The 134,537-nt window shown below is 55.6% G+C and overlaps 10 protein-coding genes across 13 annotated transcripts; 7 read left to right on the top strand and 3 right to left on the bottom strand.

Moving 5' to 3' along the window:
* Positions 1 to 7,738: 7,738 nt before the first annotated feature.
* On the top strand, positions 7,739 to 10,286 carry LOC129080094 (myeloblastin-like). Its single transcript, XM_054585335.1, has 5 exons — positions 7,739 to 7,805; positions 8,105 to 8,261; positions 8,410 to 8,551; positions 9,316 to 9,546; positions 10,116 to 10,286. Exons 1-5 carry the CDS (start codon positions 7,739 to 7,741, stop codon positions 10,284 to 10,286), a joined length of 768 nt encoding a protein of 255 aa, XP_054441310.1.
* A 3,772-nt stretch (positions 10,287 to 14,058) lies between these two features.
* Positions 14,059 to 16,402, top strand: LOC129080092 (neutrophil elastase). The gene is made up of 5 exons (XM_054585334.1): positions 14,059 to 14,125; positions 14,538 to 14,694; positions 14,996 to 15,137; positions 15,807 to 16,037; positions 16,202 to 16,402. The coding sequence occupies exons 1-5, from the start codon at positions 14,059 to 14,061 to the stop codon at positions 16,400 to 16,402; spliced, it is 798 nt and encodes a 265-aa protein (XP_054441309.1).
* Positions 16,403 to 18,700: 2,298 nt separating this feature from the next.
* Positions 18,701 to 20,962, top strand: CFD (complement factor D). The gene is made up of 5 exons (XM_054585333.1): positions 18,701 to 18,846; positions 19,338 to 19,494; positions 19,587 to 19,737; positions 19,904 to 20,164; positions 20,550 to 20,962. Exons 1-5 carry the CDS (start codon positions 18,789 to 18,791, stop codon positions 20,745 to 20,747), a joined length of 825 nt encoding a protein of 274 aa, XP_054441308.1. The 5' UTR covers positions 18,701 to 18,788; the 3' UTR covers positions 20,748 to 20,962.
* A 3,568-nt stretch (positions 20,963 to 24,530) lies between these two features.
* Positions 24,531 to 40,050, bottom strand: MED16 (mediator complex subunit 16). Its single transcript, XM_054585332.1, has 15 exons — positions 39,941 to 40,050; positions 38,340 to 38,512; positions 37,457 to 37,564; positions 36,971 to 37,140; positions 35,127 to 35,558; positions 34,283 to 34,388; positions 31,981 to 32,136; positions 31,045 to 31,256; positions 30,275 to 30,481; positions 29,101 to 29,311; positions 28,444 to 28,577; positions 28,144 to 28,336; positions 27,484 to 27,700; positions 25,888 to 25,971; positions 24,531 to 25,270 (listed from the first exon to the last, which is right to left on the bottom strand). Exons 2-15 carry the CDS (start codon positions 38,470 to 38,472, stop codon positions 25,144 to 25,146), a joined length of 2,490 nt encoding a protein of 829 aa, XP_054441307.1. The 5' UTR covers positions 38,473 to 38,512; positions 39,941 to 40,050; the 3' UTR covers positions 24,531 to 25,143.
* A 1,780-nt stretch (positions 40,051 to 41,830) lies between these two features.
* Positions 41,831 to 50,385, bottom strand: R3HDM4 (R3H domain containing 4). 4 transcript variants are annotated; one of them, XM_054585320.1, is made up of 8 exons: positions 50,263 to 50,385; positions 45,999 to 46,153; positions 45,470 to 45,594; positions 44,918 to 45,041; positions 44,679 to 44,764; positions 44,155 to 44,240; positions 43,987 to 44,073; positions 41,831 to 42,898 (listed from the first exon to the last, which is right to left on the bottom strand). In XM_054585320.1, the coding sequence occupies exons 1-8, from the start codon at positions 50,343 to 50,345 to the stop codon at positions 42,742 to 42,744; spliced, it is 903 nt and encodes a 300-aa protein (XP_054441295.1). In that variant the 5' UTR covers positions 50,346 to 50,385; the 3' UTR covers positions 41,831 to 42,741. The 4 variants fall into 4 exon arrangements, with proteins under 4 accessions (XP_054441295.1, XP_054441297.1, XP_054441294.1 ...); XM_054585322.1 differs by having other exon boundaries at positions 44,018 to 44,073; XM_054585319.1 differs by lacking the exon at positions 50,263 to 50,385 and adding an exon at positions 48,232 to 48,389.
* A 2,895-nt stretch (positions 50,386 to 53,280) lies between these two features.
* Positions 53,281 to 56,169, top strand: KISS1R (KISS1 receptor). The gene is made up of 5 exons (XM_054585336.1): positions 53,281 to 53,524; positions 54,283 to 54,407; positions 54,962 to 55,097; positions 55,332 to 55,564; positions 55,744 to 56,169. Exons 1-5 carry the CDS (start codon positions 53,281 to 53,283, stop codon positions 56,167 to 56,169), a joined length of 1,164 nt encoding a protein of 387 aa, XP_054441311.1.
* An 8,394-nt stretch (positions 56,170 to 64,563) lies between these two features.
* Positions 64,564 to 98,419, top strand: ARID3A (AT-rich interaction domain 3A). Its single transcript, XM_054585318.1, has 9 exons — positions 64,564 to 64,580; positions 67,739 to 68,368; positions 69,430 to 69,751; positions 88,893 to 88,965; positions 92,371 to 92,554; positions 92,910 to 93,157; positions 95,137 to 95,433; positions 96,517 to 96,615; positions 97,492 to 98,419. Exons 2-9 carry the CDS (start codon positions 67,989 to 67,991, stop codon positions 97,665 to 97,667), a joined length of 1,779 nt encoding a protein of 592 aa, XP_054441293.1. The 5' UTR covers positions 64,564 to 64,580; positions 67,739 to 67,988; the 3' UTR covers positions 97,668 to 98,419.
* A 6,544-nt stretch (positions 98,420 to 104,963) lies between these two features.
* WDR18 (WD repeat domain 18) lies at positions 104,964 to 112,514 on the top strand. Its single transcript, XM_054585317.1, has 10 exons — positions 104,964 to 105,178; positions 106,089 to 106,199; positions 107,579 to 107,712; positions 108,009 to 108,150; positions 108,698 to 108,841; positions 109,076 to 109,140; positions 109,239 to 109,363; positions 109,583 to 109,749; positions 110,731 to 110,799; positions 110,950 to 112,514. Exons 1-10 carry the CDS (start codon positions 104,969 to 104,971, stop codon positions 111,079 to 111,081), a joined length of 1,299 nt encoding a protein of 432 aa, XP_054441292.1. The 5' UTR covers positions 104,964 to 104,968; the 3' UTR covers positions 111,082 to 112,514.
* Positions 112,515 to 115,608: 3,094 nt separating this feature from the next.
* GRIN3B (glutamate ionotropic receptor NMDA type subunit 3B) lies at positions 115,609 to 123,550 on the top strand. The gene is made up of 9 exons (XM_054585331.1): positions 115,609 to 116,040; positions 117,818 to 118,410; positions 118,879 to 119,911; positions 121,779 to 121,924; positions 122,011 to 122,126; positions 122,248 to 122,399; positions 122,720 to 122,884; positions 122,961 to 123,019; positions 123,202 to 123,550. The coding sequence occupies exons 1-9, from the start codon at positions 115,609 to 115,611 to the stop codon at positions 123,548 to 123,550; spliced, it is 3,045 nt and encodes a 1,014-aa protein (XP_054441306.1).
* Positions 123,551 to 123,731: 181 nt separating this feature from the next.
* On the bottom strand, positions 123,732 to 130,909 carry TMEM259 (transmembrane protein 259). The gene is made up of 11 exons (XM_054585315.1): positions 130,531 to 130,909; positions 127,394 to 127,669; positions 126,691 to 126,790; positions 126,359 to 126,469; positions 126,019 to 126,141; positions 125,832 to 125,932; positions 125,694 to 125,751; positions 125,483 to 125,566; positions 125,241 to 125,373; positions 125,068 to 125,167; positions 123,732 to 124,980 (listed from the first exon to the last, which is right to left on the bottom strand). Exons 1-11 carry the CDS (start codon positions 130,750 to 130,752, stop codon positions 124,426 to 124,428), a joined length of 1,863 nt encoding a protein of 620 aa, XP_054441290.1. The 5' UTR covers positions 130,753 to 130,909; the 3' UTR covers positions 123,732 to 124,425.
* Between the last annotated feature and the right edge of the window lie 3,628 nt (positions 130,910 to 134,537).

The raw sequence follows: 134,537 nt of genomic DNA, 5'->3' as shown, positions 1-134,537 counted from the left end.
AAAAATAAAAAATAACAAAAAACCCATGTAACTAATTCTACCTGCTTCATGTTAAAGTCCAGTAAAGCTGATTCAAACTACATTTTTAAAAATTAATTATTTAATTTTGAGAGTACATCTATTAAAGGTGGGGACAATGAAACAAAGAAAGGACATAGGATAAAGGAAGTAACAAAAAGGGTCTTGGGGACGGGTTTAGGGGGTTAGCTTGGACGAGCCCACTGCTCCCCCGGTTGCAAGCCTTGTGGGCACCCTTAGAGTTTAGGAGAGGCGTGCCTGTGGGGGAAGGGAAAGGACGGGCGTGCTTCTGGGAGGGGGACTGCCCTCAGGCTCATTTTAAAATCATAGCAGACTTCTCTCTTTTTCTTGCACCAATCCAATCAGGTAATCTTAGTTTTATTTAGTTTTTAGTACTCCTAGGATATGTGGCCTCTGTTACCACACCTTTGGTAAAATCTCTGAAATCACACCTACTAATAGACCATTTCTTTGTATCAATCAGACTCTTTGAAGAGATGTGCCATGTAATTTTTTTTAAAGATTTTATTTATTTATTTTTAGGGAACGAGGAAGAGAAGGAGAAACATCAATGTGTAGTTGTGTCTTGTGCACTCCATCCTCGGGATCTGGCCTGCAACCCAGACATGTGCCCTGACTGGGAATTGAACCGATGACCCTTTGGTGTGCAGGCCGGAACTCAATCCACTAAGCCACATCAGCCAAGGCTGCCATGTAATTTTTTTTAAGGTTTTATTTATTTTTAGAGAGAGAGCAAGGGAGGGAGAAAGAGAGGGAGAGAAACATCAATGTGACAAAAGAATATCAATTGGTTGCCTCTCATATGCACCCTGACTGGGGACCAAACCTATAACCCAAGCATGTACCCTGACCAGGAATTGAACCCATGGGTTTACAGGATGATGCTCTAATCAACTGAGTCACATTGGCCAGGGTGCCACTCAGTCTTGATTGTCCCAGATCACCTCCACTGGAAACCAGGAGCTCACTAGCCTGTCCACCTCAATGAAGGTGGTACAGCTGTCTGACGGGAACCTTGTGGTTTTTCTCAGGAGACTACTGGGGCTCAATTAATTCCTACTTCCATGGAGTTGCACCCTGGCTGCATGTTCCAGAAAGTGTACTCCTTGGATGGAAGCAGGGTAGCAGTGCCTGGGGAGAAGCTTATATGTGGTCACTAAATGTTGAAACCGGAGGAAGCAAAGAAGCTGCACTTAAAAAACAATGCCTCTTACCTTGGCTGAGTAGCTCAGTTGATTAGAGCATCATTCCAATGTGCCAAGGCTGTGGGTTCAATCCCCAGTCAGGACAGATACAGGAATCAACCAATGAATGCATAAATGAGTAGAAAAACAAATCAATGTTTCTCTCTTTCACTAAAAAAACCCCCAAAACATCAGTACCTCAATCAAACAATGCCTCTCAAATCCACAATGGAATCCCAGCCTGGAGCAAGGCTGTTTTAAAAAGGACAGGCAGTTTCCTACCATTAATCTCTTTGTTGTATTTCTTAATTTATTTTAAGTGCTTAATTTCTTTAAGTCAAAAAAACAGAGTTCTTTTCATCCAATTCTGAAGAATGCACCCCAAGAGGCCGAATTTAAGGATCGAATTGGAGTTTCCTCTGGCTAACACATTTACCTGTAAGACAAACAAGGCAAACCCGAATGTATACCCAAAGAACAAAATCCAACTCCTGCAGGACAGACAACCGGACAACTGGACCAAAGATGGTCACCCGCAGAGGTTTCTCAAGCCTCCAGAGGTAGACCTGTGTTGGCCCTGAATCTGGCTTCCTGGAGGCAGCTCCTGCCCAGTCAAACAGAAACCAGAGCACACCAGAACTGAAATCACCTTTCCAACAGCCCTATACCAAAACGGGAACAGGAACACTAATTAAAACGACCATAGGGGCTGACCTACCCACCTTCCATTCAAAGCTCTAAAGGAGAAAGATTCAGGTGGCCATTCCATTTTGCTGTCGAGACAGACCAGGCAGCTATTTCAGTGGGCGGCACCAAGGGAGAATATCCTATAGAACAGATTCTCCATCCAGAGGCAAAGCAGGCAAGTTAGGCCTGGAGGAGGTGCTGCTGCTCACTGCTTGGCCAAGCGTCCACACAAGGCCAAGAGGAAATCCTCCCAGATGAGTCCCATCTGGAGTTGCCAGTTTGTCACTGGCTTCAAGGGGTTCACCACTTGGTGTGCTCCACTAAAAAACAAGACATGGTTGTCACAAGGTAGTTTTATTCACTTGCAGCAAGTAAAGCAGACAGCAGATTCATAACCAAAGTTCTGCCATCTGGAAGGAAGGCTTAGCCATTGCTTATATATACTGCTTGGTCAATTACATGTTGATTTCTTCTTTGCAGTTGGCTATACTTATGGGGTTGAGTTCCTATCAAATTCCTGTTTACAGCTGGTCTGCAAGGTACTGTGTTACATTTTAACATTTAGCAAGAATAGCCTTTAGTAAGAATGGCTCAGACCATGAGACCTTTGTCCTATCTAGGGGGTTGGCAGAGTGCAGGCAGATTCCTGGAGCAGCTGGCAGTGGAGGCCTTGGGCAACTTTCTTGGGAAAGGCTGATCCTGTGCTGGAGGTACTGCCAAGAACTGAAGCCGGGGTACAAGGGCAGCCCCATCCCCAGGCACCCTCAGCTGCCCTGTCACGTCGGCACTCAGATCCCTGGGCTCTGCTGGCCGGCTTGGTGGTAACGTCCAGGGCCGGTAAGAGCCCGTCCAGGGCCGGTAAGAACCCATCCATGCCCGGCATGCCCGTCTCTGCTGGGGGCACATCCAGCTGCAGAGGGAAAGGCCCATGTGAGAGGGAACAGCAGCCCAGTCCTTGCTCCCCCTGGAATGAAGCCTCAGAGAGGGAAAAGGGCTTAGTCCATGCCACACAGCCATGCTGTTTCTGAGCAGTCCTGGAAGGGGTGTGCAGGGAACCTGGGGCCACCCGCCCTCCTAGGGAAGGAGTCAGGGGTAGGGCGTGAGGAAAGCAGGGGTGGGTGTCTCTCCAGGAGTGGGCCTGGGACGAAGGAGCTGCCCAAGTCCCAACGCCCTGCCTCAGCCCCCACTTGTGGACATCGTTGAGGCAGGAAGGCTAAGTCCCAGGAGCTCTCGTTCCTGGCCTTTCAGAATCAGGGACAGTGCTTCTGCAGGGATACCCTGGTCCACAGCTTTTAAGGGAAAGAGGAAGGGAGATACAGAAATAAATGTTCCATTTATTTATACATCGGCTGCTTCTTGTATGTGCCCTGACTGGAAATCACACCCACAATCTTGGCATATCTGATTGATGCTCTAACCAACTGAGCTACCCGGCCAGGGCTGTGGTAGGAATTATTGACTATTCGTTTTCTGTGGTGCAGGAACTGGAGGCCCAGAGAGGTAAAGTGACTTGGCCAGGATCCCACAGCAATGACTGCCCACGCTGGGACTTGAACCCAAACCACTTTACATACCAAAATTCATTTCCCTGCCACTTGGGCTCCCAGCTGGGCCTCATGAGACTCCAGTCCCAGTCCCAACCTCGCCTGACTTAGTTCCACCCTGGCTGGAAGGCGAAGCCGACCTTATGAGCAACATGGTGCTGGTTCCACTGCCCACCAGCTTCCAGGTGGTGGGCTGGGGGATCCAATGGTGTAGGGGACCTTTTATTTTTATTTTTTTACTTTATTGATTTTAGAGAGAGAGAGGAATGGGGAGAGAGAGAGAAATGCCGATTTGTTGTTCTGCTTATTTATGCATACATTGGTTGTTTCTTGTATGTGTCCTGGCTGGAGATCAAATCTGCTACTTTCGCGTCCTGGGACCATGTTCTAACCAACTGAGCTACCCAGCCAGGGCTGTAGGGGGCTTCTCTCCAGTTTCCCAAGGGTCTTCAACTGACCCCCTTGGACAAGTGCAGCCCCAACAATGTGTGCACTGGTGTCCTTACCTGCCAGGGCAGCATCTGCTACATACAGGCTGGGTACAGCCTGGCCTGGGCTCCCCTGAGGTGGGAAGAGGGACCTTGAGAGATAATGAGTTCCCCATCGTGGGAGAGAGCAAGGCCAGCACGAGGGCCCCTGGACTGAGTATGGAATGAGACCTGGATGATAAGTACTTGAGCATTTTTAGCAGCATGAGAAGACATGGGGCTGGGACGAGGTTTGCGCGTTGTATGAGAAAGGAGGATTGCTTTGCTAGGTTGGCAGGGACTGGGGGCAGGAGGCCATGCTCATTTACTGGCAGAGTGGCCTCCACTCACTGAACTCATTCACAGCCCTGAGAGCCAGCGGTTGTCACTATCCCCACCTGACCGGGGGATCACTGAGGGTGAGAAAGGTTGGGTGACTCACCCAAGGTCACATAGCCAGGGCGGGATCTGAACCCAGATCTGTGAGATTCTAGGCCCCCTTAACCACCTGTCATTTTGGTCGAGAATATTTGCCTTGGGTGCAGCAAAGTCAAAAGGCACACGAGACACTGGCCAAAGAGTGTTTGCCACTTGACTCACAGAAGGCCAGTGTGCCTAATATAGAAAGAGCGAAACATAACTAACTATTAAATAATAAATAACAATTATATTAAAATTATATAGAAATAGAATTATATTATATAGTATAGTTTATTAAAATAACATTTTACACAATACATCATTTATTATATATCACTATATATTTACATATTTAAATGCATATATTTTAAACTATATAATAAAATATAATTGTGATTAATCTATGAAGAGCACCTAAAATCAATAAGAAAGAAACAACCCAGTAGTACAGAAATGGGTAAAGGATGTTAGCAGTTCACAGCAAAGAAACACAAAAGAATCTTGAAGATCTGGAAACACCTTCACCTTCACTCATTATACTGGGAATATGAGCAAACTTTCTCAAGGATAACATTTTTCCAACCTATGGGATGTGCAAAACTCTTGCTGTTTGAGAACTCTGCACGTGTCCCCCTCGGTGGGCAGGAAACTGGGACGCCACATGTCTAGAAGAAAAAGAGACTGAAAACAACCCAGTGTCCTCAAGGAAGAGACCACGAAGTGCCCAAAGTCTGGTTCATCCAGCTGGGGAATATTATGCAGCTTTGTAAAAGGTGGGGGCACCCTGTTCATTGGCCCAAGTGGTCTTTACAAGACAGTGGAAACATAGACAACCCAGGGACAGAACAACGTGTGCATATGTGTGAGTGACACATTCTCATTTGCTGGTCAGAATACCGAAGAGTCCAAGAGAATCAGTTTCCTTGGGTGTGAAGGGGCCAGGAATGAAAGAGACTTTCCAGTCTTCTCAAGGGCAACTTTTTACACGTCTTTCAGATGGTTGGACCATGTGAGGGTAGAAATTAAATTTCAAAATTAATAAGTTAAAGAAGAGCGGTACACCCGTTTGTGCTGGAGGGGGCCCGTGATTCAGGCACTGCACTGTATTTTGTGTGAGCGTTAGTGCTGCTGATCCAAGTTGCTAGAGGCAGCCCCTCAGTCGTAGAAAGGGCCACAGATCACCCAGGGCTCCAGGCTTGTAGACAGGCATATGCGCCAGCCCGCAAAGGCCTCGGGCCCTTGGACAGTACAAAGGGGGCTGCAGCTCTGCCCCAAACTGCGTGGTGTGAGGGTCTGTGGGACCCCACAGGCTCTGCCCCAAGTGTGGATGACCTCAAAGCTGTCCACTGCTCCTGGGAGCCCCCAGTGCTCACCTAGACTGACCAGCCACCACGGTTGTTGACATTCCCATTAAAGTACTTTACACATGGGGAGACTGAGGCCCAGAGAGGAATGTTAGTGGCCCGGGAAGCTAAATCAGTCCAGGGGTCCTGACCAGAGCTTAAAGAGATCAAATCACTGCCCGCTCATGGTTCAGATGGGGAAACTGACCAGTGGGTGTTGGGGTCCAAGAGCATATGGTGTCCCAGCTCAGAGCCCTGCCCCCTTACTCAAAGGAGTATTTTTCTTTTTTAAGGAGAGGAGAGGAAAAAGAGAGACAGGCAGAGACAGAGACTCTACAAGCTGGACCTCCTGCTCCCCCCCTCTCCCTGCATTCTAGGGACCCGGTGACTCAATAAGCCTGGGCTTCCGCCCCTGTGTCCGTTGCCTGTTAAGCCACCCACAGCTGGAGTGGGAAGGAGCCAAGGCAACAGCTTCCAGCCCCCACTTCCCTTCTTCCTGCCAGTTGAACCCCCAGAGGCTCCAGGGTGTTCGCTCCTATTATAGCCCCCCAGGCTCCCCATAGCTCCCAGCTTTTGCCCCCACTGGGAGCTTTCCCATCCCTGCTTCTCTCCGCCTCCAGGCAACCCCCGCCCCTGCGTTCACCTGCCTGCTCCCCAAGCCTGGGTGTGATGCACACCTGGAGCGGAGTGTTTGGAGAGGAGGACCCCGAGGCCCTCTAAGGAGGCTCCCCCTTAATAATCTAGCAAGGGGTGGGGGGCGGTGTGTGTGTGTGTGTGTGTGTGTGTGTGTGTGTTTGTGTGTGTGTGTTTCTGTTTCTTTTTTGGTTAAAGCTTTATTGAAATATACTTTATAAAGTATACAACTCTCCCATTTAATAATTCAGTGGCCTTTGGTGCATTCATAATGTTGTGCAACCATCACCCTTATATAGTTCCAGAACATTTCATCACCCAAAAAAGAAACCCCCATGCCCATCAGCCGTCACCTCCCCAACCTCCACCCCCAGCCCCCAGCCCCTGACAACCATTAACCCCTTTCCTGTCTCTAGAGTGGCTTGTTCTGGACATTTCACATAAATGAATCACACAGTATTGGTCCTTTTGTGTCTGGCTTCTCTCACTGAGAGCATTGTGTTTTCAGGGTTTATCCATGTTGTAGCGAGTGTTAGCACCTCATTCCTTTAACCGCCTGGGTCAGTGGATTCCAGGGGCCCCAGGAGACTCCATGTTCACTAGCCATCTGACTACTGAGGTCCTGGGAGGCTGCACACATTTAAACACACAGCCTGAGGGGGCCAGAGTGGGGAGGGGACTCACAGGCGCTGGGTCCACCTGGTTTATACCATCCGACCATTGGGATTAATTCTAGTTTCTACTGTGAGCAGCAAATGAAGTCAGATTTTCCCCAATTAATTAACTAGGGTTTCTCTGCTGTTTCTACTAGGGGTGGAGGGAGAAGATCATCCCTAGTGGGAGCCATCCTGGGTATTGTGGGGCATTGACGATGTCCCTTGCCCCACACACTCAAAACCAGGAGCATCTCCACTCCTGACAACCACAGATGTCCCCAGACATTGTCCCCTGCGGGAACAATGACCTGGGTAAGAACAATGAATTGTTATGGGTCTCAGGAGGGCACATGGCTCTGTGGCCCCCACTACTTTTTCCTGTCCTTTCCTGCCCCTATGACTGAGGCTCACCCCAGCACTGGCCACAGTCCACTTTGCTCAGGTCATAGGGACCCCACGGGGAGAATCATAAAGAGCAGTGTGTGCCCTTCTGAGGGCTGTGTCATGCTACACCTTGTCCAAGGGACCCGGGTGTAGGGTGGGCCGGAGGCAGCTTCTCACACTTGCGGGAGAGGTGGGACCCTGAGCCTAATGTTCCCTGTCTTCCTGGAATGCGGTTCAACACCCTCAACTCTCTGCGGCCCCCAAGTTGAAAGGAGGAAGTGAGGACGCCCATTCCTGGCGTGGGGAAACTCCAACGGCCTCTGGGCATTGGGCTATAAGAGGTGGTGGGCAGGCGAGGGGACCCGGAGCTCCCACTCAGCCATGACCCTCGGCCACCAGCACTCTGGCCCTGTCCTGGCCCTCATCCTGCTGGCCACGCTGCTGGGCAGTGAGTGAGGCCACACGTTCCTCCACCCACCTATCCAGGCCCTGCTCATTCTGGGGAATATCTACCAACAATGGCCAGCCCAACGCCCTCACTGCTCAGAGAGGGAGACTGAAGCACAGGGCGGGACCCACCCTGTGCTCACGCTGAAGGGGAGCGAGGGGGAGCTCTGGGACATTCAACTCAGTTTCTCCATCTGTAAAATGGGCAAAGCCCATGGCTTCTCTCCCAGGGAGGTGGGTGGGGGTGGGTGCAGCAGAGGCAGGTGACTGCCACTGATGACCGATGCCTCTCATTCTCAGGTGCAGCATGGGCTTCAGAGATTGTTGGTGGGCGGGAAGCCAAGCCTCACTCCCGGCCCTACGTGGTGTCACTGCAGTTAAGGGACCAACACTTCTGCGGGGGCACCTTGATCCACCCGAGGTTCGTGCTGACTGCTGCTCACTGCCTGGAGAACATGTGAGTATCCAGGTGGGCCTGCCCTGGGCCTGAAGGGGGAGGAGGGCCTGCCCTGGGTCCGAGGGGGCTGCCACCAAGGGAGCTGAACTCTGGGCCACGGGATGCCCATAAGGGACCAAGCAATGAGCACCCTGCGCTGACCCCTCAGGCCCCTGGCCCTGGTGAATGCAGTGCTCGGGGCCCACAACCTGCGGGCCTCCGAGTCCAGCCAACAGAGGTTGAACATCACTCGTCAGTTTTCCAACAATTATGACCCAGATCAGAAGCTCAATGACATCCTTCTCCTGCAGGTGGGTAAGCAGGGCCCACAGGGCCTGTAGGACCCCTTCATTCATTTTCAGCAAACATGTACTGAGCACCTACTGCATGCCAGGTCCCTGCACATGCTGGGACATAGCCTGATGAGGAGAGAGCTGGTCAGACAGTAGTAACACAAATGGCTGCCCCACTCACCTCCATGCCTGTGTGCCTGTGCCCTGGCTGTGCCCCCCACCGGGTGCCCATCCACCCAACACCTTCACCCCCAACTTCAGCACCACCCTTGCCTCAGCAAGAGCCCCCCTCACCCTAGTGGAAAGGCAGCCACCCCTCCCAGTTTACGGTTCACCATCTTAGCATTTTCCTTGGCTACACGTCTGTTTTCCTCCTCCTGGCTTCTCCAGCCTCCAGAATGATCAGCTCCCTGAGGGCGGAGGTAGTATCCCCAGGGCTTTAGCAGAGGACCAAGCATACAGTTGGCACTCAAAAAGTGCTTTGTAAGCAAATAAATGCCACAGTGACAAATGCTACAAAGGGGAGGTCCGTGGTCAGAGAACGTAAAACTTGAGCTCTGGTGGGGTTTGGAGGGTCAATCAGAGCAGGTTCCCTGGAGGAGGCGACCCCTGTGGTGGAACCGGACAGTGAGAGGGAGGGGGTCGGGCAGAAGGAAACAGCATGTGCGAAGGCCCAGAGGAGGCCCTTTAGGGTGGTCAGGACATGAGTAAAAGTGAGAAGGGGGTGGCTGTGGGGTCTGGAGACAGGTGCTCACTGCCTACATGCCCTCGCTTTGCCCCAGCTGGACCGCCCCGCCAGGCTCAACGCTCAAGTTGCAGTTGCCCCGCTCCCGCAGCAGGACCAGCAGCTGCCCCACGGCACCCAGTGCTTGGCCATGGGCTGGGGCCGCCTGGGCACCCGTGCACCAATGCCTCACACTCTGCGGGAGCTGAACGTCACCGTGGTCACCTTCCTGTGTCGGCCACACAATGTGTGCACCTTTGTGCCCCGTCAAAAAGCTGGCATCTGCTTTGTATGTACACCCCTGGATCCCAGGGTCCTGAACCAAGTTTGCATGACAGGAAGGATCACCTGAGAGGCTGGGGCTGCTCTGGAGCAGAGAGGGCTTCACGAACTGTCCATGGTAGGGGGGGCGGCTGCAATTCAAATCCACCTCCTTCTCACTGAGCGGCTGCAGGCTGTGCCTCGGTCTCCCCATCTGGAAGAGAAGCACGCCCATCATGAGGGTTCAGCAGATGATGCCTGGAACAACCTCAACTCCCACAGGCACAGAGGGGGCGCTCATGTCATACTTGGTGGTCTTCATGGGTCTAGAAATTTCCCTACCCCGGGGCTCCCTCTTGGACCCTGGGGAAGTGGGTGACCAGCCCAGCCTCGTTCCAGGGGTCCAGGTATAGGGCAGGAGGCCAATAAGTGCCCCCTTTCCTTCTGAGTGGCCTCATCTCCCTCTGTTGCCCACATGTCCATGTGTCAGACTGTAGACGTTTTACCACGAAAAAAGCATTAGGCTGCTACTAGCTACACTTTTCCTGACATAGCCACATCCTGGGTGACCGACCAACCTGTCCCCACTCTTCCCAGGGAGACTCTGGTGGCCCGTTGATCTGCAATGGTATCCTCCAGGCCGTGGACTCCTTCCTGATCCGGGAGTGTGCCACCCAGCAGTACCCTGACTTCTTCGCTCGTGTGGCCCTCTACGTGGACTGGATTCAGTCTGTGCTGAGAAGCGCAGGGGAGGAGGGCAGCCCCTGAGCTGCTCTGTGGGGGGCGGGGGGCTGTGCCGGGCCTCACAGTGACATCAATAAAAATTGAAACCCTCCTTTGGCTCCTGTCTGTCCTTTCCATATGGGGGGAAATGGGGGAGACTAGCCACGGGTCCCCGGCATCCAAGTCCCCAGACCCCAGACTCTGGATGGGGATTTGGAGCAGAAGCCTGGAAGCTGCTAGAAGGCCCAGGTCGCAATAGGTTCCGTTCCCCCGATACTTGTAGTTGTGGGTTCTAATCCAGCCCTGCCAGTGTGGCCTTGGGCAAGTTGATGCCCATCTCTGGGTCTCAGTTTCCTCACCTGGGAAAGGGAGCCACTGCAGATACTTCCCAGAACTGATCAAGGAGCCCCCGCCCTGGCCCTCAGGGATGAGGGTATTGTGTCCGGCTCTGTGTCTCCAGTTCAGGGCCTTCTGGAGGACCAGGCTGTCATAACACAGAGTGCCCAGGGCCTGTGGGGCTCTTGGCCCAGTCAGGGACAGGCAGAATGGCTATTAGGGAAGTTTCCTGGAGGAGGCGCAATGCCCGACCAGGAACATGAGGAGAAGAGCCCCAAGAAGAAGCACGTCAAGTGCAGAGGAACAGGAAAGCGTGCGGTGTGGCTGGATTGGAGGCAGCTGGGGATAGAGCAGGAAACTTCAGGGATGTCGTAGGGCTGGAGCGTGCAGGCCCACAGACATGAACTGGGGCGTGCTTTGTGGAAAGGCCTGAGGCCGGGAGGAGGGAGAGGTCATTGGCCAGCGGGTGAGTAGCCATGGGAATGAGGCTCAGAGAGAGGGCCCAACTGCTCACGGGACATGCCAGAGCTGGAAGGCAGCACTTTCCTAATTGATTTGTTCTGCCAGCACCTACTGCCAGTGTACAAATTCAACCAAGAGAACTCTCAGGCCTGCCCCCATTTGCATCTCTTTGATACCTCACCCCAGGGGAAGTGTTACCAGGAACAAACGAGTACCGAGTCCTGGGACAGGGGACATGGCTGAATCCTGGGAAATGTGCGCTGACAAGTGTCAGGGGCATGCTGGGGGTTCCCTGCATTTCTCAAGGGTTCGAGGTGAGCGCGCGGTTTCTATAAAAACCCTTCAGCATCAGGGGTGAAAAAAGGTTTGCTAGAGGGAATGCAGGGAACAGAAAGACACAACGAACACAGGCAGGGATGTTGTCTGTTTTCTGTGGGCTTGTGTGTGAAAGATGAGTCAGAAGTTCTGCACAGCAGAGGTCAGACCCAAGAGTGGGGGCTGAGGACGGGGACTGGGGGACACTGGGTAGGTTCAGGAAATGACAAACTCATGGGAATAACAAGCAGGATGATCAGCAATTTGGGAGCCTCAGGGGGCGAGGGGTTCCCGGGGAAGCCCCAGGGAGGGGCACCCAGCTGCTGGGGACCACTCTCTGCAGCCCAGGGGTCCCCTGGCCTCCAGCAGTGGGACAAGATACTCAACTCATTGTTTTCTCCCTGGGGTGTAACTCAGGTCTATAAAGTGCAAACGTCTTACTTGGAAGACTCATAACTTGATATCGCCAGGGTGACCCGCACTCTGATTGCAAATTATAAGCCTGGCGTTTGCCTCCCAGCCTATACCCGCCAGGCAGTCACCACCCTGCCCTCCTGGAGGTGCTTCATGGTTAACAAGCCCTCCGGGACATCATTTTCTAATCTAAAAACTTTACAAATTCATTCTGTCCTTGGGACAATCCTATGCAATGGAGACTATTATAACCTCCCTTTTACAGACAAGGAAACTGAGGCATAGATGGGTTAAGTCAGTGGTCTGAAGTTATGTAGAGGGCAAGTGGCCAAGCCAGGATATGAACCCTGGGTATGATATGTTTAGCCACCATGAGATGTGTAAACATAGTATACAGGTGGTGCTCAGTAAATGCTGCTTTGGTTAAATGGAGTCTTCCTGCCTGAGCCACACTCCCCGCAAGACATGGCTTCCTCCTCTCTCTCCCATCCCCAGACTGGAAATAGGGCTGTCTATGCAGTAGGTGCTTACTAAGTGCTCTATGGTAAATTTAATGCAATGGGGTGGGGACCCTGCCAAGTAGGGAGCAGGTGCGCATCTGATGGCGGGAGAGATGAAGGGCGGACACTGAGCGCCTGCCATGTGCCAGGTTCTGGAAGAGCAGAGCCATCATCCTAAATGATGAAGCGTGGGGGTTTGCTCGCCTGTGGCCACATGTGGAGGGGAGCCCAGGGACAAACAGGACTCCAGCCCCAGCTCTGGGTGCCCTCAGGACCCCCACCACTCGTTCCCGCAGATGGATCCGTTGGTTCCTTCCCCAGAACCCTGCTCCAGGTCAGGAAAACGTTGCTTCTTGCGACAGTCTTGGCTACAGTCGTTGCAGCTGGAGCATTTTGGGGGAAGGGGGAAGAGGAACAGGGCCATAGAGTATGGGCTGGGCCCTGGGGGGCCACCCTCCGTTGTATTGGTCTGAGTTCTTCCACAGCTCCAGGCAGAAACTTCAGTGGACATCCATGGTCCGGCCCCCAAGTCTGGGCAGGATTCCTTTCCCAGGCCAGAGAGGGGCTCTGCAAAGCTCAAGGCGGTGGGGGAGTGGGAGGAGTTCTTCCCCAGAACCTTTGCTGGTGACCAGAGACTCATGAGGTCCTAGGTAGGAATGAGTTCCCCATTGTGAGCAACAACAAAAGGGACATTGGGAGGCCAGACCTGGAGCGGGAGACCCAAGACTCAGGGAGATGAGCAACAAATCACCATCCAGCTGTGAATTGTGGGACCTGAGTTCAAATCCCTGCTTTCTCACCATGTCACCAGGTAGGAACTCATGAGGGAGGCCTCATTGTGCCTCACTTTTCCTCATCTCAAATGGAAGCCCAGCCTTGTCCTGGTGTCTCAGTTGGTTTGGCATCATCGCATACGCCAAAAGGTTGAGGGTTCAATCCCCAGTTGGGGCAAGTACAAGAGGCAACTGATCGAAATTTCTCTCACATCAATTTCTCTCTCTCTCTCCTCCTCCTCTCTCTCCAAAATATCAATAAGTATGTCCTGGGGTGAGCATTTAAAAAAAAATCAAATGAGGACCCAGCAGCCTCTCACCGCTCCCGTAAACTGTCAGAACAGCTCTGGTACACTGTCATTACTATAGTACCCTGGGTAAACTAAGGCATGTGGGGGACCCCGCTGGCGTTCTTCGGGCCTAGGGCTGCCAGATTTAGCAGGACCCCCAGTTAAATTTGAATGTTAGATAAACAATGACTAACTTTGTGGATAAGTACAATATTTGGGATACAGTTATACTAAAAAAATGCTCAAACAAAAAATCATAGACACAGACATCAGTATGGTGGTTACCAGAGGGAAGGGGAGTGGAGGTTAAAGAATAAAGGGGGTCAAATATATGGTGACAGGGGAAGGTCTGACTTTGGGCGGTGGGCACGCAATGCAATATACAGAGACTGTAGCATAGAATTGTACACTTGAAACATATAATTTTATTAACCAATGTCACCGCAATACATTTAACTAAAAAGAAAAAATATTGTTTCTCTGACTTTCAAATTTGTGCCCTGAATTTTATCTGGAGCCAACCCAGGCCTCTAGCACACACCAGCACCCTCGGCCCGCCCACTGCACGCTGTTCTTCCCACCGCCACCCTCATCCATTCCTAGGGGTGGAGGAAGGAAGTGGGGACACCTGGCCTCTCCGTGGGGCAATACAACCGTCCCCAGGCTTCAGGCTATAAGAAGGCCAGGTGAGCACAGGGCACAGAGACACCCGAGCCCCCACCTAACCATGACCCAAAGCTGCAGACCCTCCGGCCCTGCCCTTGCCTCCATCCTGCTGACCCTGCTACTGGGTGGTGAGTGGCCCCGCATGTCTCTCTATTAATCTGTCCCTGAGAATCCGTTCCTGCCTCTTGAATGTGCTCTTGAGCCAAGTGGCCCCCTTGTCCTCATGGAGGGGCAGCAGGGATAGGCAGACCCACTTTCAGAGGAGGAGACTGAGGTTCAGAGTGGTGACGAGCCCAGGACCCAGTTTGAACCCTGGAGGTGGGGTCATTGGGCATGCTCTGGGACCTCCGAAGCCAAATTAAGTCCAGATATAGCTGTGCTCTGGCGGGGGGCCTGGGCAGCCCCCCTTTCCTTTCTGCACCTCAGCTGGCAAAAAGCATGTAAGGGCCCTGACCCATGGTGGGGGTTTCAGGGCCAACTGGCCCGATGGGGTGGGGCTCCTCCGCGGCACTCACCAACCTCACCCCTGAATGTCCCCAGGCCCTGTGCTGGCCTCTGAGATCGTGGGTGGCCGGCGGGCCAGGCCGCACGCATGGCCCTTCATGGTGTCCCTACAGCGGCATGGAAACCACTTCTGTGGAGGCACCCTAGTGGCCCGGAACTTTGTCATGTCAGCAGCTCACTGTGTGAATGACATGTGAGTGACTCCTGAGCACACCTTCCCTCTTCAGGTCTTCCGTTTCCATGCCTATCAAAATCGTGTGGGGGGTTGGGGGTGGGGAGTGGGACCATGGCCTGGGCTTCTCCAGGGAGCCCCCATTAATGCCTCTTCTCCACCCAGCCCCAGTTGGGGGCATTCAGCCAAGGGGCCCAAGGCTCTGTCCCGGGTGGCGCGGCATCTCATGGGCATGGGGCTAGGCTCAGCTGAGCTCTGGGGTCTCTCCGCCGCCCTCAAGCCCCAGAGGCACCGCGAATCACCTGGACCCACTTTGTCACAGGGACTACCGGACGGTGCAGGCGGTGCTAGGGGCACACAACCTGAGGAGGCCTGAACGCTCCCGGCAGGTGTTCAGCATCCAGCAAGTCTTTCAAAATGGCTTCAACCGTGACACGTTGCAGAACGACATCGTGATTCTGAAGGTATGGGGCTCGCTGGGCAGAGAAGGGACGCCCTGGGGTGGGGCGGGATGCCCGAGCGGGCGCAAAGGCCTAGGGGCCTGAGGCTTGGGGAGGCTACAGACTGGGGGTCACATCTGGCTCTAAGCGGGTAGGTCATCTCTGTGCCTCAGTCTCCCCCTATGTAAACTGGGGAAGGAAGCCCCACCTGGCAGGGCTGTTGAACATGTGAACAAGAGGATGCAGAGAGATCTGAACAGTTGTCCATCAACAGATTGTTGTGATTATTTGTACCCTGTGGCCAAGGGCAGGGACAGTCCCCGCCTTTATGAAAGGGGGCAAATTTCCCCACATTCAGATGAGTGGGGGACTAGAGGGAGAAACCTTCCCTTCCCTGCTGCTTGCGGAGTTATGATTATTCTTTGCAATGTCCTAGAACAAGGGTTTTGTTGTCATTGGTGTTGCCCATAGCTTGGTGTATTGAGTTCCTGCTGTTTACTACACTCAAGGCATGTCCAGGGTCACCCTACTTCACAGATGGGGAAACTGAGGCTCAGAATGGGGAAAGTCTTGCAGGGTGGGCATAGTACTCCATAAAATCCCAGAACCACCCGGGAGCCTCAGACGGGGAAACAGACCTGGAGAGGGGAAAGCCTTGTGTGACTCTTCGGCGCCCTGTTCTGTCTACTGCAGCTCAATGGGTCAGCCACCATCAACGCCAACGTGCAGGTGGCCAGGCTGCCTAAGCAGAACGAAGGTGTGGGCAGAGGGACACAGTGCATGGCCATAGGGTGGGGCAGGCTGGGCACGAACCGGCCACAACCCAGCATCCTGCAGCAGCTCAGAGTGACCGTGGTGTCATTTCTCTGCCGCCCCACCAACGTGTGTACACTGGTGCAGCGCCGGCGGGCCGGCATCTGCTTTGTAAGTATCTGTGACCCCGCTCTCAGCCCCTTCCCCACTCCCACCTGGGCTGCAGCAACTAGGACTGCAAGCCAGACTCCAGGGAGGACTTCACAACCCTGAAAGGAGGCGGATGGAGGGCCCTGGAATGATAGCCTCCTAACCTCACCTGGCTCTGCACACAGGGGGACTCCGGTGGGCCCCTGGTCTGCAAAGGACTGGTCCATGGGATCGACTCCTTCATCCGGGGAGGCTGTGGCTCTGGCTACTACCCAGATGCCTTTGCTCCCGTGGCACAATTCGCAAACTGGATCAACTCCATCATCCTCCGCCAAGATGACCACCCTCAACTCCACCCCAGGGACCCTGCAAGTAGGACGCGCTAGAAAGGGCTGCCCCATCACCTCCATGTTACCTGCCCCTGACCAGGCCCATCCCATGGTGCATTATGCAGCATCTGGCACAATAAAACCCTCTCTGTTTTACAGAAAGTATCTGGGTTTGTTGGCTGTGCAATTGGAGACAGAATGTAGTCAGGAGAGTGTCTTGGACGGCTCACCAGTATGCTGCCACCAGGTGGCAGCAAAATCAGGGCATTGGAGTAAAAGGTTCCTCCCCACCTGCCATAAAAGGATGCCAGTTGCCATTTCTGGTTTCCCTCCTGTAAACCCCATTTTCACGTGATGACACAGAGCAGTATAGCAGGTGTTTGCCGAGTGCTGACCAGGTGCAAGAATCATTCTCAGTCTTTGCTAGCGTTGGCTCATCTGGAACTCTCTCCAGCCCTTGAGGCAGGTCCCATCAGTGCCAAGTTTTACAGATGAGAAAGTGGAGGTGCGAAGAGGTGAAGCTGTTCTCGGGAGCCTGGGTCTGAGTCCCAGCTCTGACTTTTGACTACGTGGTCTCTGTCTCTGAACCTCTGTTTCCCTGTGGGGAGGAGTGAGTTGTCGCCTAGGAAGGGTACAACCAGGGGATGGGGTCTCGCTCGGCGACAGAGACAAGCCCTCGCCCACCTCTCCAGCCTTTTGCTCTGACAAGGGGGAAGAAGCAAAACAGATGATTCCTAAGGCATCTCCCAGCCCTGTTGGAAGTTGCTGTCCTAGGGGGACGTGACCGGCTTGTATCCCTCTTCTGCCTTCCTGGACCCCGGAAGGAACTCTCTGGGGCCATGGGTGGGGACCGCAACAGACATGGCCTCTGCCATCATGCAGCTTACAGTCTGACGGTGGGGGAGGACATAATCACCCAAGCTAGCAAATAAATGACAGTCGTAACAACAGATAATGACACCCCTGCCTCCCCGCAACACACGCCATGAGTTCGGAATAAATCTCCTTTCCCTCTGTCCCCTGGTCCCAAATCTCCTCCTCTGGAATCCAGTCACCTGGGTCCCCTCAGGGCCTTTGCCTTGGCTGTTTCCTCTGCCTGCCCTCTCTTCCTGCAGGCTGTCACCTCATCTGGCCTTCCCCCAAGTGCCACCTGCTCAGAAATGTGACCAGCTTTTTCCACTTCATACTATACCGAGGTGGTCTTCCCATGTTCTCACAGCGTCTGGGGATGGTCAGGGTTATTTATTGAACCACCCCATCTTCCTAAATTGTATCCAGATTATGTTGCAATTTTGAACACTCTTACATAATCTGGACTCCATATCCCCGTGGGCTTTCATTCAGAACTTCTGATTTTAATAAGGAAAGATGTTAGGATCTAAGAGATCACATTTATTTTCTATTTTGCATGTATGAAATAATCTGCTGTGAGGAGAAAAACAAGGAGGAGAAAGTATTGTGCACTGTTCCCATTGGGGATGTCCAAGGTCTACCCTACCCTTCTGGTCCCAGCACCTGCTCCCATAGGTTCATGAGATGTTGACCCGCCATTTCCACCTTACAGGGGGCCATGGGACCCAAGTTCTGCTCTATAGAACCTGCCATCCCCTGGCAGGTTGGTTTGAGAGGGAGCAGGTGATCCAAGCTCAGCCAAACAAAGGCAGCCTGGAGGCATTTACTGGAGAGATAGGGAATTGGGAGAGGAGCTCACTGAGCCACTGAGCTGAGTCTGAGGCTCCTGGGCCACAACAGGAGAGACTGGTGAGGAGAGAAGCCATCAAGGAGGAAGGGGGAAACCAGAGACAGAGACCTGACATTTTTCAAGGTGCCTGGATCAAGCCCCTCCTGAAGGCAGACCCTAAACTTTCCATTTAAATTTCCTTATTGAAGATTACAGTCTTTCCAGCTGCCCCTATATACCACGTTTTCAACTTCTCCTTGTTGGGGTGTCAGGCTCCAGAGCTACAGCAATGGGGACAAAGGTATGGAGTAACCTTCCCCTCATCCCCACCCAATTTCCTCTCCAAGCTGGAGGAGAAAGACAATGAAGGGAGGGCAGAAAATGAGGAAGCGGGCTGTTTACAAACTAGCCTCCAACTGCTGTTGCGAAACTTGAGTGCTGGAAGGACACTTGTCAGGCTGGGCTGGGGGGCTGGGGTGGGTCCATCCCTCTGCTCTGCTCCTACGTCCTGAGGGGCTGCTCCCCACACTGGGGTCAGCCCTGGGCCAGGTACAGAGAGGCAAGGGGCACACCTCCTGGTGCAAAGTCCAGCAGGAGATAATCCACCCTGAGGAGGGTGGAAGTGGGGGAGAGGGGCTCCCCTTCACCCATCTGGGCGACTGCCCGTTGGGCAGATAGGGACTGTTGGAGCGGCCCCAACTTCCACCCTCATAAGAACACTCCAGGCCCTGCCTAGGACGGTGTTGAGGCCACAGCAGCATCATGGCAGACCTCTCAGTGCGCCCGGCAGCTCTGATCCTTCTGGGAGCAGCCCTATGCGGTGAGAAAGGACGTGGAACTGGGCTGACAGCAGGGGCCACCAGCCTGCAGGGCAGTCAGCCAGGGGTCCCCCCTCCATCAAACAGGACTGTCTCCCGGTCCTACTCTGTGGGTAGAAATGGGGCAGTGTCCAGATGAATGGAAGGATCTGAAAGTCCAGGAATTCTCAAAACCTGGATCTGAAATGTGAGCTTTTCCCACAGTGAGAACATGCAGTTCTGCAGTGGAAACTGGCAGCCTCTGCATGCTCGGCGGCGGGCAGGAGTGTTGGTTTGGTCTGCCCCACTTTTCTTATGTTTAAATCAAAGCTGTGAGGCTCAGTGTATATTGTTTCCCACGCGTCTGAGTTTGTGACCCTGGGGTGTGGCGCTTCAATGATGGAATTGCAGGTCTTGAGCGGGGCTGGAGTGGCGGGGGTAGGGGGTGGAGGGGGCCTCTGAGGGCTGGGCTGCAGCGTCCGCGGAGTCCTCACACCCACCTGCCTGCCCCCAGTGGCGCAGCCCCGCGGCCGGATCCTCGGCGGCAAAGAGGCCAAGGCCCACGACCGACCCTACATGGCCTCGGTGCAGGTGAACGGCACACACGTGTGCGGCGGCTTCCTGGTGGCTGAGCAGTGGGTGCTGAGTGCGGCGCACTGCCTGGAGCATGTGTGAGTGGTGGTGGTGGTGGGAAACAGCGCAGGGGACTGGGGTGGGGTGGGGTGGGGACGTGGATCTGATGCGGACCCTGCCCCACACCCAGGCCCACCAATGAGACCTTGGTGCAGGTCCTCCTGGGCGCACACTCGCTATCACAGCCTGAGCCGTCCAAGCGCCTGTATGATGTGCTTCGAGCAGTGCCCCACCCAGACAGCCGGCTTCAAACCTTGGACCACGACCTCCTTCTGCTTCAGGTCAGCCAAGTCTGGCCTCAGTCGCTCCTGCTGCAGGCCCCCCTCCATCCCACGCGTCCCAACACTGATGCCCGCCTCCCCCACAGTGGGGTCCCACCGAATCTAGCCATAGCTCCTCCTGCTGCATGCGCCCCTGCGACCCTGACCCGCCTCCCTCCGCCCCTAGCTCTCTGAGAATGCCACTCTGGGCCCCGCCGTGAAGCCCCTGCCCTGGCAGCAGGAGGACCGCGAGGTGACGGCTGGCACGCTCTGCGACTTGGCCGGCTGGGGCATGATCAAGAACACCGGCCGGAAGCCCGACCTCCTGCAGTACTTGCTCCTGCCGGTGATTGACCGTGCCACCTGCAACCTGCGCAAGTTCCACGACGGCACTGTCACTGAGCGCATGATGTGCGCAGAGAGCAAACGAAACGCGGACAGCTGCAAGGTGTGGGGTGGAGCAGGGGAGGGGCCGGGGTGGAGCAGGGCCAACAGACGGCTCTGTGGGGGGAGGGGGGCGGGCGGGGCGGGACTGGGGGGAGGGCAAAGCCAACAGGCAGGTCCTCCAACAGGTGGGCCCCACAGAAGGAGTGGGACTGTGGGGCAGGCAGGGCCAACAGAAGGGACGAGGCTGAGGGCTGGGGAAGCAGGGCCTTGGTGCGTGGGTCTTACAGTGGTGGGCAGGGCCTGGGGCAATTGACAGCAGAGGGAGCCGGTTTGAGCTGGAGGGAGGAGCAGGAATTGCAGTGGTCAAGCCCCAGCAGGGCGCCAAGGGAGGGGTTGGGGGGGGAAGAAGGATGGGGGTCCACCCTCTCACAGTCCTGTCCACATAGGGCGACTCTGGGGGTCCACTGGTGTGCAATGGCGTGGCCGAAGGCGTGGTCACCTCTGGATCCCGTGTGTGTGGCGACCCCAAGAAGCCCGGCATCTACACTCGTATAGGGAGCTACACCGCCTGGATCAACAGCGTGATGGCTGGGGATGTGGCCACCTCAGGAAAACCTGAAGGGCCGGTTCACAAGGAACAATGAAGTCATTGACTCCTGCGTCTGGTCAGACACTATTTTTATTTTATTCCCTTTCCAATTTGTTTATTCGTTTGTTTTTGTTTTTAGATTCCACATATAAGTGAAACCATATGGTATTTGTCTTTCTCTGACTTACTTCACTTAAAATAATACCCTCTAGGTCCATCCATGTTGTTGCAATAAATTTCATTCTTTCTCATGGCCGAGTAGTATTCCATTGTATGTATGTACCACATTTCCTTTATCCATTTGTCTGCTGATGGACACTTAGGTTGTTTTCATATCTTGGCTATTGTAAATAACACTGCAGTGAACATAGAAATGCAAATGTCCTCAGATAAATACCCAGAAGTGGAATTGCTGGATCATATGGAAGCTCTATTTTCAATTATTTGAGGAAACTCCATACCGTTTTCTATAGCAGCTACACAAATTTACAATCCTACCAAAAATGCACAAGGGTTCCCTTTTCTCCACATTCTTGCCAACACTTATTGTTTGTTGATTTATTGATGTCATTCTGACAGGTGTGAGGTGGTATCTTATTGTGGTTTTGATGTGCATTTCTCTGGTGATTAGTGACGTTGAGCATCTTTATGTGTCCACTGGCCATCTCTATGTCCTCTCTGGAGAAACGATTATTCAGGTCCTCTGCCAAATTTTTAATTGGATTATTTTTTGATGTTGAGTTATGAGTTCTTTACATATTTTAAATATTAACTCCTTATCAGGTAAGTCATTTGCAAATATCTTCTTCCATTTAGTAGGTTGTCTTTTCATTTTGTTCATGGTTTGTCCTTTGCTGTTCAAAAACTTTTTAGTTTGATGTAGTCCCGTGTTTTTTTCTTTTGTTTCCCTTGCCCGGGAAACATATCCAAAAAGATATTGATAAAAGTGATGGAAAAGTTTACTGCTTATGTCCTGTAGGAGTTTTATGGTTTGGGGTTTTATATATTTTTTTCTTCTGTTATGATTTCCACTAGTCTGTCTTCCACTGATCCATTATTTTGTGCTAGCTAACTTGCTGTTAATTCCTTCTAATGTGTGTGTGTGTGTTATTATTAAGGTCTGCTTCGTTCTTTATTATAGTTTCTAACTCTCTGTTGAAGTTCTCCCTAAGTTCTTTTCAAGTTTGGCGAGCATCCTTATGACCACTTCTTCGAATTCTTTATCAGGCAAATTACTTTTTTCTGGAGATTTTCCTCGTTCCTTCAGTTGAGATATTTTGGTATTTCATTTTGTTTGATTTCTATGTTTGTTTCCATGAATTAGACAGTCTTGAGAAAATGACTTGATGTAGAAGCAGCCTTTGTATAGTCTGCATGTGCCGGCTAGTTTTGGGAAGCCAGTGGGAGCCAATGGCATTTGGGGCACTAGCTCACTGGACTGGAGTGGCCACAGGTGGGGAGCCCAGGTGCTTGTGGTGCCGCCCCATCGGTCCGCTTGCTTGGTTTGGAGATTACCTTGAAGGCAGGCCAAAGCCCTTGGATAGAGCTCCTACTGCCCTATAGAGGTGGGGTAGACACAAACAGTGGTGCTTGTGGCCCCTCTGATCCCCCTCCCTAGGGAGTGCCTGCTGTTCACCTGCCAACCGTCTATGTACATTCTCTCCTTTGTTATTTAGAAAGTAGTCTGGCATACTGTGTAGGCATTATATGTAGGGTAGTTCAGGAAGTGGGTTGGAGCTGGGCAGGTATTACAACACCTGGGGCTCTGGCCTGAGGACCTGAGTGACTCCCTGGCAGGGAGGCTAGGTGCACGAGGTGATGTGCTGTAGTCTCTTTGTTTGGAGGCAAAAGCCTCCAGGCAGTGTAGCTGGAAATGCTCTGTGCAGACCTTGCAGGCCAAATCCCCTGAATAGAGTTCCTGCCACCCTATGGATCTCCAGCCTTTTTTGTTCTGTTTCTTCCTCATTTGCCATTGAGAAGCTGTTCATTCAGCTGCAGATGAGGCGGGTTTCAGCTGCTCCCTGTGTTCCAGCTGTCTTGAGCACACACTGCAAGAGAGAGGCTAGCCAGACCCAGGGGTGGAGGACTCCGCAACCAAAAGCACGTGCACCAGTAATGCAATGCCAGGAAGTGACAGGGAGGCTGAAAGGTGGTGAACCTGGTTGCGAGGACCTCAGGGTGGGGGTCGGCGTGAAAGCCAGCAGACCTGACACCCTTCACCAGGGGCTGAGGCTGCCAAGCAGCCTCTATGCCTCAGCCACATGGTGGCGCCCTTACTCCTCCCCAGAAGTCCAGAGGACACACGAGACCCAGGGAAGGCCCGTGTGGTGCCGTCCCCCTTGACCTGGCTAATGGCCAGCTCTTCCTTTGCTTCTCGGGTGTACCATGAGGGTGTATGTGTGCAAGACCCTGCTCTGGGCTGAGGTTTAGGTGAACAGAAACTCATGACCGTGTCACCAATTGGGAAATAGGCTCAGAGAGCCCTCCTGACTCTACTGAGGTCACAGGAAGCTCCAGGGCCAAGTCTGGATTCGAACCCAGAGCCATGGTGCCTGCGTCCAGAGGCATGCCCTGGGCTGAGAGGGTCAGAGAGAGAGAGAGATTGATGGGTGTCCCAGAGCAGCACACAGCTCTGCCCCGCAGACTCACTGTCCTCCTTCTGGGCAAAAACAGGGAGGTGACAAAGGGCAGAACCGAGGCCCCAAGATCCTGTGTGCCCTTTTACCTGCCTGGATGAGGGGCCATTTGGGCCCAGCACCTACCAGGCTCCAGGAGTTAAGCCTGGTCTCCAAAGGGTGTTCATGACTTCCCTTCTGCCGAGAGATGAAGGGTCTGAAAGGTTGTTTGCCCCACTGGGGCAAACTGTGATTGGGGAGTTAGAACTTGTGGGAGGGTTTTGGTTTTATACCACAAAGCGTTCGTTCATACACAAAGGAGTTCACTGAACTCCTCCTTTGTACCTGGCCCTAAGCTGGGCTCTGTGGACACAGCTGACTCCCGAGCCTGCTCCTAAGAACTGGTCACTTTTTCTGTTGTACTGGATCTCACACTTAGGCTTTCCACGATGAGGCTCTCCTCAGTTGCTCATGAATTTTGTGTGTAAGAAACTGTGCACATTTGGGACTTCCAGTCAAGATGGCAGTGTAGGTAAACAGGACTTGCCTCTTGGCACCAGTTAGACCGCACCAGTCAGACAGGACTGGAAACTGTGAAAAGTCCATGGCCATGGGTTGATGGGCTTTAAACATGGCTCCAATCCAGAAAAGGGGCTCCCTGAGCTCCTGCCATCCTGAGAGGCCAAAAAACGTTGTGCAGCAGTGAAAGCATTACCTCCTGCAGGGCACCCACCTGGCCTGCCTCCCTTGAGCTTCCAGAAGAAAAACATAAGAACCAATTACCACTTAACAGGCAGACCAATGCATCTACCGCAGGGGTGTGGGGCATAATCCGGGAAAGCACCTGCTGGTGGCAGGAGGCAAGACTCCAGGGGCACGAGGCCTGAGCAGCTCTGCTGGGGGTGGGCAGGGCAGACAGACAGCGAGCAAGAAGGGACACATACGCTCAAAGACAGACAAGGCAGAGACCCACCCACCTATACAAAGGCAGAGCAGGCCAGGCACAGTCCCCACCCACGCCCAGCCTGCTGCCGCCTGCAGCACCCCTGTACCTGGCATACACTAGGTGCTCCAGAAACGCTGACAGAGCAAGAGTGACACATACGGGTACATGCAGACAGAACTGCCCCAGGAATGCATGACAGGGTGGGAGAGTCAGGACCAGGCGGGACCTGGGGGCGCTGCTGGGGCAACGCCCATCGCATGGCCATCCACCTGCGACCCAACACGGCTGAACGTTTATTGGGCTGCCCAGGTCAGAGCCACCTGGATAGGCAGGTACAGCATCGGTAGGTACCGGTGAAGAAAGCGCGGAGGATGCCTGGCTAGTATCACTGGCAGCAACTGCTGGACACCCAATAGGTTCACGTGGAACATTTTAAAGGACCAACAGCCACTCTCCTGAAACCTCTGAACTGGGAGACCAGGGGCTGGGGACAGGGGGAGCCTGGGGTCTGGAGGCCCAGGGATGTTGGCACTTGAGCCGTGGGACCCGTGGGGCAGGCCTGGTTTCAGTCCGCGCCCAGCGTGGGCAGAGGTGCAGCCGTGAACCCGAGCCCCGCCACCTGGGACGCACCATCAGGCTCTGAGAGGAGAAAGTGGCGCCGCCGGGCTGAGGGGCACCAACCTGAGGCTTCGGGCCACGTCCTCATCTGTCCTGCCTCACGGGGATCCTGGCCTTGGCCGACAAGACCCCTAAAGTCACAGTTCAAGAATGACTTTTTTAACGCACTCGATAAAGGTCCTGAGTATGTGGAATGCTGTCACTAGGAAGGGACAGTGTCATCTTCTCATAAAATGCATCAGGAATCTATTTACAGGGCCTGAGGACTCCAATCAGGGGCAGCTGAGGGGCATCCTCCGCCAAAGCCCCCCACACAGGCAGTTCTTGATCCAGCGTTGTTCCCACTGTTTGACAGCCGTTGTCTTATTGGGCGACTTGAGCATGGTGACACAGCCACACCTGCGGGCAGAACTCGGTGGAAGCGGGCGCTGGATGGGGCCCTCTCCGACCTGCCACCGGCCCCCTGCACACGCTGTTCCCCACACCAGGAATGCTCTTCCCTGCACTGTCCCCCATGACGAGCCCCCTCCTCTACATCCTCCTGCCCAGGCTCAGGCACTGCTGCCTCACCTCCAAGTGGGCAGAGCAGTGGGTAGGGGCTCCAGCCCTGACTCAGACACTCCCTAGCGGCGTGGCCCTAGGAGTCAGAACCTATGTCTGGGCTGCGTGGCAGCAACCAGGGCCACGTTTGCAAAGCGCCAGCATAGGGCCTGGGCCCTGCACTGCTGTGGCTGTTCCTTCATCCCTGCACTGGGGTTCCTGGAAGCTCTGCGAGGGCTGGGTGGTCACCTGCTCACCACTGATACCCCGGGAACGGACGTCCAGGATCTCCCAAGGCAGCTTGTCCCTTACAGAAACTGCCTGGTGTGCCCTCTCAGCGGCTCCACGGGGAGTCACGTTCGCAGGTGGGGAAAATGAGGCTCCCAGAGAAGCCTCTCGCCCGGAGGTCACGGAGTGGCAGAACGGGGACAGTGCTTGCTGCAGGACTGATGAAGGGTCCATGGTGGGCAGCTCACCTTGTACAGGACTTGCACTCCTCCGTGGGGTAGGCTCCCAGGTGCAGCCTCCGCAGATGGTCGATCTTGGGTTGGCCGGTTGCCCTAGCAGATGAGAGGGGAGTGGAAGGGATCAGAGCCCCACACACATGCACATGTGCATAGAGAACACATGCATGCACACACAGAGAGGCATGCACACATACAGTATGTGCAGATAGTTGCCATCTGTGTACACATGTGCACACAGATGCAGGCATATGCCTGCAAAGGTGCATACACTCACTGTGGCAAAACACAAGGGAGGTGGTGCCTGTGGATATGTGTCTACATTCCCTCTGTGCACAGAGACAGCCACCCTGGATGGCGCTGGACACCCTGGATGACACCAGAACCAGAGAGCCTGGCAGCAGGAGCCCATGTAGGAGAGTGGGCCTGGTGCTTGGGGCAGGACAGTTGGTTATACCATGTGGAATATGTTTGAAAGTTTCCAGAACAAAGGGTTCAGAACCGCCCTGCGACAGCACCCTCATTCAAAAAGCCTTTTCTGTGATTCATCAGGCCCTGCCCCACCATGACACAACGAACGCCAGGAGGTCCTGGAGATGGGACCACGGGGAGGGGAATGGTCTTCCTTCTTTTCTTTTAAAAAAAAAGGTATTAATTGATTTTAGAGAGAGAGGAAGAAGGGGAAGAGTGAGAAAGAGAGAGAAACATCAATTTGCTGTTCTACTCATTTATGCATTCATTGGTTGCTTCTTACTTATATGGTCCCTGACTGGGGACCAAACCTGCAATCTTGGCATATTGGGATGATGCTCTAACCAAATGAGCCGCCTGGCCAGGGCCAACAGTCTTCCTTTTGCTCATCTGTTTTCTGAAACTTTCACCCACAGTAACAGGCTACACCGGGAGGTGGCATATATTTCTCCACCCCGTGAGTACTAAGCAGGGGTGGGAGCCTGACAGGTCCTAGTGCAGACGGTGGCCCAACCACTTTGTGGCTGTGACCTTGGTTCAGTGATTGCACCTCTCTGAGCTACTCACTCACCTGTGAGATGGGGACAACACCCCACCCCACACTGCTGTGGGCAGTAAAGGGTTAACTTAGCAGTGCTGGGCTGTCCAAACCTTGGTTCTAAAGACAGGGCTAGCCCTTGACTGCCAGAGTTCCCCGCAGCACCGTGAAGGTCCTGCCTGATTTAGTGTCCACGGGGGCCTTGGGCCAGGCCGCGTGCGGGGCTCAGGCTACATGTCAGCATGACCTCTGCAGGGGCTGGAGCCCAAGCAACTGTGGTGGGCCATGCGAGCACTGCACACAGAAGGTGACAGGCCGGGGGTGGGGGTGGGGGGGAGGAGGACATTACACAGATACCCAAGTGCGCAAATCAGTAAAGACTGAGGTGATGGTGGAGGGAAGTGACAAGTACTGGGAGGTGGGGAATTCAGCGCCTAAGTGAGGGGTGTCTTCTGGGGACAGCATTTAGGTCAAGCTCAGAAGGAAGCATCAGGCATAGCACATGCAAAAGCCCTGAGGCAGAGGCACGAGGGAGTCAGGCAGGTTTGAGGGAAGCTTGCAGGAGGAACTTGCAAAGGGCCCGAGCAGAGGGCACGCACCTGATAAGGCCATCCAGCTGCAAGGTGGTGGTGCTGCCGGGCAGAGCAGGAGCCTTGCCGAAGTACAGACGCAGGGGCTGCTTGGGCTGCAGGCGGCTGATCAGGCCGTCATTGACAGGCAGCCAGTCCAGGCTAGGGATGAGCAGCTGGCTGGGCAGCAGGCAGCACTCGTCAACGAGAGCCTCATCTGGTTCGCTCGTGGGGCCCTCATCACGGCCTGCAGAGGATCATGGGGATGTCGTGGTCAGCTTGGAGCTCAGGGACAGGTTCAGGCCCAGCTCTGACCCAACTTTCCGAATTACCCTGGAAGTTTCTCCCCCTCCCTGGCCTCAGTCTTCTCCTCTGTAAAATGGGAACCCAATCATTCATTTAAAAACATTCAGTGAGCACTGAGGGCCTTCCTGGGAACAAGGTTGCAAGAATGACAGAACCTGGCCCCCAAAAATACAGTCTGGTGACATGAGATAAGCCACCAGGTGTCTAATAATGGCTGATGTTTAATGAGCACCCACTCTGTGCTTAGACTTGTGCTAGGTGTTGGGGAAATGGAGATCAAGACAGGGCCAGTCTGACTTATGGAAGCTCATATTCTGGTGGGGGGGACTCAACTAGGGCTTGTATATCGGTGGGAGGCTGGGATCCGAGAGCTGGGCATCTTACAGCAGATCCAGAGCTTGGTGAGGAGGCGGAAGAGCAGGGACATGCTGTCCTGGGTGTCAGAGGTGGCCGTGTACACAGGCAGGCAGCTGGGCTTTAGCAGGCCCCAGATGCGGATGACGACCATCAGTTCCCGCAGCATACCGAGTGAGGTACCGTCCCGTAAGAAGCTGTGTCCAGGCCGCAGCGGGGCACCCTGAAGGAAAAGGCACTCAAGCTATATATTTAAATGTGTGCCACATCCTAGGAATTTCATGGGTCCTGGAGCAGGGGTTTTGCAGGGGGGCAGGGAGGGGGGCACACCTGGTTGGGCAGGCTGGCCAGCAGGTAGAGCACGAAGTCGCCCACCCATTGCAGGAGCTGCTGCAGAGCCTGGAGTGTGTTCATGTCTAGGACAAACTCCTCTGTCTTGAGGTTGATCATGACCTTGTCAATATCTGGAAAGGAAGGGTGGTCAGGAGGAGCCAGGTCCCACCGTGCACAGGGACCAACCCCGCTGTGCGCTCTGGGATCCTCATCACCCACCAGCATCCACTGTGAGCTGGGCCTGAACAAGGTCAACCAAATGCTGTGAATAAGCAAGTGGACAGGATGGCTGAGCCAAGGGCTGTGGAGGAAAGGGCTGGACCCACAGAAACAAGGTGTCAGCTGCCAGCTCTCAGGATGACCCCGCTGCCCCTTGGGCAGCCTGTGCTGGGCCCCCCAGCAGTTCCTCCCTGGCGTGGCTGAGGAACTGGACCTGACTCCTTTTGTTCCCCTCTGGTTAACACCTGTCTCCAGTTCCAGGCCAGCCCTGAGGGCCAATGTCTCCACCTCCTTCAGATACCATCCCCATGCCTGGCACAGAGGAAGCAGCCTGTGGACAGCATCCAGGTGGGATTTAGGACTGTCCCGCACAGAACCATGCATGCACAGCTGCTCTCAGGGTGGCCTGCTTGACGGAGCGGGTGGGGGACCCACCGACGTCTGTGATCTTGGCACAGATTTCAGTCAGCCGGTCGCCGGGACTCTTATCAGGTGTATTGAGGATATGCGGGCGCAGGAGTGACTTGAGCGTGGAGCTGATGGCGATGAGAAAGAGCTTGGCGTGGTAGTCACACACGAGGGTCACGGTGCAGGGCGACAGCTTGCAGAGCGAGGCCTTCATGGCCAGGATCCGGGTGGAGAGGACCTGGGGGTTGTGCAGTATGAGCAGAGACATCTGCCTGAGGGGCCTGGGGAAGAGGCTTTTGCCACAGTATATAGCTGAGCTGGGCAAGCTGAGGCAACCTGCTTAATGTCTCTGTGCCTCGCTTCTTTGTGGCGGAATCAGATAAGAGAAGCTACCTCACAGGATGGGTGTGGTTCAACCTGGAAGTGGCCCTGCACCCAGGGAACACTGGGCCATGTCTAGGGACATCTGTGGGGATCACACTGGGAGTGCTTCTGGCATTGAGCGGGTGGGGGAAAGGGATGCTGCTCAACACCCTACTGTGCCCAGAACAGCCTCCTGCCACAGAGAAAGACCTGGCCCAGGGGTAAGAAATGCTTAGGGGAGACATGGTTTCATTGGATGCGTCAATGCGCTAAAGCATTAAAATGCATCGGGTTAGGCCCCGTAAGCAATGATTTTATTTCCACTGTGATCAGCTCTGAACCCCTGCTGCATCCTCATATCCTCCCTAACAATCTCACCCATGTCCTATCAGGCTGCTCTTGTGAAGGGGACCTTTTCTCCCACTTTACTATCTTACTGGTCACTGTTGGCACAGAGAAAAGCCACCCCCTTCTGAAATTGTTCTTTGTGCAGCCCTGTGCTGAACTGTGCTAGAGTTAAGGGCTCCTTGCGGATGCTAGTGGTTTCACAGGCACACAATCATGTCACCTGACCACTGTCTCTTCCTCTCTGATCTTTAAGCCTATTTACTGCTCCCATCTCATCATGTGTGCCAGGCCCCAGCTCTGCGTGCGCGTGCGCTCATGTACTCTGAGGTGTCTGAGAAGACAGTCCCCACTGGCACCAAAGGCAGTGGCCCCAGGGGTTCATGTGTCACCTGCGGGGCTCTGACTTGCTACAGAAAACTCTCCAGATGAAGTGCTAGATAAAAAAGACGGGACACCCTCTGTCAGGTGATGGCACATGGCGCGGGGCTACCTGCTGCAGGGCAGCTTTCTGGCGTGTGTATTCCTCGTGCAGCCGTTCCACCAGGCTCTGCACCATCGTGGGCTGCACATGAAGCAGGATGTCCCACCAGTCATAGCCGGTCACCATGCAGTACTCCAGCAGGAAAAGCAAGTGCCTCAGGGCCAGGTTCACATCCAGTGTGTGACCCATGGAGGGCGAGATGCGCAGCATGCTCAGCTGTGGGAGGGGGGACGGCTGGTGAGACCCCAGAGGGAGTGCTGAGCAAGTGAGGTTCCTAGCCCCGCCTAAGGCTCTGGGCCCCATGCTCCCTCCCTGGAGCTCGTGGCCCTGCTGCCATGTGGGCAGTTAGAGACTGGCATGTGGAAGTGTTAATGGGCTTGAGGGAGCCATGCAGCCCTTCCCAAAAACAACCCGAGAGACCACCCTACACTCACAAACACATTTGGGGTGACTGCACCCATTTTTCCGGCTCTGTGACGGATGCAAACCAATGAACGGGGGCCATGAGGAGCCCTCCAGACACAGACATGGTTCCCCAGGTGAGCTGAGCCATCACACAAGGACAGGCCTGTGCAATGGCAGATGGGCAAGGCCCACACACGCAAGGACTGTGGAAATAGGCCAGGATTTGGTTGGAAGCCAAAAACAGAAGAGACGGGCAGGCACTGGATGATGACTAGACAGAGCCCCTTTCCCCAGGTCAGCTGAGGATGGGGTGGGGGTTGCTCCCCACGCACACACTGAGGAAGCAGCTCTGGAGCGCCCAGGGCACCACGTACCTTTCCGTGGTTGTCGATGCCCACAAGGGCCAAGGAAGTCCAGGACAGCTGCATGGCCTTGAAGTGAACGGCAGGGCCTGTGGTCCGCGGGCGCTTGATGGCTGGTTCATCCATGGAGCGTGGAGCTGTGGAGCTGTAGAATATGGCCATGGTCTGCAGCGACAGTCGGTGCACAATGTGGACACTGCCATCGTGGAAAGCCAAGGCCAGCCCTAGCGGAGGGGCACATGCAGGGTCAGGAGCAGGAGGGGCCTGGAACATGTGCACTGGTGGCTGTGGGGCTGCCTAGCTCTGGACAATGCGAAGTGACTGCTGTGGGGACGAGTGAGCCCCAAGACACAAATAGCCACCACCCTATGTCCGGCCGGCTGCCCCCACGGCTGCTATCCCCTCTGCCTTTGCTAACAGTCCACCAGGGTCATGGAACAAGGCGCCACAAGCTCAGGCTGCATATCCCCAGTGCCCTTGCAGGTGACACTAAGTTTTGGCTGATGTGAGCAAACACAGCTTTCAGGAGACAGAGTGGCAGGAAACAGGAGCACACAAAGGGCCTCAGGGCAGGAACAGAGGCCAGTGAGCTTACAGGCTCCTCGAGCTCAAAGCTTGTGATAATGGTACAGCACGGTTAGGGGCTGACTGTTAGCCATCCCAGTGCTTCCTGCCTGACTCACTCATGGTCACAGGCTCCAGGGACTGAACCCAAGATCAAAGTCTCAGCTGCTACATCAAGGTGACACTGCTTATCTGGAGTGTTTACCCTCAAGTTTCCATCCTTTGTCTTACTGATTTCTAACAGTTCTTTACATAATAAAGACACAGCTTTTCTGATCCTGAAAGTGGAGAGCCTCATAGCCCTTTAAGCTTGTTGGATCCTGAAAACGGGAGGTGGCTCCCACGGCCCAAAGACCTGAGACCCCAGCTCTGAGCCCACCGTACCAAGGCCGGGGTAGAACTGCGTGTCGCTGGCCACCTTCAGGTCAGTGTTGGTAAGTGAGATAGGCAGCTTGGGTAGTGCCACAGCAGACACTCGGTCCAGGTCATTGGTGGCCGACAAGATCCGCCACTTGAGAATCATGGGCTGCTTGTCACCAACTAAAAATAGGGTAGAGACACAGGGTAACAATGGAATGAAGACAAACGCCATCATGATGGGCCCCAAAGGAGACAATGGCCAAACCCCCTTCTCTGATCCCAGTGCCTAGCCCCCACCAGGGACCCCACCTCAGCCCCGGCCACTCAGCGTATACCACACCGTAGCCAGCTGGTTGGTGTAGGACAGGCACATGACCCAAGGTGGCCAGGAGAACCCAGTCCTGGGACTTCCTGGGGACAGGGAGGAGGCATCCTCCAGGGAGGTGCCAGCTGGTAATAGTGGGTACCCACTTGATGGAGCCAGCATAATGAGAAGGGGGATGCTACCCCTCAGACCCTGCTGCCACAAAACCCCAAAACTCCCCTTGTGACTCTCATCCAGCTTGGGTTGGGTTGTCCCTTAGGATCTAAGAGGTCCTAGGTGGGACCCCAGCTGTCCCCACCAGATAAGATGCATCTCCTCCCTGCACTCACACTCTCCACATGGTAATGAAGTCTCCCCCACCCAAGAAGAAGTACAGTGATTTCCATGAATCTGGGCATGGCCAGTAGGCACCAGGGAACCATGATGTAAGCAGAGGATCAAACAGTGCTCGTGCCTGGGATGCTAAGGGGAGCAGGCTGGACTGCGCGGGGGAGGACGGGTCCCGCTGGTGGTCAGCAGCCCAAGCCTGGAGGCTAACAGCAGGCACATGGAACCAAGTATCCAGGTGCAGCCAGGTGACCGGGCCCAGAATAATATCAACTGTGGTTTTGAGCCTGAGTTTGGGGTTAGTTTGTTACGTGGCAAAGCTGACTGTCAGAGGACTCATCTCTGCCACCATCTGTGTCCACATGTGTGTCCCAGGTGGTTCCTCACAGTTTACAAACTTGCTGTGCCCTGGCTGGTGTGGCTCAGTGGATTGAGTGCTGGCCTGTGAACTGGAAGGTCACCAATTCAATTCCCAGTCAGGCCATGTGCCTGGGTTGCGGGCCAGGTCTCCAGCTGGGGATGCGCAAGAGGCAATCAATCAATGTATCTCTCGCACATTAATGTTTCTCTCCTGCTCTTTCTCCCTCCCTTCCCCACTCTCTAAAAATAAATAAATAAAATCTTTAAAATAGATAAACAAACAAACTTGCTGCACATCCAGTAAGGGAGTCCTGGCAAATGCTGCCCCCAGGGGGAACTGAAGCCTAGCAAGGTCAGAGTGGAATTCAGTATCTAGCATGAACACATGACAGAGTGTAAAAGTAACAACCACCGCAGAGTTCCAGGGAGGGCTTGCAGGGTGGAAACTGTGCCCAGCCATTTAAGCCCTCCCTTCATCGACTGGTGCACTCTGAGTCCCCGATGCAGCCCTGCCTGTCCCCCGTGGGACCACCAGCCACTACCCAAAAGCTCCCTGGGATGCTTGTCCAGGAACAGGGCAACATGCCCTGTTCACGTTAATTACTCTGTAGCCACAATGGGCAGCTTATGTAACCACCTCAAGCAGCGAATGACACAGCGAGGGACCTCTTGATAGAGCTTCATTAGTGGCTTCCGCTTAGCAACCCCCTGCACATCTAACCACCCCAGGGTCCATTAGTGCTAATTAGCAAAATGCAGAGCTTTCTTTTGTTAGGGAAACATCTGCATCTGAGTATGGGGCAAGATTTACCCCCCACAGCTCCACCATTAAGGGATGAACGCTAGTGGCTTTTCCAGCCTGTCGCTGGCTTCAGATCAGGCCAGTGCGTCCCAAGGTCCTTATCAAAGAGAAGGGAGTGCTGGTCTTGGGGCCGCCCTGAGACATGGGGACTCCCCATGGGTGAAAGGACGGGCTGAAGAGGGAGGTGAGCTAGGGGGCATGTTCTCGGCAAACTCAGTTAATCCCCCCAGCCTGTTACCTCGCTCTACACCAGAGTTTCCAAAAAGATTCTACAGCTTTTAGGATGAAGTGCCTCCTTGCCGCCCATGCCCCTTGCTGAGCTGGCTCCAGCTCCTAGCCTCGTGCTCCGGGACTACTGCGCTGCTGTTCCACTAGCCACACGCTCCCACAGTGGGCTTCAGGGTGAGGTGGTCCGGCTGCCTGCTGGTGACTATGGGCAGGGACTTCACTTCTCTGAGCCTTAGTTTCCCCAAGTTAAAAGTCAAATGCCCTGGCCCACCGAGGGAACTCACCCACAGGAGAGATCTGCTGGAAGATGTTGTTCACGGGAAGCCCCTCCTTCCGCAGGGACCAGCACTCCACGATGCTGCTTGTCTGGTTGGATGCGCACAAGAGCACCTGTGGGGATGGCGGGCGGCTCAACAAGGAGGCAGCATCTTGGGCATCCACACCATAGCGGGGTCGCTTGCTCTAACCCAGGCTCAGGTGCTGGCCTGCCTGATACAGCCACCTCCCCTTCCTGGGCCTCCGTTTCCTTGGTCGCTCACACTGGCCCCAACCTCACAGTCACTGTGGACTTCAACCCAGGCCTGCCTATGTGCCACCCTGCCAGAACAGCACCCACCACCCCAGCAGTGCCCGCCCTGGTAGGGGTTTGGGCCTTACTGCTGCGTAGTTGCAATGGGAACTGTAGTGACCTAGCGGGGTCAGCTGAACAGCCCCAAAGATGTCTCTGTCCTGGTCTCAGAATCTGTTTACATGTCACCTCACCCAGTAAAGGAGCTTTGCAGGTGAGATTAAGTCAAAGACTGTGAGATGGGGATGCCCCCGGATTCCCCCTGGATTCCCCAGGAAGCCCAGTGTCCTCACAGGGTCCTCACATGAGAAAGGCACGGGGTCAGGGTCAGAGATGGGACAGGCTGCACTGCTGGCTGTGACGATGGAGGAAGGGGCCATGGGGCAGGGACGTGGCGCCTCTAGAAGCTGGAAAAGGCTGGAAATGGTCCTCCCTGGAGCCTCGGGAAGGACCAACCCTGCCCACAGCTGGGTCAGCCCCAGGAGGCCCACGTCGGACTCCCCACCTCGACTGAAGAAGAGAAGCACGTCACATGACGGCTGCATTACCAGTGACCTCACCTGCTCGGACATGTCGCGGGCCAGGAATTTGAGGTGGGTGATGGCGGGAAACTTGTCCTTGCGGTTGAGGTCGGTGGTGCAGCGCATGAACAGCGAGGGCAGAATCTCAGTGTCGATGCGACACTTCTCGCTGACCACGCTCACACACACCTTGTAGAACTGCACAGGAGAGGCACTGCTGCCATCCGCTGTGGCCACCACAATGTTGCCACCACCTGTGAAGGCGATGTCAGCCAGGGCAACACGGCCACGCAGCCGGCATAGGCTCTCCGTCGATGTAAGCACCTGCCCGCTGGGCTTTAGTAGGGACACGGTGACCAGGCCGCTGACTGTCACCGCAATCCAGCCCTCCATGGGTTTGCCCCCGAACAGTGTGAGCGATGGTGAGAACTTGACACGGGAGAACTTCTCCCCAAAGCTGGAAGCGCCTGACTGTGGGAGAGGGGGTGAAGGGTCTTAGTGCTGATGCCGCCCGCGCCTAGGACAGGAGGAAAGGTGCCCTGTCAAGCTGTTAAGGGTCGGCCTCCTGTGACCTGACAGCCCATGAGGCAGATGCTACAAGAACACGGACTTGAATTCAAATCCTGCCGCGACCCCTTGAACACTGTGTGATGCGGGCCTCTGACCCTCAGTCTCCTCATCTGCACTTCAGAGGCCTGTGGGGAGGACCAAGTGACTGAATACATGAGGGACAGGAGTTAGCAACCTTCTCCCGGGAGGGGCCAGGCACTCAGTATTTTCAGGCTTGTGGGCTAGGCGGCCTCTGCCGTGACTACTTGCCCTCATTCTGAGTTTGTAGGAGCTGCGGGTGAGACTATCCACAGAGACGGGGGGTGGGGGGAGGGGCGGCTACATTCGGCCTGTAGGCTGCGGTGTGCAGGCCCTGCATTAAGAAATCAAGAGGTGGTGTGAAAGCACTGGCTGCTGCTTTTTTATTACTGTTGTACGTTTTAAAATTAGGTTTAAGTTATAATTTACTTGCAACCAAATTCATTCTTTTTAAGCATATGGTTCCATGGGTCTTGACAAACAGGTTGCCATACAAAACCACTAAAACTGTGACCGGAATCCATTCCCCTCAGAGGGACCCCCGTGTCCCTTAGCAGTCAGTCCCCATCCAAGTCCACCCTGGGTCCCTAGTTGAATATTAGTTTTGCCTTTTCTAGAATTTCACCAGACTGGAACCAGTGTGCAGCCTTTATGCCTGGCTCCTTTCACTCAGCATGACACTTGAGCTTTGTCTGTGCTGTTTAATCACTGAAACAGCCCTGAGCTGGAGGCTGTACAGAGTTTCTCTAAGTGGTCTGAGAGCACCTGTGGGCCCCTCTCTGGTGAGCTGGAACAGAATGCAGGTTCCTGGGCTCTGACCTGTATCAGGCCCCAGGCAAACCCCTCTCACGCATTCTCTTAATGAATCCTCACCATGAGCCACTGCCAAGCCATCTGACAATGAGCAAAGTAATGTGCAGAGGCATGAATCAGGATTTGAACTCAGGCGCCCCTTAGCCCAGGAGGCTCCCAGTCCTAACTACGATACGGGGCAGAACACAGAGTATGGAGAGAGGAATTCTGGAGTAGTACTGAGTCAAAGGATGGACTGAATTCTGAGGACAGCAACCACTAGTTAAACAGGAGATTCACTGAGGACAGCAGCCATTGGTTAAATAGGTGGCCTACTGAAAACACAGGTGCCAACTGACAGCTTGATCGAAGGTATGAGCCAGGCCCGGGGCTTCAAAAACTAGAGGATGCTGGTGATGGGAGAGGAGGAGCCAAAATGGCAGGTGGATGGATAAAGTAAATGGCCTCGTCCCTGGCACCTACTCACTCAGGGACACACTCACCTTTTCCACATGCAGTGCCAACTTCACACCGTTGTGCAGCCAAGACAGGGCCACGATGGGGTCCCCCTCCACCAGGCTTCCCACAGGGCTCTCCCAGCTGTTGGCCAGGTGGTCCGCCATGCTCCAGCACTTGATCTGCCCATTGGCGTCAGCTGACAGGAGCCGGGAGCCTGTAGGAAGCAAACCTGCATCACAAACCCCCAACATGGGCAGGGACTGTCACCTGCAATACATCAAGAGCTTAGGAGAAGCCAGCCTAGCAGTAGTGGAGCAGGGGACAAAGCATGACACAGGAATAACTCTGAACTCGGGAACAGGAACAGCAGTAGCCACAAAGCTTTAAGCTGGAGGTTGGAGTCCCAGCTCTGGCTTTGGGGACAGGACCAAGAAAAGAGAGAATACATCCCCCCGGGATTTGAAGTGAGCATCACCATGGTCTCCTTTGGCCACATAGGACCCTACTGACCCTGCCGGCTCCACCCTCACCTGACTGGTCCCACTCAAGGCAGGTGATGGCCTCGCTGTGCTCTGAGCTGATGGAATGCACATCCCAGGGGTGCTCCGTGTCCAGGATGTGGATCAGGCGGGTCAGGTCTGCATGGGACAAGGGACAGTCAGCACAATAATGACATGACCCTAGAGTGCCCAATGACTCCAGGGGGACTCAGGGAAGAACCCAGAAAATGTCCCACCCACAGGGAAGTTATGGAGATGCTGCTGACCATATCGACAGCCCAGGCACTAACAACGAACAGGCTTGTGATCCCCAGGGAAAACAGAGCAGGCCTGTGACTCTGCCACCAGTACGTCTACAACCCAGAAAGCAGAATTGGAAGAAAATGACCCCAAAATGCTAACAGTGGGCTTCTCTCCATGGAAGATAATAGGTAGTTCTCTTTATCCTAAATTTCTGTGCTTTTCTAATTCTCTTTAATGAGTGCATATTACTCAAATGATGGAGAGAAGATGGCTAGTGGGGATGAACCTTAGGGCCTCTCCAAAGTCAAAAGTGACATGAAAGGTCTGGAAACTGAGGCATAAGTCTCCACAAACCTGAGTGGAATGCCTACCTTTCCCCCCTTCCATCCCACAGGGGGGATCCTAGCACCCCCCCAGGCACCAGGTGTTGGAGAGCACAATCATAGCTGCCATCAGTTAAATGGGTGGCTCATTGAGAACAGCAGCCACCAGCTAAATGCATCTGCCTTTTCCCCAGGTATGAATGAGGCCTCCAGGGAGGAGGCTCCTGGAGACCTGGAGTCACCCCAGGGTAGTGTGCCAGGCACCATGGGAGCCAGGAGTATAACACTGGGTGGGGAGGGGGGGGAGGAGAGGGAATGAGGGCTGGACTACAGGTGAAGGGGTGCACCCTGGTCATCATTCCGGAGGTCCGTGGTGAAAGCGATGAGGTTGCGGCAGGACCAGGCGCAGGCCAGGGGTACCGATGGACAGTGGGTGCTCTTGGGCCATTTCTCCCACTCGCAGACGTAAGCCAGATCCATTGTGTCCACCTGCCACACGTCACACACCAAGGACAGTCACCTGCGGAAGAGGATGACCACCTGAAGGAGGAACTGACAGAGTGGACTGGCTCACCTTGGCCAAGTGCCTGCAGGATGCTGAATGCCATGCTGGATGCTGGGTCACCACGAGAAGTGAAAAGGACCCAATCCCTGCCCTTGGGCCGTGTGTGTGTGGGGGGGGGGAAGGCTGCATTTTAAACACAGAGAGCCAGGGAGGCCTCACTGGGGAGACGACGTTTGAAAAAAGGTGCAAGGGAACGCGCTGAGGCATGTGGATGTCTGGGGAAGAGTATGGCAAGCAAAGGGCACTGCCAGAGCAAAGGCACAGAGGATGGGTTGAGCCTGGGGTGTTTAAGGAGTGGCCCAGTGACTAGGGTAAGGGCAGCTCATACAGGGCCCTGTGGGCTTCCACCTCTGGGTAACAGAAGAGTAAGAGTCCCAGGAGGGCTGTGACTTATTTATGTTTTGACAAGACCCGTCTACTGTCTGGAGGATGCAGCTAGGGGACAGCGTGAGGGGACTGCACTGGTCCAAGTGAGCAATGGAAACTGAGAAGTCGGACCTTGGGTCTATTCTTTAGGAAGGGCTGAGTTGAGGGGGCAGGTTGGGGGAAATCAGTAGTTTTGATCTTGGTATGGAACTTACACGAGTTTTAAGAATAACAGTAACAGTGAAAGTTTCCTCAGTGCTTGGCATCAATTACAGGTAATCTTTCACCACTGAGAAAGCCCAGTGAGGTTGTTAGTACGATCAACCCCATTTTTCTCAATCACTGCTTTCACAGGTTCCCGTTTTTCAGATCCTGCCCAGTAACACCAAAGCCCTGCCTACAAAGCCCTTCAACACTTTAAGCTCCACCGCTAAGGAGGAAAAAGGAAGCCGCCCTTCCCCATCCCCTTCAATCTTTGCTTTCCAGACTTTGCTCCCAGGTTGCCTCTCAAGCCTCCAGGCCCAGCCTAAACTCACAGGCTTCGCCCCAGGAACCCCCAAACAATCCTGAGGCTCGTTCCCAAAGCCCTCCAGCCCTGTCCTTAACAGCCTTTGCTTTCCAGACCCCTCCCCCATATCCTGACCCTCTGGGTTCCACTTCCAATTCTCCCTTTGGGACTCCAGGCACCATCCCAAAGACTCCTTTCAACCTCTACGCCCCAAATCTCCTATAACCCACAAGCTCCGCCCCAAATTCGCCCCTGGGGAGAAACCCCGAGGCCCCGCCCTGATTTCCTCCTGGGGACCCCGTTTCCGCCACCATCCCCCCGCTGCCGCCCCGCCACGACCACGCCCAGAGCTCCAGACCGTGTACCCATCATCCTTCGCTCTCAGACCCGCCCCCTGACCTCACAGGCCCCGCCCCGGGCTCGCGAATCCCCGCCTTCTCCGGGACGCACTCCCCGGGATCACCGGGAGGCCGGCTGACCCCTCCGAACCTTTGCAGCCTCTCGCTCACCTAGGTGGCCCGTGAGCCGCAGCCGCAGACCGCACTTGCCCTAATTCCCCGACTCCAGCACCGCCATCTTCCCTAGGACCAATGAATCGCCCGTGCAGCGCGACCGCTTCCCAGAGACTTCTGGGACGGCGGCGGCTGCGACTCCGGCCCCGCCCCACTTCCGGGCTTGTTTGTGTGTGAGCGTAATAGACTCCTAGCTGCTACCTGAGTCTTGTTAGAGTAACGAGCACTTTTTCAGCCCCAGTGAACTACTCCATTTGGTTACGCTTTGTGAGGCACTAATATCATATAAAGATGGGTTACTAAACCTTTGTAATATAATTCACCCTAAGTGCAAGTATTTATATATTCTGTAAATAGCCCCAGGGTTGGTCGGGCTCTCCTTAATTTCTGTTCCTTTTTGTGACACAGTAGTCCGCAGTGGCATGGTAAAAAGATTAGCGTATCACCTGCGCAAGGATAACACGTAAATTCGAGAAGAGTCCTGCATTTTGCTTTCCTAAAATCCGTGGCTGGGGGAACAGGCTGGGTGAGAAAGTAAGTGCCTTAGTCAAGGACTCTCCCAAACTCAAACCCCATTCTCAGCTTCTACAAAAGCTGGTTCCAGTCTGTATTTGCATACTTTTGTATTGTTTACAAGTGGGGAGACAGGCGCTGGTAGCCGAGGTGACTTACCCAACCATCCGGATTCGAAACCCTTCCCCAATTCCTCTTCGGAAAGCTGCTTCTATTCTTACTAGATGCTCGAGTTTGGAGGATCTTCCCTAGGAAGACCTCCTGGGATTTCAGAGGAGGGTGACCAGGCAGAAGACACCACCTGGACAAAGACCTGAATATGCAGCCTGGGAACTGAGCTGAGGAAGTGAGCAAGAAGAACTTCACACAGCCCAGTGGGGCCCTGAGGCCCAGTCCTGTCTTCTGGGAACCTGAAGATAGATCCCCTTTGCAGATGGGAGCCTCCAAGCTTGTTGTTCAGATATCTCCTTTTGTCCTCATTACTTGCCATTTGGATTTCCGTTATTTAGTGTCTACCTATAAAACTACTTGAAGGTATGTTAAAATGGAATACAGTGCACCCAGCGCACACTGGTGGTCTAACACAGTACCCTGATAGAAGGAACTGGGCTTCTTGGACAAATAAATATGTCAGCCCAGCCTAAGCATCGTGCAATGGCAGGAATTCAGGACCGTGCTCAATAAATAAAAAACCCACAATGATGGGAGACCCTAAAGAGACACAGGAGTCTACTGAGAGCAGCTAAACCTGAAAACATTTCTGCAACAAAATCAAGTAATACTGCATTAAAACCCAAAGTAGGAAGTAAATACACATGCCTTCACACTGATACCAATGATTGAATAAACTCATACATGGGTGAAACTAGACAAACCTCCTCTACAACATTCCCCATAGTTAAAACTCTCTGAACCTCAGGGAGGTGGAACTAAGGGACACCAGAGCCACTAGGAGATGGGAGAGGTTGGAAGCAATGCCTTGTGACACTCTTAAGCTTGGACTTCTGGCCTTCAGGGCTGGGAGACAGCAACCCCTGTTGTTTTCAGCCTAAGGGTAGGTTATTTTACTGCAGTGTGTGGTGTTCTGTGCAGCTGCCCCAGGAACTTCACACGAGTGACATTTTGGAGGTCATACAACTAGGAAGTGGTGGAGCTAGTGTTGGAGCCTGGGCACCCAGCAGGGGCCAGGGCAGCAAAGCCAAAACCCAGATGCCCCCAGCAGTCTCCCCATCCTGTGCCTTACCCTTTGGATGTCACTGAGTGGAAAGGCCCTCCTCCAGGCCCACATCCCTCAGTGACCAGGACCCAAGTGCATCCTGAGCACTTATCATGTCCCCAGTCCTACCCCAAAAGAAAACTACATCTGGAGACCAGAGCACCAGAAATTTATTGAATTCTCCACTTTTCCCAAAGCACAACTAGCCACACACACAGGAGTAAAGGGAGGGGGTCCCCCAGCCTGCTCTTATGGCCCAGGTCAGGGTGACCAGCATGAGGACACCCCAAAGCAACAGGCCAGGGTCAGGCTGGGTGGTGGGAGTTGAAGAGACATGGAGAGGGGAACGTGGTAGTAAGAGGGCAGAGGCTTCTGGCAGGAAGTCCTGGACCCGCAGGATGGAGAGAGGGAGAGAAACTGGGAAGAGGGGTTGCAGAGCAGGCAGGGCCCCAAGAGCTGCCAAAAGGCACCAGGGGAGGAAAACACGCATTCCAAAAAGAAGGTAAAACCAGCCGGTAAGACACAGCTTCTGTCCTGTCCAGGACATCAGCACGCATATTCATGCATACACACACACAAAACACGTAATGCTCCTGGAGTAAGGGGCAGCACCCCAGAGACCCCCCCCCCAATTCTAGCCAAAAATTGGGAGGGAGGTCAAGCAGAGACTAGAACAAAGCTCCCCGATTTATCAGTTGGGGCAAGTATTTGGTTTTTCTTCCCAAAAGGGAAATTTAAAAATCTACATATCATGCCAAATTCATTAAAAGTGATTAAAAAATTAAAAACAAAAACAAAAACAAAAACACCCCTAGCCTCTTCCTCCTTGCTTAGGCTTCAGACTGGGCTGAAAAAGCTGACCAAAGAAGGAATATGAAAGTGAACAGGCCAGGTCTCCCCACCCAAATACAAGTACCAGAGCGGGAAGCTATGGGCCTGGCATAGTCTGGGGTAGCTCCAGCTGCCAGCATTTACCTGGAAGAACTGGGATGGGACAGGGCCAGTGTGAGAGTGCTACCCCATGGGGGAGAGCACATTTCCAAGGACAAACTCTAAATTAGCAAACATTTTAGTGGGTTGTAGGGGAAGTCTTGATGGGAAAGGGGGGCAGGTGAGCTGGCATCAGCTGCGTTGCTCCAGGTAAGCGGACAGGAGCAGCCCGGGGGGGAGGAAGTCCAGGTGCCGATTGCTGACCTTCATCTGCCTTTTGCCCTCCAGGTTGGCACCTGTAAGAGGTGACCAGTGGGGCAAAAATGAAAGGAATGCAAGAGTTGTGGCACACATAGGTGCTGTGCCTTTGGCTCTTCCCTGGAGGTCACAGCGAGCTGGCACTTGGGGTCTGGATGACCATGACGGGCTCAGGAAAACAGGTACAGCTCCATGAGAACCTCCATCTGCAACCCGTTTCATCCTTTCTGTTCCTTATTCTATGTTGAAAAGGACGCCCTGAGACACGCAGGCCAGAGGCCAAGGGAGAACTCCTGGCCCTGAACAAGTATCCTGCCTCCTCCCTGGTCTCCTCCTTCCCTCCCTGCCCTAGGGCTGACTCTGAAGCTCAGTCCCCCCTGGAGGCTTCTGCGCAGCTGTCCCCTCTCTCTTTTCCCCATCTTGCCAAGGGCCCTTCCTCCTCAGTGTTCAGGCAACAGCAGCTGGACTCCAGCAGAGAAGCAGCAACCCCCACCCCAGCCCCTCCATCCTGAATCTGTGGGAACAAAGGGAAGCGTGAGGGCTGCTTGCTGCTTTCCCACCGAGGGATGAACCATCCTGGGGTTGCCATGGGAACTGTCTCCTCAGAAACTCTGAGTAGGAAATGGAGAGGCAGGCAGAAAGACAGGTGTGTGGAGTGAGGACTCAATGGGGTGCCCAGGGTCAGCAGTGGCCTGTAAGCACCCTCCCTATAGGGCTGTGTCCTGAGACCGCCCCCTTTTGTAAGTGGGGGCACAGGCTCTGGGAGGGGGCACTTGCCAGAAATCATGTGTGGCACAGTGGAGGGTACTATGGATGAATGAGGACCCTGCGGATACTGGGATCCCCTCATGTTATATTAGGGCCCTTCGAGGCTCAGCTTCATCACCCCCACATAAGCCCTTCTTTCTTTCCCCCTGGCCCTGAAGGTGTGGATGGAGGGAGGTCTATGCACACACCATCACACAGGAACCTCTGATGAATTAACAAGCCTCCCACTATTAACACAGCACCCACTGCCACCGCTTTGCTCAAGCTGTGCCTCACCCCCGCTCCTTGCTTCCAGAAACCTCCCACTGAGTAAGCAAACCCCAGGTAGCCTCAGTTTCCCCAGGCAGAATTGGCTCACTGGGAGGGTCCTGGGGCTGCCAGACACGTACTGGCTGAGATGAGGTCCATGTACTGGCAGACAGCATGGAGTAGGAGCCTCTCGAAGCTGTGGAGGAATGAGCGGTGAGTGGCCATGGGCTAGAACCAGCCACCCGGGGAGCTTGCTGCGCCTACCCCCACCAGTCACCTGTTGTCCAGCATGGCTGTGTACACAGCCTGGGGGGACACGGAAAAGAACCTCAGTAGCCGCTCCTCCCAGGTCTCCAGCGTTTCCTGCAGGAGAGACAGGCCCAGGGGTCAGGCCAACTTTGGGGTCTTGGATGGGCTGTCTAGGCTCCCCTATGCCCAGGACAGCCTCCAGAGCTCAAAGCCGTGAGTTCAAATGTGGCCTCTGACCAGCAACATGAGGCTACTTAACTGGTTCCAAGAATTCCAGGCACTTAGAAATCTCCATACTTTTGAATGCCTGCACCTTCTGCCTGGTGAACTCCTACACATCCTGCAGGGTCCACCTTCACTGCCCCTGATCCTCCCACCCTCAAGGAGGGCCCTTGACCAGGCCTGGGTCCTGCGTTCTGATCACAATGGTGTGTATCCTGCCCTGTCTCCACCACAGCATGCACATTAGGTAACTGGTGTCCCCTCACACCACCCCGCATTGAAAAGTTGAAACAGGCGGATAGGAAGAGATACGCCCAGCCTAGTGCTCACCATGGGGATGCGGCTCCGCTTGAGAACAGCTCGTAGACGCCGGCTGATGCGCTGGAAGCACTCTCGTGGGGTGTAGGCAGGGTATTCTGCAAGAGTCCAAGGCTTGGGGCAGCAGCTAAAGCAAAAAGCCTGCCTGCCCCTGCCAGGCTCCGCCCCAGCTGTCCCACGTACCACCCCACATACTAGGCCAGCACCCAATCCACATGTCTGGCTCCCTGTCCACCCCATGCAGGCCGCACCTTTCCTCTGGTCCTCGCCCCGGTTAGGCCCCCTCCGCCGTGCCTTGCTCTTGCCCTCATCCTCCAGGTATTGGAGAACCCGCTCCTGCTCCTCCCCAGAGCGGTTCATGAAGTCATTCCAGACCTGGAACAGAGGCAGATAGACCCTGAGCTGATGACAGTGTGTTTCTGGGCCTCAGTTTCCCCATCTGGCCAAAGCACACAGGCGGTCACAAAGTGCATGGAAATACTCCTTGTGGACACCTTTGCCTGCTGGACCCGCCAGGAGCTCATGGGGTACTCTGAGGACCCGCTTGTCTAGGGAAGGGTATCTATAAGTATAAGCAGATGAATCATGGGTGCTGGGAGGTTCTGGGATGGGGTGGGGGGTCTGGCCTTGTCTGGGGACCCTGAAGGAGATTGAAGGGGCATTTATCATGGTACCAGAGGTGGGTGGGTACTCCTGGAGGAGGCACTAGCACGGGCAGCGCCTGGTACTGACAGCCAGAACAGAAACACGGAAGCTAGTGTGGCCGGAGCAGATGGAGCAAGCAAGGGGGTAAGGGACCCCACCTCTACATAGGTCTCATTGTTGCAGGCCTCTGCAAAGATGCCGGGTGCTGCGGGGGGTGCCAGGTCCCCATCCTCCGGACCAAGTGTGCCCCCATCTGTCTCCAGCAGGGTCAGAAGGTACTGGGCTAGATGGAAAGAGATGGTCTCTGGGCTGGGGTGTGGCATTTGGGGTCCCCCAGGCTCCATGGATACTGGTGGAATATCTTTCCTCTTCCTTCCTCTCTATTTATGGTCTTTACTCTCTGGCTCGTACCAGCCTCCCCACCTCCACACTCCAACTGCCTTTCCCAGAAGGAATAGAAACCATCCTGCCTCCAGAATTCCTCCTACCTCCTCCAGCCTTGTTGAACTCCTACACACCCTTTAAAGCCCAAGCTCCAACGCCCAAAGCTCCCTGTGGTCCAGCTCCATCACTGCCCAGCTCAGGGCGAGCCTCATGGTAAGGATAACAGATAATTTCCACATGCACACAGTTCACATCTGAGGCCTAGCAACCACCAGGAGGTGCCCCTGACCCCTGCTCACTCACTGTTTTCCAAGCGCTGGAGGCTCTTCCGCCCCTTGGCCTTGGGTACAAGGTCTGAGTTCCGCACAGCCTGGTTGATGAAGTGCTGCTTCCGCTTGGAGGCTGAGAACCTCTTCACCTGGGAGCCAGCTAGAGTGGGCAAGCATCCTGGAAGGTGCCTGTGGGTAGGGGTTGGGGAGTCGGGGGCAGTCCTCAGGGCCAAGACAGGCCAAGATCCCCAGGAAGAGCCCTACCACTGCCATTCTACCATAGCCATCACCTGCTCGGTTTCCCTCAGCAATAGGGAGCTCAACCTCTGCCACGTGTGTAGCTACGGACCATTAAAATTTCATTGTCACATCACTGAAAAGGCGAGCATAATTGTGATGACAGATTAGTAAACTGAGGCTCAGAGGAGACACTTGCCTGAATTCACACATTGGGTGGGTGGCTGAGAAAAGCTGTTCCTCCCTCCCCCAGGCTTCCAGATTTCAGCTACAAGCCAACAAGGCCCAGAGTGTACAGGATTTGAACACCACCATCCTCTGGCAGTTTCTCAAAGACATGATTCACCTGAACCCAGCTGCCAGGACCAGGGAAGGGGCTGGAGTGCCCCCCCCAAGTTAATCAGCCCTGCTCAGAGCAAATGGCACTAACTATGGAGATGGATTAGCAGTGCCAAGCCTCCTGCTGGGGACACACAGGCCAGGTGCAGGGGAACAGCAGGGGGCTCTTAGATGAAAACTTCCTGGCAAGGAGAAGTTTCTAGGCCTTCCTGGTCAGCCCCTGACAATCCCAAAACATAGGATGGTCCCCGCCCCGCTTGGAAACCATCACCTTGCGGGGCAATGGTGGATTCTGGCCCTTAAAGGGTGCCTCCCTGTGTCCTAACTCCCTTCCCCTCATTCGCTCTACTCCAGCCATCTCCTGGCTCCTCTAGTAAGCTAGGCACAGTCCCGCCTCTGGGCCTTTGCGCTGGCGGCGCCTTATGCCAGGTGCACAATCCCCTAGACTCTGAGGCTCACTGGCTCACTTCCTTTTGGCTTCTGTTGAAATCTCCTCAGTGAAACCACAACTTTTTAGTACCTTACCCCTTGGGCTTTCTGATCACCGTACATTCTACTCCACTGGTGGCTGCTTGCCTCTCCCACTAGGTCACAACTTCCACTTGGGCAGTCACACAGTAGGTGCTCAAAAAAATAGCTGCTGGATCAGATGTCCCAGAAAATTCCTGTGGGTGCTTGTGAGTCTGGGAAAGGCCGCTCAAAGCCAAGAGAGGCTGGAACAGGCACCCAGCCCTGGCAACCCAGTCCCCATCTGCTTGGTTTCCTCCCGTGATGTAGAGTCTTCCCCGCAGCCACACCAATGATCATAGCAACATCCCTGGGTTGAACGTTCGCATGTTAGGTCAGCACAGAATCCGACCTGAGAGTTGCCTTCCAGACGCCCCAGAACCCCCACCCCCAGCCCCAGATTCACCCATGGCCTCCCTGGGGCGCCAGTGCCCATGTCTCCACTCCAGGAGCTGGACAGAGTCCAGGATGGAAGCCTGGTTGGGCCGATAACAGAAGCCACATCCAGGGAGAGCTGTCAGGGGACATCAGAGCAGGGCAGGACTCAGCAAGAGAGCTCCAGCCCTCAGGGCATGGGGTTCTAAGAAATGGGGCTCCTTGGCACCTCCAGAATAGAAGCAGAGCTAAGATTTGCACCTGAGCCTGAACAGGACCCCCATCCCAACAGAAGGAAGCCTCCTGCTTCATTTGTAGGTCCACAGAAATCTGTGGTGGGCTCCCCCAACCAAAGTGCATGTAGCAAAGTGCAAGACCCAACTGGTCCCTCCTCTGCTCCACCACCACCCATGGCTCCCCAGCACCCTCAGGGCAAGGACCAGCCCTCCCTTGACCTGGCACTGGAGGCCCTGCCTGTCCTGTACCCAGATCACATCATCTGTGCCTGGTCTCAGAGGCATTCAGGGGGCTCTTGTGGGCCTCAAGCACTGAGTTGAGTACTAGAAAGTGAGTCCACAGTCAATTCAAGTTTGCTGACTTCAACCAGATTCCAGCAGGAGATAAGAAAATGTGGCCAGATCCCACCCCATCCCACCCCGACTCAAGACACAGAGAGGACAGGGCATAAAGGGAGCAGGGCACAATTACCTAGCAAGTCAGAGTTGTAATAAAGGCTGGAGGAGGGGTGTTGGATATCAATATAAACTTTATATAAAATATCTCTATATGGCAAAACATCAGTGCCTTACCCCATCTCTCCCCTGAGGGCTTCCTCTGCTCCGGCCACATCGGTCCTTCTATGTGCCTCAGACTGGCCAGAAATGACCCACCTCAGGATCCTTGCACATGCTGAGCCCTCTGCCTGAAGCACCATTTCTCACCTCCTTCTGGCCTCTGCTCAAATGTCACCTCCCTGGAAATGGCCCCGCCCCCCACTAGCCCAATCAGCCCAGTTTGCCTGTTTCACCAGTTGACACCCGAAATCAGCTAATCCGTGTATTTGTTTACTCCTTAATCCTCACCTTCCTGTGCGAAGAGGAAGCAGGGTGAGGTGGTGCAGGGTGAGGTGGCGTTGGTCTCCCTTGTGTCCCCAACACCAGGCCCACAGCAGGTGCTCAATAGCTGCTTGTTTACACATTCAAGGGCCAATTCATCTGCTCCCCATGCCACCCAGAAACCACTTTACAGATTGGAAGACTGAGGACCCAGACGGGGCACCTGAGGCTTCCTGGACAGGCCCAATGGTGAATGGTTGCTAAGTCAGGTTGGATTGGGGGGGACCAGATTCCATTGCCCCCAATTCTGTTCCCTGAAATGGGGAATTTTGACAGTCGCTGCCCTGGGGAAAAACCACCTTCTCTGACCTGTCCCATCCCCTCCCCCAGTAACAGGCAAGAAAGGAACCTACTTCCTTAGCAAGGAAATCAAGAGGGTTCAGGGCAGAGGTGACTCAGACTGGGTGGGGCCAACTGAGTCCTCCATCCAGCAGTGGCCGCACCCCCCAAAACTCAGAGGTAGGGGGCACCCTGTTCAGGTGAAAGGTACACACCAGGCAGGTAGATACCCATTTTGGGTGTTTAATGCCTCTTAAAAGAGGTATTGTCTCTTTCTGGTACATGCCCATCTGTAGGGACCAGCAGGGCACCTGGTAAATGCCCAGAGGAAAAAAACATTAGGTAATAATAAATTGCAATAGCCCTGGTCAATGTGACTCAGTTTGTTAGCCATCGTTCCACAAAACAAAAGGTTGTGGGTTCAATTCCAGTCAGGGCACATGCATGGGTCATGGGTTTGGTCCCTGGCTGGGGTGCATTTGATAGGCAGGCAACCAATCCGTGTTTCTCTCTCACATCAATGTTTCTTTCCCTCTTTTTCTCCATACCTTCCCCTTTCTCTAAATAAATAAAAATTTTAAAATAAATAAATAACAATAAATAAGTATAATAATAATAAAATGATAAAATCCTTTAAAAATAATAATAGATGTTTAAGATAATTAAAGAATGGACACTCCAGTGCTGGGCACCTCAGGGGCACAGAGGGCACAGGGTCACTGATCCCCCAGCCACTCAGGGAAGAGGCCGCTGTTATTATCTCATTTTACAAGTGGGGAAACTGAGGCACGGAAGGGCAGAGCACATAGGTTTCTACAACACCAGGGTTCAAAGGGAATCTGCGACCCAAGGGATCCACACTCATATGGGGGGGGGGTCTACAACTATACAGGGTCTCTCCACCTGCTTCCAGCCTCCCCCCCCCCCCCCGCCCCAGGGCAGACAGGCTCCGGTTTTAAAACACCCACCAGCCCCGTTAATCTGGGTATGTAGACAGAGATAAACCACAGCCCTGTGCACTCAGGAGTGGGGTTGATAACTCAGCCGGGGATCCAGCCCAAGCTATGGGGTAACTACACAGCCTGGGGAAAGGAACACTGCGTGTGGGTAAAAACCCGGAGGACACCACATAGCGGTCGCCTCACCCGAGGGGTAACAGGCGCACAGGACCCCCAGACGGTCCAGTACCCGAGACTCTAGGGCCCCCAGGGTTCTTAAACCCACAATCGGGGTCTGCCCCTTCCACCCAGCAAATACCGGGGTGTGTCGAGAATGAGATTTCTCCGGGTAAATACGGGGTAACAATAAGTCCCCCATTCCACCCGCGTCTAGGGGGTATCACGGAGGCGGGGCGGGCTTGGGGCTGCAGCTGGGAAGGGCGTTGAGGGGAGGGAACCCCAGCGCCGCCGTGGCAGGGGCGCAACCCGCCCTCCCCACCACGCTCACTGCGTCTGCCGCCTGCCCGGAACGACCCCTGCCGTTGCCACCAACTCCTCTGAGCAGCCCTCGGGGTTCTCCAGCGCGACCATAGCTCAAATGTCGCCGTCGACGCCGCCAGGTGGCAAGGCCTTCTCTGGACCGGGCAGGAAGTGACGGACGCCCAGAGGCGGGCCGGGGCGGATCTTGGAGGCTGGTCGCGCGGGGCGGGGACCGCTCCTGGCAGGCGGCCAGACCCCAGGCTGCGGTTGGAGGGGACACCCAGCCTTCGGGGTACCTAAGGAGAAACTGACTTGGGGGTGGGGGATTGGCGGCCACAAACCCAGGCTGCGGGCATAGCGGGACACCCAGCCCTGAGGAATGAGAAACTGAGGCTTGAGTAAGGGGGACGGGAGGGGACGTCCTTTTCCGAGGCAATGGAAAGATGAAAGGACCCGTACTCCTCCTCCACTCAGCCCCCACGGGGCCTTTTGCTTCCAGCCACCTCCCAGTCTTTCATTAAAGTGTCGCCCCTGGAGCACCAGCTGGGTGCCTCAGTTTACTCATCTCTAAAATCAGGACGTCATCGCCACACCTTTTGCCTTGTAGGGCTTATTCATTAACAGAAGGCTCCAATTGCATGGGGCCGCTTCTGGGCTCTGCGGACCCGGCAGTGACCAAGACAGACCCCTCCCTCACCCAGCAGGGTGGGGAAAAGGAGCCTCGGGGCAGGGGACTGGCAATCTGCAAAAGCAGGACTAGCATGCCAGGCAGAGGGAAGGGCCAATAACCTCCAGAGTGGCAGAGCAGGGAGATGAGTAGGGGGCAGGGGAGGAAGCAGATCCCTGAGCCTGCTGGCCCTGTGATGACAGGTTTAGTTTGGGTCCTGAGGGCAATGGGCAGCCATGGGAGGGCTTACAGCACAGAATCAAACCTGCTTCAGAATCTAGAACCCACCCTTCAGTCTACAAGAAAAGTGGGAACCTACACCACAGGGATGTAACTGGCCGGACCCAGCCAGGTGCGAATTGTACAGGACCAATAACCAAATAATGTTAATAAATGGAGAACAAGGTGGGGAGAAGAGAAAAAAGGAGGAGCAATGAAAAAATCCCACCCTGGCTCAGGAGATTGAGAGCCGGCCTGGGAACCAAAAGGTCCTTAGGTTCTGTTCCTGGTTAGGACACGGGGCTGTGTTGTAGGCTAGGTCCCCAGTTGGGAGGATGTGAGAGGTAACTGATCGATATTTCTCTCACACATCAATGTTTCTCTTCCTCTCTTTCTCCTTCCCTTCCCCTTCCTCTAAAAATAAATAAATAAAAATGTTTAAAAAAAGAAACATCAATCTGTTGCCTCTCGCAGGTCCCTAACTGGGACCTGGCCCGCAACCCAGGCATGTGTCCTGACTGGGAATCGAACTGGCTACTTCTTGGTTCACAGGCTGGCACTCAATCCACTAAACCACACCAGGCAGGGCTAAATAAATAATTTTTTTTTAAAGATCCCAAAGAACTAGTACTATAGATAAATGTGCTAAGGTGCAAAAGCAATCAACAGTGATACAGGTCAGGAGAGAAGGGAGGGGTGAGGAGAGGGAGGGCTCTGGGGGCCACAAATGTTTGCCTTCCTGCTTTGGCCCATGATGTGCCGATTCTAGAGTACGCAGCCTGGGCCTTGACCTGACGGGGCCTCACTTCCTGGGACGCCTGGACTGCACCTTCTTCACATCCTCCCAGACTCTCTGCCTGTCAGTGAGCTGCTGCTGCTCCCCAGGGCCCCCACCTCGAAGGTCCAGCCACCTGCTGAATGCTCCCCCAGGCCCATTCAACTCAGCAGCTTCCCCCAGACAGTTCCTCTACACCTACCTGGTGACCGAGGGTTTCTTCACCCTAACCTGTCCCTCATTATCACCCCGCATGGATTTTTCTTCCCGTTTTGATTTTTATTCTGGTTTGCCAAGAATAACTTTGAAGGTATAAAAAGGGTGAACAGGGAAATGTTCCCCTCCCCCTGGCTCTTTGTATTTACCCTTGAAGATAGTTGATGTGCTTTGATACCCATACGTATATATTCTTTTCTCCCCTCCTCCTTGTTTTGGTCTTTTATATAAAGGATACTGTTTTTCTCTGCTGCATAGTGCTCCACAATGGTGCCATCCCAATACATTGTTGTGTGCCTCATTGGCTAGTTCCTGGGGGTCCATTTCTAAGTGTGGATTTTGGGTATCAACAGTACCCTTTGTAAACTGCCCACCACCTGGTACCTGCCACCAGCGGCACAGGTGTCTATGTGCCCTATTGTTTTTTTTAAGATTTTATTTATTTATTTTTAGAGGCAGGGGAAGGGAGAGAGCAAGAGAGAATGAGAAACATCAGTACAAGAAAGAAACATCAACTGGTTGCCTCTTGCATGCGTCCCAACTGAGGGCTGACAGAATCTGCAACCCAGGCATGTGCACTGGCTGGGAGTCGAACCCTGGGAGTCGAACCCTGGGAGTCAAACCCTCCACTTTTTGCTTCAAGGGATGACGCCCAACCAACTGAGCCACATCCATCAAGGAGAGAACAGGCATCTTCTAACCCCCAGAACCCTGGGGCTGTGAGCCTGTATCCCCTGGTCAGGCTGGATCTTTCCACAGCAGCCTCCACACAGCTGACCCCACCCCAGCTCCGTCCCAAACCCTCCTCCAGTCCGTCTCTTCCAGCGCTCTCGCCCTGACCATTCAGCGGGAGGAGGGAATGGGGGAGAGGGTTACTGTGCAGGTGGATGGAGGGGGTGCCAGCAGGGGAAGGAGTGGCAAGCAGCTGTAGGAGAGACAGGAAGGAGGGGACAAGGGAAGAAGCGGGTATAAATGCTAGGTGGCTGCTGCACAAGCAGAGGCGCAGCTGAGGCCCGCGGAGTCACCCTCCAAATCCCGCCTAGGCTTCCAGCCTAGACTTTTCTCAGGCTCTGCAGGTGCATCCTAGCAGGTGGCCAAGAAGAGGGTCTCCACGGAGAGCCCCGGGCGCAATCCCAGAGGGCAATCAGTAGGAAGAGGGCTGCAAAGCCATGCGCACCTTGGCCAAGTCTGGGCCCAACGTGTCCTGGTGGGCACTGGCCAACGCATCTGGCTGTCCAGGCTGTGGCACCAATGCCTCGGACGGCCTGGCTCCTGCGTTGTGGCCCGTGGATGCCTGGCTCGTGCCGCTCTTCTTTGGTGTGCTGATGCTGCTCGGCCTGACAGGGAACTTGCTTGTCCTTTTCGTCATCTGTCGCCACAAGCAGATGCGCACGGTGACCAACTTCTACATAGGTGAGCACCCAGTCATCGCGCAGTGCCTGCCCGCCTGCCACTCCCACAGCCGGCCTCTTAGTGGTGCCACTGAGCCCTCCCAGGGAAGAGTCTCTCCCTTGCAGGTCTCCGGTCCTTTTCCTGTTGTCCCTGCACCTTAGGTGAGAGGTTGCAAACTCTGGCATTGGAGGGTTCCTGGGGGCCTGCCCGGGCCGCAGTAGTTAAAAGGGAGGTTGGAGAGTGTGGCTTGGAGAGCTTGCCCCTGCCGCTCCAGGTAGATGTCTGATTTAAATGTAGTTCTTATGTCACAGTATCCAATGAAGAAAAGCAAGGGGGAGAGGGACTGCTTGTCCTGCCTGGGTCCTAGTTTGCATTCTTTGCCACAGTGGCTCTGGTTTGCACACTCATGTGATGGGGCGGCCTACTACACAGGCGAGTGCTCAGGCAGTGTTCTCCATTCTATGGTGGGTGTTGAGGGGGCACCACTGTCTCCAATTTGCAGATGAGTAAACTGAGTCCCAGAGAGGCCAGGGCCTGCTCAGGCTCTCCCAGACCTGATGGGGTGAGCAGGGCCCCATCAGGTTGCATAGTTATGAGACCTATGTAGGAGGATGTTTGAAATGTAAAAGGGGAAGACTGGAGGGCGCATGCAGTGAGCCTTCCGGAGCCGTCCTACTGGTCACTCAGACAAAGAAGAGTGCTAGGGAGCTGGACCAGAAGCACTGGATGGCTGAGGCCCAGGGCCTCACCTCCGGTGCTCCCACATTATCTGTTTGCAGCCAACCTGGCAGCCACAGATGTGACCTTCCTGCTGTGCTGTGTGCCGTTCACTGCCCTGCTCTACCCTCTGCCTGCCTGGGTGCTGGGTGACTTCATGTGCAAGTTTGTCAACTACATTCAGCAGGTGAGCTGGGGGCTCGAGGAGAGGAGCTGGGGAACCACACGGGGTGTGGTCTGGGTGTGTGGGTGGGCTGGACCTTGGTTGGGGCAGGGGAGGATGGGCCCCAGCTCTAGAAGGTGGGGGTGGGTATAGAATTTGGTGGGTGGGGCTAAGAGGAGGTGTAGCCTTGGCAGAGGGGGGGCAGAGGACACAGGCAGTGGGGAGGGATACAGGATACAGACAGGCACTGGGAGTCGGTGATGGGCACAGGGGGGGAGATCCAGGTTCTTGCCCTAGGATGGCTCTGCCTCTCTCTGTCTCAGTCTCTGGGTCTCAGCAGACCCCGCAGTGGTCCTCTCAGGCCCCCACCATCCTGGGGTCCTGTCTAGTATAGCTCTTCTCCTGCCCCGTCAATTTTGAGGCACCTGAAGACCCTCCCAGGACACACCCTGTATGTGCCTGAGTGGTTAGAGAGGTGTGTGTGTCTTTGTGGGGGGTACTCAAAATGTGGGCACGGACAAGGCAGACCTCAGATGGTGCAGGGGGAGGGGGCACATACCAGCTCCCAGCACTCCCAGGTCTCGGTGCAGGCCACCTGCGCCACCCTGACTGCCATGAGCGTGGACCGCTGGTATGTGACAGTGTTCCCTCTTCGAGCCCTACACCGCCGCACGCCCCGCCTGGCGCTCTTTGTGAACCTGTGCATCTGGGTGGGTGAGTGCAGCGCTGGGGCACACGGGTGGGGGGACAAGTCCTCTTGCCCTTGGCACCTTCCTACTTACCGCCCCTCTCTGGGTCTCGGTCGTACATCTGGGAAATGGGCCCAATAGCGCTCCCTGTGAAGAACCGCTGAGGGCGCAGACTGGGGAGGCACCTGGGAGACAAGGGCCCTGGCCCTCTCGTGCACCTCTTCCCCTGGCAAGGCCTTCAGCTGTGCCTGTGGTGCAGGCTCCGCAGCCGTGTCGGCTCCGGTGCTCGCCCTGCACCGCCTCTCGCTGGGGCCGCCCACCTACTGCAGCGAGGCCTTTCCCAGCCGCGCTCTCGAGCGTGCCTTTGCGCTCTACAACCTGCTGGCACTCTACCTACTGCCGCTGGTCGCCACCTGTGCCTGCTACGGGGCCATGCTTCGCCACCTGGGCCGGGCTGCCCTGCTCCCGACGCCTACCGACAGCGCCCTGCAGGTGCGACGCTGCGTGGGTGGGGGGCACGGCCAAGCTGGGAAGAGGGTAGACCCAGCTGGGAGGAGGCACATCCGGAGGAATCTAAGGAGGTGACCCAGTGGGGGAATCTGAGGGGGCCAAGGAGGGGAACCATGAGAGGGTGTCCCATAGCCCATCCTTCACCTCCCCCCACCCCCAAGGGGCAGCTGCTGGCGGAACGAGCGGACGCTGTGCGGGCCAGGGTGTCACGGCTGGTGGCGGCCGTGGTTCTGCTCTTCGCTACCTGCTGGGGCCCCATCCAGCTGTTCCTGGTGCTGCAGGCGCTGGGCCCGGCTGGCTCCTGGCACCCGCGCAGCTACGCAGCTTACGCGCTCAAGATCTGGGCGCACTGCATGTCTTACAGCAACTCAGCCCTGAACCCGTTGCTCTACGCGTTCCTGGGCTCGCATTTCCGTCAGGCCTTGCGCCGGGTCTGCTCCTGCTCTCCTGCGCGCCCCCAGCGTACCCCGCCGCCGGGACCCTCCGGCCACACCGCCCTCCCCACCTCGAGAACGCTGAAGCCCGGGAGCTGCGAGTTCGGGCCCTGCGGGCTGTGCGCCCTGAGGGAACATGCTGCCCCTCCCTGAGCTGACTCGGGCGGCATGGATGGAGGTGGGCCCCTCGGGAACAGGTGTTGCTTGAACAGCAGCTGCCATTATTCTGTTATTAATGTCTTTATTTTTGTCCAAGGTAATCTTTTTGAAAATGTTGTGTTCTCTTATAACGTCTGGTACAAATTGGCTGTGATGTTTGCTGGTCTTGCTATCATGATGATTATTTCTACATTTCCTGAAATTGAAGATGCTTTGATGCTGGCACCGTCTGAAACGTTCCCGGAAGCATCAATAGATTCAATAGACGTTTTTACACACTGCCTCGTAGTTGACTGTACAATTGTAAGATTCATCCCATTGTCAGTGAAATTAAAATGTGAATACATTGTGCCTCTTAAAATTGGTGGAACAGGTTGTTTTGGTACCTGGTGAGTGTCTAGCATCCTGGCTGGGAAAACCTCCCTGGGGCACAGTGCATAGAGCTGCTGTGCAAGAGTCCAGACTGATCCCTGTGTAACAAGCCAGCCCAAACAGAGGGTCTTAGAACTGCAGCCATATATTATCTCTTACTATTCTGTGGGGTGATGGGACTCAGCCTGGCGGTGCTGTGACCATGTCGTGTTGGCTGGACCAGGAAGTCAGTTAGAAGACTTTGCTGTAGTGGCCAGTGGCTGAGCGCTCCTCTGAGGGCCATTGGGCTTCCTTCCTGCATGGTGGTCGGGAAAAATCAGATGTTCCTTGGCAGAAACTACTGAGAAGAGGCAAAAACTACATGCTTCCTGAGACCTGGACCCAAGAATCCCAAAATGTCAGTTTTCCACGTTGAGCTGTCAGAGTCCCACCCAGATTCCTCAAGGTGGGTGGGAACCCCTCCTCCTGGTGGGTGGGGCTGCATGTGCCTGCTGGTGGGCATAGTGCAGCCTCCCCAGCAGCCCTGCAGGACCAAGGCTTCGTGGCACTGAAGGAGAGCTGCCCACGCCTTGAAGAGCCCCAGTCCTCCCAGATTATTTGGGCACATGGCTCTCCAAACAACCCAGGTTTGCAGAGATATTAATGTGAGACCAAGTCTGGAACGTTATGCCGTTTGACATCAGCCTAAAGCTTGTTTGTTCTGGTCTTCAAGACCCGCCTCCAGACTAGGTTGGATGTGAGGGTGAAATTCTTTTTGCTCATGGGCCCTGCCCACCTCCCTCTCCTCCCCCGACTTCCCCCAAATCACTACCTCCCTGTGGCTCCCTGAACCGCTGCCATTCTTCTTACATCTGGGCCTTCACACATGCAGTTCCCTCTGTTGTGCCAGGTGTCCCCTCTCTCACCCATCAAGTCTCAGGTCTGCTGCGTCCGCCCCTGGGAAGTCCTCCCAGGGCCCTCCAGGCCGGGTCAGGCACCCCATCTGGCTTCCCATCACAGCTCTAACATCCTTATACTGTACCGTCTGGGTCTCACTTGGTCTCTCAGGTGTCCCCAGGGCCCAGTGCACAGTAAGGCTGAATAAATATTTGTGGAATGAATAAGCAGGCGTGTTGTGGCATTAAAAAAGGAAGTACGTGCGAGTGGTAGGATTTCTCTGTGAAAAAGGAATTTAAAAAATAATCTAAGCCCTGGTTCGTGTGGCTCAGGGGATTGAGCGCTGGCCTGCGAACCAGAAGGTTGCTCGTTTGATTCCCAGTCAGGGCACATGCCTGTGTTGCGGGCCAGGTCCTCAGTTGGGGGCGTGTGAGAGGCAACCACGCATTAATGTTTTTTTCCCTCTTTCTCCCTCTCTTCCCCTCTCTCTAAAAAGTAAATAAATAAAATCTTTTTTAAAAGAATAATAATTTAAGAGGGCCTTGGCTGTGTGACTCAGTTGGTTGAAGCATTATCTTGTACACCAAAAGACTGCAGGCTCGAGGCTTGGTCAGGGCACATACCTAGGCTGTGGGTTTGATCCTCAGTAGGGGTGTGTACAGGAGGTGCCCAATCGATGTTTCTCTCTCACATTGATGTTTCTCTCTCTCTCTCCCTTCCTCTCTCTCTAAAATCAATGGACATATCCTCAGGTGAGCAATTTAAAAATAATAATAATTTCACGAGGGTTGGTCTCTTGGGCATCTATCTCAGAGAAATGAAAACTTCCACTCATGCAAAAACCTGTACATATGTGTTCATAGCAGCTGTACTGGTGAAAACCCCAAACTGGAACCAACCAGCTGTTCTTCAACAGGTCATGGGATAACAGACAGTGGGCCAGCCACACCAGAAGCTATGACTCAGGAGAAAAAGTTATGGACACACTATAGATACAAGCAATACATTGGATGGATCTGTGGGAGTGACATGGAGTGGGAAGGGTTATCCCGAGGTTCATGATGTGTGATTCCAGCCATTAACATCCAGGAGGTGGCAACATTACAGGAATGAACAGCCGATTAGTGGTGGTCAGGGGTGAAGGGTGACGGTGAGGAGAGGAAAGTGTGTGGGTGACATGAAGGACTTTTTTGAGGGACTGGTCTGTCCCTGGACTTTGGTGGTGGATTCATAAACTTACTCAGGTGATAAAATCATGGTGAGCAAAACAAACATACATTAGAAGAAGTAAAATGGGGAAATCAAATAGGACGGCAGGATTGCGTCAATGTCAATATCCTGATTGCAATATTGTACTACGGTTTTGTAAAATGTTACTCATGGGGGAAGCTTGGTGAGGGTATGAGGGAGCTCTCTCTTCATTAGAATCTACAATCATCTCAAAATGAAAAGTGAAAAAAGAAAAGATGAAGTTAAAGGGAAGGAACATTCAGAAAGGAAAATCATTTAAAAATTGCAGATGCAGGGTGTGCTCTTCATTTATGTTCATGTTCATTCAGCTACACACTGTTTTCAGAGACCCTACTGAGTGTCAGGCTCGGTGGTAGGGGCTGCGGTCACACAGGAGCAATGGGCAGCCCCCGCCTCTGCCAGTATGCAGCCCCTGTCTAGTGGATGACGGGGCCAGTAAGTGGCAAACTACCTAGAGAGATGCAATGTGACAGCACTGAAAAGGGTTATGAAGGGAAAATGTATGCATTGTAAATAACTGGAAACCTGACTTCGGTGGGGAAGAGTCCAGGAAGGCTTCCTGGGGGAGGTGAGTCCAGGAAATGTGAACTGAACTCAGAAGTGGGGGAAGAGCACGCCAGATGGAAGGCACAAGCGGGTGCAAAGGCTCTAAGACAGGATGTAACTGGTGGATTTGAGAAATCGCTTGAGGCAGATGGGCTGGAGGGGAATGAGGAGGGGACCCTCCCCTTGCCCCCTTCCCTTATAACAGAGGGAAATGTAGTCCTCAAAACTATTATGTGAGGAATGGATCAATATTGACCCATTCTACAGAAGGGAAAACTGAGACACAGGGAGGTCCATGCACTTGCTTGGGGTGGGGCAGGGGTGTGTTCTGATCTGTTTGGGTCTTTCTGGGTGTGGAGGGAGCTTCCCTGCACTTGGGAGACTGAGCCGGGCGCCTGGCCCTTTATAGGTGGTTTCCCTCCCCAGCTCATCTGAGTCTCTAAACACTCCCTCCCCAGGCTCCTCCCTCTGGGGTTGGGGGGGCAACAGCTGGGGCTGGGTGTTTAACAGCTTAAAGGTGGAGCATTATCTTGTTAATGCTCCCTGCTACCTGCTCACTCCCTGCTCCCTGTGGCCTTTAGACTACAGGCAGCCCTGGGGCTAAAGGCTGGGATGGAGAATGGGGCAAAGAGGACTTGGGCCCAGAGGTGGTGGGGGCAGCTCCCCTGGACCTGTCTCCTGGGCTTGGGACACCCCTGGACAGAGGGCCTGCAATCTGGGGCACAATTTGGGGGAATGGCCTTGAGAAGATGGTACTTTAGGGTTTGGGTCGCACAAGACCGTACATCAACACTCAAGACCAGGGACCCCAGTCCCTGAGGAGGAGAGATGGAGGAGATGAGAAGGGAAATCTTGCCAACAATGGGGATGAGTTGGGTCGTTCCCCAAGCTGAAGGGAGCCACGGGAAGCTTCTTAGCAAGGAGGGACATGGTCCAAGGTATGTGGAGATCACTTTCAATTTATTATTTCGTTATTGTGACTATTCTTCTAATTTTTGGGGCTGCCAGGGCCAGGCATATGGCAGTACAACCCATGGCGGGGGGCGGGGGGCGGTGAATGGGCCCCAGGGCCACGAGATGGGGATAAGCCATAGGGGTCTGGGTGGGAAGGGAGAAAGGTTAATTTTATTTTCAGATAAAAAAGGAAAAAAATTTCCATGCAGTATTTGGGATATATCTAAAAGTATTCTTTAAAAAAAATAAAGATTTTATTTATTTATTTTTAGAGAGAAGGAAAGGAGGGAGAAAGAGAGGGAGAGAAACATCAATGTGTGGTTGCCTCTTGTAGGCCTCCAACTGGGGACCTGACCACAACCCAGGAATGTGCTTTGACTGGGAATCGAACCAGAAACCCTGTGGTTCACAGGCCAACACTCAATCCACTGAGCCACATCAGCCAGGGCTAAAACTATCCTTGTTTATATGAAATTTAAATTTAACTGCCATTACTATATTTTAGCTAGCAACTCCACCTTGGAGCATTCAGAAAGCGCTACAAAGGAGAGAAAAAAAAAACTCCGTGGGCCTCAGTTTCCCCCGCTGACCCAGGAAACTGGTTTTCAGAGGAGACGGCCGTCACCTAGCGGCCTCCGGTGGGAGCCACGGTGCGACGATTCAGGTCCCGCCACGCGGCTGCAGCTCCACAGGTGCCCGGCAGATGGCGCACGCACCCCACGGAAATTCCTAGCTTCCCTGGCACCCACCCAAATCAGTCCCCCAGCGTCTAGGGGAATATCACTCATGCGTAGGCCAACCTGGACCCTCACTTCGCTGAGAGTTTCCTTGCTGCAAAATGGGTCAAGCAGAATCACGCTATTCATTTCCCTGGTCTTAGGAATTTTCTTTCGTGGGCTCCTTTTTATGAACACATATTTTTAAAATTACACTTTACAGCTGTGCTGGTTGGTATAAAGGCGAATATACTCCTGACTGCCGTGGCTCAGTGAATTTAGTGTCCTGCAGGCATGGGGGCCTCCGGTTAGATTCCCAGTTAGGGCACATGCCTGGGTTGCAGGCAGGTCCCTGTGAAGGTGTGCAAGAGGCAACTGATGTTTCTCTCCCACATCAATTTCTCTCTCCCTCTCTCTAAAAATAAACAGAATCTTTAAAATAAAGATTAATATAATTTAGGCAGAATTCATTACTATGTATTTCTGATTATTATAGTTGTTTTTCCTTCTTATTTTGAAAGAAGTTATGGGAGCTGTCTTATACAGATGGAGAAGGCAACCTGAGGCCAGGTGTGAATGACAGCAGGTTGGGGGTGGGGCAGCTGTGGGGGGGGGGCCACAGTGCCACTCCAGCCTTTTTTTTTTTTTTTAAATATATGGATATGGTGAATAGTTCAATTTGCCTTTCACCTCTGTGTAGACAGGCACCAACAACGGTGTAGGATGTGAGAAGAAGAGAGGGAACATGAATTCATTCAGTCAACCAACATTGAATGAGTGCCTACTACGTGGCAGGATCAGCCTCAGGGCTGGAGACACAGGTGAGGCAGGGGTACAAGACAGAGTAGGTTCAATAAATACAACCATTTTGAAATGGAAGTTCCTGGATGAAGATTAAAACAGTGATGTGATGAAGTGATGGGGGCGCATTGAGAGGCATTCAGGAAAAAAACCCTCCAAAGAGCTAAAGTTCCCGCTGAACCAGGAGAAGGCAAGGCATAGGTCATCGGGTGACGTGGGCAGGGCACCCCAGGAAGGGGGAATGGCCAGTGCAAAGGCCTGGGAGAGGGACTACAGATGCTTGAGTAAGAATAATGTGGAAAGGGAGGCAGTGTGAGATTTGGGTGTTTTTAAAGCGGATGCCCCTCCCTCAGTGGAGAGCAGGTTGCTTGCGTGGTGGGCTGAGGGCCTACGTGAGGGCCAGGCTGTTCTTTTTTTTGGCGGGGGGAGGGCTGTCTACAACACTAAGGGCCCTATAAGAGGGTTTGGCTAAGAAACCTTACGGGACTGGTGTTGCTGTACCTAATTTCCATCTTGAGAAACAGAGACCAGAGGGGTGTCTGCACTAACCTAAAATCACACAGCCAGGACCCAGCTGGAACCTGGGACTGCTGGCCACTCGCAGTAGAGCCAGTAAGGCTGTGTATCACCTCCCAGTGCCCTCCCTGGGCTAAAAGTAGGACCCCCTCATGGGAGTTGGCTGGGAATCCTGCAGTCACTCACCCTCCTGGGCAGGGCACCTCTGGGGAAGCTGCATCTAGCTAGGTATGGACTACAGCTTTTCTCTGGAAAATGGGGAGAGGGTGGCATCCTTCTTGCCCTAAGGGACCCCCACCCTGACCCCGTCACTTACAACAGAGGGAAATGTAGTCCTCAAAACTTCTGTGTGAGGAATGAATTAATATTGATCCATTCTCCAGAGGGGGAAACTGAGGCAAAGGGAGGACCTGTCTGGGGTGAGGCAGGGGTACATACTGATGGGTTTGGCTCTTTCTGGATGTGAAGGGGGCTTCCTTGCACTTTAGAGACTGAGCTGAGGTCTGGCCCCATGGTTGTGGACTGACATGGCTGGTACCTCTGGACTGGCGCAGTTGTTTTGGGGATTGATGGATAGTCGATTTCCCATCACGTAAGTGTGAAACCCATTTTTCAGAAATGTTGCCGTTTTAATGTGATTTTCTTTATCTCATAAGTAAAATACTTGACTTTAGATAAAATAAAATGTGTAACGGGGGAGAGAGACTTACTCACCTGGGTCTCTAAATTACTCCTCCCCCGGCACCTGGGGGTGGGGGTGGGGCAGCAGCTGGGGCTGGGTGTTTAAAAGCCTATGAGGTGGAGGCTTCACCGCCACCTGCTGCAATTAGACTACCGGCAGCCCTACAATTTGGGGGAGGGAGGGCCGCGTGGAGGGATGACCCGAAAAGATGGTAATACTGTGGACTTTAGGGGAATCGATGGGCTGACCAAGATCCCACCGCAACACTCAAGAAGAGGGACCCCAGTCCCACCCGGTGGGGACCCTTGAGAAGTAGGGTCCCCTGGGTGGCCCCTGTCCGCACCCAATTTCCCACTATCTCCTACCAGGGCTGAAGCCTGGGCACCTGCGATTAGCTCCCTCAGGCTGAGCCCACACACCCCCATCCCACCTTTCCCCACTCCGTTTCTCAGTTTCCAACTCTTCCAAATGGGGACATTTAGAGTCTCCTCTACCTAGAGATGTGTGGGTTGAACTTTGCCTTGGGCACATGGCCAGGAACCTGAGCACTCAGAATATGAAAATTATTAAATTATTACTAAGACGAGGATCTTCTCCTAGGTGGGTTGTCAGGTTCTTAAACGATGGTGACAGTCGAGGGTAGGGGTCGTCTCAATTTCGCGACGAGCCCCTTCACCGCCCCCCACCGCGATCCAGCACAAAAGGCGGCACCCTAAGTCATGGTGGAGGGGGTTTTGCTCCCCGCTGGGCAGCCGTTCTCCCTCCAGGACTCCCCCCTAACATGCGACAACCCCTGGCTAGGCTCTGGCTTCTCTCTCCGGCCCCGCCCCGCTCTCATTTCTCGTCACTATAGCTCATTTCTTCCCCGGGTTTCGAATCCCCATTTTACAGACTTGAAAACCGAGGCTCTACTGGGGTTGGGGGGGGGCAGATCACTCGCACACTGTCGCTCAGGGGACAAGAGTGCAACTCCGAGCTTGGTGGGTCCACCCGCGATGCTCGGTAAGATGGGGAGGAGCTCTCCGACGCCGCTCGGGTGGCCCCCTTACTCCTCCTCCCCCACACCTTGGACGCTCCCAGCTCCGCCCGTGTTCTCAGTGCTCCGTGCGCTGTGCGCTCCCGGCGGCGGTGTGCACTTTGCCCACCGTCCCTAGGCAGGGGGCGGGGCCTCCCGCGTCGGTGTTCCCCTTACTTTTATTATGTATTATATTTTTAAAGGGGCCGCGACCTGAAAATTTCCGTCCACACTCCTTTCCCTCCCCAAGACCCCAGGGCTGGTCGTGCGTGGTCGGACCAAGAGCGGGGAGGACGCGGGCCGTCCGGGAAGGGGGAGGGGGCCTTGTGAGACCCCTCCCCGCGTCTCGGGCCGCGGCGCTGAATCACCCGCGAGGTATTTGCATCTGAGAGCGATTTGTCACCCGGTGATTTGTCTTCCCGGCGGTGAGCGCGCCGGTGGGGGGGAGGGGAGGGGCGGGGGAGGCCGCGCGCAGGGAGACTTTTACCAATCCGGTCGGATGGGGGTGTAGACGCGGACTGGGCCGGCGGCTAGGTGAGTCCGCGCGCGGCGCAAACCCGGCGGCGGCCGGGAGCCAGCAGCTCGCAGCTTGCGGCCCGGGCCGGAGGCCAAGCGCGGTCGGGGCAGGGCCGGACGCCAGGCGTGGGGCATGCGCCGGGGGAGCGGGCCCCGCGCGGTGAGGCTGGGGTGCGGACGCTGGCCTTTTAAATCGTGGGTTTCGGTCCGCGGTGATGGGGTCCCCAAAGTTGGGCACGGACGTGGGTGGTGGTCTAGCTCCGTGAAGGCGACCCTAGTGGGTCAGAGTTGGGTGGTTTTCTCTGCACCCCTTGCTGACCTCACCCCCTACCGTGTTGCATAGGGGCGCGCCCGCGTGTGCGCGCGCGCGCGCGCGGGGTGGATCGGGGGTCGCAAATGCGCTCCCCCTCTAGCGGAAGGAAATAGTCTCTAGGCGCGCGCTGGGGGCTGCGCTCCGGCTTCTTAGTTCATTTTTTTCCTCCCCGGAATCTGGTGTTTTATTTGGGAGCTTTGAGGGGAGTGGGAACGCCGAGTGGGAGGGCGATTCCCTAGTGACCCTACCCTGCCTGGACAGTTTATTTATAAAGTGTCGGCCCCCGGTCAGAAAGGGCCTCCTGGAGGGGACAACGCGATGCCAGGACTCGGGGGTGGGTTTGGCCCGGGCCCTGGCTCTCTGGTGGGGATCCCCAGGGAAAGCCCCCTCCCCCGTTCAGTGCCCCCCAGACACAAAGCGGGCGCAGGAAGCGCGAGGAGCGCGCGTTTGTCAATTCCAACGTTTGGTGTCTGACCCCGGGCTGCGCGTTTGTCAATAATCTTCCGTTTTTCAGTCGCCCGGACCGAGGGTTTGCCCCCCCCCACCCCAATGCAAATCGGCCGCTTTCCAAGAAGCGTTTGAAACCGTGACTGGGGTTTTCGTCGTCTTATTTCTTCTTCAGTGTTTTTCTCACTTCCTCCGGCCTCCTCCTCCCCACCCTCCCAGCCCCTTCCCCACCCTCCTAGCCCCCTCCCCAGCTTGCTGCCCCACCCTCCCCCTCCTCTTCCCCCTGTGGAATGAGGGGCCCCTTTCGCCACCCGCGGGCCCCAGCCTTGCACAACTCTTTAAATAACTGTGTTTTGCAAGGCCCTGGCCGGGCCTGAGCGGGTGACCTCTCTCTCCCAGAGGCATTAGGGGGAGGGCGTGGCCCGATCCCTCCTCACCAGCCCCCCCAGCCAGATCCTAACGACCACCCAGCACCCCCATCCCTGCCAGGTTCCTGCCTGGGAATGCCTTTCCCGTGGGGCTGTCATAAAGTGGGAGTAGGGGCCGAGGACAAAGGGCTCTTGGGGGGAGGGGGAAGGGTGGGTGCTGCCAGTTCAGGGTTAATGGCAGCCTTGAGGGGGCCCAGGTCCAACCTAAGAGGGCTCACGCGGGCTCCCACCTGCCCCCTCCAGACCCAGCCTGGAGGCCTGCCCTGTTCCCCTCCCCCACTGGCTGACCCGGAAGGGTCATTAAACCCAGCAGGCCAGGCAGGGGCAGCGTGGGGTGGGTAGCTTCCTCTGGCCTCTTCCTTATGCCCCTCAAAGAGGTGGGAGGCATTGCCTGGAGTGTTTCCGTGGGAGGGGGCTTGTCTTGAGCTTGTCAAAGGTGAGGGAGGGGCAGTGGGCCCTAAACACTGGGTGAAAAATGTCCCCTCAGCACTTCTTGGAGCTGGTAGGGGATGACCATCAGTAGGGGGGAGTAGGGGGCTGGGTGCTGCTTTGCTGTGCTGGTCACTCTTCAGTACTATGGCCTCTGAGAGGGTCCTTGTCTCCCTCTCAGACTGGATATTGAGGTCCTTTGAGGGCTTGTCGCTTCCTACTTTTTACAGGGGCAGCTCACCTGCTCCCCCTCCCCATTGTCCTTTTACCCAGGAAGCCCCAGGGGGTCTGGGTAAAGGGTGGCTAGTCTGGAGGAGGTGGAAGTCCACTGGGCTCACTGTGGCTCTGTAGGGTCCCTCCCAAGACTGGGGAAGTTGAGGAGGGCTACACTGCCAGTCTCCTTGGTGGGGTCAGGTTCCTTTTAGCAGGTCACCATCGTGGTGACCTAGGGTCAGCTAGAACCAGGAGCCTCTACCTCTGCCCACTAGCCCCTCCTGTGTGAGACCCCCCCGCCCCAGAAGTAGGTTAAGAGCCTTTGGGGGTTCATTTGCTGGGTTAGGGGCAGCTTCCCAGACCCTCCTGCCCTCTCCACTGTCCCTGTGATATACCAGCTGGGGTGTTACCACCAGGCCTGTTGAGTTCTGCCCATTTGTTTTATTGGTTGCTTGGGGGTGGGGGGGGGTGTGGGTGTGGCCTGGGCTTGGGTTGGGGGCTGGGGTGAGACCTGAGTCCTCCTGTCCTGGTTGGAACCTGGCTGTTCCAGGTTCTGGGACATCCCTCTCCAAGGCCACTGGAGGCCCTGGCATTTAGGGTTAGTGGTGAACTAGGGATCCCAGGCTACGGACAGGGCATTGCATTCTGGGATGTTGGTTCTACTTGGGGTCCCAAAAAGCAGGGAAGTCCCCTGCAGAGAGTACATGGGGGCAGTGTGGGAGGTTCTGATGGTGCCTAGACCCCAGTTACCAAGGCATCTCTGAGCCTCAGTTTCCCTCATCCATAAAATGGGGACAACCTAGTGCCTACTTCCCTACCATTGATGTGATGTGGTGCCTACTTTGTATCCGTCTTCACCATCGTAAACTCACTTCATCTCTGCCTGAGCACAGTGAGGTGGGTGCAGTTAGGGCACCATTTTGCGTATGGAGAAACTGAGTTCCAGAGAGGCTGAAGCTTAGGGTTGAAAGCATGAATGGGGAAGGGTTAGCTCAGGGCCCATATACAGCAGGCACTCAGTCTGGACTAGCCATTGTCTCTCTTAGCCTGAGAGAGTAGGATACCTGGAGGCCCTCTGGGCCAGGCAGCAGCACCTAGAACCCGGAACCAGAACCCAGAACCCACCTGGACTCTGGTGCCCGGCAGCCAGCTGTAGCCAATCAGAGGCCAGGAATGTCCTATTCCCCCCGGCTCTGTTTATGGAGCAATAACCCACGATGCAGTCAGCAACTTCATATTTCTTTGTGGGGCTGCCTCAAGATCCTTGGGAGTCCAGTGCCAGGTAACCCTGCTTCCCAGCCCACTGGAAGGCAGACAGAGGGGGTGGATGGGGAGAGTGTGCTTCTCCTCCAGGGAGGCCTCCAGGTTTGCTCCTTGATGGAAGTGAATGTGGTGGATTTTCCCAGAAGCCTTTGCGATCCAATCTCAGTAGAGAACATGGGGCTAAGGAGCTCAGTGTGATTTGACAGTCTCTCTTGCTGCCCTTAGGTTTCTGCAAACACACTAATGAGCTGGATGCCAGCTGCTGCCTGTCCGTGCCCAGCGTGAGAAGGAGGTGCCGCCTGTTGGCATGCCCCACCAGCCTTCAGTCTGAGCCAAGCGGCCCCTGCCCCCCGCCACCCTGCACTGCCCCGGCTCCCCCGCGGCCCCCACACTGCAGTGCGGCCGGGCCCCCTCCCCGAAGGGGCCACCCCTGCCACCCACCCCTGGTGCCCGGGGTGGCCCAGCCCGCAGGGCCATGAAGCTACAGGCTGTGATGGAGACACTCCTGCAGCGGCAGCAGCGAGCACGCCAGGAGCTGGAGTCCCGGCAGCCGCTGCTGCCCGAGGCCCCTGCTGGCCCCGCAGCCCTCTCCAGGGCTGCCTTGGACGAGGACAGAGACCCCGAGAACACCCGAATGCAGCAGGCACAGATGGCCGCGCTGGCTGCCATGCGGGCTGCTGCTGCAGGCCTTGGACCTGCACCCAGTCCCTGTGGCTCTGAGGATGGACCCCCTGGCTCAGAGGAGGAGGACGCTGCCCAGGAGGGGGAACCAGGCTCACCAGGCCGAGATAGGGAGGCGCCAGGACATGCCGAAGGCGACGGGCACTTTGAGGATATGGGCTCCGATGATGACTTGTGAGTGAGGGTCTGCAGTCTTCAGGCACTGAATGGTGTCTAGGTCTTGGGGCAGAGATACAGGGGCAGGACAAAACCCCCCAGGAAGTGCTACCCTTAGACTTTCTGGATGACAGCAGACATGTTGTTCTCTAACTGCACCGTCCAGTGTGGATGCTATCAGTCATAAGTGGCTCTTGAACATGTGCAGTGTGATCAGCACCAAGAATGTGGCTGAGGATCAGCATTTGTAGCTTTTTCTATCTTAATTTTTTTAAGCTTATATTTTGTTTTTTTATTTATTCTTTTATTGTATTTTTTTCCCGCCACCATTTAGTCCCCTTAACTCCCCTCCTCACTGCAATCATCACACTGTTGCCCCTTAATTTAAACCATTGCCTAGGGAGGCTACAGCCGATTTAATGTCAGGGGCAGATAAGGTTGGTGGGTTGGGTGGGTCCTGCGCAGGGTGGGCACTGGTTGGTTCATTGGGGTCTATATTTCATGGGGGTCCAATGTGGGCCCTCAGCTGGGTGCTGGCAAGGACCCAGTGGGGGTCTCCCTGGGAAGACTTTTTAACAAGCAAAGGAGGAGGGCGATTGCAGGTTGTGACTGGGGCTGCAAAGGAAATGAAGCAGCGGTGCGGGGGAGGGGGTTGGCTGTGGCCAGGATTAACTTTCTTGAATGATGGACAAAGTGGTGACAGTCCCTAGGAAAGGCTGGGGGAGCCGGGAACAGCATGCCTCATGGAGGGAACAGCTGAGCAAAGGCCCTGAGGTGGGAACCAGCTTAGCATTTTCAATGCTTAGCAAGGCAACCTGTGCGCAACAGGGAGCACCAGTTAGCACTAGACGGTCTGGGGTTTATGGCAGAGGGGCAGATGCAGTTGGTCTAAGCTCTGGGGACCAAGAGGCGTATGGCCCGTGCCCTGCTTACTAGCTCTCTCAGCAGCTGAGGCGGGTGAGGCCAAACCTTCCTGTGTGGGGAGAGGGAAACCAGGCTGGAATAAGGAGCTGGACTTGCCCTGAGGCAGGGGTGAGCTGGTGCCTTCTCCTCTGACTTCTGCCCTCTCCCTGCCTCAGGAAGCCGAAATGGGAAGAGGAGGAGGAGGAAGATCTGGAGGAAGACTTGGGGGATGAGGACGAGGAGGAGGATGAGGAAGACTACGAGGACGAGGAGGGGCTCGGGCCTCCAGGCCCTGCTGGCCTGGGCCCTGCAGCCCTGTTCCCCCACAAGGCCCAGCTACCCCAGGCCTTCCGTGGTGGCGATGGTGGGCCCCGGGTTGTGGGCAGCCAGGAGCGCCCAGGGGCTGGCCCAACCCAGCCCGGAGGGGCTGCCCACGTGGCACCCCAGCTACAGCCTCCTGACCACGGGGACTGGACCTATGAGGAGCAGTTCAAGCAGGTGGGTCATGCGTCATAATGAGGGCTATAGAAGCAGGGGCGCACCCGGCTGATACTGGGATCCTTCCAGGTGGCCCCGATGGCTGACTTTTATCTCTTGCCTACATGTACCAAGCCGGGTGCAAGGGATCCTATGGGTGGGCTAGCTGGCTGTTAAATGCATGAATGTGGAGGACATGAGCCAGAAGTTCGGGGCTCTTGGTGTCTGCATCAGAAGGAAAGGAAAGAGGCGGAGTGAGGAGAGGGGTTCAGAGTGGAGGGAATGACCCAGGCAAAGGCTGTGCGACTGGACTTGGCTCGGCATGGGTTGTAGGTGTGGCCTAGTGACATGAGGTTAGAGGCCTTGTTGGTCTGGTCTTTTGAGTGGAGTCCAGTTTATTGAGGGCCAGGCCGTTGGTTGAGAGGGAGGTGACCACGTCGGTTTGGACGGCTGCACACCCTGGGGCTCTCGAGGGGCGGGGAGGAAGCAGGCCATTCTGGTGCCTTCCCGAGAGTGGGGCCAGGGCAGAGGAAGTGGCCGGGCGGGGCATCCTTTGAAGTTTGGCCGAGCTGGGCTGGGCAGATGGAAACCAGATGGCGGCCGGGGGGCGGCCAGGGCGGCCAGTGGGGCTTGCATTCCATCCTCAGCCAGCTGGGTCCTGCCCCGACCTCTAGGAGTGGCTGGAGGAGACCTCGCTGGGGCTCCACCGGGCTGCGGACACGCCAGCACACAGGAGTGTCCTTGTGGCAGCTGCCTTCTGGATGCAGCTCCAGGATAGGGTGTGGAACCCTCCCAGAGGGAGGTGAGGCTCAGCCACCCGGTGCTGGTCTATGGGGACCCAAAGCCAGTGGTTTCCCTCTCAGCCTCACTTGGAGAAAAGGATGCTGGGACCCGGCAGCCCTCAGAGACTCGAGTCCAGGCCATCAGAAACTCTCAGATGAAGTAAAGAACAGGAAATTGGACCCATGGGGACAGGCCAGGGACTGTAGCGGGAGAAACGGATGGAGGAGGTGGGAAGGAGGGAGGGATGGTACCCTCCAGGTAGGCATGGCCAGCTTCTAAGAAGGGAGGGAGATTTAATCCCCCCCGCCGCCCCCCTCCGCCCACTGCCCACCGCCTGCCTTCCTGGGAGCTGTCCAGGTCGCTGGGTGGAGCAGCCTTGCTTCCTGCCTCCTTCTGGTCCATGGGTGGTGGGTGGTGCCTTTTGGTGGAATGAAATCCAGCAGATGTCACCTCCTCAGGATGAGGCCAACCATGTCCCATGAGTGGTCCTGGCTGCCCCCTGCATGTGGGTACCAGCCTGAACCTGCATATAAGACTGATGGCCCCACCCTGCTCCTTGCCTCAGCATCCCTCCCTTTGGGAAGGAAACTCTTGCTGGGCCCCCACTTGCCCGATTTTGCAGATGAGAAAATGGAGGCATGGTGTTGGGGGCAGGTTTTGCAGGCTCTGAGCCCCTGACGTTCTCTGGGTTCAGTATAACACAGACTGGCACGTTGTGGACGAGTCATATTTGTTTATTCTCCTAGTATTTGCTGCCTGTCCTGAATGTAGCACTTGGGGAACCCCAGGAAAAGCTGGACAGACACCCCCCACCCCCCAGGGTCACAGCCAGGTAGGAGGGATGAGGCTGTGCAGCCCTTGGGTGGGTCAGAGGTTGACAGAACCCCTGCTCCTCCAGCCCCAACACTGGCAGGAGATTGGGTGGGGGGTGTTAGTAGTCAGGCCGGGTGGAGGTGAGGGGTCAGAAGCCCTGACCCCTAAGACCTTTTTTCGTGTCAGGAACAAAGGGCCTTGGGAGCCATCGTCCCACTTGCCCAGGTGATCACGCCCAGGGTCTGGCCACAGACCGGTAAAATGAGGCCAGAGGGTCAGGGAGCCCCAGTGTCACATAGTCATTTTCATGGTTTGTCCCTGTTGTGGGTGGAGAAGGTCAGTAAACAAGTAAATGGATAGAAACATGGGATGTAGTTGTTGTCTTTACAGGGGAAGTGGGGATGCCTCTTGGGATGTGATGTTTGGGTTGAGCCTTATAGGAGAAGGAGCCAGGCACATGCACGGAAAGATGGTGCACCTGGCAGAGGAAATAGTCCACGCAAAGACCCTGAGGGGGACCTGGCTTGGCTCATGCGTAGGGGCTGGACGCTGCTGGGCTGGTGACGGGCCTGTATTCCGAGATGAGGTGGGCTGAAGGAGGTTTTGGGCCAGCAGGGGCCTGCCCTGTGGTGCTTGTTTTTGTTTTTTGTTTTTTTTTTTAAGGGAGGGGCCCAAGTTTGTCCTTTGCATTTATTTATTTGTTCATCTTTAGAGAGAGGGGAAGGCAGGGAGAAAGAGAGGGAGAGAAACATCGATGCACAGGAGACATGGCGATTGGTTGCCTCTTGTGCATCCCTAACTGGGGACCTGGCCCCCAACCCAGGCATGTGCCCTGACTGGGAATCGAACTTTTGGTTCACAGGCTGGCACTCAGTCCATGCCAGCCAGGGCTGGGAGCTTATTCTTGCCTGTTTGTGGCAGGTTCAGTTGCCAGTGCTTCCTGTCCACGCAGCTGGCCAGGCACCTGTGCAGCCAGTGTCAGTAGTGGCTTAGGCCTAGCCAGCTTTGCAGATGTCAGGGGCTATGTTGACTCTGGCACTGCCCCACCCCCTTCCTGGCACGTCGCAGCCAGCTGCCAGCCATCCACTTGGCATCATCTCTGCCTCTTTCTCCCTGTTCTTGGCAGGGCCTGAAGCTGACTTCTGCTCTAAAACCCTCAACAGCCTTGAAATTCCACTGTTGGCTATAGGTCTGAGGGCAGGCAGGCTGGGGAAGGGCCAGGAGCAGTGGGCTTGTGACCATGGAATCTCTCCTGGAAAACCTGGAAACTCCCACTGTGGGCCCTCCTCCCCCCGGCGATATGCACTGATGGAGGCCAGCTCACCTGGAGCCACTGGCTGGGGATCAGGGTGCGTAGTGGGCGGCACCTAGGATCTCAACCTCCTGGAATCGGATGTGGCTTCTGCTGGTATCCTGGTGGTTTCCTGTCACTAACATGGCCATGCTTGGGCTATAGGAAGTGCCACTGTGAGATTTTAAATCGGCACACTTTTTTTTTTCTTTTAAAAAATTTATTGGTTGACTTTAGAGGGAGAAAGGAAGGGACAGAGAGCGGGGGCAGGGGAGAACATCGATTTATTCCACTTATTGATGCATTCATTGGTTGCTTCCTGTACGTGCCTTGACTGGGGACCAAACCCACAACTTTGGTGTATTTGGACAACACTCTAACCAGCTGAGTTACCGGGCCAGGGCTTTTGGCAGATTCTCAATCATAGATCTTTAACCGCTTAAGCATTTGAATCCTTAGTCTCGAGTACTCAAATAAATGTTGGAATTTTTAAATAGCTTTATTGATGGAAAATTTGCATAGCACGTAATTCACCCATTTGAAGTGTGCAATTCACTGGCTTTTTAGTATATTCACAAGGTTGTGTACCCATCACCACAATCAATTTTAGAACATTTTCATCACCCAAAAAAGGAGCCCCATCCCCTTTAGCAGTTACCACCATCCCTTTCCCCTTAGCCATTGGCCCATTTTCTGTGGGTTTGCCTGTCCTGGAGTTTTACAGAAATGGAATCACACGCTCTGTGGCCTTTTGTGTCCGGCTTCCCTCACTGAGCGTCATGCGTTCGAGGTCCATCAGCACTGTCGTGAGTGTTGGCATGTCGCTCCTTTCCATGGCTGAGCAGTGTGCCAGTGCGTGTGATGGACCACATTGCGTTTATCCATTCCTCCAGGGACGGACGCGTGAGCTGTTTCCACCTTTTGGCCCTTGTGAAGCCTGCTGCTGTGAACATGCATGCGCAGGTTTCTGTATGAACATATGTTTTCAGTTTTCTTGAGTGTGCACATAGATGTGGGATTTCTGGTTCAGATGGTAACTCTGTTTAATGCTTTGAGGACCTGCCGAGTGCTGTTCATGGCACTGTTGTGCAAGAGGCTCCAGTTCCTCCCAGTCTTCACCAACACGTGTGATGATGACTGGTTCCTGCAGTACAGGTGGGGGTTGTGTGGGATCTCACTTCTTTTTTTTTTATTCTCACCTGAGGATATGTTTATTGATTTTTAGAGAGAGGAAGGTGGGGGAGAGAGAAACTTCAATTGGTTGCCTCCCATATTCACCCCAACAGGGATTGAGCCTGCAACCTAGTATGTGCCCTGACTGGGGATCGAACCTACAACCTTTTGGTGTACGGGATGATGCTCCAGCCAAGAAAGTTACCCCATCAGGGCTCACTGTGGTTTTGATTTCGCATTAAATGTTGGGATTTTTTCCCCCGGCTTTCCAAGGTAATGTTTTCTCACCACATAACTTGTAAAGGAGATCAGAGACAGAGATAACAGCTTTGCTTATATTTGTTGCTTTATTACATGCTGGTAGCATATTGAATGTCTCACATGTGTCTCATGTATACCCTGGTGAGGCCACGGAGGAGGAACTGCCTTTGCCCCTGTTGTGCAGATGGGGAAAACCAAGGCACAGGTGGTCAAAGCACTTGCCATGGGGGGGGTGTCAGACCGGGAGTGGAGTCCAGGGTACGGTGGCCTCAGCACCTGCCAGAGTGTCCCTGGGGGAGTGGATGGACTGGCGAGGGGCGAGGGGGCCACTGGCTATGGGGTTTAGAGGAGGCCTGGTGACCTCGCTGAGCCTCAGTTTCCTTCATCTGAAATGGAGGCATTTGGTCCAGAGCTTCACATAGGGACATCAGGACACAGTGCTTGGTGCTTGGACACATGGGGCACTTGGACAGAAATAGCCCCCAGCAGCCCCCAGAGGCTGCTGTGTCCTTGCCGTGGGCCCTGTCTGGCCCCCTCCCGTCCCTGGGCCTCCTGGGGCCCATTTCATTCCAGGGTTGTCACACTCCTTTCCAACACGGTGGCCCTGGGTAAGGGCTCGGGATCTGGGCTGTGGCGCCATGGGCCTCAGGGGCATCCTCAGTAAGAGGCTGGGGGCACTTTTTTTTCTGGTCCTTTCAGCTTATTAAGATATTTTTAAATTATGGAAAATATATACATTTTTAAGTCCATTTTTTATTCCAGAAGTAATACTAGACACCATTCTCAGGGGGTGAGAACATGGAAGGCTTCCACTGAGGTTCGAGGTTGGCAGCTCCTGCCCTGACTGGTGTCAATCATGTCTTTTTCCAGGCCTTTCTCTACCCACTTATGCCCAGAAGTGTGACCTTTCAGGGGTCGGGATGGCCCCACCCAACGCTGTGCTGGACACACTGCTTTTTGCGGGTGTTTTCACATCATCACACTCTGCATCTGTCTGTATCAGAATGTCCCCAAGGTTGCCTCGTTAGCTCAGTGCAGAGTTCCCTTGTGGCGCCGACATCAATGTGTTGGTCTTCTCTGTTTCCCTGTTGTAAACAACACTGCAGTGAACATCTCTGGGCTCACCAGAGTTGCTTGGGGCCATGTGGGATGGGGTGGGGGGCTCAGGGAGTAGGTGGCAGACATTTTCTTTATCCTGCTGGGAGCCCTCCAGGCTGGGAACTGTTAGAGCAGGACAGGAATTCCCAGCCTCAGGGGGGTCAGGGCTGCACCAGAGGAAGAGGACTGAAGGGAAGACTGCCCAGAAGGGGCACTGGAGCAGGGGCTTTGCAGAATATGTAAAAGTTTGCCAGATGGACAGAGAAGGGTAGGGTCTGCTTCTTGGAATAATGTGGCTGGAGCATAAATGGGAAGGGAAGGGGTGGGCAGAGCATTGGGGCAAACCAGAGGTGGGCTCAAGGGGGCCTTGGCAGGATTTGGAGCTGGGGAGGGGGAGAGGTGCTGGGAGGATCCTTCTGGGGTCCATGGCCCGGGCAGGAGTGAGACATCAGCACTACAGCGGGGCCTTTGGGACCAGGGGAAGAGGAGGTTAGAATTTTTTTCAGTGGGGGAGGGTATTCTGAGGAGGGGGCACAGCCTGGGCAAAGGCCAGGTCAGACACTGTGTTTCTAAGCCCAGCCACGTTCATCCGGTGTGCTTGCGACCGGGTGGGCCAGGGGCCAGGCCCCGTGGGTCCTGGAAGCCGAGTCTGGCACCAGGAGCCTTCCCGAGGCACCTCGAGCCCTGGGCCCCGTGCGAAGAGGCAGGGAGGGGTATTGGGAAGCCCCTGGGGAGCCCAGCCCTCCCCGCCTAGGGCCGCGCCTGCCTCATCAAAGCTGCTGTGGCTGTTGGCTCAGAGCCAGCTGGGCCGTGGCGGGTGCGGGGAGGGTGCTTGCCTGCCAGCCGCTGGCACCATGCCCCTGCCCGTGCCAGTCCTGGGAACCACACTGACTCAGCCGGAAGAACCTTATCTGGCCCTTATGCTGTCACCCAGCCGCAGGGTCACCACCGTGGGGTCACTGCCGCTGTGGCCTGGCCCCACGCCCACCGCCAGCTCCCCACCCTGGTGGCCTCTGCCAAGTGCCCAGCCACACCCCACGCTCTCTAATAACACACGCGGCCGATGGAGGGAGCGGTGCCTGGCAGGCAGAGTGTCCTTGCTGGGCACCCCGTCAGGGGATGGGCGTGGGTGAGCCACGTGGGGGCCCGCCTTCTGGCGTGGGTGTGTAAGTGTGCATGTGGGTGTGGGGATGTGGTGGTGGCGTGTGGTTCCCTGAGTTGGGGTGTCCTGTCTTCCCAGGGCCTTATGTCAGAGTCTGTGTTCACCGGTCTGTGTTCACCAGAGCCAGGGCCCCAGGAGCATGTGAGACCCTCTGTGTGTGGGTAACCCACACTTGTGCTGGTGTGTGGCTGTCGCATGTGTGTGCATGTGTCTATTTTGGGGCCACAGGGACCCATCTGTGGCATCTTTTATGTGTATCTGTCATCCTGGGCACCTGCTCACATCCTGATGTCTGACCCATCCTGACCCATGTGTATATGTCTACATGTGTGTACCACATGACGTGTCTCCAACCTAGGTGGACATGTCACTGAGTGTGTCCTGGGGTCCAGACACACTTGGGGCCAGCTGGGCCTGTGTATCCCACAGTGTGCTGACTCTGGTGCCTTGAATGCTCCTTATGTCTGTATGTGACGGGGTGACAGTCTTTTATGGCTGTGTGCGGGGGGTCTGCCAGCATGTATGCATGACCAGCTTTCACGTGTGCCTGTGTTTGAGCCTTGCGTGCCTGCCGCCACTGGGCTTCCCCTGCCCTGTGAAGTGTGAGGTCTCCGTAGGGCCCGTTAAACATTAACCAGAAAGTCAAGTCCCCGGTCAGTGGTCCACACTGGCCACACAGGAGCGGGACAGCTGCCCTTGCCTGCTGACGCCGCCCCAGGGAGCTCCGGGGTGTGGGGAACTCCCTGCCATGCTTGATTCCTTCTTCCCCTCACATGCTGTACGGTCTTAGGTAGGGGTGCACCCTCTCTGATCCAGGATTCAGCCCACTCTGTGCCCCAGTTTTCCTGCCTGACACAAAGACCCTTCAACTCCCTAAATTTTCTGACCCCCAGAGCCAGCACCACCTGCAGTGATGAGGGGCGTCCCCCTGACCCTTTGTGACAGCCCAGTACCCCCATCACAGATGCTGTCACCATTAAGTTTGCACTCCAAGCTCAGAGGAGCAGCTGGGGGTACTGGCCGGTGGGTGGGCACAAATGGGGGCGGGATGTAGACCGCCCCTTCTCTCCCGTCCTGGCTGCATGCAGCCAGAGGACAATTGAGGGTCACAGGGTTAAATGGTAACCAATCTGCCTATTGAAGGCCTCAGCTCAGGACATGGCCTTGCCTCGTGGTGGTCAGGGCTGGCGGGGGTCTCCTGCAGCCAAGGGGGCAGGGCGGGTGTAGAGTCCGCACCACTTACCACCGTTGCAGGTTCTGTGGCTGCAGGGACATTCTCCTGTCCCTCCAGACGAAGGAAAAGGGACAGGAAGGAAAACTCACATCCCAGGAAGAAACCTGTCATGGGGTGAATGATTTTCCCCCAAAACTCACGTCCACCCAGAACCTTAAAAAAGGCCCTTTGTTGAAATAGTCTTTGCAGATATAATTAGTTAAGATGAGGTCACACTGGAGTAGGGCGGGCCCCAAATCTAAGGACAGGTGTCCTTATAAGAAGAGGAGAGGCACACAGGCAGACAGGGAGACAGCCACGCAAAGACGAAGGCAGAGATCAGAGCCATACGGTTGCAAGCTCAGGGACACTGGAGTCCCAAGAAACTGGGAGAGGCAGGAAAGACCCTCCCCTGGAGACTTGGGTCCTCTGACACCATAACGCCATCACCTCAGATGGCGGCCCCAGAACTGGGAGGGAATGAATTGCTCATTTTAAGGCCCAGTTCTGTTGCTTTTTTCCCTGCCCAGGAAATCATTCAAAACCTGAAGGAGGTTTGGGTCCCTGACTTGGGACTTGGCCATGACATGGGTTGCCCCCATCCCTATGGCTTTGGGGATTGGTTTTCATCAAGGGGACCCCAGCTGTCCTACCCATGATATCGTGGGACTGGGTTTAGACAGAAAAGCCAGGCTGTGCACCCATGTGCACATGTCTGAGCCTGGTCCTTTCACAAGCATGTATGAGCCCCTGCTGTGTACCAGCCCCCATCCTGGGCACTGGGGGCTCATCTGTGAAGAAAACAGACAGAAGTGGCTGGTTGTCGTCTTTCTGGCAGCATGGTGGGTGCGGGGGCGGGGCCCAGTGGGCCAGGCCAGGTGGGTGAGGCAGCAGAGGGCGAGCCGTCTGGGGCCATTATCTTTGAGCCGGTAAGCAAGGGTGTGTCTGTGTTTGTGTGTCTGTCTGGGTGGAGGGGTGTGTCCATGTGTGTGCCGGGAGACCACATCAGGGTAGGCAGGGCAGTGGGCACATCAGGCGGGGGTCTGTGTGTCCATGGCCACGTAGAGGTCCAGGTGGGGGGCCAGGTGGCTGCTCTGGGTGGGACTGGGGGTCGGGCCATTTCTGTCTGGGAGGGATTGTTTTTTTGGGGGGGTGAGTTGTGGGGGGTTGTCGAGCATCTCTGTCCAGGCTGGAGTGTCTGTGAGAGACTGTGTGTCCCAGTGCTATGTCCCCTTCTCCTTCTGCCCCATGAAAGGTCTTTGGGAGTCCCCATGGTCACCCCGGCCTCTGCCCTGTTAGGCTGTGCTCCCAAACCTCCACCTGGCACAGGGGTGTGAAATGTGCATCTTTTGGGCTTGTGAGGCCCTCACCCGGGGGGCATGTGCCCAGGCTCCTGGCCCCCAACATTAAAGGGCCCCCTCTGTGGACCAGATGGACGCCGGCTGTCCCTTGCTTCTGTTCTTCATTTTACCCCCCTTCTACGACCAGCTCCATGAATTCTTCCCTGGCATCTAGGCTGGATCAGGTCCTCTGATGGGGACTGGGAGACAAGGGGACACCCAGGGCGTTGGCACCCTGACCAAGTCTGTCTGGTCACCGAGCCTCCTGGTTTTGCCCTCTCTCCCCGATGTCTCTCAGTCTCTTTCCCTCTCTGTATCCCCCCGCCCCCTCCCATCGCCCTTCCGTTCCCCCATAATTCCTCCTCAACTGCCACTTTCCCAGGCTGCCCCTGTGCTGGCAAGTGTCCTGTGGATGGATGCGCATGGGTGCCACCCTCTCCCCACCCTGGCGGCTGCCTCCCTGCTCAGCCATCGGCCTAGCTGCCCCTTCCCCATCCCCTGCAGTGGCTGCTGATGGGCACCTGCTTCTTGGAAGGGAAGTGGGACCTGAAGGCACCTCTGGGTTATTCATTTCTTTGTCATTGCCATGTAGGGATGGAGCCCAGCCAAGCTGGGGTGCATATCTCTGGCTGTTGGCATTTACCTAGTGTCCTGGTAGAGGAGGGACAGGAGAGAGTGGTGGGTGCCAACCATGTACTTGCCAGGGTGACCCAGCTGGCACCTTGAAGGAAGTGGGGATGTTCTAGGAGTGGGGGCCCCCCTCCTGAAGGTGGGGGTAGGCTTGGGTGGCACGCTGGGGCTGCTGGCCGCCACCATGGCGTATGAGGTTCCTGTTGCCCTGCCCTTGGCCTGGGGGCTGTGCCCAGGGGGGACTCCAGGCCCTGAGCCCACCAGGGCCCTTTCCTCTTGACTTCAGGGTGGGAGGTGGGGAACAGCCCTACTTTTTCCTGTTATATTTGCTGCTGTCCCATCACAGTGGGGACCTAGTCAGCTCAGTTGAAGCAGCGTGACAGTCTCTCCTGGCCTCCCACTCCTGAAGCTGCTGGCCCTGGCTGGGTTTCTCTTCAGAGAACCTGAGGTGGAAGCCCCGGGACCTCACTCCCTGGCCAGGTAGACCTTTCTGAGCAGCTCCAACCACTTGGAAAGTCCCTTCTGGCATGTTCCGGGGCTGCCCTGGGGCCCAACTGCAGGGAAACAGGGCTGGTTCCTTTCTGAGGATACCTAGGACTAGAGTTTTAATTCCTGAGTCCCAGGCCCTGGACTCAGGGCTTGGGCCTGAGGTACCTCCAAGCCAGTGGCCAGACAGAGTCCTGAGACTGTCCTGTTTGGATTGTGCAGGCTTGGCCGTCAGTGGGACATGCCCCAAGGGCAGCGTGGAACCGTCCAGCACGTTGCTGAGGGGGAGGAGGGAGAGTCTAGATTTGGGGTTTGCTCACCCTGCAGCATTTGCCCAGAGCCCCTGAGCGTGAGGTGCTTGGGGGCAGGGACCCTTTGCCAGCCTGGGGAGGCTGATGAGACCGGAGCAGCTGCAGTCGGCCTGCAGTGATTCCGGAGGTGCCAAGGGCCTCTGTCTGGGTTTGGTCTGGGTTTGAGTCCATCTCCGTGGTTTTCTCCCAGTGTTTGTTTTGTCCTGTCTGTGAAGTAAGGTCCAACTTGGACAGTGGTCCACTCAGGACCAGCCTGTGGGCAGGGGCTCAGGTGGTCAGGAGGCCACCTGGATTTGCATGTCATTTACGTAACAGCATGGGACAACTGTCTCCCTCTGCTCCACTTCCTAGAAGTGTCTCTGCTGATCCCTTTCCTGGGTGCACCCTGGATGCCGGGCCCGCTGGTATCGCCTGTGTGCCTTAGTTTCACCCCTGTGACACGGGGCTGGTGGGTGACCGGCCTTTTCCGGCTACAGTCAGCCTTGTCCAGCCTTGTGGTTCCTCTTGCCACTGCCCCCCCCCCCCCGCCGCCATCTTCCTGAAGCCACACCCTCCTCCCTGTACACCCTGATACCCATGAGTCCCTCGTCTCCACCTGGACACCCAGGTGCGCCCCTGCCCACTTCGCAGATGGCCCTGGTCACATGCAAGGCTGATTGGGAGAAAAGGAGAGGATTTAGGGTCAGGGCCCTGCTACAGAAATCTTGCATTCTGGAAATCCAGAAAGATGCTCTTTCACATGTTCAATTCTGTGACTTGTTTCGGGAGCTTTTTATTAATATCCCTGTTGTGGGTGCGGGTGCTATGTCTTTTCAGAGAAAGGACACAGAGCCGACTGGGGAGGGGTGCCCGAGCAGACAGATGTTTCTGCCCTGCCCAGAATCACTTCCCCAATTTTCTTCAAGCCCGGTGGGGCCCCTGCAGCATCTGTGTGTAGGAGGCCCTGCCTGGAGTGCTGACAGGAAGCGAAAGGGCTGAGTGGCCAGCAGGGTGCCCCCAGGGTCAGGTGCAGGGGATGGCAACTCCTGGGAAGGGCCTGAGGTCCCCCGAGCATTGATTAAAGCCCCTACAGCAATAGACTCTGTCCTTCCCCCACCCTCCAGGGTCCCAGCTCTCACAGGCCTCCCGCTTGCGGACCATCACCTTGGCTGGCCTGGGCCCCAAGGAGCACCTGGATCTCTGTTGGACGCACTGCATCCTCAGCGTCCAGCACAGGCCTGACATACATGTGCTCAGTAATGGCCGCAGAGTGTATTGTCCTAGTCAAAACCCTGTGGGCTGACAGCTCTCACTCGGTTTCTGCCTCCTCTGTGCTGTGTCCTGGGAATTTCCGGAACAGGAAAGAAGTCTCAAATTCAAAACTCCCAGGTGCCTGCCTGGGCCCGTGTCCTGCTGCCCCTCCGAGAGACTGCTGTGATGGCTTACTGATCATGTTGCCCGCCCCCACCCCATAATGGGTAAACTGAGGCCTGATGTGCAGACAGGGAGGGTTTCAGGCTCCAGGTCCGTTGGCCCCAGATGACCTTCTCCTGCAGCCCCACTGAGCCCCATTCCTACTTTATGCATTCGTCTGTCTGTCCAACCATTTGTTCCTGCCCTGGGGTCTCTGTGGGAGGGCACAGGACCCGGCCTCAGCTCAGCGTTGCCATCCCCGGGCCTCCTGATGCAGGGTGGGGAGTGAGTACACTGGACCCTCTCCTCCCCGCCCGCCCGGTGCATGTGGGAAAGGGGAGACTAAGAGCTTAGCAGGTGGTCGGTGTGAGCCTGGTCACTGATCGCAGAATAGGCACAGGAGGCTGTGCAGTGCTGCCCCACCCACTCTCCCTCCAGCAGCTGTGGGCGTTTCTGTGAATGGGGAAGACTGAGGGGCCCCTGGGGACACTACTCCCAGCCCACCTGGGGCTGGCAACTGCTGCGCGTGCTGAGTCATCTCGGTTGGGCGGCAGGGAAGGGCCTTACGACACAGAGCCCCATAATGCGAGGAAGGGTTTTTATCAGTGGGCCGGCAGGGAACTGCGGGGAGGGGGATCTTAGAAGAGGATAGACCCAGTTCCAAAGAGCCTGAGTGTGCTCTCTCCCCCCTTTTCTTCATTAGTGGGCACCTGCTGTATACCAGGGTCTTTGCCCTATACCTGAAGACCCTAGTGGTGCCCTTGAGGTTTCTTGTATGGATGCTGAGAAAAATGGGAAGAAACTGTACCAAAATAAATGCACAATCACAGGACCACGGCAAATGCTGGTGAATTCCTCGAGGCGCTGGCCTGGTTTGGGGCACAGAGCTAGAGTCCTGAGAGAGACTAAAGTTGGAGGAAGGGACTCCAGGTGGAGGGACCAGCAAAGGCAAAGGCCTCAGGGCAGGACGAGGTGCAGGGAGAAGCGAGGAGGCACGTGTGACGAGTAAAGTGAGCGTGGGAACAAATGAGGTGGAGACCGAATGGGCCGGCCGACTTGGGGCCTCAGAGGCTGGAAGTGTGGACTTTCTCCTGAGAGTAACAGGGAACCATAGTTGGCTTCTGAGCAGGGGAGACACAGCCTGCTTTTGATGTAAAAAGATGAAAGCCCCTCAGACCCTCCGCGCCTGGGAGGCTGCAAGGAGGAAGTGTCCTCCACCATCCTGCTTGCTCTTGGGTATTTTATGGGAACTGGGGGGTAAAAGCCAACATGCCACCTTCTGGACTTTGTTTCACTGTAGTTTCATTTTTTGTATAGGAGTCATTACCATGAATCAATTCTTGTCTAAAACCGAAAGATGTTAAAATGGGTGAGCTTTATACGCACATGTTCACAGCAGTGTGATTTACAACAGCCAAAAGGTAGAAGCAACCCAGTGTCAATCAGCTAACGAACAGACAAACACCATGACCACCCACACGGGAATATCACTCAGCCATGAACAGGAGTGAAGCACTGACACTCGCTGCCATGTGGATGGACCTTGAAAACGTGATGCTCATAAGAGGAGCCAGACACAGAAGGCCACATAATGTGTGATTCCATTCATGTGAAATGTCTAGAACAGGCAAATCGATAGACACAGAAAGTGGATTAGTGGTTGTCAGGGGCTGTGGAGGGGGAGGGGAGCAATGGAATGCTCTGGAATTAAAGGTGGTGGTTGCACAACATAGTGAATGTGCTTAAATGGCACTGAATTGTTTATTTTTAAAATGGAGAATTCTGTTATGTGAATTTCACCTCCATAAATATTTTGTTCAAAAATTCAGGGAAAAGTAGGGGAGATTAAGCACTAAAGCCCCTTGGCTGAACCCAGCCCAGCTTGCAGGCTTACTCACTCCTTCACTGGTCCCTCCTCCCTTCACAGAACCCCTCTAAGCTGGCCAAGTTTGTGGCATGGTCCCCCGCTACCCACCCTGCGGTGCCATCTGTCCTTCTCCTCTGACCCTCAGTGGCCCAGGAATGCCCGGGGAGGTCCTGGTGGGCACTGGGCAATGCCAGGTCAGGTCTATTCCTGCTCGAGCTATTCTTGCATTTGCAAGCCTACTTCTGGATGTAGAGAAAGACACACTTTTCTGGTTTCCTATAAGCTATATATATTGGATGGTACAAAATTGTGCCCTTTTTAAAAAACTTCCCATCCTCAGCATCTCTGCCATATCTTTGTTTGCTAGAGACTGTGGTTCTTATGTGACTCATCGGTCCCCAAATGCTGGGCACTAGGCAGTTTCTGTTTTCCGCCTTCCAAGGACAGCAGCCTCGCTCCCTGGGTCCCTTTGCCGGCCCAGTGGCCTCCTCTAGAGGTGGGGCCCTGTGGACTTTGGAGCCACCTGGGTGGCGGAAGGGGGCCTGAGCAGACACTGTGTAGGGGGCAAAGGTCCTCCCAGGGGCCCTTTGGGCTGTCTGTTCATAGCCTGGGCCCCTAAGGGGAGTACCGCCCCTGGGCCCCCGTGGCAGGCTGGGGAACTGGTGCCCTGTTGCCCAGGTAGGGCCTTCTGCCGATGTGACCTTCTCCCGCAGTGCCTGGGGCTGAGACCTCTTGTGTGCTGGGCCCTGGTATTTACCCCCAACCCCTACATGTCACTTTGTGGATTTGCTAGTGGCCTTTCCTCCCCTCTTCCAGGCTGGCGAGCTGGGGAGGAGTTCCCGCACTAGGGTGAGCTCTCTGGCTCCAAAGGACCCCCTCAGCTTCAGGGTGGGGGTGGGGTGGGGAGGTCATCTCAACCTGGTCAGCGGTATAAGCTGCCTGGCTGTGGTGAAAATGCTCACTGTTTGGCCACAAACAAGAATTTCCTGTTTGCCCACCATATACTTGGGGAGGGTGGCTACCTCACTTTTTCTCCTGCTTACCCCCTGCCCCCACTTGAGTCCTGAGACCTCCTGGCTTTATTTTCTTCCTCCTCACCTCGCTGCCCAGGGTCCCCTCCTGGGAGGGGATGTCCCTCCGTGCCCAGCACCTCTGTCACACACACACACACCGCGCCCCCCCGCCCCCCATGCAGACTGGGCCTGGAGTATCAGGACCTGTGGAGTGAGCTCTTTGTGCAAAGTGCTCAGAAGGAAATGAGAGCAGATGAAGGGGTCAGAGGGTGAGGAAGGGCTGGGGGAGGGCCCCCTGAGAAGCTGACTTTGGGCAGGAAGGAGGGACTCACACTGCAGAGATCTGGGGAACTGCATTCCAGAAGTGGGAACAGCCAGTGCAAGGCCCCGAGGCGAGAGAGCCTGCTTGTTTTGCTCAGGAAGCGGAGACAGGCCTGAGGGGCTGGAGTGGAGGGAGGTGAAGCGAGGGCTTTGGTGGGGGTTCTGGGAGCCATGGAAGACTGTAGGGCAGGAGAGGGTCATGCTCAGACCTCCTGGAAAAGCCCCTCTGTCTGCTAAGTGTGTGTTGGGGGGAGGGTGGGACAAGCTGGGCCCCACCGCCTCCGAGCCTCAGTTTTTCCTGCCTGAAGTGATTGGTGCCGGGAGGGGGAGAGGGATACATGGTCACCCCAGCCTTGGTCATTCGTGGATGGACTCCATCACCGGGCCAAGCCCCACTGCTGCCACAGCAGGCAGAAGGGCCAGGGCGGTGTGTGTCCCGGTGGCCCCGCCTGCAGGTAGAAGAGGAGAAGGGAGCACCTGTGGGTGCCTCCAACCCAGGCTCTCACATCCACATCTCACATTTTTGAACTTTTGCGCCCATTTCACAACTGAATAGACTGAGACCTGGGAAGAACAGGGCAGGCACGGGGTCACGAGGCACTAGACAGACAGTTCTAGACACTGGGGACAAAACATACAAACGCCCTAACATTCTACTGAGGCAGATGGACTGGGAACCAGAGCAGGGTGTCAATCCACGTGCTGCTGATGACACGAGGGTTAGGGAGGGAGAGAGTGGGGACAGACGAGGAAAAGCCGTCATCAGTAAACACGTCCCAAGTGTTCCGGAGAGATGGGGCTGTGGCCGAGATATCAGAGGGTGGGGCTTTTTCCGAGGAGATTGGGGCCCTTCATGGGGATGACATTTGAGCTGAACTGGGGACCTGATGAAGGGGAAGCCAGCTGGGGCAGAGCTGAGAAAGGCATTGCCCGGGGGTGGGACTGTCTCATGCGTTTGAGAAGCCCCAAGTGGTCAGGAGAGAGTTGGGACAGTGTGGAGCCTGGCAGGGTCTGTGGGACCTTGTGGGCTGCAGGGAGGGGTAGCTTTATAATCAGACAGGAGCCAGAGTGAGACTCATTCTCAGTGCCTGGCACTTGGCCCCAGGGAAATCAGGTCTCCAGGAGAGAGCTCAGCCCTCAGCCCCATGGAGGGGCTTCTAGAGGTTTGGCTCAGTCTCCAGCCCTGGGTGTGCAGCCCTGGGTATGACAGGTGGCTGATTTTAGTGCTTCCTTGTGCACCTTGAGAGGGGCAGGGTTCCAGCCAGAGAACGCAGGCTGGACTGAGGCTGGGGTGTGGCGAAGGATGTGTTGTGGCCCATCGGAGTGACGCGAGAGCTTTATGAGGATGGGCAGCCCAGCCCACTGGCCCACAGGGGAGGGTCTGGACACCACCAGGAGGAGTCTTGACACCGTTCCCAGTTCTCCCATTCCTGGGGCCTGGCAGACAGCTTCAGCCAGCTGGCCAGGGCGGGACACACGCCACAGGGGTGCGGAACTTGGGGCCAGAGCCCCATAAAGCTGGGGCGGCCTTTACTGCCCAGCTTTGTTGTCAGCTGCCCATGACACAGCTATTAAAGCTGCCTCTTTCACCACACACCCCCTTTATGGCCTCATACTATGCCCCAGCCCCATGAGGCTCTGCCCACCATTTGGCCCCGGGGGTTAACAGCTCCCCCGGCCCCACTGAGCCAGCCATGGAGCCAGACCCACTGAGGGGTCATGGAGCAGCTGGCCACTACCCTGAGCCTCAGTTTCCCACCTTGAATATGGGGCTTGTTATGATTCCAGGCGGTAAGGGTGATGCTGTTGTGTTTATTGCACAACGTCCTCAAAAGAGGGGGAGACTGAGGCAGGAGGCGCACTGAGGTCTAGGGAGGGCTGGGCCTGGAAAAAGAGTTTAGGCAACACGGACCTTCCTGTACCTGGGTTAGGATATCAAAGGAGAACATGCTGCCCCTGAATGAGTTTCCAGGCCATGACAAATGACCACACACTGGGCAGTTTTCAGACTACAGTTTATCCTCTCATATTCTGGAGCCAGAAGTCCGAAATCAAAGTGTCATGAGGCCATGCTTCCTGGATGCTCTGGGAAGGGTCCTTCTTGCTTCTTTCAGCTTCTGGGGGCTCCTGTGTCCCTGGACTTGTGACTGCATCACCCTAGTCTCTGCCTCTGTCCCCACATGGCTGCTTCTCTGTGTCCGTGTCCTCTTCTTCCAGAAAGGACACTGTCATTGGATTAGGGCCACCTATTCCAGTGTGACCTCATCTAATGATATCTGCAAAGTCCCCCTTTTGAGGCTTTGGGTGGCTGTGATTTGGGGGGGCACCTGCCAGTTCCCCAACTCTGCCTGACCTCTCTGTTTGCCTAGCCAGACCCACCTTGCAGCTGAGAGATCAGGGTTCACTTACCTAGCATTTATCACACAACTGCTGTGCGCTCAGCTACCTTTTAGACACCGGCAATAAAATAAACAAATCCCTGATGTCCTACAGGGCAGATGGACAGGGGACCAGGCATGTGTGAATCCACACTTCCCAGCCAGGGAAGAGGAGAGTGGGGAGGGGTGCACATAAGGGTGTCATGTGGGCAGGAGTGGACAGATGAGGCTTGGAGCGAGTACGCCCACGTAAGGTCCACTTGCAGGGCTTCTGCACTTGAAGCAGGGGAAAATATGGGCCTCCCTGGACGCCATAAATCAGCACAGGAATGTAGTCGGCCAGCCTGGCCAGGCAGGACGGAGGAGACAAAGGCCTCGACCACCCAGATCTGGGCTTCTGTCTCCCCCAGCCCTTGCCCTAGATGCCCCACTTTGCTCCATTATGCAGATGGGGAAACTGAGGCCCAGAGAGGAGCAAAATGGCTGAGTGGTTGGCCCTGAGAATCCTATCTCTCTAGGCCCCGGGTGTCCCAGCTGCAGGAGCTGGGTGTTGGGACATCCTTGGGCCCCAATGATTGATTATCCCAGCCCGGCTGGGGCTAACTGGTGGTTTCAAGGCCCCCCACTGTCTTGATCCCTCGGTGTCCAGGCGGCACGACGCTGTGTTCCCTGAAGCTTAATTTGAAGCCGGCTATTTGCTGTTTGTGCTGCTCCTCCTCAGCAAATTGCAACCCCCCCAACCTCACTCTCTAATTATCTCTGCTGGCTTCAGCACCACCTCAGCACCTGGGAGGTAATTAATGGTCAGTGGGGTCTGTGGACCCCTGCCTCCCAGACCCCAGACAGAGGCCCTTTCCCCTCCTTCGATGACTGGTGAACTCAGGCACCCAGTGCCCAGGACCGAGTCTGGGCTGAGAGCACCCAACAGTCTGACTTCAGTCTCCCACCTGCCTCTCTGTGCCTCAGTGTGTGTGTGGCTCACTGGACAGGGTCGGGATGTATCATGATGGCAATGACCTGGGTGGATTCTGTGTGTCTGGGATGAATTGTGTCCCCCAGAATGATATGTTTAAAACCCAGCTCCCAGTTCCTATGAACGGGACCTTATTTGGAAATAGGGTCTTTGCAGATGTCATTAATTAAGCACTGAGATGAGTTGGGGTGGCCATAAATCCAGTGACAGGTATCCTACAAGAAGAGGGGAACTTAGACACAGAGGAGAGCCACGTGACAACAGGGGCAGAGACGGGGATGATGTGGCCAAAAGCCCAGGGACCCCTGGCGCTGTCAGAAGCTGGAAGCCCTCCTCCGAGTCCCAGGAGGGAGCTTGGCCCTGCCACACCTTGATCTCTGACTTCCGGCCCAGAACTATAGGTGGATAAACCTCTGTATCAGGTCTCCCCTGGGACTCGTCCAGATGCCTCTGTCCTCATCCGAAAGTGTGGGGCAGACTCATCATCTGCTTGATGTGGCATCGAGAGGTGCTTGGACTCTGGAGGGTGCTACAGCCGGGACCCCCAGTGCCTGTTCCTGCCGGCAGCCCCCTTGGTTGGCCCTCCTTGTGATGGAGATGTGGCGCCCATGCCCAAGATCTGGCATCAATTAACTGGCCCCCTCCCTGCCCTCACAGCTCTACGAACTGGATGGGGACCCCAAGAGGAAGGAATTCCTGGATGACTTGTTCAGCTTCATGCAGAAGCGAGGTGAGGCCTACCCTCTGGGAAGTGGTGGGAAATGGGCACGAGGAAGGGGGAGCCTGTCAGCCACAGCCTGGGGCAGGTGTGTCAAAGTGGCATTGAGTTTCCTGTGGCTGGGGGCATCTAAGCGGTGTCAGCAAGGAGACAGGGCCATGCCCTGTGGGTGTCTGAGGGGGAGGTACAACCTGATAGGGGAGGCACAGCTGTGAATGTCTAAGGGCTAAGTGCTTACAGGGTGTGGGGTAAGCGGTCTCAGGGTACCACCCAGAACTGACAGTCCAAGCTTTCTCCCTTGCTGCTGAGACACAGGGTACAATGGGGCCCTGGCTCCCGGGATCCCGCACGGCAGGGCGGGGCCGGCCTGTGGGCGCTGGAGTAACAGGACGGAGTTCCCCACGCAGGCTTCCAGCTCTCATGGTCTAGAGTGCCCACTGGGGCGCCCGTCCCTCCTCTGCCCCTACAGGGGCTGCAGTTCCCCTGTCTATAATATGAGCCACAAACAGCTCCCGTTGTTGGCAATGCCCCAAACATACTGAGTGCCAGGCTGTATTTATTGAGCACCAACAGTGTACAGCAGTATACTGTCCCTCATTTCCCCCTGGTCTGGAGATAGATGCACCAGGAAATGTGTGGGCCTTGAGAACAGTGACATGAGAACTAGGGACCGATCCGGGTGAGTGTCTGGGTGGGGAAACTGAGGCCCAAATACTGGAGGACATAGGGGCATTTGTAGTGAGCCAGGCTCAGAGAGAACAAGGGGCAGCCAGGCAGTCTCCAGAGGTCCCCTGCCCACGGGCCTGACCCTTAGCTTAGAGCTGCTATAGGGTAGAGACGCCAGGAATGCCCTAGGAATGCCCACTATAGGGTGGAGTTCATTCCTCGGACCCCTGGACAGTAAGTACCCCTGGGGGGTTATTATCATCCTGCTGTTCAGAGAAGGAAACTGAGGCCCGGAGAGGGCACATGGCCTTTGAGCTGCAGCGGCAGGAAGGGGTGGGGCCAGCTGGGGCTGCAGGGTCCACTGGGGCCATTGAAGGGGCCAGGCCCCTGCTGCTTTGTCCTGGGCCTCTGCCTGCCCCTCCCTCACCAGTAGCTTCTGTAAACACAGGCCTAGCCAGGCCCAGTCAGGCCCAGAAGGGAAGGAGATGAAAGGGGAGGGGGCTGCAGCCTCTGAGTTAACCCCTCCTGTGCCGGGATAGAAGAATTCAGACCCAGTCCTTGGGTAGGGGCCCCTCTCATGTTAGCTTGTTATCCATCCAGCCCAGCCCCAGCCGGAGCTGCTGTCCCCTGCGTGGTCAGAGAGATCCCCCCCCCACTCTCTTTATCAGCCTGTCCATACTTGCCTGAGCCCCCCTTCCACCCCCCTGCCATGGGGCGCAGAGCTTCCAGGCCTGGAGCCCGCTCATTTTACCCGAGACCAGCTACCTGGTGTCCTAGAGGTACTCAGGAAGTACTGTGAGCTGCACCTGTGCGGAGGTGAGGCTGGAGCGCCCTGACATGTAGCCAGCCCCCTGCCAGAAAGGGCTGTGAGGGTTGTGTCCAGCCCTACCTTCTTCACCAAGATGATGCTCCCAAAGGGCAGGAGGCAACAAACTCCTATGCATTCCTCAAAACCCAGCTCCAAGGCCCTCTCTTCCCTGCCATCTTCTTGGGCATTCCCCCTCTGTAATCGGGGGCCTTTGGGGCTGAGAATCTATCAGACCCCCTTCACCCTGGACACCGTGTCCTGCATCTCACAAGCTTCTTCCCCTTCACTCCAGACAAAGAGCCACAAAATAAAAGCCTCCAACTGAATTCTCCCAGTGCCTGCACCCCACCCTCCTGCTATTTCCTTGACAACCTCTCCACCCTTTCTTATCGCCCCCACAGCCCTCACTGCCCACCATCAATGCCTCCCTGTGCTCTCCCAGCCCCCATCCTTCTATAAACATCCGTCCAGGCCCCGCCTGCCACAGAGCCAGGAGGATCTGATTCCGTAATTCTTCCCCCTGCCCAGGCAGGGCCTGAATCTCTGTCCGGGCAGGACGGCGCTGTGACCAAATCTCTGGGCTGTGTGTGTTGACACTGGTGTTGCTTATTCTCTCTTTCTCTTGGGCTGAAAATAGAATCAGGGACCGGGGCAGGGGCCGGGGGGCGGGGGGGAGTCTGAGGTCCATCTTCCTGCCCCCACTCCAGGTGGTTCTCGATTCATTGGGGACTTTGCAGTGTGGGAAGAAGGGCTGGAAAGCAGCCAAAGGTGGTGGGAGGTGGTTCTGGAATGCCCAGAGGTGGAAGGCATCGTCCAGGCCCCGGGGCAGGCAAGCTGACCCCTCGCTCAGGCCTTCCTCTGTCAGGTCACATCCTGCAGCCTCCCTTTGCCCACCTCTAAATAGGGGTAAGCATGACCCTTGGGCTGTGATGTAGTCTCTCAGCCTTCACTGTTTATTGAAAGCTTGCTGTATGCCAGGCTGGGCCCCGAGGGCCCCAGAATAGGGCAGAACAGGACAAGGGGATGCACAGAAAGTAAACCTGGGATTCCACTGCTAGGGAGGAAAAGGGGCCGCTCCACCCTCAACCAGGAAGGTGCCAGACAGGTCAGGCTGCGATCTGAAGGCACTGAGGGCTTCTGTGTGGAGGGTTAGGTGGGCAGCGGTGGGGAGAGGCCTGTGTGCGGGGGCAGTCCTCCCCTGGTTGAACTAGCCCACGTCCCCCTTTTCCTGGGTTGGCTTTGCACCCCGTCTCCCTGGGCTGGTCCACTAACTATCCTGTTTTCCTGAGCTGGCCCACTGCCCTTCCCTCCGTGGGCTAGACCACTGCCCTGCTCTCTAAGCTGCCAAGTGGGTTAACCAAGCCCTCTCTCCCTGACTATGACCCCCCACACACACATTACAAACCTTCCCGGACAGGGAGGAAGCAGGCCTCTGGAAACTCAGGCGGAGTTGTTTTGGCAGCTGTTGTGGTTGGTCATGGGAGTAGGAATAACAAGGGCTACATTTCTCAGGCCCCTCCCTCAGGCTGGCCCCCAGCATCTCCCTCTCTACACCCCCTTCTCCCCTCCGGTGAGTTGAGCAGTGAGCCAGATCACTGATAAAGAAACTGAAACAAAGCTGTTGCCTCAGTGCTGTCTGGGGTGGGGAAGGGGGTGTCTCCCCTGGGGCAGTCCCATCCCCAGCTGGGCAATGTCAGGGACACCTGTGGTTGTCACAACTCGGGGCGCTCCTGGCATCGAGTGGGTGGGCGCCAGGAGTGCCGTTCAATACCCTACAGTGCCCAGGATGCGCCCACAGAGAGTGGCCTGCCCTGATGTCCACACAGCTTGGGGAGACCCTGCGCTGAACCAGTGTGTTAACCACAGACTTGGCATCTGCTGCATGTGGGGCTCGGGCCCTGGCAACGGCGCCCCCCTCACCTGCACTCGCCCCTCCCCGACAGGGACGCCCGTGAACCGGATCCCCATCATGGCCAAGCAGGTGCTTGACCTGTTTATGCTGTATGTGCTGGTGACGGAGAAAGGCGGCCTGGTGGAGGTCATCAATAAGAAGCTGTGGCGTGAGATCACCAAGGGCCTCAACCTGCCCACATCCATCACCAGTGCCGCCTTCACCCTGCGGACCCAGTGAGTGCTGCAAGTGCTTAGGGCCTGTGACAGGAAGGACCACAGGGGCACTGGGCCACGGGAGGAGTCTGAATCATGAGAACCTTGGGGTGGGCTTACCGGAAGGGTCTGGCTCTGAGGTTACTGGAGTTGAGTATTAAAGGATTACTGTGAAGTAGTCTCGGAGACAAGCGTTGAGACAGGGAACAGCATAAGCAAAATTCTGGCTCTGAGCATTGCCGAGTGATCCCCAGGTGGTGATGGGTGAGGAAGGCGGGGAGGTGGTGCCACAGTGGGGTTTGTCTTATGCCAAGGGCGGCAAGGAGCCATGGGAGGTGTCCCAGGTGCCACCCTGTCCCTTCACCCCTGCCCGCAGGTACATGAAGTACCTGTACCCCTATGAGTGTGAGAAACGCGGCCTCAGCAACCCCAACGAGCTCCAGGCGGCCATTGACAGCAACCGGCGGGAAGGCCGGCGCCAGAGCTTTGGGGGCTCTCTCTTCGCCTACTCACCGGGTGGTGCCCACAGCATGCTCTCCTCACCCAAGCTGCCCGTGTCTTCCCTGGGCCTGGCCACCAGCACCAACGGCAGCTCCATCACCCCAGCCCCCAAGATCAAGAAAGGTAAGGGGCTGACTGATCCCAACTCAGGCTGTATCGGCCTTGTTGGGAAGGTACCTTTCCCCCTCACTGATAAACAGGTTGATAAACCCCAAAGGTGCGCTGGATGTGGACAGCAAATCTGGCAGTGCTGTGCTCATGGCAGACATTACTAATCAACCACCATTTTTTCTAACCCCATGCCCACAGCAGGTAGACATTCCTAGTCAATCCAATTTTTCTCATCCTGAGCTCATGGCAGGTACCATTAATCAATAGTTTTTATTCTTCAATTCTGTGCCAAGGTGGACATTACAAATCAAGCACAATTTTCTCATCCTGAGCCCATGGCAGACATTATTAAGTAATCACTGTGCTTCCAGCCCATAGGAGGCAGACAATTGTTAATTGAGCCCTGTACTAATCCTGTGGCATGCATTGCTAATCATTTGTTGTAGCACTGGCCTAGTCTTATGCCTGTGGCTGACACTCTTCATCACTGTAGTTTTTTCCAGTACCTTGCCCATGGCAGATATTACTAGTTGGTGCCTGTATTCTTTTCCCTTTGAGCTTTAGAGTCTCAGCACACACCATTGAGAGGGTAGTGTGGGTCTGTCAAACTGACCCTTTAACCATCCCTGAAGCAATTGCTAGGTGTCCCTGAGTGGCTCAGTGTCCCTTTCTGAGCCCGATTTCCTTGTAAGTAAAGTGGAAACAGTTACCCCGTATTTGTAGAGTTGTTCGGAGCCTTCAAGCATGCAACAGGCCCAGGTTTGCAGATACCTGACATAGAGCCCCCATGTCTAGCCTCCACCCATGGCAGACATCACCAGTCAATCACAGTTCTCTCCCCTTGAGCCTCAAAGCCTTCCTAACACAGAGCACCAATAGCGCAGGTGGCAGCATGGCCTCGAGCAGGCTGGTTGGCCTGAGTCGCCATTTCTCCTCTGCCACACTGGCTGTGATTCCTTACTTCCAGGAGTGGCCCAAGGATCTGAGGTGACCCCCCACAAGGCCCTGAAAAGTTAGGTCTTGTTAATAGCTCATTCAGTCTTCTGTGGGCCTCAGTTTACCCTCCCAGCTTTGGGGAATTCAAAGATACCAGTTAATGATTACTAAGTATCCATGTGGGCCAGTTCTCCTGATGGAGGGAGGAAGATGGTGGCAGATAAGATAAAGGGGTCTGACCTGGGGGAGTCATGAGAGAGCCTGGGAACAACAGGCGGCAATCAACAGTGACAGGAAAGCTGGTTGAGGCATTTGAGTGAGACCAGAAAAGGGGCGGCAGGAGAGCGCACTACAGAAACTCTGGAGCAGAGGGCCCAGCAACTGCAAAGGCTGGAGGGGGGTGCCCAGCATGTAGGGGCAGCACCTGGTGAGTAGGGATTGACATAGGAGAGTCAGGGGAAGAAGAGACAGCGGGTCCCAATGGAACCAGTGAATGGGAATGTCAGGGACATTGGTTTCAACCACAGACGAGGGGAATGGTTGGGAGCTGGTTCTGGAGTTGGGCTGCCTGGGCTAGAATCCCAGCACAGCCTCTCTCTGTGCTGTGGCCCTGGGAAAGTTACACATCCTCTCTGAGTCTCAGTTTCCTCAGAGAGGAGGCTTGGGATTGTTGAAATGGCCCTTTGAGATGGTTCATATTAAGTGCTTTAGACAAGACATGTTCTGATTCCTTGTTATGACTAGTATTATATATGATACATGCTATTAGAGTGTCTATGTAGTACTGATACTAAATACTGCTATGATACTACTATATAACTAGTATTGTTATATTACCAGTATTACTAGTATGATGGTATCTACTATAGGCCTACTTTAGAAAGGGTTTTGTGGCACCTGTGCCTATTCACAAACCTAGCTACTTCCCTGGAGAGGGAGTGAGCACCCTGTCAACGGCAGTATTCAAGAGGATACACATTCCTGCATGGGTGAAAGGCTGGGCCAGGCCATCCCACTTTCCTTCCGGCCACCAACTCCTCTTCTCTCCTGTCTAGAGGAAGACTCGGCCATCCCCATCACGGTCCCCGGCCGCCTGCCAGTCTCCCTGGCAGGCCACCCCGTGGTGGCCGCCCAGGCAGTAGCAGTGCAAGCAGCAGCAGCCCAGGCAGCTGTGGCGGCACAGGCAGCCGCCCTGGAGCAACTTCGGGAGAAGCTGGAGTCTGGGGAGCCTCCAGAAAAGAAGATGGCCCTGGTGGCAGATGAGCAGCAACGACTCATGCAGCGAGCGCTACAGCAGAACTTCCTGGCCATGACAGCACAACTGCCCATGAGCATTCGTATCAACAGCCAAGGTATCGACCCGGCACCCTGCTTCCTGCATGTGTAACAAAATAAGGGTCTTGGAGCCAGGGTATGTAAAGAGTGCCTATAAATCAACAAGAAAAAAAGGCAAGCAGATCAATAGAAAAAATGGGCAACTGTGACTAGTAAATTCCTATGAAAGGCTGTTCAACTCCCTCTACCTGGAGATCTGCACGTTAGCACGGAGATACCATTTTTCACCCATCAGAGTTTGGCAATATCAAGTGTTAGTCAGGATGTGGAGAAATGGGTCCTGCTGGTAGGAGTGTAAATAGGTGACAATTTGGCAATCTCTTCTAAAAATAGAAAATATGACTCAGTGATCTACTTGGTATCTACAGCAGAACTAGTGCAGGTGCTCAAGGAAACACAGGTGTCTCCCAGTATCCGAAAGGAGGGCATTCCTGTCAAGCCTTTCGAAGTGGTACAATGCGAATTTTCAAAAAGTGGGGGATACCTGTATAGACAAGGTTGTTCATTGCGGTCATTTGCATGATGTCATAACAGTGAGGCCTTGAAGCTACGTGTGTGTTCATCAGTGAGGAATGAATGAGTCACATCTGGAAGACTCTGGCTGTTAAAAAGAATGATGTGATTTGGGTATGCAGCATTGCTTAAAACTTAGAATCATGTCCCTGGCCAGGTAGCTCAGTTAGCTGGAGCATTGTCCCATACACCGAAAGGATTTGGCTTGATTCCTGATTAGGGCACATACCTAGGTTGAGGGTTCAAATCCCCATTGGGGTGCATACGGGAGGTGGCCGATCAATGTTTCTCTCTCACATTGATGTTTCTTTCTCTCTCTCTCTCTCCCTCTCCAAAATCAATAAACATATCCTCAGGTGAGGATTTTAAAAAATTAATTAACTAAAAAAAAGACAGCCATGATAAAAGCAGATGTTAGACAAATACGTTCTTATCTGATATTTATTGACTATGTCCTGTGTGCACTGGTGGCAGATACAGTCCACAGCTTTGTGAAGTTTAAAGTCTATTGGGAGTGACAGACGTGAAATAGATCATCACACAGATGGGTTTGTGATTTCAAATTGTGGCTTTTCTTCTTCTCACAGCCTCTGAGAGCCGCCAGGATTCAGCTGCAAATTTGACCAGCACCAATGGCAGCAATAGTATTAGCATGTCCGTGGAGATTAACGGGATTATGTATACAGGTAATACCTTGACCGCTTCCTTCCCCAAGTTAACTCAGGAGTCCTGGGTAACCGCCCAGATTTGGCCTGTGTGAGCCAAGCCATTAGAGTGAGCAAAGCTCTTCCTTCCCTTGGAGACTTGAGTATATAATCAATGTGATATACTTCACGCAGTGCTCAGCACATAGTAAGCACTTGGCATGGTGCTCAGTATATAGAAAGTACTTGGCAAAGTGCTCAGCACATAGTAAGTACTTAACATGGTGCTCAGCATACAGTAAGTGCTCAAAAATACAAGCTGACCCTTGAACAACAAAGGTTTGGACTGCGTGGGCCCACTTGCATTGTGCATTTTTTTTTAATAAATACTGTAGATGCATTTTCCTGTTGATTTTCTTAATAACATTTTTTTTTCTGTAGCTTACTTTGTTCTAAGAATTCAGTATATAATACATATAACATACAAAATGTGTTCACCTGCTGTTTATGTTATCAGTAAGGCTTCCAAGCAGCAGTAGGCTATTAGTGGTTAAGTTTTGGGGTATCAAAAGTTATATTTGGATTTTCAAATCCAAATGTTTCAGGACCGCTACCTCTAACACCTGTGTTGTTCAAGGGTGCACTGTACAAGTGATGGTTCAAAGTTCTTTGTAAAAAAAAAAATGTACTCAGGCCATTTGCTCATTAGGCCACCAGGTGGCACTGGGGACACAGAACAGCTGGGTTGCTGGGCAAAGACTCCCATGGGAAGCAGAGACTAAGATAAGGTGGTGGGTGTCCCAGTGGGTCCCTGGGTGGCCTTGGCAGGGGATCAGTGCTCAAAGAACCCCTTGTACCTGTCACATAATTTTTTAAAAAACTCTTCATAACATGTTTCTCCTCCTGTTCTTGTATTAGGAGTGCTATTTGCTCAGCCACCAGCCCCCACGCCACCCTCAGCTCCCAGCAAAAGCGGTGGTGGCAGCAGCCGGGGAGGAAACAGTGGGACCAGCAGCAGCGTGGGCAGCCAGGCCGGGCCAGCGGGGTTATCCGCACCCCCCACGTCTTCTACCTCAAACAATTCATTGCCTTAACCGCACCACTCCCCACCTGCCGCCCCCACCCTGGGAGCCGGTCGCACTGGGCAGGGGGTCAAAGGTGGGCCAAGCAGGGCCAGGGTGGTGGAAGATACGGGTGGGGAGGGGAGATACCCACAAAGGAGCCACAGCTAACGCCAAAAATAGAAGAAAAATATATATATATACATATATATTAAAAAAATTTAATAAAACAGGGGAAAACCAAGGAACACTTGAATTACTCAGGTTTCAGACATTCAGAGAAACGAATTGTGAGAGTAGCAAAGGAAATTAGGAAAAAGAACGGCAAATACTTCGAGGGCTTTCCTGCAGCCATGGTGGACCGACTTGGACTGGTGTCTGGTTTGGACCATTTGCAATGTAAGGCCAGATCCTGTTTACCTCATGCATCCCTGCACTGTGTGTTTTCATTTTTGTCTGTTTTTTATCCTTTTTTTTTTCCTGTTCATTACACTCACCCACTCACCATACCCAGCTCCTTGTTTTGAATGAAACCCCTGAGCCATGATCAGTTGAATTTTTTTCTTGTTGCTTTTGGGAACTTTTTATTATTTTTTTTTAAAGAAATAGTGATATTCAAGCTCTATAGGGTTTTTAAGAGGTTTTGGGGGGTTTTGTTTTGTAAATATTCTATTTTATTCTTGGGGGAGGAATCAAACCTTAGGAAAAGGATATATATCTCTATATATTTGTGTTCATTCAGGGAAACTGGACTTAAAAAAAGCAAAAAAAAAAAAAAAAAAGTAATATCCTTTTAATTTTTCCCATGACTGATTTGGGTTCGTGTGTGCATTTCCTGTGGTGCAGTAGGCAGCTGGTGAGTGCAGGACACTGTATCCCTGGGCTAGAGCCAGAAAAGGGGATGAACTCAGGTGCCGAGCGCCAGGCTAGGGTGGGGGTGCCGTTGGGAGTACGTGAATGCTGAATGGCAGACCAAGACTCTTGATGCCTTGTCTTGCTGTGCCACACTGCTCCCAGTCAGGGACTTGGAAGTCAACTAGAAAGGAGATAGTGCTGGAAAAAGGGCCAGGGCCTTGCCGGGGGTGTGCCTGTCATAGCTCCCAGGCTCCTGTCTCAGGGATGAAGATGGCCTGGGGACTCTCTTGCCTGAAAGGGCTGCTTTTGAAGACCTGCCTCTGTAGATATTCCGTGACCGGGGTGAGCCAGGCTTAGCTCTGAGTGAGGCTTTTGGGGCCATGTCATCCTGAACACCCCACCCCTTCTTATCTCCTTCACTTTGCCCCTTCGTTCTCTCTTGGTCCCTTGCAAGGCCACATCTCCCGCTGTAATTAAAGGAATTAAGTAGAGGCCTATAAGGAGGCTATACTCACTCCCTCCACAACCCCTTCTCCCAGATTAGAAAGTGGGCATCGGGGACAGTTGGGCTGAGGAATTTATTTCAATGGCTAGTGCTGGTCTTCACTACAAGGTAGCACCTTCTGTCCCAAGGCCCAGGTGGGGTTTGAGGACTTCCTTGGCCACCCTAACCCTTGCTGAGTCCCTGGGAACCAGGTGGTGCTGGTGGGGACTGTGCCTCTTATACCTTAGCACTCTTTCCTTTCACGCACTGAGTTTGCCTGCTCTAATTGGGCCCAGGGAGCCTGGCCTAATGAGGCCAAAAAGGGCAGTGCCCCCCTGGCAGCCTCCCAGATCCCTGACCCAGCACCACCTTGTTGCCTTGGAGACTGGAAAGGGGAGCATCCGGGTCCTAAGGCCCCCAATGTCTGGGTTTGCTTGGATGCGGTGCTATGGTGTGTTTGGGGAGAACCCCTTTCTTTGGTATATCTCAGGGTTGTTGACACTGCCCACCTTCCAGAATGGGGCGGCTGTGGGCATCTGGAGTTTCCTCTCTGTTTTTACTTCTGGAAGGTTCTCCTCCCCAAATCTCACTGCAGCAGCACAACCACTGTGGGAGGAGGATCTCTCTGTCCCCAGAGCAGTGAACCAGATGCTCCTCCCTTCTTCCATGACCAGACCCCTTGGAGCCACAGCCTTCTGGTGGGTGGGGCCCACATGGGGGTGTCTGCTGCCTGGTTATTTCTACCTCAGGTCTGACTCTTGATGCCAAAACTCCTGCTCAGCCTACCCCCGTTTTCTGGCTCAGGGTTTCAGCAAGTACCAATACCTGTCCCCTCCTACCCGTGCCATGGGCACCTCCACCTGAGAGCCTGCCTGGGTGCTCTTTGGTCCTGTGTGTGTGTGTGTCTCGCATGTCTTGTGTGTGTTTGGGGACCTGGGTGTTGTGTCCTACGGGGCGATGTGGCCCCCGGATCTAACTCAGGGCATGCCTACTGTTCAGGGTGATGGTAGGGTGTCGGGGGAGACAGCGCTGTGGGCAGGGGAAAGGGGTGGAAAGGTGAGGGAGAGCCCCAGGCTGGGACGGAGTTGCAGCCTCTGTCTGCCTCAAGTGAGTCCCCATTTACTCTCTGCCACTCCTAGCTCAGGGCAGCCCCCAGTCGGTAGGGGTTCTAGGGTGCAGCTCAGCACCCCCTTATGCAAACAGGGGTGGGGAAGGGGCAGCCATCTGTCAGCGGCTTGTGCACTGTTCATTCTGGAATGGGCGGGGCTTAACTGCACGGCGCCGGCAGGGACTCCCCCCAAAACTCAGGCTCAAGAGGGGTCAGGGGCTTCCCCTGCTTTAGAAATGTTTGTGACAGCTGCTTCTAGAATCTTTGTTGTGACCCCTAAACTGGCCACAGCACTGTCCAGCTGTCGTGCAAGGGGCAGAGCAGAGGCTTTGGGGCAGCTGAGCTAGTTTTTAATAGTTGTGCATTTGTACAGTCACTTTTTTTTGCTTTTATGATTTTTGCCCACTTCTATCATTTTTTTTTTCTTCCCCTTAATTTTGCTTTTGCATTTTTTTTTCTTGGCAAACACAAATGAATTCAGCCTTTCATTCCTGACATGTGAAATTTCAGTTTCTCTGGGGTTTGTCCGATGGCGCGGGGACCGTGCCTGAACTCAGGTTAAAGGAAAATAACTTTTAAAAAAGGTATAAACTACTCTACCTCTGGCCGGGCCTTGCCTGTCACCCTGGCCGGTGGGGCAGCCGGTAAGGATATCAGTTTCGCAGAACATTCAGGTATTAAGGGGGGGGGAGGGGGGGGACAAAAGACCAAAAAAAAAGGGAGGGAGGTGTGATTTTGAAATTTAAAAGAACACTGAAAGTTTACATTTTATAACATTATTATGCAGATTGTATTTAAATTTCAGAAATATTTAAGACAATTGTAACCCTGTAAAGCTGATATTAAAACAAGACAAAACACTTCTGACTTTTAACAGAAAATGTCTCCGTAGTGGTTTCCTGGGCGTCACCCCACCCTGTCTGGGTCCAGGTGGCAGAAGGCACAGGGGTTGATCCAGGGGTCCTCCAGTGGAGACTGTGGCCTGAGGGGATACTGGGCCATGTCTGGAGACACCTGTGGCTGGCACAACTGGGGGTGCTCCTGTCACCAAGTGGGTGAGGCCAAGGATGGCCCGACCCGAGAGTGACCTGGCCTCAGCGTCACTCCCTTAGTGCCCCAGCCCGCTAGCTTAGACCTGCCATCCTGGGTTCTGATGCCCAGATCACTCCTGAGTTGTCCAACTCAAGCCCCCAGGGTGCATCGTCTGGCCCCTCCCCCCACCCCCATCCTTGCTGACATCATTTTGGTTCCCTAAGGAGGCCACCCTGGGCCTGCCTCTGTTCACCCTGTCCCCCAAGCCTTCCCACTGTGGTTTGGTTCACATTTTAACATTTTGTCTTTCAGTACAACGTAGCCCCAAAGAAACCAGACCAAGGGGCAACTGGTTCCTTGGGCTACAGTTTCAACCCCTGGGCTCAGCCCAGATGAAGAGAAACCTTGGCTTTCAGCCCCCAAAAGCAGACCTGACAAGCAGCACGCAGCATGCAAGGTGTTGCGCAGAAAAGATTTCCCGGGGTGTCCCTCACATCACTCACACCCAAGGGATGTGATAGGCTCAAGGTCAGTATGGCTGGATAGTGGACAGGCCCAGCCTCCTGCCACCTGGCTCCCCTGCCATTAGCTCCTGGCTGTGGCTGGCCTGGGCCTGTCCCTCCCGCCTGGGTCAGCCCCCAAGGCTGGTCAGGAATCAGGAAAAACAACCCCCTCCTGTGGCAGCCACTTGGTTCCCACAAGCCTCCCCTAGTCCATTATTTCCAGCATTCTCCATCCATGCCAGAGATGGATTGGCTACCTCTCCACGGGCCTGGGGAACCTGGAGTGGACAGAGGTCAACCCACCTGCCTCTCTGAGCTCCCTGCCCCCCAGGGACATAAAGGAAAAGTTCTGTGCGTGTTTTTAAAGGTCCTGTCTTTGCCAACTGGATGGGCCAGTCTAGTATCTTTATTTCTCTGCTGAAGAGGCCCAGAGAGGGACTGGGGGCCCTGAGGTCACACAGCCCCTGGGGGCACACAGGGAGGGGCCAGACCCCACCACCTCTCCCCACCTCCCCAAGCCAGCAGCACCTCCTGGCTCCTGCTCTGCTTGTTAAGAGGTAGGGAAACTCCCAGGAGTGAAACTCAAAACTAGGCCTGATTAGTGGGAGGGAGAGGCAGACCGAGGAGGCTGGGGGCAGGGTGGGGGGTTGAAAGGGTGCCTGGAAAAGATGATGGCCCCTGGAGTCGTGGAGTCATCTGCTGTCCCTTACGCCATTAGTGCGCACCGTGGTGGCTGCTGGGTTTGTTCAAGGCCCCCCTCCCTGGGGTGGGCTGGGAGTGAGAGGTGGCTGGGGTCCCAGAAAGGGGGGGTCTGGTTTGGCTCATCAGAGTGTACCAGTGCCTGCGAACAGGAGGTGCTCAGTAAACACGTAGGAAATAAAGAACGCAAGAACCCTGGGTTTACCCCCAGAGAGATTATGCAGGTCTCTGTGCCTCAGTTTCCCCAAGCCTACTTGCTGCTGCCACCCAGCTGCCACCAGGGCCTCCCAGCCTTGGATTTGGGAGGCAGCGCCTGTCTGGCACCAAGGAGGTCTGGCCGCTGGGTGGTCTGGAGGCCCCTAAAGTGTGGCTTTTGTCCTGCTCTTCTGACACAACTGGTCTGTCCTCATTCCGGGAACTGGGCTGGGGGTGGGGTGACCTCTGACCTGACAGCAGCCTGGCCTACTGGGTCCCCAGGGAAGGGAGGAGGGGAGGAAGAGGGAGGGAGAGGCCTGTGAGGGGGCCTGACTGCAATCCAGCAGCCCTGCCCTGGGGCACTGCCTGGGCCTGTTCCTGTTCCTGCCTGAACATCCACATCCACCATCAGAGCCCCTTATCCCTATTGGCATAATTGGTCCCCTGCAAACCACACTTGCTGGGCCCACCCCTATGTCCAGTACTCAAGAAACTTCCAGGCCAGACTTCCCGGGATGAGGACACAGACCCCATAGCTCTGGGGAACCCCACTTTGTACACGGGGAAACAGGCCCAAAGCTGTGTAGTGACTTGCCCCAGGGCTCAGAAGTGCCAGTTTCAAGCCCTGACTTGTTGTTTAGAAGGGTCACCTTGGCCCACCCCGGGTTCTGCAGAGGGGCAGACTTCAGCATTCAAAGAAAGACTTGTTTTGGAAAAAGCCTAAAAGGTTTCTTTTAGCCCTGGCTGGCTAGCTCAGTTGGTTAGAGCGTTGTCCCAATATGCAAAGGCTGCCAGGTCAATTTCTGGTCAGGGCACATACAAGAGTCAACCAATGAATGCATAAATAAGTGGAACAACAAATCAATGTTTCACTCTCTCCCCCTCTCTCTCAAAAAAAAAAACCCACTTTTTTTTGTTTTGGTGTTTGAAAAGTGTAAATTAGCATTCAAGGTGTCTCATTTCTATTATTCACACTAAAAACATTTGAGAAACACAGGGGGCATCCGCTGGTTCTGGTGGAAATCAGAAACATCTGATTCTAGCTGCAATCTGTCTATGGACTGGGTGGTCCCTGGCTCAGTTTCCCCATTTAGCAGGTGCTGAGGGTTGGGACCTAGCTCTCCTCAATTTAAAAAAGCCCTTCAGTTTCTCATGCCCTCCCTCCCCCAGGATAAAATAAAATCCAGGCTCCGCGCTCTCACAAGGTCCTCACCGGCCCAGTGCCCCCTCTAGTGCCCCCTTAAGGCCTTGACACTACTTCTGTCCACCTATCTCTTCAAGCTGTTGTTAGTACCCTGCTCAAAGGATACCTCCTCCCGGAAGCCGGTTCTCCAGATCCTCCATCCCTGCAACTGCTCCGCTCTGTGGCCCCAGGGCTGGGAGCGGCCCCACACTCCGCTTCCTTGTCTGTGGCTCCCGCCTGCCACCTGGCGGCCGAGGCTAGGGATGCGGATCCTCACGCTCTAGGCTTCCCCTTCCAGCGGCTTGGGGGCGGTCCTCTGCACCCTGCGGCAGACACCCTGCATCGGGGTCTCCCGGTGTTGCTTGTGGACACACCGCCCCGGCCGGGCAAGTCTCCTGGGCTGGACACTTCGACTTTTAAGTGATATCTCCCCTTTCAAAGGCTGGCAACTAATTCCACATTTTAAAGTGCAGTTTTCCCCCGACTGATAGATCAAGTGGTTAGAGCCGGTTCCCACCCTCCCAGATTGAGGGCTCCACCCCATTCAGGGCACGTACAAGATGCAACCAATGAATGTATAAATAAGTGAAGCAATAACAATGTTTCTCTCTCCCCTTCCCTCTCTAAAATCAGTGAGTAAAAATAAATAAAGTACATTGTTTTTAGACGTGGTCAGGACAGCAGCTGTGACCTTCAGTTAGGCGCTCCCGACTAACTGAAGTTCGGTCTGCACCAAGTTCATAAAATAAAAATGTGTATTTTGTGGCCCACCAAAAGGGGTCCAGGGGGAGATTGAAGTTGGATCCTTGAGTACGCACTTAATTACATCGTATTGCGTGCCAGTTAGATATGTTATGTCAGGCATGTAGTCTCTATTTCACGCCTGTGAGGTCTGTACTTTATTATTTGCATAAGGAAATAAAATAAAATGATCTGAGAGCTTGAGTCACTTGGCCAAAAGCGCCGAGCGTAAATGGCTAAGCTAGATTTCCAGGGTCTGAAGCTACTAATTGCTCGCAGAAAATTCTGGGCCTTGATTTGTTTTCTATATAGCTTTGCAAGGGGCCTCATTCCAAGATTTTACACCAGGCAACTCGCCCCTCGAAGCTCAGCGGAGCCGGGGGAAAAGGGGCACTTAAATTCACGAAGGACCCGGCTCTCCAAGGTAGGTGTGCACGCCGGGGGCGGGGCAATCTAGCGCCGCTCTATCCCGCGCAGCGCAGCAGCCCACGTCTCGCTGGTGACAACGCATTTCCGGGGCGGTGGGGGAGTAAGATGGCGGCGCCCATGGAAGTGGCCGTGTGTACTGATTCGTCTGCCCCGCTGTGGAGCTGCGTCGTGTGGGAGCTGCACTCGGGCGCTAATCTTCTCACGTACCGCGGCGGCCAGGCTGGGCCCCATGGTCTGGCGCTGCTCAATGGCGAGTACCTGCTGGCGGCGCAGCTGGGCAAGAACTATATCAGCGCTTGGGAGCTACAGCGGAAGGTGCGGCGGCGCACGCCCGAGACTAGGGGGTGTGCGGGGCTCCCGAGACTGGGGTTAGTGGGGGTGGCACACGCTCTGACCCGGGGTGAAGAAGTCTTAGTTTAGATGTTCGCGCCCTGGAGCGGGTTTTGGGGAGGCGGGTCTCTGGGGCAGCCGGCCGGGAGTGTGAGCACATGAAGGAATGGGGAGGTAGCGCACCCCTAACGGGAGCAATGCATGAAGAGGCGGGAAATTTAAAAGAAGAGTTTGCATTTGGGGTTCCGTGAGTCTCGTAGGCTTGGAGGGTGAAGGTCTGAGGCCTGATGAGCCCCCTGGAAGAGTAATCCAAGAGACTTTTAGTATTCAAAAAAATACACTATTCCTCATCAGAGTCCATGGCGTCTCCGCTTGAGCATCTCCAAATGCCGTTCCTGCAGCTGCTTGCAGCCCCTTTCTGCCAGCTGACATCTCTTATGGCAAGCTCTGTGCTCTGGCTTTGCCTGGTGCCGACCACACAGAACTTAACGTTTTCCCATATTAGACATTTAGAAACAGGCGGAGGGTCGCAAGTGGGACCTTAAGGAAGCAAGATTGGGGAACAAGCCCACTGGCCTTTGGGCTCTCCAGCCCCACAGCCCTCCTGGACCCTCTGTGCCTCACCCACCCCCACCCCCACCCCCACCCCCATGCCCAGAGGCGCACCATCCTGCTTTTATCCAAGGATTTGCATGTCTCCACCTCCAACCTGCAAAGCCTGAGCTGGAGAAAACACTTCTTTGCTGCACTGTGAATTTGCTTAAACCACCCCTGTTCCCACGCTGTCTGGTTTTCTTGGATTTACCAGGTGCCTGGGTGCTCCCACCCACTCTCCTCACTGCTGCCTGGCTCCTGAGTTCTGCGTGAAGCTCAGGGGCTTCTTATGTTCCTCTAGGACCAGCTCCAGCAGAAGATCATGTGCCCTGGACCTGTCACCTGTCTGACCACGTCGCCCAATGGCCTGTACATGCTGGCAGGGATTGCAGAGAGTATATACCTGTGGGAGGTGAGTGTCAGAGCCAGGGCCACAGAGCTTGGCCTGTGGACCACTGAATTACACCACCAACAGTATTGTCACCACCAGTCAGTTATTTGAGGGGAGATTCACCTCACTTTCTGCACAGATGGTGTAGGATTTGGGTCCAGGAGGTATGTGTAACCATGTCAGCCCTACCTGACCTTAATCTCGACTCACAAAACACGTCTGGCAAGGGAACTGAGTCCTCTGTGAGATGAAGACGGCTTCATTATCTCATCCTGGGAGTTTGAAATCTTAGTCCTGATTCTGAAACTAGGAAGCCGTTAGTTGTTCAGGCATAGGATGGGAAATTGAGGCAGGGAAGGGCTTCTCAGATTGCCCATCATGGTAGAAATCCTTGCCCTGATTGTTGTCAGCCTGGTGCAGGGGGCGTGGTAGAAACCCGTGGCCTGCGGCCTGATGCGGGCATCTGAGGGCCGCCCCGCCCCCCGCCGCCCCCCCAACCTCGATGGGGTGCAGTTGTACTCCTGGTAGATGTGATTGCTGTCTGGCTCTCCCTTTCTTTTCCTGTTGGAGAAAGCTTAGACCACAAGGGGGCGCCACTCAAGGCCAACAGAGGCAGGAGCCCAGGCTCAGGGCTTTGAGCACAGCCAGCCCGACTGCGGTAGCCACTGTTGATCTTTCTCACTTGCTCTCTGAGTAGGTGGGAGAGGCTGGAAATCCTTAGAGTGGGGCTCCAGGGTGAACAAGTGTATGTCTGTCCAAGTTTCCTTCTTGTTAGATTTGGGGCCACTCTACCCTAATTTGATCTCACCTGAACTAACTGCACCTGCAAAGCTCTTATGTTTAAGCCACAGGCTCCAGGGATTAGGACATGAGCATATTTATTTGGGGGACACAGTTTAACACACAATATCATCTGTGTTCTCCTCCCATGCCACAGCCCTTCCCAGGTGTCATGTTATGGGCTCACATCTCCCTGCCAGCTGGCCCCTCCCTCTTCAGTAGACCAGCCTGCTCAGCTTTCTGCTGGTTTGGGTCTCCCTTCCCCAGGTTTCATAGCAAGAGTGCCCCTACCCCTTGCCTCTCCTGCTATACGAAGTGGCATGGCTGCATTTAAAGCCCCTTATAGCCAGTCTGGAAGGCCATGACTTCCTATTGTGACAGAATCACCATGAGGAGCCATCTGTTGCTGGTCGTGGATCCAGCTGCTCCTGAAGGGACCCACTCCCTCACCAGCCTTGCCACTCTGACCCATGCCTTCCCTGGGGGCTGCAGTCATACCACCTGTCTCCCTGTGCCTGGGCAGACTGTGTCTTCAGTGTACTCTTATGACCTGGCAGCTGGGGGGCCAGGCACTGTACCTCATTTCCTGACCTGACTCACGTGTGCTCCGCCTTCCCCAGGTCTCCACAGGGAACCTCCTGGTCATCCTGAGCCGCCACTACCAGGACATCTCCTGCTTGCAGTTCACAGGGGATAGCAGCCACTTCCTCTCGGGTGGCAAGGACTGCCTGGTGCTGGTGTGGAGCCTGTGCAGGTAGCGCCCTGACCTTTGCGGGCCTGCACCCAGTCTATAGCCTCAGCCAGGTGAGGCCTCAGCACAGAGGGCAAGGGATCCTGCTCTGCAGAAGGCCATGCCGAAGTCCTGGAGCAGGAAGGGGCTGGACCCGCAAGTTGGGTGGGCTTGTGTGAGGAGGACACGGGTGATTGGTTTGTCTGGGAACCAGGGGAGCCATCTGAGAATTTTCTGCCAGTGGGATGGATCCAGTGGCCACATGGAGGTGGGCGGGGGAATCAGGTGCAGCCCTCCCCCTGAATCCACTCCCCCTGCAGCGTGCTGCAGGTGGATTCCTCCAGGACCCCAGCCCCCCGGCATGTCTGGTCCCGCCACACCCTTCCCATCACAGACCTGCACTGTGGCTTTGGGGGGCCCCTAGCCCGGGTGGCCACGGCCTCACTAGACCAGACAGTGAAGGTAGGACGGACCACCTGCCCTCCCCCAGTGGATCTGTGAGTTGGGCTTGGGTGGCTGGTGGGTTCTTGGATGATGTGAGTCAGTGAATCAGTGTTCACTGATTCCCCCCAGGCTGGAAGCTCCAGACAGCTCTTAATCCCCCAGTGCTTCTGGCCTCAAGGACATCCAGAGGCAGACGGTCCAGGCCTATGTTGGCTCAGAAATTCCTGTTTGGCCACCCATGCCTGATGGCTCCCTGGCCAAGCCTCAGGGATTTGTGGGTGTCTGGCCCTCAGGTCTTTGTCCTTGGTGATGTGGGGGGGCAGAGTCCAGGGCTGACGGCAGCTAAAACAGGGTGGAAGTGGTCTTGGGCATGAGAACCAAGCTCTGTCCCAGGGGACGTCCCAAGTGCCCCAGCCCTAAGAACCCCGAGTGATAGCTCTGCCCGAGGTCCTGTGGGGTCCGGGGGTCTCCCAGGCAGGGCTGTCTGGCTCTCAGACAAGCACCCCTGCCCCACTGGGACCCCAGTGTACGTGGAGCCCCCACCCTATACCCTGCCTGCCCCTAGCTGTGGGAGATCTCCTCAGGCGAGCTGCTGCTCTCTGTCCTCTTTGACGTGGGTATTATGGCTGTGACCATGGACCTGGCTGAGCATCACATGTTCTGCGGTGGCAGTGAGGGCTCCATCTTCCAGGTCGATCTCTGCACCTGGGTGAGTGGTGGGTGCCTGGGCCTGTGGTTGGAGGCTTAGGGGACAGTGGGATACTGAGGGGACAGTGGGATACTGAGGGTTCATCCTCCGAAGGCCCTGGAACTGTCCATCTCCCAGATCCAGTTCCTTGAGCCAAGACGGCTCTGCCCCTGCCCATCACCCCCAGTGCCCTGGGGCCCCCATGGCTGAGGCACAGTTGTGTCCCTCTGCTCACTGGCCCTTCCGCTTCCACAGCCTGGACAGAGAGAGAAGAGCTTCCAGCCAGAACAGGACAGTGGGAAGGTGTTCAAAGGCCACAGGTACAGGGACCAGACTGGTAGCTGGGAAAGGGCCCTGTTCTCTTGCTCCTGGGTTCCGGGATCATTTGCACCACCCTTTCTTAGACCTGTGTCCCTAGGAACCAGGTGACTTGCCTGTCAGTGTCTACTGATGGCAGTGTGCTGCTCTCTGGCTCACATGACGAGACCGTGCGCCTCTGGGACATCCAGAGCAAGCAGTGCATCAGGACAGTGACCCTCAAAGGTGGGCCTGGGGGCAAAAGACCCAAGAGTTTGTAAGTTGTGTGCCTTTGCCCATTTGTCTGCGCCCCGGCTGCTTGGCTGGGTGCTGGGAGGTGGGACCAGCGAGAGGAAAATAGGTGGGCCACTCCTGGGCAGGAGGGCAGGTTTTGGGGGGGGCGGGTGGGAGCCATGGCCCAGGCCTGGCTGCGGTGGCTCCTGACCAGCGCCTGCCCTGCTGCAGGCCCTGTGACCAACGCCTTCATTATGCTGGCGCCAGTCAGCATGCTGAGCTCCGACTTCAGGCCCAGCCTGCCCTTGCCGCACTTCAACAAGCACCTGCTAGGCGCTGAGCATGGGGACGAGCAGCACCGTGGGGGCCTTACGCTGCGCCTGGGCCTCCACCAGCAGGTACTTGCTGCAACAGGTAACCTGCCCTTGGGCCTCTGGAGGACCCACCCTGGCTCAACCTCTAGAGCGTGGCTTTGTATTCCCTCTGGGTCTGGGTCCTGGCCAGAGTCCCTTAGAGGGCCCTCCACACATGCCCTCAGTGAGGAGGCTCCTCTGACCACATGGCTGAGCCCAGCCTGGTGGCCAGCACCTGATCTCAGAGAGCACCTTCCATAGTAGAAGCAGGCCACACACCAGGGTGCATTCTCAGACAAGCACACAAGCGTGACCAAAGGCACTGTGTCCAGCACCTTCTCCAGCACGGCAGTAGGCAACACACTTCCCTGTACCCTCCAGGGATCGCCCATGTGCCTCTCCTTGGCAGAGCCTGGCATTGCCGCTCTGGCTGCGCTCCTTCCACCTCTGCCCACTATTTCCATGCCCTGGAATCACATGAGCCCACAAGGGTGCAGGCCCTTCACTCAGACACCATGATGGATGGCAGGGCCGTGGGCCTGTCTGCCAGCCAAGGACAGCGTGCTTAACCTGCATCTGGCGGCAGGGCAGGGGGAGGGACACTCTGCTGCAGCAGTGTCTTTCTGTCTAGATGATCAGGCAGGTTCTGCCCACATGCCAGCCAGTTCTCTTCTGGAGCCTTCTTGACCCTGGTTACTCCAAAGCCTGCATGTCCTCCAGAGCCTGGCTCCCGGCCCGTGCTTGTGGTGTGGCCTTGAGTGTCCCCATCCCCTGTGCCTCGTTGGGCACAGTCCTGCAGCAGGAAGCATATATGAGAAGACTGGTCACGTTGCTTCCTGCTGGCTGTGGGGTTGAAGGTACAGCCTCCCACAGACACTTCACCCCCAGCTGGGCGCCCAGAGACCACTTGGAACCTGTCTTCCCCATCTGTGAGCAGCTGTCAGGGTGGCACCTCCCTCACCATAGGGGTGATGTGAACAGCGCGGGTGAGTCCTGAGGTTGCTGAAGCAGCCCCTTCTTTTGCAGGGCTCAGAGCCCAGCTACCTGGAGCGAGCAGAGCAGCTGCACAGGGTCATGTGCAGCACTATGGAAAAGGTAGGCGGGGCTGTGGAGAAGGGCAAGGCTGGGGAGGGTGAGTCTCCCTGGGGGTTGGGGGGGTGGAGTAGTGCTGTGAATTGGGGAGGAGATCAGGCTGCCTCTGGGACGTGAGAGGCCCCTCCACCCTGAGGCCCCGCCCCTCCTCAGAACGTGCTGGGTGGCCAGGATCAGTTGCGAATCAGAATCACGGAATTAGAAGATGAGGTGCAGAACCTGCGCAAGATCAATCGCGACCTGTTTGACTTCTCCACCCGCATAATCACCCGGCCTGCCAAGTGAGTGCAGGGGCCCAGACCACCACCCATGGACAGGCCTACAGGGCCGCCCTCCCTGGGGCTGCTGGGCCGAAGCCCCCGGACCAGCCGCACTGTCCTAAGCTCGCCTTCCCCTGGTTCTGTTCGGATTGTCACCTATGTGAGGAGTCATTTTGTCTCTGTTCATCCAACTGGTGTCTGTTGTGTCCAGTTGGTGCTGTTTTGTTTTTAACAAAAGACCTAAAAACCTGTCCTCTTCAGTCCTCCATGTGTGCTGAGGGCTAGTCCAGGTCCCAGGCTGGATTCTAGGACCCTCGACACAGGGCATCAGGTCTAACTTAAAAATCTAGTGTTGAGAAGCTGTGTTTCTCAGATTTTTCTGATACTCATTTGTCACCCCAGTGTCTCTGCAAAACCCTCTGTGGGAGGGGACTGGGGGAGGAAGCCTCAGCTGCAGGCCGAGGTTACCACAGGTGGCTGTGCTTTAGGGAGAGCAGTGTGGTCACACTGGTCACAGTCTAATGGGCACCAAGGGTCCCCGCAACCTTAGTCAAGGCAAGGGCTTTGAAGTAGCAGCCAGTTCCGGGCCAGGGTCCCCTGGAGGGACAGGTACCCAGGGCCACTTGACCAGAACATTTTTGTCGGTGTCAAGGGCCCAAGGCACGCCAGGTGTCCCCACTGCCTTGGGGACACTGCCAATCCAGTCAGCACCTGGAGACCAGCCCAGAAATGTGGGCCCCAAGGCTGCCCTCAACCTTCCAGAAAGCTACCCCCCACTGGCAGTCCTGCCTAATGATACTGAAAACCCACATAATTTATCAGGTGTCATCATAGCTGAAGCTGTGAGCCAGCAGCCAGCACTGAGTTCATGCTTTTAGGCTAATTGGAGTTCTCTGTCCCTGGAGCTCTCTGTCCTCGCAAGCAAGTGACCCAGCCACACACTGCAGCAGGATTCCCGGGGACAGGACTGGGCACACCCTCCACCCACCCCTACGGCCCTCGCCTTCCGCTTTTCCCCTGCCCGGGGATCTTGGACAGGATGATACTTGGGACTGTCCTGTTTTGGCCAGGTAGGGGGGCTAACTGATTGGTAAGGACTACATCATCGTCCCCCTCACACACATAGTGGGGTCTGTAGCAGCCAGGCAGCAAAACTGGGATCATGGAACTTGTTATACGGAGGTTTCAGGAGACGGAAGATGCCTTCAAGATGGGTTCAGGCTTCCCGAGGTGCCTCATCTGCCAGGGCCTGAGACCCTATGGGTCCTAATCCTCAGCAGGCCACCCCAGCCTGTCCGCATTACCCGCCAGCCCTCTGCGCCCTCTGCTGTTCGCTCTGTAGGAGACCTCGGGCTGGTTCTGATCTTGGTACTGCTGCCCACGTCCGCGTCTGGTCAGTCCCAGACAGAGCCGGCAGGTTGCCATGAGAGGTGCTGACAGTACCAGCCTCTGGCTGGCAGCCTCCCTTGGGCCTAGATTTTTCCCTGAGTTGGGGGGCTGTTGCCACTGCCCCTCACCCTGCACATATTTCCCGGGCCAGAGCACCCCCCAACACTGTACTGAACCTTCAACTGCTGGGGCACCCTGGGCAGAGAAGGTGGGGTCTCCACCCCCTGGGGCTGCCCCGTGTTCTGACTTAGGTTTCAGGGGTCGCGGTGCCTGCTCACCCTGTAGCTTCTCACACCCCGGGACGGGGAACGTCGGTGTGCAAACGGCCTTTGTAACAACTCTGCCTATGCCACCTGTCCAGAGCAGTCCTGGAAGGTTGCCCCTCTGCAGGATGCCATGAGGGGGCTGAGAGGAAGGCGGTTCGCCAGCCTGTCACATCTTTCAGACAACACAGGTGGTGAGGGCAGAGCTGACCTCTTTCCATCAGGCCTGGAATCACCACATGGCCTTGGACAGGCTGTGCCTGCCTCCAGTGGTTTCCTCATCTGTTAAAGGGTTATTCCTCTCCTGGGCTTGCAGAGTCTGCAAGGAACCTCAGGGAGTTTGTGCCCAGCTAGTGTGACAGGTGTGTGGCACATAGTAAATGGTGCTCTTACCATCTGGCCTGTAAGAATTACTGTACACTGTTTCTTAGCAGCACAATTTGACCCCAAATCCTAGGCCATCATTGCCAGAAGGGACATGCTGACAGCATCCAGTATTCAGTGGTGACTTCAGCGGGCTGGCAGTTTATGTAAACCACGGTGACATACCACCTTGCACCCTCCAAGACCTTTTTTTTTTTTTTTTTTTTAATTTATTTATTTTTTAAAAAGCAAGTACTGACGAGTAGGTGGAGAAACAACCATTTTTACACGGGATGGAGCCGCTGTGGCAAATAGTCTAGTGGTTCCTCAAAAAATAAAAGAGTCACCATATGACCCAGCAGTCCCACTTCCAGGTGGATGGACACCCAAAAGAACTGAAAGCAGGGATTCAAGATTTGTACACCCGTGGTCACAGTGGCCCAAAGGTGGGAGCAGCCCATGTCCAACAGATGGATGGATAAACGCTCCAGGATGGAAGACTCCTGATTATTCAGACTTCAAGAGGAAGGACACGGTACCCTGCGGGGTGTCAGTGGAGCAGCATCCCTTACACGAAAGGTTAAGGGTTTGATTCCTGGTTGGGAGGCACACCTAGTTGCAAGTTCTATCTGCAGTTGGGGCCTGTGTGGGAGGCAGCCAATTGATTTTTCTCACATCAATGTTCCTTTCTCTAAAATCAAACATATCCCAGTAAAATAAAGTCAAATATATCTGCCCTGACTGGTGTGGCTCAGTGGGTCGGGTGTCCTGCAAACAGAAAGCTTGCCTGTTCACTCCTAGTCAGGGCACGTGCTGGGGTTGCGGGGCAGGTCCCCAGTTGGGGGTGTGTGAGAGGCCACTGATGTATCTCTCACACATTGATGCTCTTCTCCCTCTCTCCCTACTTTCCCCTCTCTCTAAAGATTTAAAATATAAATATGTATATCTATATTTTAAATAGATATATATCTCCATCCATCCTCAGGTGAGGATTTAAAAGACATTCTGACACCTGCTGCAACATAGACAAACCTTGAGGACATGCTTGGTGACTCAGGGCAGTCACAAAAGGTGTCTGTTGATCAAGTGTCCACTGGGGACCTGACTGGTGAAAGCGCCTCCTGCCCGCAGGATGGGTTTCTGCTGCTGAGGCTCATGCTGTCAGAGGGACTGAAACCCGGTGTGGGAGGAGGCCCAGTGGACATAACTGGGAGCCTCACCCAGGATCAGTGCAGTGGGGGTGCTCCCGGCATGGCTGTGGTCTCCGGCAGGGAGGGGACCAGAATCCAGGACCCCTGGGGATTCTCCTTGTCCTAAGATGCCTAGCCAGTGACTGGATGCAGTAGCCTCATTGCCACCTGGAACTCGGCCCTCATTACAGTCGTTTCAGTCCTTATTAATGGTTGGCACATTTTTCTGCCCTTCTAACACTGGCTTCCAAGGGTTTGTTTTGGTATGAGAAAAATCAACCAAGTGTGAATTTATTCTTTAAAGCTGGAATGGTCCATGTCAGGAGATTGCCCCGCACCTGGAGGGGTCTGGGAGACACCCCCATTTTCTCAGTCTTCTACCCACAGCCTCCCTGGGGAGTATAGGATAAGAGCTGTGCCGGATGCTGCTGGCCCCGATTCGGCCATCGCTTATTAAGCGTGTGCCAGGACCACAGTCACCGTGGGTCATTTGAGGTGGGGAGGCCCAGAGATGACAGGAAGGCTTGGGAATTGGAAGGTGGCAGGGAGCTACAGAAAGTGCTGGAGCAGTGGACAGTGATGTAACCAAATGTCCTTGCCTGAGCAATTACTCAAGCAATGAGATGGCAGCGTACAATGGTTAAGGTGGGCAGAGTGAGCTTAAATGAGGTGGGGGTGTTCTGCATTTCTCTGGGTGACAAGCAGGGAACATTTTTTAAGGCAGTGGCATTTGGCACTGGGTCTTGAAAGGTGCAGGGGAATTCTCTAAGTTGCTTGCCCACAGCTAGAGGACAGAGATCTATTCATATTCCCACCGGACACACCTGCCTCAGTTTCCCCAGGGTGCCCACGCTGTTAGGACACACTCCGATGGAGGTGGGAGGTGCTGCTCTGTGACCGTGGAGGCAAATCCTGACTCTTCTGGGCTTCAGTTTCGCTGACTGAACAATGGACCACATTCCCAGGCTGGAGAGGGGATCCTGGAGTGGAACGGGAGTGAGTGTAGCGACAGTGTTTGACCAAAATCTCTCCCTGGTGTCAAGCCTCAGTTTCCTCCCTGGCACAGAAAGGGAAAGAGCAGTGGTTATGTCCAGTCCCTGTGCACTGTGGCCATTGGAGCCTCTGTTTCCCGTCCTGAGGAGTGGGTCCCACTCTTCCCTAGTAGGTCGCTGGCATGGGGGAGCGGGGGGTCAGAGGCCAGGGCGGGCGCCAGGACGGTGGGGCCAGGCAGGGAGGGATGTGCACACCCGGGAAGGCGGGAAGGGCGTGGCTTGGGGCGGCCGGGATCCCGCCTCCCGCGCGTGGCACCAGCGGTTCCGCGACACGGCACCTGCCGGTAACTTTGGGATGGAGTTTGTGCGGGCACTGTGGCTCGGCCTGGCGCTGGCGTTGGCGCCGGGGCCCCTGCCCGCCGGAGGCCACCCGCAGCCCTGCGGCGTCCTGGCGCGCCTAGGGGGCTCCGTACGCCTGGGCGCCCTCCTGCCCCGCGCGCCCGCCGCCCGCGCCCGCGTCCGCGCCGCCCTGGCCCGGGCTGTCCTGGCGCCGCGGCTACCGCACAACCTGAGCTTGGAGCTGGTGGCGACCGCGCCCCCCGCCCGCGACCCCGCCTCGCTGGCCCGTGGCCTGTGCCAAACGCTGGCGGCGCCGGGCGTGGTTGCCGTGCTCGCCTTCCCCGAGGCACGGCCCGAGCTGCTGCAGCTGCACTTCCTGGCGGCTGCCACCGAGACCCCGGTGCTCAGCCTGCTGCGGCTGGAGGCACGCGCGCCCCTCGGCGCCCCGGTACGCGCGACGGTGGAAGTCAGGACGTGCGGGGAGCAGGGGTGCCGATCAGGGAGGCCCTGGGGCGATCCTGGGATGTGGGGACCTGGGGTCCCGGGGGCGCACGGGAACGGACTTCTAGACCTCGGATGCAGGAGCCCCGGGGATGCCCAGGAGTCCGGATGACGGAGGCCCCAGAGTTCGCGGGACCTGGGCCCTTGGACTCCAGATGCTCCCAGAACACGGGAACCGGAGGCAAGGGCCCAGGGTCTCAGGGACCTAGAGCCCTGGACCCACGGTTCCGGGACACCGCGGGACGTCTCTGGACCCCCCGGATGGCGGAATCCTCAGGATGCTCTGTTTGGGACGCGGCACTCCGGTGCAGATCCCTTCCCTGGGCCTTGGTTGCGGAGTCCCGCCACCGCGGTCCTTCCCCCTTGCGGCCCAGAACCCATCCCACTCGTTGCGAGTGGCCCCTCTCGATCCGAGAGCTCCTCCCGGTTCCCACCGCTCAGGACCGCGGGTCTGGGAAAGGAAAGCGGGGCTCCTTATTTGCTCCCCGTTTGTTCTTGGACCCCCAGGTCACTCTGTCTCTCCAAAGCCTTTCCTCCATCCTCCTTTTCACCCCCTCCACGTCTTTGGAGTTTATTTTTTTCTTCTAGATTTACCCCACCCCCACCCCACTCCAGGTCCGGATTTGGGACGAAAATAGAAAATGAGATAAGAAGGAGAGAAGGGTGACAGGCAAGGCTCTGAGGACCCTGTTGTGCCGCTTGGAAAGAACCCGCCCCCCAGCCTCCCAGGGCCAGCAGGCAGGGGCCCCGCATGGGACATGCGGCTGATGGGAGCCTTCCTCCCTCCCTCCCTCCAAATCCACCTTGAAACCCCCTCCAGGCCTTCTTCTCCCTAGGAGGCGAGACTCTGGCCCTGGAGGAGGCCCAGGGTCCCATCACCCTGCTGTCGCTGTGCTGAGGCCCCTTTTCCGTCCCCCTGCCTCCCGGTGGGAGATACAGGACCCAAACCCAGGCTTTTGGCGCTCTCTGCTGCCGCCTCCAAGAACTGCGCCCTGCAGTTAGCGCCGTCGGATTTTTGTGAGGACTGAGTAGCAGGGCCGAACAGGTCGCCCAGCACTGGGCACTCCGTGCTCATGCAGGCAACGTCCTGCCCACCTTAAGTGTCTGGCAGAGTCTTCCCTCCTTTACAGGTTGAGCAAATCCAGGAGAACTTTATGAGTGCCACTGGGCACAGAGGGACCCCTCAGCTCCTGGGTTTCCTGGCTCAGGGGCAGTGATGTGTTGGAAAGGTCCTAAGAAGAAGCACTTTGGCATGGCTCAGAGCATGAGGGCATCAGCCAGTTTGTGATCACAGACCCCCAGTCTTGGGCCCTTGAGGTGTTCCTAGACAGAAGAGGTGGGTGAGGTCAGGACTGTGGTGAATGAGGAATTCAAGACTGGGAGAATGCAGACAGCAAACCAAGGTTCTGCGTGGGGCGGCGGCGGCGGGGGGGTGTCTAAATAGAGGAGGGGGCAATGGGGCTGAGTTCTGAAGAATGTGTAGGAGTTGACTGGACTAGAGGGAGAAAGGTATTCCAGATGGGGACTGGCGCATGCAAAAATCCTCAAAGTGGGGTGCTACCAGGGAGGCTGGGCTTTGTGCTGATGGCTGTGGGGAACCACAGAAGGGTTTAGAGCAGGGGTAGGCTGGGAGGAGGCAGGTACAAGGTCCAGTTATCATTTGTTTTTTTGAATACCTACTGATGGGTGTTCATCAGCACTAACTGTGACCACCCCCTTCCCAGAACCCTTTCCACCTACAGTTGGACTGGGCCAGTCCCCTGGAAACGTTGCTTGAGGTGCTGGTGTCTGTGCTGCAGGCCCATGCCTGGGAGGACGTTGGCCTGGTGCTCTGTCGCATGCGGGACCCTGGTGGCCTGGTGGCCCTCTGGACAAGCCAGGCTGGCAGGGCCCCAAAGCTTGTGCTGGACCTAAGCCGGCCAGACACCCGTGATGTAGGGTTGCAGGCCCGCCTTTCGCTGCTGGGAGCACTGGCAGGGGGCTCAGCCCAGGTACCTGTGGCCGTGCTCCTTGGCTGTGACATGGCCCGCGCCCGTCAGGTGCTGGAGGCTGGGCCCCCTGGACCCCGCTGGCTGCTGGGCACACCACTGCCCGCTGAAGCGCTGCCCACTGAGGGCCTGCCACCTGGGCTGCTGGCGCTGGGCGAGGTGGCTCGACCCCCATTGGAGGCTGCTATCCATGACGCAGTGGAACTGGTGGCACAGGCACTGGGCAGCGCGGCGCACGTGCAGCCAGAGCTCACCCTTCTTCCCACCACCATCAACTGCAATGACCTGCAGCCAACCAAGCCCAAGTCCTCAGGCCACTTCTTGGCACGGTGAGTGGGGACCCGGTGGAAAGGGTGTGTAGCTTCCACATGGAGGTCCCTCTGCCTGGAGTAACATTATTGTGCACTTGGTGTATGTCAGGCACTGTGGCCTCCTGAGAGGGAGGCTTTGTCCCTGTCTTGGTGGAAGCAGAACATAACACAGGGATTCTGGTGAAGGGCTTACTTGGCAGTGTCGGAGCAGCAGGGAAGGAGCGGGAGAGGTCGGCAGGCACGTCTCTGCCTGCCAGGCAGCTCCGGAGGGTGGACAGTACCTCAGAGCCAGGGGGTCCTATCTAGGGGTTCAAACTGGGTGGTTAGTCATTGACTTCAAGCCCCTGCTGGTGAAAAGATCTGGTATGGGGGGACATGACAGCATCCACTGTGGTCCCCAGTGTGTGCTGAGAGAAGAGGGCAGGGTCTGAGCTTTTCTGGGGGGCTCCCGTTGCCTGATGCCTGCTTGCCCCCACCTTCTGCCAGGTTCCTGGGCAACACGTCCTTCCAGGGTCGCACAGGGCCAGTGTGGGTGACCAGCTCCTCCCAGGTATACATGTCCCGGCACTTCCGGGTGTGGAGCCTGCGCCAGGACCCACTGGGCACCCCAGCCTGGACCACGCTGGGCAGCTGGCAGGATGGGCAACTGGAGTTGGAACCAGGGGGTGCTGCTGTGCAGCCCCCACCCCCAATGGGTGCCCGAGCCCGGCCCAAGCTGCGCGTGGTGACGCTGGTAGAGCACCCATTTGTGTTTGCCCGAGAGTCAGACGAGGATGGGCAATGCCCAGCAGGACAGCTGTGCCTGGCCCCTGGTACCAACGACTCAGCCACCCTGGATGCTCTGTTTTCTTCCCTGGCCAATGGCTCAGTGCCCCGTGCCCTTCGCAAGTGTTGCTATGGCTACTGCATTGACCTGCTGGAGCGCCTGGCAGAGGACACACCCTTTGACTTTGAGCTGTACATTGTGGGTGATGGCAAGTATGGCGCCCTGAGGGATGGCCGCTGGACCGGCCTGGTGGGTGACCTGCTGGCTGGCAGGGCCCACATGGCAGTCACCAGCTTCAGCATCAACTCGGCCCGTTCGAAAGTGGTGGACTTCAGCAGCCCCTTCTTCTCCACTAGCCTGGGCATCATGGTACGGGCACGGGACACGGCCTCACCCCTTGGCGCCTTCATGTGGCCGCTGCACTGGTCCATGTGGCTGGGCATCTTCGCCGCCCTGCACCTCACCGCGCTCTTCCTCACGCTCTATGAGTGGCGCAGTCCCTATGGTCTCACACCCCGTGGGCGGAACCGCGGCACTGTTTTCTCCTATTCTTCAGCCCTCAATCTCTGCTACGCCATCTTGTTTGGACGCACAGTGTCCAGCAAGACGCCCAAGTGCCCCACGGGGCGTCTGCTCATGAACCTGTGGGCCATCTTCTGCCTGCTAGTGCTGTCCAGCTACACGGCCAACCTGGCTGCAGTCATGGTCGGGGACAAGACTTTTGAGGAGCTGTCGGGAATTCATGACCCCAAGGTGGGTGGCTGTGGGGAATGGGGGCCGGAATGGGAAGATTGCTTACTGCCCATCCCGAGACCCAGCCACATGTGACCATCCACTCATGTAAACATTTGTTGAGCACCTATGGTGTGCCAGGCACTGGGGATCCAGCAAGGACAAAATAGGCAAAGATCCCCATCCTTGGGGGAGACATTGCAGAAATCAAGATAGAGCAACAAAACAAATGGAGTGTGAGATGGTGATAAAGTGCCAGGGACAAAAATAAGGTGGAGTGGGGACACAGGAATAATGGCAGGGGCATTTTCTCTAATGGGGGTCAGGAATTTCTGTGGGAGGGGGTGACATGTGATGGACTTTTATGCAGACATCAAAGAGGAGAGGGCACAGCTCCTGTGCAAAGGCCCTGGGGCAGGAACTCACCTGGTGGTATTGGGGTGTTGGAGTAACAGTGAGGAGGCCCTTGTGGCTGGAGCAGAGGGAGGGAGGGAGCGAGGGAAGGAGGGAGGAGGTGCGGTCAGCGCAGAGGGGCCAGGTCATGCAGGGCCTGTGGGGATAGGACCCTCTGAGACGAAACTTCTCCTGGGAGCCCCGGAGGGCTGTGGGCAGAGCAGGGGCATGCCCCAGTCTACATAGTCTTCTTTTTTACTAAAAATTTTGCATATCCCTAAGTGAGGAGCAAAGAACATGAATGAACCCATTGTCTCCAAAATCAACTGCTGGCCACTTTCATCCATCACCAACCTCAGCCACTGGTTATTATGAAGCAAATCCCAGACCTTGTGTCATTTCACCATAAATACTTGGAGCTTTGACAAACATAAGGCCTCTTTTCCCAGTTGCCTCTCCCCGCCATCCCCCCCCACCCCCCCGGGTATGACTCTGGAGCCTAAATGCCCAGACATTGCAGATGGTAGAAATCTGTTGGCTCTCAGCTCTGGGTTTTCTCTCCTTCCTTTTCTTCCCTAGCGTGTGTTTGTTAAAGAAATTGTTGGGGTTTATTTTTACCCCATGGCGTCTCCAACTGTTTGAATCTTGGTGATTGTGTTCCCTGAGGGGTGTTCAGCTTGTCATGCTGCTTCCCAGTCCCCTTGTCCTTTGTAAATTGATAATAAAACCTAGACACTGTGCTGTGTGATGCACTAGCCACTCGGGTGTGGCCACTTCAAAAATTAATTAAATACAAGTGCGCAACAGCCACAGAGAACAGCACAGTGTTTTCATCATCCATCACCACAAAGTTTTAGGAGGCTCAGTCTGTCTGGTGTGGCTTTTGGTGGTGCTATAGTCCCATGGGGAGCAGCCACACACTCATTTAGTAGGAGTTTGCACAGACCGTGGGTGGTGGTGTGATCAGGGCGAGGAGACTATGCTGGTCCAGCGGGGATGGTGGCGGGCATGGGGGGCCTGCAGAGGGGGTAAGCATTAGGCTGGTTATGGTTGTTCAGAAGGCAGAGCTGACCCCAGGATGTGCAGGACAGAACGTGGGATCAGAGCAGGGAGAACGGGGAGACGTGGAGGAGGCGGTGGGAGGAGGCAGAGTCGAGTTCAGGGCCAGGTGTGTGGAGATGGATGTTTGGGTACTTAGAACAGTGAGTTTTATTTGGGCAATTCTGCCCATAGGGGACACGAGGCCATGTATGGGGACATTTGTGCTTATCACACTGGAGTTGCTCTTGGAATTGCAAGGACGGGGTCAGGGATGTAGCTCTACACCTGCAGCGCCTGAGATGGTCCCCACAGAGAATGACCTGGCCCTGTGTCATGCAGGAGGGACGACACTGGCTGAGAACATTGGGCCTGGGCTGGGGGTCAGAGCAGAGTTGGGCAGGGAGCAGGTGAGGGCATGGGGGCAGCCTGGGGCTGACCAGACGCTGGCCCGCAGCTGCACCGCCCATCCCAGGGCTTCCGCTTTGGCACTGTGTGGGAGAGCAGCGCTGAGGCCTACATCAAGAAGAGCTTTCCCGAGATGCACGCGCACATGCGGAGACACAGCGTGCCCACCACACCCCATGGTGTCGCCATGCTCACGTGAGGCCCACACATAGAGCAGCACGAGGGGCAGGGTGGGGAGGGGCCCACCTGGGCAGGTACTCACCCCGTCTGTGTCCCCAAAGGAGCGACCCCCCCAAGCTCAATGCTTTCATCATGGACAAGTCACTCCTGGACTATGAGGTCTCCATTGATGCTGACTGCAAACTGCTGACCGTGGGCAAGCCCTTCGCCATTGAGGGTGAGGGGCCTCTGAGACCACTGATCCTGGAGCAGCAGGGAACCACTGCAGGCTCAAGGTGGGCACAGCTTCCCAGGGCTTCCTCCAGCCTGGTCCCAACCTAATTCCTGGCTTTCCCCAGGTTACGGCATTGGACTCCCTCAGAACTCGCCACTCACCTCCAACCTGTCTAAGTTCATCAGCCGCTACAAGTCCTCAGGCTTCATCGACCTGCTGCATGACAAATGGTACAAGATGGTGCCTTGTGGGAAGCGGGTATTTGCTGTCACAGAGGTAGGACAGGGCCTGGGATACAGGGTGGGGGTAGGTGTTGGGGCCCTGAGCCTGTGGGAGCTTCAACTGAGGTGGCCAATCCCCTGCTGATACGCAAAACATGCATTTGTCTGCTTTTGTGTCTGCTTTTCATCCTACAAAACCTCAACTCCAGTGCCCTCTCCTGCTTGAAACCTTGCTCTAGAAGATGGAGCCCTACCTTCTCAATCTAATTGCACTGCCCCATGGCTCTGGCCCAACCTCTGTGTCCCCCAGGCCAGGGTTCCCCAAGGGTCTGCCATGACCATGAGGGCTTGTGCCTGTGTTGCCACCCTTTGTAGACCCTGCAGATGGGCATCTACCACTTCTCAGGCCTCTTTGTGCTGCTCTGCTTGGGCCTGGGTAGTGCCCTGCTCAGCTCCCTGGGGGAGCACATCTTCTACCACCTGGCACTACCATGCATCCGGAGGAGCAACAGGTTGCAGTACTGGCTGCACACAAGCCAGGTGAGGAGATGGCACGGGGGTGGTGGGCATGGTCGTTTCCCAATCTGACCCAACCCAGTCTCCATCTTGCTCACAGAGAATCCACCGCGCCCTCAACACAGAACCGCTGGACAGGCAGAAGGAGCCTGAGCCAAGGTAAGGGGCTCTGGGGTTGTTCACACCCCTGCCTGCAGGCCCACTCCCACTCCAGAGCTGTACTAGTCAGACCATGCCCCCTACTGCCCACAGCCTCCAAGGACCCTGACCCTAGAGAAGAAAGTGGGCCTACCCGTTTCTCAGGGCACACTAGTCTAGCCCCATCCATTCTCTGTCCACAGGGGTCTGGTGAAGCAACAGCAGGACACACCGACTGCCCCAGCAGGCCAGGGCAACTGGACACGGGTGTACCAGACCATGGTGAGGGAGCGTCATGTGCGCTTCCTGCTGGAGCCCACTGTGGCCACTGCTGCATCAGTAGCAGACATGAATGTGGAGGGGACCAGGCCACCTGAGGGTCCTGTCTGGCTCTGCTCCAATGGCCAGCCACCCACCACATTGTCCACAGGTGCCCCATGCCCAGGGGAGCTGGAGGAACTGGAACGCCACATTGCGGGTGTACGTGCAAGGCTCCACCACGCACTGGTGCGGCGCAGGGAGCTCCTGGCCCAGCTCCCAGGTGGCACCTGAGATGGGCCACTATGCCTGCTCCAAGCCTGTAAGGAAATGCCAGGGGACCTCCTCTCCTGCTGAGGTTTCCACCTACTGCTTCTGTGGAAGGTGGCCCCATCCCACCACACCCGACTGATCTGGCTTTGCATGAGGGCAGACCCTGCAGAAACTAATCTCAGCACCTGGCTCATGCAGACACTAGCCGGTTGCTGTCAGCAGACAGTTTATTCTATATACAAACACAATTTTGTACACTGCAATTAAATAGAATGGAATGAGCGCTCTGCAGTCCTCACCGAGTGACTTGGTTGGGCTGTTGGGCCGCTGGCCCTCTCCGCAGGAGCAAGGCTGGGCCCTAGCGCCTGGGTGCTGTCTTTGACAGCTGGCGCCCGCACACCATGTCCCTGTGCCAATACCCCAGCCCTGGCACGCACACATGGGGGCAGGGGCCATGGAAAAGGCACTGCGCACAACGGAGCACCAGCTGAGCGGCCTGGACAGCGAGGGCTGTCCCCCACCAGTGTTCACCTGGCTCAGAGACCTGCTAGGCTCTGCCCCTAAGTACAGCTTGCTCCAACCATTCACCAACCCCTTCCAGAGCCTTCCATGGAGGACACCCCCCACCCCCACTTTCCTGACCCAGTTCATCAGCCTGCCTAGATTCACTAGCCGAGGGGGCCCACACAAATGTGACAAGGACAGGCTGCAGGCAGGACCCGTGTCTGGGGGAGAGGAGCCCACCCCTGGGCAAACCAGATGGACCCCAACACAAGGCCGACTGGGCAGTCCCAGACACACTGGGGACAGCCTCCCTGACTCCCAAGGACCCCCCCCAGTCAGGTCACACCCAGATGGCCTGGGCAGCCAGGGACAGGCACTCAGCTGCCCAGGACTTAGGAGCCAATCTCCAAAGGTTCATCTGCTGGGGCTGGGGACTCAGGGCTGGGCCCATGCACCCCAGCAGCCAGGGGGGCTGTGTCAGGTGCTGGGGAGTCATTTGGGGGGGTACTGTCCTGGGGGGCTTGGATGCCCTGAGGGAACGCCCCACCTGGGCTCAGGGGGCTGGCTGCCCTCCGTTCCAGGAGGGAGGCGCTCAGGCCGGAAAGGAAAGAGGCGTCTGTGATGATGGCAGCTGTCTCTGCCATCCAGCCCAGGTCACTACTGGCTGCGGCAGCCACTGAGGCTGCCGCAGCCACCAAAGAGCTGGGTGCTTCAACCACGGGCCTGGGGACCCCACCAGCTCCCAGAGAGCCAGGGTCCAGGGTCGGGGGCTGGCTGGTAGGGTCAGGGGCAGTGGCCGGGGTGCCCCCATTGTTGTTGAGGTCGTCCGGTAGTGCTGTGGGGGTGCCGGGGCCCAGAGGCGGTGTCTGTAGCAGCATCTCCTGGATACGGATCTGCTGCAGGATGGCGGGCAACTCATAGTGGTGGAAGAAGTAGATCATGGAATGCTAGAGGCACAGTGCGGGTGGGTCAGGCCCAGCACAGCGCCAAAGCTCCCACAGGCTGGACCTTGGGGAATAGGCGGGGCCCCTCACCTGGATGAAGAGCCAAGAAGTGACAAGGGCCAGGCTGCTGTACTGCCCGTTGAAGCGATAGTGGTAGGCGTAGAAGGCAAAGTGGTACAGGTAGAAGAACCTGCAGGGAGCACAGTGAGGCGACACCAATCCAGACTCCACCCCAACCCCACCTGGACCCCTGCAGCACTCACCGCAGCCAGTGCCTCTTGCTGGTGTTGGTGTGGCAGCAAATGGCATCATACTGGTCAGCTAGCCACACGATGAGGATGATGTAGAAGGCGGTGGTGGTGTCATTGAAGAACTCCGACATGATGGCCTCCATCCCTGCAGGAGGCCGTCAGTTGCGGCGGGTGGCGGGAAGGCGGGGGATGGACGGGAGGTGGGTGTGGGTGTCTGGGTGGGGAGGCAGAAGGGTGGGCAGAGGGGTCCTCACCCACAAGGGCCAGGATGACGGTCAGCAGGGGCGCTGCAGGGAAGGCGATGGCCATGTTCATCTCCAGCATCTGCAGCAGGTCCACTGCGGGCAGAGGGTGGTGGGCGGGCAGACCAGGTGAGGTGCCCCGTGGGGGAGGGGGGTGGGCAGGGGGCCATGGGGGCCTGGGGCTGACCCCACCTTTCTCCCGCTACCTGGCGGGGAGACTCACCAATGAAGACAAAAATCTGGTGATGGGAGTAGCGGAGCAGCATGGACACGCTTAGGGTCTGTAAGTGAAGGCGCATGAGGCTGAGGAAGGGCCACCTGCCCCCACATCCTCCGCCTCACCCAGCCTCAGAACACTCACAAAGATGACCATGATGACGAAGGCAGCCAGATAGGATGCTCGGGCCATCCACATGCTCACAAATCGGTAGTGCTCGCCTGACACCACATTCCGCAGGAAGCCTGTTCAGGGAGGCTGTGAGCACCACTGCCTGGCCTCCAGCCCCTGCCCACCGCCACCCTCCACCCTCCCCTGGTCCCGTTTGCACCCTTATTCTCCTCGTTTTCGGCCAGGCCCTTCACGCTGGACATGAGGATATCATCGTAGCCCAGGAACTCGGCCAGCAGCAGGCGGCTGAAGCGGTCGCCAAAGCACTGGTCCCGTGTGGGGTCTGCAGGTGGCATACCAATGGGGTGCACCTGGTAAGGTCCCCACCAGTGCCCGCCCACCGAACCCAGGCAGCTATGACTGTCAGGCCCTGGGGGATGGTCCAATGAAACAGGGGGACAGGGGATAGCTTTCTGTAGCGGGAGCAGGGATGTCCCCCACACCTGTCCTGAGAGCTTCTGAGTCGCCCCCCACCCTGGCACTCTCTCAGGGTGACTTACCCAGGGTGACCACCATGACCGGGATGCTCAGCCTCTGTCGTGTGGCCTGCGACAGGCGCAGGAAGCCGTATTCCAGGGAGTACTCCACAATGTACTCATCCTGTGGCCACACTGTGGGTGGACATGGCCTGTTAGCCTGCAAAGCCCTGGCCAATCCCGCCTCCCACCTTCAGATGAGGGGCTCTGAGAGGGGAAGTGACCACTTCCATTGGCCTCACATGCTGCTGACAGATGCGGAAATGGAGGCTAGGAGTGGCCATTCTCCCTGTCCAGGAGTGTGACCTCTGCCCCCCTGCCCAGGTGACTCCACCTGACACCTTGGCAGCACGTACCTTTCGAGGGTGTCTCAGGGAAAGGGAACTCCCGGCTATCATTCAGGGCCTCGGGGCCACTGGGTGGCTTGAACACCTTGGGCTCAATGTCCAGCTCAAACTGTGGGTCACCAGGAGGCAGGGTGTCAGTGGGCCCTTGGCACTGGAGGGCTGGCCCAGAGGCCCTTCTCCTGCCACCTGAAAGGAGATGCACTCTGCCCCTGGCCGCTGTGACCTCTAGCCTCTGCCCGAATGTCCTCCACTTATGGGGCTGGAGGGCCTCCGACCAGCATCCCACCAAAAACCCCTCCTCCAACATGAAGCTCCTGACTCTCTCCAGGTGAGTGGTCTGTGCCCCAAAGTTGGTGGTGAGACCACCTGGGCAAGGTCTGTTACAATACTTCATCTGCACTGGCTCTCTTACCCATGGGACCCTAGTCTTTGACTGCACAAGCGTGTCCCTCCCTGCAGGCTGTGGGCCCCACCCCCCCCCCCCCCCACGGGCAGCTGCACCATCCGTAATGGCCAGGAATGCTAGAGTTCTCAGCCCAGACCCTCTGGAGACCTCCTTGGCACTCCCAGACCAAGACCAGTCCCTTTCAGGTGGCAGTCTGCCTCACATAGCCCTCCATCCTGCTCCAAGGCCACACAAGTGCCAGACCCCGCAAGATCCAGAGCTTCCCCATCAGCAATGTCCTCCTGCACATGCACTTGGCCAGATCACCTGGATGGAGCGGTTCCCAAACATCTCCATGGTCAGCTCCTCCTCCTCCTCTTCTTCCAGCTCTAGGCCACCAGGCACTGCTGCCAGGCCGGGGAAACTGCTGTGACCACCGTCACAGAATTGCAGGAAGACGGGCGCACGACTCGAGTTCTGCTGTACCTCCACGCGTAGGACACCCTCTCGTGGCCACTTGTCACGCACGTGCTCCAGGCAGTTGATAGGTGATCGGGAGAAGACGATGTGGATATAGGCAAGGACAAAGAGCACAAACAGGGCCTGGGGGCAAGGGGACCCACCCAGACAGTGAGGCCTGAGCTTTGTGGGAAAGGAAGAGAAGAACCCCAGGGCTCTGAGGTTCCCTAAACCCTAAACCCACTCTGGCCCCTCCTGGCAGCATAAATCCTGGGGATGCCACCGATCCAAAATCCTGACCACCCTGCTCTGTGTGAGCCAGGAGGAGGCACTCTTGTGCGTATGTGGGACCCCCACCCTGGGAGAGACCAACTAACCTCTCGCCTCCTGAGAGGCCCAGCCCAGGTGCCACCACCCCTGGGCCACCTGCTTGGTTCCCAATGTCCCCAGGAGGCCTGCCCAGCTGCCTCACACTCTGTCTTGTCCTCAAAATGCCCCTGACCTCACCAGCTAAAAACAGCCTCCCTTACCCGCCAGGCACACTCTGCACCCTTCCCTCCATGGCAGGGCCAGCTAGAACTGCAGAGACACAGCCAACCCAGGCCAGCTCGTTCTGCCTGAAGCAGTCTCCCCATCAGTAAAATGGGGACAGCAGGGGTTTCATCTGGGTGTTCCTGCTCCCAGGGAACTTGAGGTCAGGTTTGGGGACATCTGTGGTTGTACACCGGGGATGCTCCTGGAATCGAGGGGACAGTGCCAGAGGATGCTGCTCAGCACACCAGAGACCAGGACAGCCCCCCACAGAGAATAAGCAGTCCAATATCCGATGAGCTGAGGTGGGCGGACCTTACCCTACATCACCAACAGAACCTTCTGCCTGGCTCAAAGTGAGTGCATCAAAAGGGACCTCCACTGTGGTCTATTTAGAACACCCTCCTCTCCATGAGCCCACCTCACTGTCTGACTGACTTGCTTCACAGGGGGCCCCAATTGGCTAAGTGTCACCTTCCTAGTCTAAAGGACATGTCCAGGGCCTCACCCCCATACATCCTACCTACTGCTTCACCCTTGGGGAAAGAGCCCAACTGGCCTGATGTAGTGCCCACATCCCTAGGAAAACATGGGTGCCAGGGAACCAGTGACCCCAGGGACTGTTCAGCCAGAGACTGGGGTGACCCCTCAGCTGGGCCAGCACAGCCTATGACCACTCTCACATCCACACGCTCCCGCACCAAATACCTGCTCTCCAGGACTCATTGACTATGTAGTCCAGAACCACAACTTGGAGAACCCTGGATCATGGAAGAGCACAGAGCACAAAGCCCCTCCCTGCCCTCTGACAGGGACACTGATGCTCAGGGAGTTGGTGAGTTGCCCGTGGCCACACAGCCACCAGTAAGGCCACTAGAACCCCATCCCTATGGGTCCATGAGTCCAGCACTCCTGGCCTGGCAATGGTAGCTGTGACCTGAGAGGGATGGGCAGAGGCCTTGCCTCTGGGCACACCGTTGCATGCCTGAAGCTGTAGGAGCCCACCCCAGACTCCCCAGTTGCATGAGCTCCAAGAACTCTCTTGAGCTGATAGGAACTATTTCTTTCGCTTGTAGCCAAAAGCGCTGCAAGGGGACGGAGATTAGGTCCTTACTAAGATCTCAGGAGAAGAAATTGTAGCACCCAAGCGTTCAGGTCTCAGCAGACAGACGCTGAAGAACACTGCTGGGGAGGAGGGGGCCAGGTGAGGCAGTGTGGAAGGCCAGAGGAGCCTCCCACAGGCCTGCACCCCAACCCCTGTTCTCAACATACTGTCTGGGGACCACTGAGCCAGTGATGGTAGTTGTGAAGTGCGGGGGGTGGCACCTGGAACCCACAGGTATAGCAGGAAGCAATCAGACAGCTAACCCTGAAGCCTCTATGCTGAGCCTCCAGCCCCAATCTCCAGGCCCTGGGGCTGGCTGGCAATCCAAGCACCTCCACCTCTAGCATCAGTCCTGAAGTGAACCTGAAGCTCACTTGGCAATGTCAAAAACCCCAAACCCACCCTTGTCAGCACTCTGACAGGAAACTAAATGCCTGTTCCTCCCTTTCCTCAGCCATGTCAGGTAACAACTGGGACCAGCCCTCTGCTTAAGAACCCAGGACCCTGGGGCCCAGTAAGCTCTGGGCCCACACCTGAGTGAGCCGGCCCTCTTCTTGAGGGACCCAAATCAATGCTGGTCCTTCCTAAGTTGCACTCATGATTGAAACCTCCATGCCATCTGAGGGTGCATGGGAAGGAGGCTTGTGTGCAACCTCTCATTAAGACATGAGTACCAGTAATAGCTTTGACTTTGTCACTAACTCTGGAAAGATGACCTCAGCTAGGTCACATTCCCTGTAAGGCTCAGAGGAGAAAGAGTTGGGGTAGGGGGCTGGCAGAAGGTCCCAAAGAGGGAAACAGACCCGAGAAAAGGGGAAGCAGAAGGAAGTGGTGGAGGAACTACCTCCAGTGCAGGTAGTTCCGGGGTGTGTCCTGAGAGGGAAGGGTAAGCCTACAATCCTTTCCAGTTTTAGGAAGCCCAGGATCGGGGACCTGGGCCAGGACAGGCAAGAGATGGCAGGATAGGGGAGACTTCCCAAGGATAAGGATCTCACGCGGCATAATAGGGGACACAGGGCTGGAAGGAGGTCCCGGGGCGATCAGAGGCAGGATCCAGGCCCCAGGCTCCGAGGAAGTGGGTCACCAAAGGAATGGTGGGGCCAAGCATGAGTGCAGCCTGGAGAGTGCTGGGAGTTTCTTTAGTCGGGATCAGGGGCCACCCACCATTCCGAGGGTGAAGTGTTAAACCGGGGGTCAGGAGCCAGGAGAGCAGGCTAAAAAAGGGGTGGGTACCCAAGAGATCGGATCGGGTCTAGACCTCCTGATTAGAGGCTGGTTGTTCTGGGCGGGACTGGGGTCAAAGGTCGCAGGTCTGCGGGTGGATTCGGCCGCTGGGGTCAAGGGTCGGGGGGGTCGGGGCAGCGGTCACCTTGAGCAACACGAAGAATTCGAAGAGACGGCGGAAGGCGGGCGGGAAGAGCCGCGAGTAGGTGACTGCCATCTTAAAGAAGAGCGCGTGGAAGAGCCGGTCGCGCACGTTGATGAGCGGGTTGGGGTTGAGGTTGGGGATGCGGGGCCCGCGCGCGGGGGCAGGACCGCCGCCGCCGTTGGGCCCGGGCCCCGGGGCCCCGGGCGCCGCGTGTTCCGACATGCCGCCCAGCGTCGCGCCCTAACGACCCGCGGGTCCCCGAGGGCGTCTCCCGGCCGCCATCGGCCACCCTCTCCGCCGCCGCGCTCCTCACGGCGCCCGGGCCGCCACCGCCGCCATCTTCCGCCTCCGCGGCCCTGCTGACGCTAGCGAGGCGCAGCGCCGGCAAGAGCGGCCCTCCCGAGCCCGCGGGGAATGTAGGGAAGCCGGCGGTCGGCCCCCGCCCTCTCGCCGGGCTGTGGCGTGGGCGGGGCTTCGTTTGCCCTGTTTTTGCATATTGCCCCCACAATGCCCTGCGGCTGGGACGCGCTGGGACAGTAAAACTAGTAAATATATATGACGGTTTTACGTGGTCCAAGACATCTTACGTAAGCGCGACGGTAGGAGATGTTCTTTGAGGTGGAGCTATAGAAAGAGAGGCTAATCGGAAACGTAAGCTATGTCGCTGTGACTGTAAAGTAATTTTGTTGCTTGACTTTAAATACGTGGGGAAGCGGTGAGGTGCTCGTGCTCATTTCGTAAACCGTTGCGGGTTCCACGCGGTGTCATGTGACGCCATGGGGCCCCTGGGTGCCCCGTAAGGCCCCTTGGCCTCAGTGGAGGGACCCCTTGACGTAATAGGGCGCTGGCGTACCCCGCCTTTCCCCTCATTGCACACGTTGGCGACTGGGCGGACCTCTAGCGGGGTACCACGCCCCGAGCCAGCAATTTCGCCGGCTGGTGACGGGCAGTTATAGACCATGCGCTTGCGTGAGAGGAGAGTCTGGTTTAGCTGAGCCGAGTTTTGCCCCCCTCCGCGCTCTTTGGAGGCGTTCCTAACTTTTTCCTCCTAGTTCAGCATTCATTGGGTCCCTGCCTACACACACGCCAGGTGCTTCTGCCCCACTGAGGATTTAACGCGCGGAAGGCAGGAGTAGGAGGCAGGAGGCATAGGACGAGGACTCCGAATAACCGTCCTGTAGAAGGACAATGGAAACCCTAGGTCTGCTGCAAACGGTCTAAGATAATGAGCATACAATGCCCAGGGCCCATGCAGTGCGTTGGGGGCACGGTGGTGGCCGCACAGGCCATTGCCTGCTTTCACAGAACTTAGGAACCAGCATGGAGATACGTGAACAGAAGGCAGTGTGCGACCTGGTTGCTGATACTGAGAGCCCCAGTGTGAGGGGTGCAGACGGGAGCCTCTGAAGAAAGGCCAGGGCATGGGAGATTGTAGGGGTGGCTGTTCCGAATTGAATTGGTTGGTCAAGAAAGGATGTGACTTCAGCTGTGACGCAGAGGCTGAGGAGAAACCTTTCAAACCTGCCTGCTGGATTTCATAATCCTGGGAGCCCAACACCCTGAGTGGACAGACACACCCAAACCTGTGCTACCACAGTCAGGAGGCTGAAGTCAGTCTCTTCCTGTTTCATAGAAAATGCTCTGCATGGGGCCTGACATGCAGTAGGTGCTCAATAAAGTACACTCTGTAAATTATTATGGATCATCCCCCTTCCCCTCCCTCACCCCCCCACCCCGCCCCATACTGATCACTTGTTAATTGCGAAGGGAGGAAAAAAAAAAACCATCATCTTTTCCCATGGAGAAGACAGGCTGACTTCATCCCCTTGACCTGGGGAGCACTCCGGCCCCATTGTGACAGGCGCTGTGGGTCTCTGTTATGTTGAGCCATACCCAATCCATCATCCGGACGGGCTCCTGAGCAGGGAAATGTGGCCAGGGTGGCCAAGGAGCATAATTTTAAACTTAGTTAATTTTTACCAATGTAAGTTACATTGAAATAGCAACACGTGGTGGGCGGCTGCTGTACCAGGCTGCAGCATTCTAGTGCTCACTCTCACATTACAGATACACGGGACCCATGATGCCAGTGCGACTTCATCATGCATCCAAAACGTGCAGCCAACCACTGGACAACTGCCTGGCCTCCTCGGAGAGTCGCCCTCAGGAAAAGGACAGGCTGGGATAGACCGTTCTAAACCTAAACCACAAGAAATAAAGGAGGACTGAGCAACATGCCACACTTCTGGGGACCACAGGGAAGTTAGAAGCTGGGCTGGATTTCGGAGGATGCTATGCATGTGTGTGTGGACCGGAGGGGAGGGGAACGTTGGGTGATAGCTGGGCTGGGTCAGGTTGAGAGTTACATGGGCCTTGGTGGAGGGGACACCGAGCAGGTGACCCTCCAGTAGGGGCTGGAAGGAGGATAGTGAAGGAACCAGGTAGAAAGAATGTCAGACAGAGGGCACAGCCGAAGCAAAGGCTCTGAGGCAGAGCAAGGAGAAGACCCCTGTGCCCTGAGCAGAGCACGGGGCGCTGGAGAACACTTATGTTGAGAGGGCAATGGAGAAACATGGCAGAATCTGACCTGAGTTAAAAGGCTGAGATTATTGTTACTTTTTTTGTTTTCCTGCATCATGCTTCTTCCACCATAGTGTCCAGGAGTAAACAGTGACTCTGCAGAGAGCAAGGGGAGCGTCTGAAGCTCCCAGGAGGCGCCCAAAGCCCTGGGTCCTACCTTGACCCTCTGGCATCCCACTCAGGGCCCAGACCCTGCAGGGAGAGGATTGCGGCAGAGGTGGCTGCCAGAAAGGGGCCCCAGAGCCCTCACTGCACCCACAGCCCCGCTCTGCCTGGCCACCAAGACACCTAGGTTCAGACTCTGCCCAGCACTCAAGGCCCCTGTAACCTCAGGTCCTCCAGCCCCTGAAGTCTCCCCAGGAGTCATCCTGGATGAATTGGTGGGTGCCATGGGGTCAAGGGCACAGGGCAGCTACAGAAGCTCAGGATCTCCCTGCCAGGTTCCCCTGGTGGAGGCCAAAATCCCTAAGATTTTGACACGTGTTGACTGAACAACTCTTATCTCAGGGTTTACGCACATGGATCCAAGATGTCAGCCCTAAGGGCTGTAGGTGCTTTACAGACAGGAGAGGGAGGCGCAGAGAGGTGGACTGTAATTGTGGAAGGTCACACAGCCAGGTGGGCAGTCATGATTTGAACCCAGGGTCCCAGGCGGGGTTACTGCAGTTGGAGAACTGCACAGAATCTTACCATTTCATTGATCTGAGGTCCTTGGGTAGAAGTCCCTGAGTTACAGGCACATCCTATTTTATTGTACTTTATTCCTTGTGCTTCATAGGTGTTGCAGTTTTTACAAATAGAAAGCAAGACCACCAGCAAAAAGGTTACAACCTGCCTTATTTTAATACTCACTTTATTACAGTGGTCTGGACCTGACCCTACAATATCTTTGAAGTATGGGTGTATAAATACTATAAGCTTCTGGAACACTGGGATTTTAAACTCTGGGAGGTGTGAGTCTGGATTTCTAGGGTTCTGAGAGACTGAAGGGCTAGACCAAGGGCCAGCAAACTGTTTTTTGTAAAATACCAGAGAGCCAGTGTTTTCAGCTCTGTAGCCCAGAGACTACCCAGCCCCGCAGTAATGGTTAATGCTTGAAGGTTAACAGCCAGTAAGCCAAAGAGCTGGCCACCAATGAAACTTTGGACACCAAAATTTAAATATTTTGTGACTTCCAAGTTTTGTTTAATAGCATTTTAAAAAATTCTTTTCAACCACTTAAAAATGTAAAGACCATTCTTAGCTCATGGGCCACACCAAAAACAAACAAACAAACAAAAATACAGTGTCTGGATTTGGTCCACGGGTCCAGAACAGCCCTTGCCAGTAGAAATATAAGACAAACCACACACATAATTTTCAACTTTCTAGTAGTCATGTTCAAAGAACTAAGAGCAGTTTTGGTAACATGTTTCACATAACTATAT

The sequence above is a fragment of the Pteronotus mesoamericanus genome, unplaced genomic scaffold (genome assembly GCF_021234165.1).
Source record: "Pteronotus mesoamericanus isolate MK-2021 breed Mesoamerican mustached bat unplaced genomic scaffold, CSHL_Meso_final contig_835, whole genome shotgun sequence".
Taxonomy (NCBI): Eukaryota; Metazoa; Chordata; class Mammalia; order Chiroptera; family Mormoopidae; genus Pteronotus; species Pteronotus mesoamericanus.
This window is presented reverse-complemented; position numbering and strand designations above follow the sequence as displayed.

Excerpts from the sequence above, each read along its gene's own strand:
- LOC129080094 (XM_054585335.1), top strand. The coding sequence starts at position 7,739 with ATGACCCTCGGCCACCAGCACTCTGGCCCTGTCCTGGCCCTCATCCTG. Across the intron at positions 7,806-8,104 it reads GCTGGCCACGCTGCTGGGCA|GTGCAGCATGGGCTTCAGAG; the intron begins GTGAGTGAGGCC and ends TCTCATTCTCAG. Across the intron at positions 9,547-10,115 it reads AAAAAGCTGGCATCTGCTTT|GGAGACTCTGGTGGCCCGTT; the intron begins GTATGTACACCC and ends CACTCTTCCCAG.
- LOC129080092 (XM_054585334.1), top strand. The coding sequence starts at position 14,059 with ATGACCCAAAGCTGCAGACCCTCCGGCCCTGCCCTTGCCTCCATCCTG. Across the intron at positions 14,126-14,537 it reads GCTGACCCTGCTACTGGGTG|GCCCTGTGCTGGCCTCTGAG; the intron begins GTGAGTGGCCCC and ends GAATGTCCCCAG. Across the intron at positions 14,695-14,995 it reads GCTCACTGTGTGAATGACAT|GGACTACCGGACGGTGCAGG; the intron begins GTGAGTGACTCC and ends ACTTTGTCACAG.
- CFD (XM_054585333.1), top strand. The coding sequence starts at position 18,789 with ATGGCAGACCTCTCAGTGCGCCCGGCAGCTCTGATCCTTCTGGGAGCA. Across the intron at positions 19,495-19,586 it reads GCGCACTGCCTGGAGCATGT|GCCCACCAATGAGACCTTGG; the intron begins GTGAGTGGTGGT and ends CCCCACACCCAG. Across the intron at positions 19,738-19,903 it reads ACGACCTCCTTCTGCTTCAG|CTCTCTGAGAATGCCACTCT; the intron begins GTCAGCCAAGTC and ends CTCCGCCCCTAG.
- MED16 (XM_054585332.1), bottom strand. The coding sequence starts at position 38,472 with ATGGATCTGGCTTACGTCTGCGAGTGGGAGAAATGGCCCAAGAGCACC. Across the intron at positions 35,559-36,970 it reads TGGCACTGCATGTGGAAAAG|TCAGGCGCTTCCAGCTTTGG; the intron begins GTGAGTGTGTCC and ends CCTCTCCCACAG. Across the intron at positions 28,578-29,100 it reads TGCCAAGATCACAGACGTCG|ATATTGACAAGGTCATGATC; the intron begins GTGGGTCCCCCA and ends CTTCCTTTCCAG.
- R3HDM4 (XM_054585319.1), bottom strand. The coding sequence starts at position 48,356 with ATGGTGCTTCAGGCAGAGGGCTCAGCATGTGCAAGGATCCTGAGGTGG. Across the intron at positions 45,042-45,469 it reads ACAATGAGACCTATGTAGAG|GTCTGGAATGACTTCATGAA; the intron begins GTGGGGTCCCTT and ends CCTCTGTTCCAG. Across the intron at positions 44,074-44,154 it reads ACAGCCATGCTGGACAACAG|CTTCGAGAGGCTCCTACTCC; the intron begins GTGACTGGTGGG and ends ATTCCTCCACAG.
- KISS1R (XM_054585336.1), top strand. The coding sequence starts at position 53,281 with ATGCGCACCTTGGCCAAGTCTGGGCCCAACGTGTCCTGGTGGGCACTG. Across the intron at positions 53,525-54,282 it reads GGTGACCAACTTCTACATAG|CCAACCTGGCAGCCACAGAT; the intron begins GTGAGCACCCAG and ends ATCTGTTTGCAG. Across the intron at positions 55,098-55,331 it reads GAACCTGTGCATCTGGGTGG|GCTCCGCAGCCGTGTCGGCT; the intron begins GTGAGTGCAGCG and ends CCTGTGGTGCAG.
- ARID3A (XM_054585318.1), top strand. The coding sequence starts at position 67,989 with ATGAAGCTACAGGCTGTGATGGAGACACTCCTGCAGCGGCAGCAGCGA. Across the intron at positions 95,434-96,516 it reads CATTCGTATCAACAGCCAAG|CCTCTGAGAGCCGCCAGGAT; the intron begins GTATCGACCCGG and ends TTCTTCTCACAG. Across the intron at positions 96,616-97,491 it reads TAACGGGATTATGTATACAG|GAGTGCTATTTGCTCAGCCA; the intron begins GTAATACCTTGA and ends TTCTTGTATTAG.
- WDR18 (XM_054585317.1), top strand. The coding sequence starts at position 104,969 with ATGGCGGCGCCCATGGAAGTGGCCGTGTGTACTGATTCGTCTGCCCCG. Across the intron at positions 109,364-109,582 it reads CAGGACAGTGACCCTCAAAG|GCCCTGTGACCAACGCCTTC; the intron begins GTGGGCCTGGGG and ends GCCCTGCTGCAG. Across the intron at positions 109,750-110,730 it reads GCCTGGGCCTCCACCAGCAG|GGCTCAGAGCCCAGCTACCT; the intron begins GTACTTGCTGCA and ends CTTCTTTTGCAG.
- GRIN3B (XM_054585331.1), top strand. The coding sequence starts at position 115,609 with ATGGAGTTTGTGCGGGCACTGTGGCTCGGCCTGGCGCTGGCGTTGGCG. Across the intron at positions 118,411-118,878 it reads TCAGGCCACTTCTTGGCACG|GTTCCTGGGCAACACGTCCT; the intron begins GTGAGTGGGGAC and ends ACCTTCTGCCAG. Across the intron at positions 119,912-121,778 it reads CGGGAATTCATGACCCCAAG|CTGCACCGCCCATCCCAGGG; the intron begins GTGGGTGGCTGT and ends GCTGGCCCGCAG.
- TMEM259 (XM_054585315.1), bottom strand. The coding sequence starts at position 130,752 with ATGTCGGAACACGCGGCGCCCGGGGCCCCGGGGCCCGGGCCCAACGGC. Across the intron at positions 127,670-130,530 it reads AATTCTTCGTGTTGCTCAAG|GCCCTGTTTGTGCTCTTTGT; the intron begins GTGACCGCTGCC and ends CCTTGCCCCCAG. Across the intron at positions 125,752-125,831 it reads TCGTCATCATGGTCATCTTT|ACCCTAAGCGTGTCCATGCT; the intron begins GTGAGTGTTCTG and ends CTTCACTTACAG.